Genomic DNA, 138986 nt, shown 5'->3' with positions numbered 1-138986 from the left:
TAAAGATACTTTTTTTTGGTTTGCAAGCATGCAAAAACGGAAATAAATTAAGTATTTTCCAATAACAAATTAAAGGTATAGTATATTTATACTGTATAGTTAATCGAATAAATGATTTAATAATATAAAATTAATAATTAAAAAACTAAGTAAAAAAAGTAACTAGTTATAAAGGAGACGCTAGTAAATCTATATAGGGCTATCTTTTCCTTATAATTTATAAATAGTTAAATGGGAAAGCTATTTAAAGATATTTAAATAAGCTTTTAATTTTAAGGTTATATAACTTGTAATAGTAGGTGCTGTTTTTGGTTTTAGTCCTTTACCTTGTATCCTTTTTTTATATTAAGTCCCTTTAATAGGTTATAAATATAGTAGTTTTTTAATAATATGCTTTTAACTTTTAATAAATTATTTCTAATTTAATTGTATATTAAAAAAATCTGTAATATAACTTTTATTAGAAGATTATAAAAGATAAAAAAAAGCGTATAGGATGAGTTTATGTAGCTGAAGTATTTAAATTTGCTGTTTAACTTTAGTTTAAAGATGTAGTATTTATTAATTGTTCTATATTCTTTAAATAATTAATAATTACTTGCGGTATAAAAAATAATACCAATATATTAGAATTAAGGAAAGGAGTGATTGGATTTAATTGGTGAGCTGCTTGATTTGTTTGTCTGCGGTAGCTAGGTTAAAATAGGCTTAAAGCAGCTTATTATATATAAAAGTCTATATATTTTGCTAAGAAATATAGTATGTATTTAATTATATAAGTAATAACTTAGTAATATTATAGAGCTTAACCTTATATTTAAAAAGAATTTCCTATAGGGAAGCATTTTAATTTATAGTGGAACTTATAATAAAGATAGTATAAAGTAATAGGGTATGTATTTTATATTTTAAAGGGGACTAATGTATAAATATTACCATTATATAAAGGCTTTATAAAGATTAATAAGCTTGGATAATAATAGTAACTACCGTTTAAGTTATTATAATTGTTTTAATTATAGCGCTTACTACTGTGGTTATTAAAGGCGTTACTGTTATTATTGATGATATTAATAATTAAAGCTTAGTATTGGCTGTTGGCCTGCTTTATATTGCCCTTGTCCTATTGTTATATTTAGTCTGTATATTAGTGGTTATTCGAAATTGTTCCCCAAGGGACCTTATGGTCAGAATGTGATTGGTTAATAGCGTTGGACGTACCTCCGTAAAGTTACTAGCGTTTATTATTACTATCGATGTAATTATAATAAAAGTTGGTATAAAGTAACTAATTAAACCTGCTTAATTAAATTAAATAAAGTTTAGTTTATTAGTACTATTGGATATATTTATAATATTATAGGTTATTGTTAGTAATTCTATATATTTCCTAATATGCTATTAGTAGTAGGAAAAGGTATTGATTAGAAGGCAGCATTATTAGAGGATATAAGCTTTATTGTTAGGCGTTTTAACGGGAATGGGGAAACTAGCTATTTGTATGCTAGGGTAAAGTAAGCGGTTAAATAAGAATAAGATAGGTAGAAAATCTATATTAATAAATCTTAGTGTTGCTTTATATACGTTTCCTTGTGGATTATTGATTTTAAGAATATTATAGTTAGGTAAAGTATTATGTTATGTAAGGGGTTATATTTACTTTGCTTTTACCCCAAAGCTTACAACTACTTTAAAAGGGGGTAGGTTAATATAAATTAAGAATGGTAAGACTTTAGTAAAAGTTAAACTTTTAAAAATGGATAAAGTATGCATTTTTAAGACTTGACTTATTTAACTTACGGTTTAAGCGCTTTAGCGTAAAGGGATAGCTATTCTTTATAGTATATTAATAGTAATACGCCTGGTCCTATTATTAATTTCCTAGTTCTTATTAATTTATATTCTATTTTTAAAACTTTAAACTTTATTTCTTAACTTTTAAAATAACCTTTATTTTAAAATAAATATAAGGTATATAAGTTTAAAAGAAATATATAACCGTTTTTAATTATTTTACATTTATCTATATTAAAAAAATATAATACTTGAATTAAAGTTTATTATAAATTTCGAAGACGATATTTTTATTAATTAGCAATATATTATATTAAAATGTATAGTTCCCGGGCTAGCAAAATTATCGGCTTTTAAAAAAGGTTATAAAAATTGTAAAAAATAAGCTACCTACGTTATTATTTTATAGCCCTATAAACTAATATAAGTAGATTACTTTTTTAAATTTTCTTTAAGCTTAAGTATATTAAGAAAGAGCTAGTGTGGAATAAAACCCTTAAAAATCGATTTGATAAGCTTAACTTGGAATTAGCCAAGAATAATAAGCTAAAAATAATTAAAAAAGACTTAAAAAGGGTAAGAGACTTAACGGTATCTTTCGTAATTAATTTCAGAACATTTTCCATTAATATAACTTCCCAGCTTAAAGAAATTAACATATATTAAGGAAATTAAATAAAGATTATAAAATTAATATATAGTTTTAATAAATCTTAAATTAATATAAGCGTTCTATTATATTTTCTTTTAATTTATTAATGCTATAATATTATTTAAACTTTAAATCTACGTTTAATAAACTATAAATCTAATATTATTAAAAGCTTGTTTAACGTACTTTATATTTTTCTAAAACGAGTATTATATAATTTATATTCTTAAGACTTTATTCACTTAAGTACTACTTATTAAAGGAAAAATAAAAACTATAAAAAAAAAAACTAATTATAAGAAAACTTTTCTTTATATTTTCCATACTAATAATTCTATAAGGAGTTACTTACATTAACTTATATTATTACGCTTTTATAATGTTTTCATTCCTAAGGATTTAATAATATAAAGACTATTAAACCCCTATATAGTTTAATGTTAAGTATAATAGCAGCTACTAATTAAAAAAATCTTTTATTATTATTAATCTAGGATAGTAGAAGTTTTATAAAAGTAAAAAACGCATTTTTTGCCAAGATATACATTTAACTTTTAAAAAATAAGAATAAATAATTTAAATTAAAGAATAAAGAACTATTTTAAAAAGTAAAAGTGCTTATAATATAAATCCAAGCAAAAAAAGGAAATAGAAAGTTATTTATAAAGGATATTTAGAAGTATAATTAAGAGCTAAAATAGCGTAATAATATTATATCTAATATAGCTAATGTTATTATATAGGAATTTTAACATTATAAAAAGATCTTTAAATCTATAAAAAAGAAGAAGGAGAAAATAATTATTAGCTATAGCTATTTTAAAAGCACTTTACTAATTTAGTAAAGTAATTAAAAATAGTCCTTTAATTAAAGGTATTAAATGCTTATTTAACTATTTAACCTAAAATCCGTTTAGTTATAAAAAGGAAAAAGCTTATAAGAATAGTAATTAAACTTTAATATATTTATTACCTATTAAGTTTTTAGCGCTTCTAATACGTTTATTGGAGGTATGCCTATTTTCCTTTATTGCATTAATTACCCTATATTAGTATTTAAAGCTACTATAAACGAAAAAGGAAACGTTTTAAAATGGCACTTATTTAGTTAAGGGTTAGCTAATAATGTAAAGTTAGTTATAAGCTTTAGTAATATTAGCTAAAGCATGATATTTAACGTCCTATAATACGTTAGGTCCAGTTCGAACTTTTTATAAATTAAATCATAGTTTTATATTTATATATAAGTATACCATCGAATTACTCTTTTTATTAATGAGGAAAGCTATAGGGTTATAATTAATGTTATAGCTATATTAATAGATACTTCCCTTTAAAGCGGTAGTTATTACGTAGTTTAACCCATATTACTACCTTCTTCCCTGCTACTATATATTAAATTACTGCTGCATATTGAAAAGGATTTCCAGCTACCTACCCTATTTAATTAATCTATACAAAACAAAAGCTATAATTATAAAATTTTTCTAGCATAGATTATAAAAAATACCTTAACCGTTAATAAGGAGGTTTAAAAAATATTATAACTTATTAGGTTTAATATTGGACTATAATAATTAAAAAGGCTAAAGAAGATATATTAAAAATAATAACTTTATTAATACTCTTATTAATTAAATCTTTTATTAATTAATACTATTTTTAATTAACTCTTATTAAAATCTAATTATTTGGTTAAATAAAACTTTTTGAACTTCTTTCTAATCTATTATTTATAGTTAAAAAATAATATATATTCATATTCTGTATTGCTTTACGAAAAATTAACGATGTAGAGAAAAGGGATAAAAGCGTTATAGAAGGTACCCCATTATCACTTTTAAGTAACTAATGCATAAATCTTAACTATATAGTATTTATAATACGTAAAATCTTTAAAGTTTACTTATAGATGGGAAATTAGTAATTCTACCTTTAGTTCTGATTTTATAACGCCTAAGCTATTATAAATATAATTTAAAACAAGTTTTATAGCTAAGTATTCATTAAAGCCAGTTATACAAAATTACTAACCTTTAATATAAAAAATAAATGTGTTTTAAAAGTTAAATCGGTAATAAGTTATATAGTTAGCATTAAGCTTTACTCTTATAATAATTCCGTAAAAAGGGTTTATAAAAAACGATAACTCCTTTAAGTTAAATGCAAAATAGGCTAGTAGGCATTACTATTATTACTGGTATCTAATTTAAATTATATAAATATAGCTTTAGGTAATTAAAGAGCTTTTAAAGTATTAAAGCCTAATAAAGCTAATTAGCTATTTTTATATAGCAAGTTTTAAAGCGGTCTAAAATATAAGCAGATAATATTTCATTAGATAAATAACATAATAGGGTAATCTTATATAGAAATATCCTTTATAAAATTAGATAGGAATAGGTAAAAGTAAATATAATAAAAAGACCTTACAAATAGTAATCCTTAACGCCTATTAAAATATTTTTCCTAATGGTTAACCACTATAAGTGGAATGTTTATTGTTCCATCCTTTATAGGAAGCTCTCCTAATGTTCGGAAGCCAAAGATCTATACGCGCCGTAAAAATATACAAACAACAGTATCTTTATAGCTTACTACTATAGGGGCCATACCTAGCTTATAATATAGGCCGGATATAAATAAGTTTAAGTAGTTTTTAATAGCTACTATAAAAAGCTTTTAATATATAGATTAAGGATCAAGCTAGGTTATAATCTTTAAAAATCGATTATTTTAATATTCTATATAACGTTTATTAGGGCATCTCCAAATCTTTTTTAACATATAAAATATAGATTTATCTTTTAACAATTTATTTAAAATGTTTGATTTAATTATTTTTAAACCAATATTTATATATTTTATATTTTTATAAAATGTTTTAAAATTGGAAATCACCTCCTTTAAATTTAATATATGGTCTTTAATCTATTATTATATTTTTTATTACTAGATATAATTAAATAGAACTTATTATTATATATATTTCTATAGCTCTTTATAATCTTTTTAGCTTATTAATAATATATATAGTTATAAAGTTTAAACCGTTTTAATATTTATAGCAGCTTTAATTTTATAGTTGCTTAATATAATTTAAACAAAAATATTATAAATATATTATAAGTAATAAGTTATTATATTAAAGCTATAGCTTAATAGGTAATCCTTAATATTATTAAGTTTAAACCTGTTTTAAAGCCTAGGAAATTTGCTAAGTTAATTTAGCTTATTGATAATATTTAACTTTTTTAATAACTTACCTAAGGCCTTTTACTTATATTTAAATAACCTTAACCTTTATTCTTTTTTACGTTTAATATTATTTAATCTTTAGTATTAATAAACTTTTAGGTATATATTTCCATTTAAAAAGGGTATTTTATAATAATATTATTTTATTTGTTTTTAGAGTAATACGGTAGCGTTGCTGCCCTTGGGTATATAAAATATCTATACAGTCTACCAAAACTTTGGCCCATATGCCTTAAGTATTACCTTATATTGTTATCTCCTATAAAGATATTATACCTTTTATAACGCCCATAGTCTAGTATAAGGTGGTAAGCTTTAAAATAAAGCTTTAAATAATATATTAAAACTTATTAATATATTATTTAGCTTATTCAGCAAAACTTTAACTTAAATCTAATTTACGTTTAACGTTAAACTATAGTTAATATAAAATACTAGTAATAATTGCTTTATTGTTATATTAAGCCTATCTTTATAAAGGTTAGTTGTAAGATTTTTTAATTATAGTTAGCTTCTATTAATAAAAAACTCTTCTATTATATATTATATAATTGTTATAGTCTTTAAAAATTATATTAATGCCTTAATAAATAAATAAATATATATAAGTATAGCATTTTCTTCCTTTTTTATATATTAATATAACCTTAATAGTATAAAATATTTTCTTAAAACAAGTTTTCTTTTTTTAAATATAAGTTTTAAACTATATTTTTTATAATTATAAGTATACGAATTATTATTTTAATAAAAAACAAAAACTAAAATAAAATAAAATAATAATAATATATAATATATAAGCATTAATATATTTAAAATAAATTACTTTATAATTTTGGAATATTTATATAAAGTATTATAAATAAGTAAATATTGTTTTAGCTATAATATAAATGAATATATATAAAAGTATACCTTTATATAATTAATAAATAGGTAAACTATATTAAGCTAAAAAAGTATAAAAAGCTAAAGGAATCTTAAGGCTATTCAAAGGCTATATTTCGTTTCTAATATATAAAGACATTTCTATTTAATTATTAGTATATTATTGTTTTATTTTTTAAAGCTTTATAAAAGTTTCTTTATATAGCTGGTATTAATAATAAAAGCCGGAATGACAGCTCTTTGCTTATTATATAGTACCTTGCTATATAAGCTAGTTAGGTTTAATACAGCTAAAATGGATATTTAACAACGGGAAAGGGATGCAAAAGGTTAATGAGTTATTTGGGGCAGGGAATTAATGAAGAAGCATTAACATATCTAGGTATACAAAATATAAACGTAAAGCATTTATTAATTTTATTAATATAATGTTAAAAAAGGGCTTTGCTATATTTAATAGGTTTATACCCTTTAAAGTTTAAATTTAAGCTATACTATAAAAATAAGTCCTGCTGCTTTTATTAAAGGGAGAATAAGGCCTTAAATAGATTTTGGCTACCTATAAGGATAGGGCTAAATAGGACGATCAGCTTTTTTTTTGGGGGGGGGGGGGGGGGGTTAAACGGCTAACTTCTTATACGGTTAAAGTTCTTTATCCCCTTTTTCCAGTATTACCTAACTAATAAATTATATATTTATTACTACATTAAAGGAATTAATAGGTATAAGCCACTTATCCTTATATTACTACCTTACTATTGTTTAAACCTTATTAATTTATTATTGATATATTGGGTAAATTGTTTAACCCTATTTTATAAGGTCTTAATGCTTAAACTATTTGCCTAAGCATTTTATATAGAAGTAATAGGTATAAGGTATAGCTATAAAGCATATATTTATATTTTCCATTTTTAACCTTTCTATATATATTAAGTAAAAAAGTTCTTTATCCTTTAATATAATATAAAATGGATTGGTTTATAGTCCGTATACCTATAGAATTCCGTTATTTAAAAAGTTAATTATATTAATTATAATAAAATAATATACATTACTATAAGAAAAGTAGAAAAACGACCAATATTGTATAAAGTAAATGTAGTATTTTATTATATGCTTTTTAGGGGTTTTATAAAATTTAAGGCATCTAAGGTAATAGCAATAGCTATATTAAAATATAGCGGTAAAATATGGGGCAATATAATTGCAGTAGGTGGTGCTTAGCTAATGGATAGTAGGGTTGTTATACTTAATTAGCTATTATTTATAATGTTAGTTAGCTTTAATATATTAGGGGGGTGGTTAATAAACGAATATGCTTTAATGGATTTAGTTTAAAAATATTACTCCTGTTTATTGTTGTGCCCTAAGGAGGTTAATTTAGGGTTAATGGATTTTATTATTTTATAGGGCTACTTCTATTTCCTATTTTATACTAATTTTAAGTTATGTTCCTAAATAATGGCTGTTAGGTTTGGTTTGGAAGTGCCTGGTTTTATACTTTACGCGAATTATAGGTCCGAAGGGGGTGTATAGGTGCTTCTTACTTTTTGCTACGGTTTTTTTAACCGGTTGCTATAGGCCTCTATAGCGTAGGGCTTTAGCTTACTTTCCATTTATTGCTATCCTTTTAAAGCTTAGCCCTTTTTATAAAAGGATGCAGTATTATTAATAGGTCCTATTTTACCTTTATAAAGTGCTTATTAATGGTAAAAGATACCGGCCCCATATTATTAATCTAAACGGTTTATATAACCTATATAGTTAAATCGTTATAAAATTTTAATTTAAGGTAAGTAATAGGCTACCTTTAAGGATTACTTATAAAAGTTAATTAGTCCTTAATTAGGTTTAATATAATAGTTAGGGTAATAAATATAATTGTAGGAATTTTATATATTTTATATTTAGTTTTTAGGATGTTAAGCTGAACTATATTTATATTTAGGTAATTAAAGTAACCTATACCTAATTAGAACTTATTTATAATATAAGTAAAATGTTCGAATTTAATTAAAGATAGCGTTAAGCTTATAATAACCCTGTTACTATATTATCCTTTAATCCTTATTATTATCCGTATATTAAATTATAGGTATTTAAAGTTTGGGATATAATATCTACTGTTCCGGTAAATTACCCCAGGCGCTAAAATAAGAATAATAGGTCCGTTATCCGTAGTAAAGTTATTTAATGCTTAAATCATTCTTAAGCTATTAAAGCGTATTTAAATAATATAATTATCATTGGTATCCTAATTATAATTAACATTACTTTTAAGGCTATTATAATAGTTATTATAAAATAAAGAAGTTTTAATATATTTATTATTAATTAAAGTTCCTTTAATATTTATAATTATATAGTTATATATATATATATTATTGTTATTTATAATAATTAGTATTTTATTTAATTCTTATTTATTGTTTAGAATTAATTAATCCCTATAAATCGAATTAATTAAAGTGGCTTGAATTTGCTTAAGTAATATAGAAGGTAGCGGGGAAATATTATTATTATTTTTATCCCCATACTAAGTTCTTAAATTAGTAGGAGCTAAATTATTTTTATTATTTATATTAATTTAATTTTAAGTTTTATAAATTTTTAAGGTTTATTACCTGGCAGGATGCTTATTATTAATTTCCCGATCTTTTTTAATAACTTTTTAGCTATTTAGGGTTGTTATATTTTTATAGCTGGGGCTAGATTAAGTTCTTCACTGTTGGGTTACTATTGGGCTTGTAGGGGTTGGAGCATTTTTACCGCTAGGGTTGGATAGAGACTTTTCCGCAACTTTTTAGTCTTATTAAGTTTATTACTGTTAGGTTACTGTTAGGCTTATAGAGGTTGGAGCATTTTTACCGCTAGGGTTAAACTAAGATTCTTTTGCAACTTTTTAGTTTTGCCAGGTTTTTTTTAGAATTTCATAGTTGAGGCTAGAGCGAGTTCTCCTAAAGGAGCATTTGTTAATTAAGTTCTAAGCCTGCTTGGCAGCTTTTTGGTTAATATGATTTATTTTAAAATGAATTTAATGTTTAATAAAACTTTAATTCCTAAAATTAAATAGCTTTAAATATAATGCTTAATCTTTAATTTTTTAATCTTTAGCATTAAGATTTTATTTTAAGGAATTTAAATATTTAAAAGTAGATTTTAGCTTATAAAGCTATTTATAATTTAGTAATATTTATAATAATTAAACTTTATTAAAGGGCTATAAAACATTATATTATAATTATATTTAATTTATAATATTTTTATTTTAATAATTGCTTTACTTTTATTTAGATGGTAGAAATTATTAAACTATATTTATAATAGGGCTTTAAAGTTTGCTGTATATTTATAGATCCTATTTTTATGGATAAATCCTTTTAAAGCTCTTTTTATTTTTAGGTATATAAATATTAATATTATTTTAATGGTTTTAGAAATAATTAGCCTATTTTTATTTAAATCAATTAGTAGATTGGCCCTTATTAATATTGTTGTTACTTTTTGGGAAGGAAGTATAAGCATTGTAATACGCTACTTTTTACTATTTTGCTAATATTTTAGCTTGGTATACTAATAGGCTACAATTATAATAATAGCTTAATTTATTACCTATAGGATTTTACTTTTTAAAAACTATATTAATAGTTATATATTATTAAGGAGCTTAATAATTATATACTTTTTAATAAGCTTTATAATAATTATTAGCTTAGTTTTAAGGATTAACGTTATATTAATATAGCTTTATTAATTATTACTAATCCTTATAATTATATTTATATTTTAATATTTGGTTGATATTTTTAAGCTTTTTTTTATTTTAGTATAGATTTTCCTAATATTCTTATTTATATTATGGCTTATAATTTAATTTAAACGATTGGTTAATATAGTATTAAATTAGGCTAAGGTTAATAAAGTGGAATCCTGGGGCAGTCTTTTTTAAGTTATAGTGTGTACCCGATAACCTATTAAGGGGCGTTTAGGTTATTTTTATATTTACTTTACTAAAATTTTGCTGCAATATTATTTTAGTAGAACGGCTATTCCAATTATTTAATAAACTTTAAGCTAAAGGGATTTATATAAGGTTGTATTTTTTATATTAGAATTAGCTGTATTGAAAAAATTAAGTAATATATAGTAAAGGGATATAGAAAATAAATCTTTCCGTAGCTTTTTATAAGGTCTATTTTTTAAAGGGCTAGACCTTGGTTAGTTCGAGATAATTTTATTAATGGCCTAGGGCTATGGTATTATAGGCTTGCTTCCTTTAGCCCTTTTCCTTTTAAAGAGGAAAGATTATAATGTCTAGGTTAAAGGGATCCTAAATAGGGATGCTATTATCGAAACTAGCTTTTATAAAAATTTATTCCAGCTTTATAATAATAAAATGTATAAGGTTAATTTATATTAAAAGTTTAAAAATAAGACTTTCGATAATATAGTTATAGATTATTTAAAATTGCTAAGAAGTTTAAAAAAAGGAAATATGTACTTATAAGTCTAGTTCTGCTACTCCTTAGGAATTAAAGAATTGAAGCTTTTTAAGCGGGATAAATAGTCTACGTTTAATAGGGACTTCATAATCGAAATATTTAAAGCATTGGATAAATAGTCCAAGCGTACATTAGGTAATACAATTATAATTAATAAGTTATAATATTATTTGCTAGTAAGCCCTTTGCTAATAATGGGGTAGTATGTAACAATAGAATTTTTATAGATAATATTAGGGGTATTATAAAGTAATGCATTGATTTAAAGAACTATATTAAATTTAAGGAGTTAAGTTATATTATTACTATATATTGTAAGGAATAATTTTCCTTTATAGTAGGCCTTTATTATTATACTTTTTATTATTAAGGATAAATATTCTTTTTTTTTTGTTAATATATTTGTATAATATATAAATAAATAAAATAAATATAAATATACTTTACTTTTATTATATTTTTAAATATAAAGAACAGTATTAATAATATAATAAATAGCTATATTTATGGCTTAGTAGAAAAAGAAAGTAAGGAAAGCTGCAATTATAAAAGTAATAATATATAATTTATAACTATGGTATAGCGTTTATTTAGGAAGATTAGGAAGAGGTTATTTTAAAGTTAGGAGGAGAAGAGCGATAAAAAGGTTTATTATTTATAGTATTAGGATTAATTTAATTGCTTGGTCCAACAAATTTATAAGGAAATCCTATAATATTTTAAGCTAAATAAAGGTTTAAATAGATGCTACAGCGTGGTTTATTTCCGTTAGGAGATATGCCGTACCTGGGCATCCTGCATTTATAAGATGCTATTATTAGCCCGATTATTTGTATAAAGTGATTTTTAATTAGCTTTTTTATTATATGGATTTAGTATTTTTTAAAGGATAAAAAAAGGAAAAAGGAGAACGGAAGGTTCGCCCGGGTGTTTTTTTAATTATATAAACTTTATTTTTATAATTAATAGATTTTAAATAGCATTTAGCTGCGATGCTCTTTTTTAATATATATAATAAATGCCTTAGTATTATAAGTATATAGCATTTATAAATTTGCTTTAATTTAATTAGATAAATTAAAGGAATTGTTAGTAAGCTTAGCCCTATAATAATATACTATTTATAACTATGTTAGAATGCTCCACTTATTATATATTACTTAATAAGATTAAAGTTACTTCTTTAGTTTAATAGTATATTATTGGGTAATAAGGAAATTAATATTATATATTTATAACTATATAATAATTAGAACTATTCTACGGATATTTTATAGTATGTTTACTCTTTTAATACATTTTAAGGCTATTATTATATTAATCCCTATATAGAGTTAGGATATTTAAACATTATATTTGTTATTACATTATAAAATATCTTTATAAATAAACCCTTAATTGTTTTAATAGTAATTAATATAATTTTTATTATTATTAATTCTATTATTAAATATAAGCTAGCTTTTAGGGCAATATTAGTTTTTATAGTTATAGGTAGGGTTATAGGTGCTTTACTTATTAGCGTTTTACTTAGATTAGGTATTATATAGCTATATAATTAGGGGATATATTATTCGAATAGGGGGGTAAATAAGGGTAGTAATAAGATGGATAACGCTAAAATATTAATAAATATAAAATTAATAAAATAGCAGTCCATATTGGAATTAAAAGCAAATAATATTTATAAACTATAATACAGGTAATATAAAAAGCAATTAAGTAGTTTATAGCTTCCCTATATACTACTACTATTATTATAAGCAACGCTTTATAACGAGGCTTACATAATTAATTGGGTATAATTTATACTTGTACCTAACATTTAATAATCTATTCGTAATTAATTTAACTGTTATAAATAAAAGTAAATAAATGTATTACCTATAGCTTATAGCTTAATATATATTATTATTTTTTAGGCCATTTAATATTTAAGCAATTATAATATTAAACTGGGTAACCTTCTATTTTTGTTTTTATAGCTTTTTAATTAATGCTACTAAATCCGAACGTAAAAGTTACTTTACTTTAACTAATAATATTAGCTATATTGTAAAGGGTTAATATAAGGAGTTGCATATTAACCTTATGGTATTAAAATTAACCCCAAACCTTACCGGGATTAACGTAAATATTTTAAAGTTAAATATTCTATCGAAAGTATGCCAAGTTCTACCTATATAAAGGCAGGACTTAAACTACTAATATTTATTCTTATATTTTTAAGATAAGTCTTTTAATGTAGGTCCTTTTATTATATATGGATAACCTAGGTATATTAATTTATTGAATACTAGGCTATTATAATGGTTATACCGGTTTGCTTTAAATTTTAGTTTTTTATTAACTATGCTTTTTATAATTTCCTTATAATATATAACTAAGTCCTATAATGCTTACCTTTAATTTAAATCCTAATTAATAATAACTCCTTTACTTTTGTTAATAATATATAATGCTTTAGTAACATTGCAATAGTTTTAACGATAGGAATTAGGGGTATTTTTAACCTAGATCTTTTTAAACGCTTTTATATACTTCTAGTTTATAATTAAATTAATTAAAGTAAGAATAAAGTTTATAAGATATTAGTTAATTAATTCCTCCTTTTCTAATAAATTACTATTATTTTTATTATTTTCCTTATAGTTACCCTTATGCTTATTGCCCTTATATTTACTACCTTCCTGTTTATTTTTATATTTATTATTCCTATTTTCGTTTTTATCTTTATTTACTTTATTATTATTATTATCCTTTTTACCTTAATTATTATTTTTAATATTAATTTTTATATTTTTATTAATATTGCTAATTATTAAAAATAATATTAAGTTAATTAGCTATAAAGATATAACCGGTTTTTAAAACGTTATACTTAACTCCTCTATATTTTGCTTAAGGTTTAAATTAGAAAGTTTGGGGTTAATAAATATCTTATTTAACTTAGGTATAAATAAAGACTTTAATAATAAGGCTGAACTATAAGATAATACGAATTAAGGGCTAATAAATAGATCTTTTTGTAAGGCCTTAATCAAATTCGAAATGTTTACCTATAGGGCCCTAGTAGGGTTATTATTTAAGACAGCCGTTAAATTAATTATAATAGAAAACCTAACATAGTTTAATAATTTATTTACTTTTATGGTAATAGTACTTGTTTAGTTAGGCGAAGCATAGAATATAGCTTTTAATACTAGTTTAAATACAGCTTTTATATGTAAAAATACCTATTATTTGGTTATTATTAAGCTATATTGTAAAAAGTGCTTACTTATATACCTCCTTAATTTCTAATGCTATTTTATAAAAGGATAAAAGGAAATAATAATAAAAGGCTTTATTCTTTTCTTTCCTATTTATTATAAATATATTTATTTATTATGCATAAAGCATTAAGTAATCTTCTTTTAATAAAAAAAGTTAATAAAGAATTAATAATTTATAAAAGCGTACTAGCCTATTATATAGGATCCCTATTAAAAGTGGTAATAAGCTGCGATTAATTAGCTTAACGTATTAAAGCTGCTAATAATTAATAAAAGCTGCTACTTATAGCTAATACTGGGTTTAATACAAGCTATTAGGCAGCCTTTAATTATATTAGCAGCTTTTTAAATAATAGCTAGCAGCTTTATAGGTTATTTGTAGCTTTTTAAATAGTAGTTAGCAGCTTTATAAGTTATTGGCAGCTTTTAAATGGTAGCTAGTAACTTTTTAGGTAGCAGTTAGCAGCTTTTTAAGTTGTTGGTAGCTTTTTAGGTTGTTGGCAGCTTTTTAGGTGGCAGCTAGTAGCTTTTTAGGTTGTCGGCAGCTTTTTAGGTTATTAGCAGCTTTTTAAGTAATAGCTGGCAGCTTTCTAGGTTATTAGCAGCTTTTTAAGTAGTAGCTAGTAGCTTTATAGGTTATTGGCAACTTTTTAAATGGCTGCTAGCAGCTTTCTAGGTTGTTAGTAGCTTTTTAAGTAGTAGCTGGTAGCTTTTTAGGTTGTTGGCAGCTTTTTAGGTGGTAGTTAGTAGCTTTCTAGGTTATTAGCAGCTTTTTAGGTTATTAGCAGCTTTTTAAGTAGTAACTAGTAGCTTTTTAAGGGTTACTAGTAGCTTTATAAGTAGTAACTGGCAGCTTTATACTGTAGGTTATTAGTAGCTTTTTAAGTAACAACTAGTAACTATTAAAAACCAGATATTAGTTCGTAAGAAAAAGATGTAGTGGAAATGAATGCATTTAAAGGGAAACCTATTCTTATTTATTAAAAGATTATTAAAAATTCTGCTTTTAAATATTAAAAGGGCCCTTATTACTATTTAGTATAGGGTTTATCATATTAAGTATATTATTTACCAATATTTAGTTAAATATTTATAAAGGGGTAGCTAGTCTTAAAAGCCCCTTTTTAAAGGAATCTTTAAATGTATATTATATATTCAACAAATTCCTTTAAAAATATATAAAGATTATTTTATTTATAAAAGGAAGGGATTAAGCTTAAAAGCCCCGTTACTTAAACTATACAATCTATATAGCACGAATACAATTATCCATTTTAATTAACTACTATTTATATTTTAAAAAATATCTAGCTAAGGTTAAAGCAGGGCCTATTTTCGGTAATATATATTATTATTTTATTAAAGGCGCTAGGAAAGTACCTTTAACAAAGGTCGTTAGCAACTTCTATTTATAAATCTTGCCCCTATTAAGTGCCTTAATTTGTTTTTTAATAAAAGAATATAGCGGCGTATATAATATTCTTTTTAAATTAATAAGCTAAATCCGCTTTAAAAGCTAGTTATTTAACTACTAGCTATTAATTATTATTTTTACTAAGTTAAAAAGTGATGGTACCTCTTTAAAAGAGCTTAAAAAAAACTTTACCCTTATAATTCTAGCTAATTATAATATTTATTAGGAATATAGCTTTAACTTTATAAAACGGGCGTAATAGAACTATTTTGCCGGAATTAAAATATTGCCCGCTTTATAAAATAAATTAACTTTAAAAGACCTTATCTAATAGAAAACTTTTTTAACGTAACAAATGCCTTAGCAGGAATTCCAATTATTTAATAGAGGTTTATAATTAAAGGTTCTATATTAAGCAGCCTACGCCTAATTTTTATAAAGATTTAAGGAGCCATTTAATATTTTACAGGTATTGTAGTTCGTTAAGCTAATACCTATATAGCTAGGCTTTTAAGTTAACTAAGTCCTTATATAAATAGTAAAACGTGCAGACTTATATTAACCTGTTTATTAATTAATTATTACTGTATTAATATTAAATTCCTTAGAATTACTTTATATATAATCCTAAACATTATATAGTTTTTTAAATTAATAAGTTAAGGTTTTCCCTATAAGCTATATTTCGGGAATTTTATTAACTATTTTTTAAAGATATCCTATTAAAATATAAAATTGTAGGCATTTTAAAGAATGTAGAATAATAATTTATTACCCTTTCTTCTTAGGTTGATCCTTTTTAAACTTTAATATTTTAATATAGCTAGTATAAAGCTATCCTTAAAAACTTTTATATATTAGTTAATTGTTTCTAAAATGATAACCTATATTTATTATATTTAATAGGGGTATTATTAAATAGATTTCTATATAGCTACCGCTTATATAATACCTATCTCCTTTTCTTTTATTTAACTTTAAAATAGTAGGTTTTTAAAGAGCTATATTTTTATATCTTTTATAGGTCGAGATTAAATAGCCCTTTATATTTTAAGCCTCCTATTGCTAGATTTTGCATATTATATTTTAAAGGACCTGTAGAAAGTGCTAAGTTTATATTTATATTTTTTAAATCTTTTCGAAAAACTCTTAGCTTACTATTATATTACTACTTTAATATTACTAGTGGAACTGGCATAGGTTTATTTTTCATTATTATAATCTTTTATAAAGGTATAACTGTAGAAGACTGCATTTACCATTTGCTAAAGTTGTAATATATATATAGGGGTAATAGAAAGGTCAGCTTTAATAAAGATCTAGTTTTCCGGTTTAATAAATTACGGATGTATAGAACAAAACTTTTTTTACCTAAATATTATTAATATTAAAATTTTAAGAGTAATAGTATAAAGTTGCGTATAATAAAAAAATTAATTTTAATAGGCATATAACGTAAGGCTAGTTAGCAGACTCCCTTAATTAATGTTAATAAAAAGTTAGATCTTCTTTAGTTAGGGTTTTCTATTAATATTAAAGTTTAATTTCCCCTTATTTATATACCCCTATTTATTCCTTTAGCTAATTAACTTTTAGCATTGTTATTTTATATAAAGGCTATATTTATAAATATATTTTATAAAACTTTAGTTATTATAATAACGATAAATATTAAATGCTGTCTTTTAGCTAGCCCTTACTTAATAGATTTTTTTATATAAACTTAACTAAAAAAAGTATAATTATATTATAATAGTAATAAGATATTTAAAAGTATCCAATTATATAGTAATAAGTTATAGGGGGCTATAAGGTTAGGTAAGGATTTTTAATAGTATATAAATGTTTATATTTATTTGCTATTATTATTAGTTATTTTATAAATCGATGGCGTTTTTGAAATAGACTAACTATTTCTAAGTAATTCCCCTTGTTAGGCCTAGGGCCTGTTTGTTTCTATACTATCTAGGATAAAACAGCTTTACAGCTAAATAAAGGAAACGATAAACTAAATTAAATTGCTCTAATAATATCTTTATCTATTAATTATATAAATAAAATAAATATATTATATCCTTAGTTCTTTAAAATGTTAAAGTAAATATATGCCTATGGTTATTATAAAGGTAGATTAATAGAAGTTAAGCTAAGCTTTAAGTAAAAAGCTAAGGTTATATTGGATTTGCTTGACGTTAAGCTATGTTATAATAAAGATTACGATATATCTTGCCGTAATAAAAATGGTAAATCTTGTTGGAGTTTTTCTGCAATTGTGGTAAAGTTATTAAGAGTTATTTTATTTATTACTTTAACCAAACTATAAATAATTATTAAAAGGTTAAGATAGGATTAATATAAAAATAGCTTTTTATCCTTTTTGATTATTATAGAGATTTTAGTATTAAAAATTTGGAATAGCTTATGAACTTTCTTTATAGCCCCTTTTTTCTTATTATTTTAGGACTTTTAAACGGAGTAAAACGATCTTATAATGTTAGGCCTTATTTTAATAGATAGGTTTATTTTTATATAAATTGTTTTAGTTAAACAAAATATAAAACTTGCTTTTTTCTTTTATAACTTTAAGGCAATTTATAAGTGTTTAAAAAGGGTAAAGAAAAGGCTATGATATTTAACTATACGCTTAGTTTTAAAACTAACTTACGTTTAAATAAGGTATAATCTAATTTTAGTTGGTATATAAGCATTATATCTATGTACCTTTATTTATTCGAAAGCTGGAATTTAAATTATAAGATATGTATATTTAAATTTTGTTTTAAAAAGGTATAGGTAAGAGGACCAATAGTATAAAGTACAGGTAACTGGCGTTTTTATAGTGTAAAGATGAATATAAGTATATCCTGTCAATTAAATTAACGCAGATTAAAGATAATTGGTAAGTAATATAGCTACCTTTTATGAAAGAATAGTTATTGTATTAAATAATGTTTTTATAGGATATAACTTTATGGCGGCTATTTTTTTATAGCTTTTTCTTATTGGACTTTATTTATTTCTTGCTATATTTACTTTGATTAATTGGTACGGTTTGCTGGATTAGACCTATTATAGCTAATATATATAGTAGATTATCTTAACCAAAGCGCTTTTCCCGATTTCCGGTTTCTTATTAGCAATTAATATAGTTAGCTTTAGATTGTTTTAACGAAAGTTCAGCATTAATTATATTTAGCTATTTAATTATTTATTTTTATAAGTAGATATTAATAGCGCCTTTTTTAAGCTATTTATTAATTTATAATAAGCTAAGAATAATATATTTTATAAACTGTTTTATAACCATTATAATTAATATTTATACTGTACAAGGTGGTAGGTGGTTGTTTATGGCATATATTGCATTAGTATTGGTTATTATTATTATGGTTTTTATAATGGCTACTTTTTCTGTCTATAAGTGTTTACAGAAACGACTAGGTAACTAAATACCTGTTGTATTATATCTATGTATTATATTGCGCTAGTAGTAAAGGAAATCTATTACTATAGTTTGGTCTATATTATTAATAACCATCTTTTATAGCCCTAGCTTAAATTGCTTTTAATCTTTTTAAATTTAGCTCTTTTTTAATATATATATTTTTAAGCCTTTATAAAGAGGTATTATCTTTAAGTATAAAATAAGTAAAAAAAAAAAAAAACTAAAGCTATTTATACAGTATATTATTTAAAACTAAAATAAAAAAGGATATTATTTAAAATAATTTATTTCTGCTTTATATTTTAAATAGTTATAGAATTTTAAGGTTTAACCTTATAGCTCTTTTATATGCTTTTTATTAAAGTAGTTATATATTATAATAGGTTAGCTATATATAAATGTTCTTTTTTTTAAGAATAGTCTTTTATCCTTTATGTAGCGTAGGCATTATGTCCTTTATATTAATAAGGGGAAGGCGTCTAGCTTTAGTATTTTATCTTTTATTTAGCTTTGGTTTATGCTTGCTGCTAGGTGTGTTTATATTTTACCCTTTTTTGCTTATAGCTTAGGATAGTTATAAGCTTAATAGCTTGGATATATTTTATAATTAGGCTTAATATAAATAATAATATTATATATAGCTTTAATTTTTATAAAACTAGCCTTATTATAATATAAGCTTTTTTTTAATATTTAAAATAAGTATAGGTATATTTTATAGCTTAGCAAGCTATTATATATACCTAATTTAAAGGTATCGAGCTTAATTATATGGATTACTTTAAAGGCAAGCTTGTTAAGCTTTTATAATTATTTCCTAACCTTATATTGCTAATGATTAAAAAGTAATAAAGTAGTCCTGCTTTAATATAATATAATGTTAATTTAATAGCAGATAAAGCTAAGCAGTTTAATAAAAAATAAAGGATATTAAAGTTAAGCGGACTTAATATAAAGCTGGGTATAAATAAATATTATATAAAAGACCTATAAGTTATAGTATGGTTGGTTTATTAATATAATTTACCTGTATTATTAGGTTTAATAGCTATTTAGCCGGTGGACTTTACGCTATTCTAGGTTATAATAATATATTAAGCTAAATTGGGGTATGAGTTTGGCCCGTATATTATAAAATATCCTAGCTTCCTAATTAGTATTCCGAATAATTTATTAAGATTTGCCTATAATTATTTATTATTGTTTTGCTTTCCATAGTTACTTTTATTTTATTTATTCCGATAATTGTAGAGTAATATTATGGACCTTATAAATATAGCCTTAAAAGTTATTTATATATTTAAATTTAAGACTTTAATACTTTAGGTATTTATATTGAATTTTATTCCTATTTTATTTAGCTTACTTATACTTTACGAAATGCTAGCTATTGAAATGATTATTTATAATATTAGGCTAATAGTATATAAAGGCATACTTTTTTAAAAAAAGTTGCTTGTTGTTAATGTAATTTAGGCATTATACTGTATATATAAAAAAAGGGAAATTATTAGGACTAAGCTTAATTTTTATTAGTTTAATTTTAATTGGTAGGTAGGCTTTAGCTTTATATTGGATCTGATTGCGTTTAACGGTTTTTCTTTTATTGTAAAGAGCAATTATAAGGTTAATAACTTTAATCCTTTATTGTAGGATCATGTCTTTAATTAGGTTATTAGGTTGGTAGTAAAGAATTTTTATTAATTTTATTTGCTTTAGGATAAGAATATTAATAATGGGCTTAATATACTTTTCCTCTTCTTCCCCTTATACCTACCTTTTAATATCCTAAATAAAATAGTGGTAAAAATAATATTTATAATATTCCTTAATTACCTATTTATTACATTATATATGTTTAATATAGATTTTATTAATAAACTTTTAGATCTTTTCCTTTTTTTTATAGCTTTTAATTTAATAATAACCTTGCTTTAGCTGGGCTTATTCCTTTTTAAGCTTAATAATTTTAGGGTCCAGCGTAAAATTAGCCTACATTTCCTTAGGTACTATATTTATAGTTGCCTAGGGATCGTGCGTAAGATTAATGTATATGAAAAGTTGGAATAGCTAACTTTTTTTCTTTTCTTTTAAGAAAGCATTTTATAGGTTAAAATTAACGATCTTATTTAGGTAAGTACAATGAAATATTATAAATTAAGGATTATGGCGTATTATTTAGTTATATATAGAGTTTGGTGCATTTCTTACGGGGTAATTAGGTTAATATAATTTTAAACCCTACGTAAGTGACTCCGTGTTTTAACCTAAGTATATAAAGCGTAGAATATATTATTAGTAGCATTTATAATACCTCTTTTAACAAATTTAAGCATTTATCTTTTTTTATATTTTAAATTAAAACTTTATTAACTAATATTATTTTTAAGCTTAGAATATAATATAGCCTTGGTTTTAAAGAGCGATGTCCCTTTATATTTACAAAATAGTAAGGTTTTAAGTATAAATTCCTTTTATTAAAGCAGGATACATTATTAGGATTATAGTAGTTTTTTGTTAAATATTATAAATATATTCGTTAAGCTTAAGGCATTAAATGCTTTATTATATAAGGTAAATGAAAGGATTATTAAAACGGTATAAAAGATAAGCTTTTTAATAGGGGAAAAGTAAAAGATAGTTTTAAATATAATTTTTAGTTAAAAAAGTTTAAAGTTTATATAATAAGAACTTATAGCTTAGGTTTATTATTAGCTCCCTTATAATAAATAAATTTAATAGTTATAGCTGGAATATAATGTTTAATAATAGGATACCGTATAACTATTATTTAAATATCCTTATAATAAAGGGCCTTTAGCTGTTTATGCTTTAGAGTCTTTTAAAAAAGAAGGCTTTTAAATAGTTAGGAGTTTTTATCAGGAGCTAGCCCCTAATTTTTACCGTTATTCTTACTATTATCTAAAGAAGGTAAGGGAAATTTGACCACTTTTTAACCAAAGAGTTGCTTAACTAATTTATCTTTCGGTTTTTTTCGTTTACCATTTATAAACTTGGCTAATTATACTTCGGTATAATAAAAAAGTTAATAACAATTAATTAGCTAAATATAGTATTGTTTATTAGAGAAGATGTTTATATTATATATAATATTAAAGGTTAAAATTATTAATAAGTTATTTATATTAAGCATTAGCTTATTATTAAAGTTTAATAGCCAATGATTAAAGTAAGGACTTAAAATATAATAATAATACTTATTAAATGTTAATAGAGCCTATAGCCCTTAGGGTAAAATAGCTAGTTTTTATATTAATAAAGTAGAATATAAAGCCTTTATATACTTTATATACCTCTTTAGTATTATTCTGATTTATATATTAACTGGTTATTATTATATAAAGTTATTGGAATTAACAGATGTACTTTTTGCTGCTACCTTATAATAAAATCTTAAAGTTTTTATAAATGTAAAGGAAGAAATCCTACGTTGTTTCGTGCTTAAGGCTTTTAATTGTTGCTTCCTAATCGTTAACCTTTAAATCCTTATAATAATTATAAAGTAAGCGGAAAACATTAGCACTTATATAACGGGGAAATAGTAAATATTTATATACCTTTTTTATTTTTTAAAGATCCTGTTAATATTAATTTTGGTTTCCTAGGAATATTTTAGCTTAATAAAGTAAACCTTACTTAACTATACTTAATAAAAAGTATACTATTTAACTAAAAGCGTTAACTTTTACTTTGTAGCTTAGCTCTATACCTTTCACACAGTAAAGCGTTTAAGGAAAGCAATATAGTTTTTTTAGACGTAGCGTACAGTTGTAATCTATATAAGCGAAGGCGCAATCGCCTAGAACATCGTCTAGCCGGAAGATTTGGGCTTAAAAGATATTTAAAAACGGTAATAAATAAAATATATAATTATCCTAAACGATATATAATTAAAAAGCTAATCTTATAAAGGGGGAGAAAAGTAGGGTAAAAGGTATAAAGGTTATCCTAACTATTTATAAGCTATTTTAACTAGTAACGGCCAATTCTAAATAAACTTACAGCGGATAACAGGAAACAAGAAGATAAAAGATAAAAGATGCTAAATCTTAACCTTTAGAAATATAGGTTACCGTTAATACGCTGCCCCTCGCCTAGCGAAGTATATAATACCTAATCTCGACCTTCGTCGGAAGATTTCCCGCATTGCTAGAACCCGCTAAAACGGTAGCACTTTCCGCTCAATTTAGCGGCCTCAGCAGTGGTTTCTCTCTTTATTCAATAAAAAATATTTATCCTATAAAACTAATTTAATTAATTAATCTTTATTCCCCCTTTTTTTAAAATAATATTAAGCTAGTTTTAATATAATATTAACCTTTTTATTTAGCTTACCTAATTAATAATTTATTATAAACTAATATATTAATAATTATTATATTTAATATATTTATTATTTATTTAAAACCTTAACTATTATAAAGTATAATAAATTTTAATAATTAAAGTAAATTTTAATTTAATATTAAGCACCTTTTAAATATTAATATTATTAATTAAATTTATTTATTATTATAAATAATTCTTTATTATATATTTTATAATTTATTTTTATTAATATTAACTTTTAAAAATAAAAAATAATAAGGTAAAGCTTATTATTATTATCTTTTTAAAATAATATTACTTTAAAGGTAAAGTTAAAAGCATTAATTTTAATATAAACTATTTTAAAGGGGTTAAAATAAATAAATATAAAGGCTATAGTAAATTAATATTTAAATTTAAAAAAGGCTTTATTTATAGCTTTTATTTATTTTTATTATTATTAATTTATTTTATTTATATTTATTAATAATTTTATAATTAATAAGAACTTTTTAATAAATCTTTAATAAAAGTTTATAAAACTAATAAATTGTTATAATTTATATAAGGTAATTAATATTTCTTATTTAATAATATAATTAATTTTATCTTAAGCTATTAAAATACTATTAATATTAATAATATATTTAAGGAATTTAACTTTATATATATATTATTTATATTTTTAAAGTATTATTATTAAATTATACTTATTAAAGCATTATAATACTTCTTTAATTATTTTATTATATTTTTCCTTTATTTTTATATAAATTAAAAGGTTATTAAAATATATAAATAACTTTATATTAATAAAATCTTTAAAAATATAATTTATTATTAATTAAAATATTATAAAAGTATTAATAAGTTTTATAAATATTATTATATATTTAAAAAGTTTATATTTATAATAAAATATTATTTTTTATTTATAACCTTTTTTAATTTTAATTAGGTAAAACTTAAACTTTAGATTAATTTTAATAAACTATTTAACTTTTCGAAATTTAGCTTAAAGTTTAATAATAAGGGAAATAGAATATTTTATTAATATTATAATAATATTAAAGCTTTAATAATTTATAATAAGATATAATAGGTTATTTAAATCCTTTTTTTTTATAAATATAAAGGATACTTTATATAATATAATAAACTTATAAATATAATTAATTTTAAGTATTTTATTTAATTAAGGTTTAAATATATTTAATTTATAATTATTTATAATATAAAGGGGTTCTTATAATAAAGTTTTCCTATTTATAAAATTAATTATATAGTTTTATAATTAATAGTTAAGCAATTATTAAGCTATTACTTTAATTATAATAGGGAAGAACTTTTTAAATTTTTTAAATATTTATTTTATTATTATTTTAGCTATAGCTTAAAGTATAATTATTATAATCTTAGCGGTTTTTAAATTAAGGATAGCTTAATTGGTATAATTTTTATAGCAATATTTAAAGGTAAAAGTAATTTTCTTAACGTTTTTAAAAAAGTAAATAGATAAATATTCCTTTATTTATTATTAAAGTAAAATAATATTATAATTTTTATTAAAAATATTTAATTTAAAGTTAAGTTTTATATAATAGTTTTTTTAATATTAAAGGATAATTTATTTAATATAATATTAACCTACCTTTTATATATATATTATATTAAAAGTTAATATAAGTTTAAAATATATCCTTTTAATAAAGGGTAGCTTTTATTATTATACCTTTAAAAATAATATTATAAGTATAATATTCCCTATATTTAAAAATACTTTAATAGGGTATTTTTAATTATTATATAATAAGGTTATAAGGATAATAGGCTTATAACCTATTTTAAATTTTAAATTTATCCTTTTTTAAGCTAATTTAAATAGTTTATTTCCTATTTGTTTTATTATATTAATGTAGAAAACGTTACCTTTTTAAAGGCTTAGGTTTTTATACGGCGCTTTATAGGGCTTAATTAAAAATTTAAATTTAATTCCTTTATTTTTATATATTATAAAGGGTTAAATGTTTTAATTATAATAATATTAATTTTAGCTCTTTTTATAATTAATAATAGGTTAATAGGTTTATTATTAAGCTTCCTTTTAATAAAAAAGGTTTTTTTAAGGGTTAAAGGTAATTCCTTTTTATTAATATCCTTTTTAATATAGTAGGTAAAGGTATAATAATTGTTTTTTTTATATTATTAATAATTAATTTTATTTTATTTTTATTTATTAATAATAGCTTAATTAATTTTTTTTAATGCTATTATAATATTTAATTAATAATTATTCTTAAAATTAACCTTTAATTTATTAGGTTTTTTATTAATAGCTTTCCTTTTTTTATCCTTTTTTAAAGATTAGTTTTAACTTAAATTAAAGTAATTCTTTTTACTTTAATTTTAATAGTTTAATTTTAATTATTCCTTTATTAAATTAAGCATACCTTTTAAAAATAGCTTGGGGTATATTAATATATTTTTATAAGTAATATTAACTTTTTAAATAATATTTAAAAACTTATTATTATTCTTTAAAATATAGCTTTAATTATAATAAACTATTTTTATAAGTTTAAATAATAAACATTTAATAATAAAGGTTTAAAATATTAAACTAAACTATTTTATTAAGTTATTTTAATTAAGGATTTTAATAAAGAATTGGGCAATATTATTAAAATACTTTATTTTTATTAAGGCATTTATATTTTAATATATTATTAATAGGTTTTTAAATTAAGCTTTAAAAGTTATTTAATAAATTATTTAAATATTAATAATATTAATATAATATATTTACTTTTAATATAATTAATATTATTATAAAGCTTTATTTATTATAAATAAGTTAATTTAATTAATATAATATTTATTAAAGGGAAAACTTTTTATATATATTAATATATAATCCTTAACTTTAATTTATTATAAAAAAAACTTTAAAGTATTCTTTTTATTATAAATATAAAGTTTATTAAATTAAATAGGATTAAACATTATTATTATAAGGCTAATACTTTTAAATATTATAAAAAAGGTATATATTAATTAATTAATAAAAGGATTAAAGGGATTATTATTATTTAAATCTTTTTTAGGTCCTCCGTTAGGACCTTTTAATAGCTCTTAAAGTAATCCTTTAAATAAATTATAAAGGGGTTATCCCTTAAAGGGGTTATTATTATTATTAAAACTATTTAGGTTATCTTTTAAGTTTTCTTTAAGTAAAGGTATAACTTTAATTAAAATATTAAATAATATTTTAATTATTATATATTATATATAGGATATTTAAATAATAAATTAAGCCTTTATTATTTATAACGCTTTATTAATAATTTAGCATTTTAAAGCTATTTTTAAAGTAAAATACTTTATAATAAAATAATTAATAAAGCTAATTATTCTATACTTTTATAACTTATTAATAATAGAATTTATATTAAATTATTATTAATTTTATAATTATATATAAAATTTATTTAATATTATTTAAATATAAGTTTAAAGTTTTTTTAATTATTTTAGGTTTATATAAGGTTATTTTATTAAATATTTAACCTTATTATTTTTAATATAGGTTTAACTTTTTATATTTTTATAAATTATCTTTTACTTTATTAACTTTTTTTAAAAAGTTTATAAGAATTAATAATAATAATTTATTACTTTTTTAAACTTATTAATAATATTAATTTAAAAGTTTACATTTTATATACTATATATAATAATTCTTTATATATTTTAAAAGAAGGTAATATTTTTTTAAATAATATTATATTAAAAGCGCTTTATTTATTTTTTAATTATTTAAGCATTTATTTTATATAAACTAATTAAAATATTATATATATTATAAATAATTATATAAATATTTTAAAATATATTTTTTTATTTAAAAAATATTCCTATTTTATATTTATATAAAAATTAAATAGCTTAATAAGTTTTACCTATTTAATTATAAATATTTATAACCTATTAAGAAAAGTTTTAAATTATTATATTTATATATTTTATTTTTATATTTTTAATATTTTTATAAATAATAAAGTTATAAAAGGTAATTTTTATAATATTAAAAAAAGGTTTAAGTATTATAATTAAAGGTATTTATTATAAAATTAACCTATTAATAAATTTAAGGAAATCTTTTAAAAAAAGTAATCCTTTAAAAAAAGGGGATATAACCTAATTAAAATAAATAGGTTTAAATATAATAAATAATAATAATAAAAATTTAATTTATTTAAAAGTAAAAATTAATTTTTATTTAAAGTTAATAAATAATTTATTTAATACTTTTATATATTTTAATTCTATTTATAAATTATTAAAGGGTAAAATATCCCTTATTATAAGCTAATTAATTATAATAATATAAGGTAATAAAGATAAATAGTTTATTTATTATTTATCCTTAGGGTAGTTTTTATATAATTAAGTAGATTTTAATAATTTAGAATTAGATTTTTTAAAGTAATAGGAATTAAAATTAAAGCTTTAAAGTTAAAATATATTTATAATTTTAAAAAAGTTTAAAGCTTTTAATTAATATATTTATTAATTATTTCCTATCCTTTAAATAAGGGTATTAAAGGTATAACAAATAATATTATTAAATATAAAGGTATAAATTTTTAAATTTTTTTAATATATTAAAGGAAAAGTAAATATTTTATTAAAGTAATCCTATATTTATAAAAATTTAAGTTAAAAATAATATTATATAAAAAGTTATTAAAGCTTATTTATTATATAAAAGTTTAAATTATTATTAAAATATTTTAAAAAGGGATAATAAATTATTTATAATAAAAGCTTTTATAAAAAGCTTAAAACTTAATTATATTTATTAATAATCTATTAAAGGTTTTTAAAGCTTTAATCTTTCCCTTTTTCCTATCCTAGAATGGAAGATTCTTTAACTATTTATACTTATTTAAACCTTATACAATTTATAACCCCCTTCCTTCTATTAGGCATTTATGTATTAACTGTTGGTCCTCTTACAGCTAACAGATTATTCTCATCCAATCGCTTATAGCTTTACTTCCTGCTAGGGGTAGTATCGGTTATCTTCGGTTCTGAAGTCTTGGCCGTGTGACATGTGGGCAGGTGAACTTGTTGAACAGGCAAGGTAATTGGGGACAGCAGGACTCATGAAACATCCGCATAGAGAGGCGCAAGTGAGTAGTGGTGTGGTATGTTGAAGATGAGTGAGTGAGAACAGAAGGGATAAGACGTGCTAATGTTGCTTGATTGCGTGGGTAGGTGTATTCCACTACAACATCATCAGTCAGTGACTTGGGAGTAGCTACCTCGGTAGGTAATAACAAGGCGTGTCCCTTGGGACTTCCCTCACACGTTAGTTTGGAAAGCCTTGAGTTAGTGTTCTGTACCTACCTGGTTCCAATGATAATGATTATCAGTGGCTGATGCTGTGTGGCTTCCTCGAACTGCCCCTTGTATCTGTTATCATATGTGTTATGTGATTATAACATGCTGCAGTCATTCAAATACCTCCTCCCCGCGAAAGAGGGGTCAGCTTAGCAGTTTGGGAGATGCAGCAGCTGCTTAGTTTGAGTGAAGTACGCACATGATATGATGGTAACTTTGGTAGGTAGTTAAGTTGGTTTAGACCAGGAAGATGCACAGGAAGGTAGGATATGGGAAGTGTCAATAATACCTGCAGACCTTTCTGCAGAGTACCAGAATATGCACGCACCTCATCCGTACCTGCCTTGAACAGAGCCCCGAAGCAGCTATATCTATGATGTAGAGGCACTTGTACCCTATGGCAATGTCCTACAGACCTCGTTACGAAGCTATTGAGAAGAAGAGCCCTCAATATCTTTCCCGTTTCTCTACTTGGTATTAACCTAAGCTAGCGCACGTGGCTCCCAGTCATCTCTGCAATCGTTACCTCTCAAATGCTTCCTTAACATAGGACAACAACTCAAAATCCTTCTCAACCAGTAAGTATCTAATAAGGACAATTCTTAAGTGTTCCTAACATTTGCGTTTAAGTAGACGATATGGGTGAGAACTCCAAACGTCCAATTGCTTGTGGGCCTCTGCGCCGAATAACCTTACGAAACCAAACCATGTCGATTATATACGACCTCGACGAAAAACCGGAAAAGAATACGAGACTGTCTCCAAGAATAGCCTACCGACACCATCTTCAGCCTGATCTATTACGTGAGACCCCTCTCAACTGCTGCACACGGGACCGCGTTCATCGTAACACCTCCCAATATCCTTTCTTTCGTGCCGGGCCAGGTTACAGCTGGCCTTTCCAGCGATGTCATTAAGGCGCTACGTGAAGGCGCAAGATACGTTATTTTGCCTGCGCAAACTCGTTGCCAATGGTGTGTTGTGCTGTCACTGGCGCTCGCATCATTTTTTGTTGCAGCGTTGAACAAAACCACTTTGACATTTCCTCTATACGCGTGGGCAAGGAGCATATAAGTAATGGATGCTGACAAGGGTGACTGCGTGAGCACTATCATGTGGCGGATGTTCGTTCCGTCTCGCGGACCCGGGTCATCTACAATTGGTACCTATAACCTATAGAACAGCATCTCGTCAACATATCAGCAAAGCCAATCAAATCTTAGTAATTACTAGCTAAGCTCTTTACGGTATAACCAGAGAAGACTTCTCAAAAGCGCTAACCATCCCATCCCAGCCCTCAATAAAATATCTCTTACATGCCATCACACCGAATTAATTAACTACTTTATAGTTAAGATCCCTATCTTTAATTATACCATTATTTAAGAAATAGGTAAAAAAAGGGTAAACCCTAATATAAATAAAGTATATTTATACTTTTTTTAATTTATAATTTATTTTAATAGTAATATTATTATCCTTATTATTATTAAATAAATTAGTTTTAACGCTTTATTAACTTAATTTAAAACTTATTTAACTGCTTTATTTTTAATCCTACTTCTTTTTAAATAATAAATATTATATATAGCTTTATACCTTAACTATTATATATTAAAAGGCATTTTATATAAAACTATTCCTTATAAGGCAATTAATATATTTAATAATAATTTCCTAACTTTCCTCTTTAATTAACTGCTCTTTAAAAATATTAATAAAGTAATAAGCTATTAAAATATAAAGTATTAACTTTTTTTTTAATTTATTTAATATTTTTTAATAGGTTAATATTATTTTTTTAATCTTTTTATTTATAAATTAGTTTAAATTATTAATAAAATATTTATAATTTATTTATATAACCTTTAAAGATTATATATTATTAATACTTTTAATATATTTTTCTTATCCTTATAAATATTTATTATATAAAATATAATTTATAATATTAACTATTTAAATTAAGCTGTTTAAAGGAATAAATGTTAAAATAGTAAAAGCTATTAACTTCTTTACATTTATTTTTTAAAAGCTATATAAAAATTAAAAGGGGTTAATAGAATTATTTAATATATTATTATATTAATAAGCTTTATTAAAAAATATAAACGTTATTTCTATTAAATTTATTATTATATTTTTATTTTTATTAAAATTTTAATTATTTATATTATTATATATAATATAAAGCTTAATAATATTATATTAATTAATTAATATAAGTTAATTATTTAATATTAATCGATTATTAATAATTAATTATACCTTTTTATTAAGATTAAATTATTAAATAGCTTTTCCTACCGTTAGTTATATATAATCCAGGCTATAATATAGCTATTAATTTTTAATATAATTGTTATATTATATAAAAAGTTTAAAGAGTACTATTATTATATATATTATATTAAGGATTTTATAAAATTTAACTATTTAAAAATATATAATTATAAATAATATAATATAAATAATTAATAATAAAGGTATATATATTATAATTTTATAAGTATTTTTAAATTTAATATATATATATTTCATTAAGTATAATAATTTTAATTAATTAAAGTAATATTTATAATATTCCATTTATTTTTAAAATAAATATTATTAGCCTTCTATTATAACTTTATCTTTTTAAAAGTTAAACATTTCCTTATAATTAGCTTTAATTATAATAAATGTAATAAAGGTTAATAAAACTTTAATAGTTTTATTAAAACCTATTATATTTTTAAATAACCTTTTTAAATATTATATATAAGTTATTAAATTAACATTTATTATATTATATATAATTAATATATAGTAATCTTTATATTAAACTTAAGAAGCTTTAAACTTATAGTAAATATTAGGTATTAAAATATCTTATATACCCTTTTCCAATTATTCTTAATAATATAACGATTTATATATTAACCGTTAAATTTGGTATCTAAATTGTAACTATTATTATTATTGGAAATATTATCTATAGGCTTTTGCTTTTAGGTTAATATTTGGTTATAGTTATTATCGTTATCAGAGAGCTCGATTACCTCGATATCTTGCTTTGGGCGTTTCGAGTAATGCTGATTATAGTTCTCTTCGCCCTTCCGCTTTATAATATGTACGTCAGAAGTCCCCTGGCGACCGATGGTAGCTAGGCTATTTTGCGAATCTGTATCATTGTAAGCCGCCTTAAAGTCTATTAAATTAGCAGATGTGAGAGCGTTCTTCTTCTTCTTCTTTCTAACAGCGATGTCGGTAGAAGGCTCTGGCGGATGGCTCTCTTGTATGTCTAGGGCTAGGGTCGGGATAATGCCTAGCTCTTTACAAGTGGCTAACTCACTGGGTGCGGAAGATGCTATGGCAGGTGCGAGCGCTAGCCCGGATACAAAAGCCACGAAACCACCAACAGGTGTGGCAGGATATTGAGATTGAGGGACTGGTGTGTTGTTCTTTAGAGCAAAGGGATTGGATGAGTAGTGCTGGTACAACTGGCTTCGGCGCTGAAGCTCGTAGCAGGCATGCTTAAAGGTATTCTTATACTTCGGAATCTATATACCGAAACTCTTACATAGCTCTAACTCGTTGGTATAGGTAAGGATGGTATGCCCGTCGGCGCCTTACTTACGCAGACAAACCTCAAATCGTTCGGTAGGTAGGAGCTTTAACAATGGAATCCCAATTTAAGTTCAATTTAGGGAGCAGAGTTCTTGCACCACTTTATCGATATCCCAATTAAAAGGGTCATCATCCATCCTTAGGATGTTTACGGTAAGGCGCGTTCATTCGGTTTATAGTTAATAACGGATTAAGTGGATAACTATAAAGGGAGGCTAACTTTATATAATATTATTTAAAGATATAAAACTATAAGTAGTAAAAACTATAGTAAAAAGGAATATATATAATATAGGGCATTTAGGAATAATAAAAGCAAGAAATGCAGGAGTAATTAACCAGATAGAATAATAGATGGTAGTGAAATATCCTAGTTAGTACAGAGAGGGGAGGGTATGGAGAGAGTTGCCGATGTTTTGAGGCTGTGATCGAGAGCTATTATTTGTTGCGAGGAAAGTACGCCTCAAGGTGCGGGAGCAGCAGCTCGGGGCAAGCCTACAACCCGCCTTACTAGTTATCTGGCAACCGCCCTGTAAAGGATGAGCAGCTCGATGCGCCATAATGACTATGGTTTCTGTATACGTATATGATTTGTAAAAATACTCTGTTATAGTGATTGGAGGAGAAAACAGCTACGGATGAAATGTACTTCGTTAGATACATGCTTATTGCTATATTAGATGGAATAAATGATAACTATTTTCGTAATAATGGTTGATTTAAGTTTAATATATAATAGTAGTAAAGAAGATAATGTTAAAAGTATTAACTATTATAGTTTAATAGGGAGAAGTTAAGAGATAAAGGTTTTAGGAAGAGTAGTTTTTAATATACCCAAGGTAAGCTCAAGGTATTTAATAGAGGCTCGATATATGTAGGGTCTGCCCTGGATTAGTGTTATTATTAATGCTATTACTAGCGCAACTTAGGGGAGGGTGGAGTAAGTATAATGCCCCCTTTTCTTTTCTGCCGGTATAAAAGACATATACCCTTCACCTATATTATGAGAATACTACCGAGAGTAGAGGTACGTACCTTTTCTACCGGTAGAAACCATTGGGCTTATAAGCTTTAAGTGATTTTTAACTTTTTTTATTTCGTACTTAAGTATAAAAAAAACCCTTCTATATAAGCAAACATAAGAAACTTGGACTATTTAATCCTTAATCTTAGAGAGGGAGTAAGTCGTGTGAAAATCCTTGAGGGGTATACTTTATTATCTTGTTAAGTCATTTGCTTTCGGTTGGTTGCTAGAGGCAATTGCGCTAAAGGACCGTGCCCACGCCCACTAAGAAGCGGGACAGATGCACTAGTGTAATACATCTATATTGTGCACAAGCTACCTACTACCCTAGCACTCTTGCTTAAAATGAAACATTTATTCTATGATTGTCAGACGCCTAGAATCTATGCTCTTCGGTGACTTAAGCTCGCTGCTTTTACCATACCTAGAGCAGCTGTCGCAAACAGATTTCTTTGTGCCCAAGCCTAAGCTTGCTAATCGAACTATCTAAAACACGACCGCTTAGGTCGCATTGACACTCAGCCACGTCGCTACCCACTAGTTTGAACAGACTTGTAAGCCTCCTGGGATTACCTCAACCCCGCGCTTACGCCAACCTTAGGAGCTCGCTTTTCATACCAGCCCTCAGTATGAATTATTGATTAAACGAATAATGGTAAGAGTATTGATATATGCGTTTAGCTTGACGGACACCCTCGTCTTGATACGGCCGGCATTGAAGCTGGAAAGCCTATATTTACTACTAACCCAAGTGGATTAAACCGTGAGACTCCTACCTGACGTGAAACAGGCCTGGTCTGCTGCCTGTATTCTCTTTGTGAGATCAAGTCTTGCGCACGAAATGCCCGCATCCGAAGCCGTATAATTTCTTTTCTTTCCACCCAGAGTGGATTGGAATTGGGTCAACCTCCGGATCCCATCTCCCCGTAGGATCCCCGCCCTCTATTGGCTCATGGCGGAAGTCCTCGAGCAGCTGGCAGCTTTCAATCCTATCAGGTAGGGCTTCCAAAAGTTCAGGCCATCTTAAACCGTTAGGGCCTAGAACCACATGGGTGAACTCCAACCGCTTAAGACAAGGCTGGGCGCTGAGGAAACGAAGCAATGTTGATCCGTCGAATATCATACCTCGGAATTGTAAGAACTCTAGCCTAGGAAAGACCAGCGGCGAATCTTCACCTTGCATACCCAGGGTTTTTCTGAACAGGGCGTCTTCGCCGTCGCCTTGTATCTCCGGCCATTTCCCCCCTGCGCAGACCGATAGCCGTTCTAATGTTGGCAGCGCACATTGTAACAGCTTAGACATCACTCCCGATGACTGTGACTCTAAGGGGGGCATGGAAAACTGGTCTAACGATAGCTGTCGTAACCCTGTGAAAAGATGTCGCGTAGCGGGAGTGTTGTGGAATTGTGCCGGGCAGAACTCGATAACTTGTAGGTGTTGGATGTGTCGCCCGGCAGATTCTAAAGCTTGAGCTACGAACTCAGTCATGAGCGATGAGCAAAACCCGAGATGCCCTCGTTGGGAATCAATTTCGTAGGAGCTACAGACAATCTTAGTCATTACGTACACTCAAACATATAAGAGCAGTGGGGTTCTTACTTACTTGCAAGACCTCAATCCCGGCCATTTTGAGAACTCCCACGGTCTCACCTGAATCTTTTCCAAGCAGCTCATGCCTCTAAATAGCTTTACAAGTGCGGTGAGTATCTCGGCTTCATTCGCCGTTTGTTCTTCCATCTTGTTATTCCAATAAGCAATGGCTTCATTGATGGCTGCGGCTTCAAGGTCCGGCCGAAGCACCCGGCGGACCCTTTCACGCTCGAGTGCCAATTCATATACGTCCACAGACGATTTCGACGAGTCTGATTCATATCCCGGTTCTGCCCAGGCTCCTACTCTGTACTCATATTCGATCTGATCAATGTCGTAATCATCCAAGTCATCTTCGTCGAGCGGTTCATCCATCGCCGCTTCCAGCATCAAGCGATAGTCATCCCAGAAGCCTGTGACATGTGGTTGATAAGACAAGGAGCCATAAGCTAAGACTTGTTATAACCGGCGGGCTTACCATTGCGGTAGTAGGCAGGGTCAAAGACGAATGTCCTGGTGTATCTATGGAGTGCGAGGGACATGACTTCTTTGACGGCATCGGACAGGCGACCGAATTCGACCGTCTTCATCCGGCAAGCACGAGATCGGCCAAAGTTGGCAGGATATGGAAGGTATTCAGCGTGTGGCCCGAAGTTCCAAAAAGGCGGCTCATCTTGCGGGCGTCCCGAAAAGCGCAACACCTCGAAGAGGGCCCAGGACCCAGCAGCTGCCCAGTCACGGTTGGCAAAACGAAGGCATGCCAGATCGCTTGGGCGTAGGAGACTTGCAATTTGGACCTTCAGCTCTGGTGGCAGCGAGCCCAGTGATGCCATCTTCCTACTGTGAGCAGATTTTGTAATGAGAGTTGCAAGGCTTTGCAGTACGGCAGCAGTGTGGGATTGCTTCCGCTAATGCCTACTAGCTGCAGCTGCAATAAGCATCATCCAAGTGCCAGCATGACCCACTAGATGCAATTGATTTTAAGAACTAACTATATGCTTAAATTCAATAGTAAAGGAAAAACTAAAACTATTTATATGAGAAACATTTGGATTTATATAGTCTTTCCTTTCTTCGCTTTGTTTGTCTCGTCTAAACAACTGCAATAATATAGGTGCATACTGCTTACTCACCTTCGAGGACATCACGTGATTCTCTGGCTGCTTAAATAAATATCCTTTTATGCGTAGGGGCCCTTGGATCCCTTCCCGCTGCCTGCCCGACTAGTCCGCCATGTAGTTGGTCCGTAACACCTGTTTAATATCTCTTTCGCCTCCTTACTGCAGCCTTCGTTGGTTTATGTTTCTTCACCAGCTCCGGACTCATCTGCTTTTCTGAAGCCCACGTATCCTGCTCCACTGGACGGCCCACCCAGCGGATACGGTACTCGACTTTTCCATGCCGCTTCCGGGTGGCCAATACCTTGTCCACTCCGAGACTAATTCCCGTATAGTTCTCTTCAAAGCTCTGAACCAAGTCAGCATTGATGTCCTTCCGTTGAACCCACCAATAGCTTCCGTCTTCTAGCCATTTCAAGAGGAAAAGGTTCTTATTCCAGCGTTCGAGTATATAATCAACTGCATGATGTTTATTGATATTTATAGAGTTGGGTTGTTGGAAGTTAAAGCTTGGATCGGTTGTAAACGCGTAAACGTCTTCCAATAGGTGCGTTGGATCTTGGTTATTACGAAGAGCTGGGTTAATTAATTCCATCGGAATTAATACCACCGCCGCCTTTAACTTGGTATAAAAGATAGGAAGTAAGTTTGCTGGTGATTCCACTATTTTAGATTTATTATAGCTAAGTTAAAGGTTCTATTGGAAAATATTGCCGTTTAATTTATAAAAGGTTTTAGTTAGGGAAAAGTTTAACGATCTATTAATAATTATAGTTAATTTAAAATAGAAAAATAGGCTTTTAAGTACGTTTAATATAGTTAAAGAGTATTCTTACTATTTGTTTTTATTAATGTAATAAATATTATTAATTAATTTTAAGTTAAAGTATAGCAATATTCTTATAAAGTTATTTTTATTAAGGTTTAACTAATAGCTATAAGGAGATAAAAGGTTATAATCCTTTTATTTTAATATTAAATTATTGCCTTAGTTTAATTTATAGCTTATTTTATTAAAAGTTATATATTAATTAATCCCTATATAACTTTATTTATTATAAATTGTTATAAGATATATATATTAAGAAGTAAAGCTATTAATTTTATAGGGTTAAAAAACCCTTTACTGTTTATAAGCTAAATAAGCAAAAGGGATATTAAAATTAATTTAATAGTATCGATTTATATATTGCGTTAAGTTATTTAATATAGAATAAATATTATTATATAGGATATAAAAGAACGCTTTAGCTTTATAAATAGCTTTTAAATGCTATAATTATTCCTATATACCTTTTAAAGTTATTTATATAAATATTAATTAGCTATAATTAAAATAGTTTATAGGTTATTAAACATTGTTAAAATAGATATAACTATTTATATAGTTAAAGAGTTTAGCAATTATGCTTAATTTTATTAAGTATAAGGAGTATTAATATTTTAAAAATAAAGTTTTTAATATTTAATTAGGAATATTAACTTTATTATAAACCCTTTTTATATATATATTTTATATTTATTTTTTATTAATAATAGCTTTATTTAATTTAAAATGTTTATATTTTAAATATAAAAAGGGTTAAACAAAGTTTATATTTATAAAATGTTTTATATTATAATATTTAATTAATAAACTTTTATATAATAATAATATTTTATAAAGGAAGTATTATAACCTTTTTTTACCTTTTAAAAAAATTAATTTAACTATTATAAAAGGGTTAATATTAACCCCTTAAGTTAATATTATAAAGGTATTAAATAAATAATTAAAAAAAGCAATAATATATAATTATAAGTTAATTTTATAAAAAGTATTACCTTATTTAATATATATATTTAAAAATATTAAAATAGCTTTAATAAAGCTTATTTAATAAGTTATAATAAAATTAAAGCTTTAATAAAGTACTTTAATATTTAAGCTATAAATATAAAAATAATTAACTTTATTAAAATATTTAACTTTATTATCTTTTCACTTTAATTATATAAATATTTTAATTAAATTATTAATTTTTAAATAAAGTTAACTTTTTTCTTTTTTATTATTTATTTTTTATAAAAAATTATTTAAAGTAATTATATCCTATTAAAATTTAAAAGTATTTTCCTTTTTTAATAAAATATTAATAAAAGTATTTAAGTTTTTAATTATAAATATATTATAAAGTATTATAAAAAGTAATTAATTATTCCCTTTATCTTTAAAATTAAATATTAAATTTATAAAATTAATATATATATAATAGGATTAATAGTTTAATTTAAATATATTTATTATATAAAAAAGTATATAGTTTTAAAAAGTATTAAAAAGTATATTTAAAGGTTTAAGGTTAATTAATATTAATTATTAAACTTAAATTTAAATAATTATAAATATATTATTAAGTTAAATATTATACCTTATATAAAAATTGTAAAATTTAAAGTTCTACTATATACTTATAATAAAAAAGTTTATTAAAAAAGATTAATAAATTAATTATTATTAATTTTAAAGATCTTTTTATCTTTTATATTAAACTTTTATTTAAAAGGAATAAAATTAACCATTTTTAAATTTAACTTATTAAAAACTTCTTTAATTATATTATATTTTATTATAAAAGTTTAATTATTAATTATTTATATAATAATAAAATTAATAAAATAAAAGGTATAATTTAATATTAATATTATTAAAAAAGAAATTTTAATAAAAGTATTAATTAATTTAATTAATATATAATTAAATATAATAAATATTTATAAAAGGAATAAGGGTTATTATATTAATTATTATTTTATTTTTAAATTATTTAAATAGTTTTTTTAATTTTATTTCTTTTAATTTTAATAATAATAATAATAATTTTTATTTATAATTAATTATTTAAATTATATAAAGCTATAACCTATAATTATAAATATTTAATACCTTTTAATATATTATATTAAAAGCTTTTAATAATAATTAAAAGAAATTTATTATAAAATAAAATCCTTATTTATAATTTAATATAAATAACTTTACCTTTTATTTATAAAATAATTATAAAATTATATATATTTATATTAATTATTTTTACCTTTTTATATTTTAAATTTATTTAAAGATTAAATAAAGAGCTTAATTTATTATATATTTATTATAAAAAAAATTAAAAGGTTAAAAATTTATTTTATTAAAAAAGTAATATATATATAAATAAATATAAATTAACCTTTATAATATAAAATATTAAACTTTCTTTTTTACCTTTATTTTTATTAATTTACTTTAATTTTAATATAATTATTTTAAAGTTTTTATTCCTTTTATTTAATTTAAAAATATAATACTTTATTAAAATAATTAATTATTATTAAATTTTAATAATATTATATATTTAATTTAATATTTATTTATTTTTATACTTTTTTAAATTTAAAGTTATATATATTTATATAAAGTTATTTATATATTAATAAAAAAACCTTTAAAATAAAGTTTAAGCTTTAACTTTTTTAAAATATTATATAAAAGTAATTTAAATATTTTTATTTTTTAAATTAAATTTATTATAAAATTTAAAACTTAACTTATTAATTTATTTTAATAGTTAATACTTTTTAAAATAATAATAAAAAGAAAAGTTTTTTATTTAATTTAATTATTTTATATATAATTTTACTTTTTTAAAGTATTAAAAGTAATAAATAAAATATTATTATTAATTTAATTTATATATATATTAAAGTAATAATAAATAAATAGCTTTTTTAATATTTTAAATAATAATTTAAAGTAATTATCCTTAATATATATTATAAATATTATAAATAAATTTATATTAATAATATTTAAAAAGGGAAAAAAATAAATAAAAAAAGTTATATTTAAAAAATTAAAAAAAATTTATTAAAAAGTATAAAATAAAAAAAAGTATTTATAAATTAAATATATTTATAATAATAAATATATAATCCTTTATATAATAAAAGTATAAAGCGCCTTTCTTTATTAGCTAATTCCTTCTTTAATTAGGCGTTTTAAGCTACGGCGGGGCCGACACTAAGAGATAGGGGAAGGGGTAAGAGGCGGTTAAGAGGGGTGTACACCAAGTAGGGCAACATCACTCGGGGTCGAATTTCGCCGGTCGACTGCTCCGTCTTCTTTCAAAACGGTTCTTTGGGGTGGGACTGGGGCGCCGAGGCCAAAACGGAGCGCCGGGCGGCTAACGGCCAGGACCCACCCGTGTGGCGCCGGACCCGGGTTTTAGTCAGCAGACACGCTCGCACCGATGTTGGCCATATTGCTTCCAGGAAGAAATGTGGTATGGTCTAGGCTGGAAGCGCCCCTCGGCGGGTCTCAGCTGTAGCTGATGATGACATTATCACCTGCCAAGATCTACCAGAGACATGGCATGGATCACAGTCACAGGTGAGGGATGCTTGCATTGTTAGAACCGAAAAAAATCATTATACTCACTTAAATATAGTTTGTGTGATAACTTAGCCTGCGAAAAGTGGTGTATAATTATGTATATCGCAACTTACAAGCATGCTTATGCTGGTTACAAGAGGTATGCCATACAGTGCGATTGACTGTGTTTAGACGTTGTCATGACTATGGATTAAAGGGGAGGCCAAGGCTATGCAGACTGACAAGTTACGCAAAGCTCGAAGGTCGGACCCTTGTAACTTGAGAGCCAAACCAATTTTGTAACGCAATCAGGTTCGGTATTATTTAACCATGTAGTACGTCACAACTATTTAACTCAAGAAGCTGATCATGATTGATCATCAAATCGCCCGGCCGTCCCTAATGCGGCGTTTCATGGTAGGCTTCCTGGCTGATTGGACTCTTGCATTAGGAAGAGACTCACCGCTATGGCTTATCTACAACCATTTCCTTTCCCGTCCACAGCATACCACCAGGATAGACGTAGTCATCATCTAACTTGTCGAATCGGTACATACTAAGAGACGTATTCATCCCTGGCGTAGCAAATAATAATTAGCAACAACCCAACGAATAAGAGCTAGAGAGCTAAGCTTGAATAATAATCTGCTAACGACGACATACCAGGAGAGTCGTGCATCATATCCTCAGGGATTCGAATTCCCTTAGGGAGTGATCCTTCATAATCGCTCTCTACGCGGATCTGTAGACAGCTCGGATATAACTGCGACGGGAAAGAAGTGAAGTTGAACTCGTAAACACCAGTGTAAACCAAGTCAGCTCGCAGCAGATAATCTCCGTCCGGTGTTTCCTTCGGAACGCTGAAGGCGAACTGTGACACAAATGAGTCCGGGATGATAAATGTAGATATCCTTTCTGTAGCGTATGGTACTTACAGGCGCTGGGATGCCTTCATCATTCCAGGGTATCCAGTGAATTGGGTGCTGCTGATCATCTCGAAGCTCCAACCCCAACGTATAGATCTTCACCCACTCTCCTGAGCCGTCGTATGAATGAATGTCCTGTCCTTCGGGGACCTTGGAAAGATGAGCGATGAAGGGCCCTGGATGATTAAAGTGGATATATCCCTATTTTGCCACTGTAATTAATATCTGACACAACTGTTTTATGGACCTTCCCTGAGAGCCACATAGACAGTCTGAGTTATAAGAATAGACGAGAGTTGCGCTGTCCCATTATGAGGGTTGGTTTTCAGATAGCTTCCAGCGCTGTGCTCGTTCTCGTTCATCCTAACTTCGCTAACCTAGGGTAACATGTAATCGCTCACCTCTGGGTTCCACGAGGCATAATCACATGATCCACGTTCATCAGGGCAGTTATTCCACATCTCTGGCGGCCATTCCGGGTCTTTTCTTTGATGAGCAAACTCAAGCTGGTCTCCAGCTCGGATCGTTAGAACTTCGGTATCAGCTGCGTGTGCCATGTTATCCCGGCCGCAGCGGACCGAGTCAGGGTAGTCGGTAACCGCATATGTAGGGTCGATCCAGCGACGAACGTGATAGTTTGTGTCCGGGGAATCGCGTTCAGTAAATGGCGAAGTTTTATTTCTATTCACGTCAGGCCTAGGCAATAGGGTGATGACTATAGATAGAAGAAACGAACGCACCGGATATATCGAGTAGGCTCTAGCCATTCGCCATTCTGACGAACGCGTGCAAATGCAACTATGGTAATTTTGTTAGTAAGCGCACGTCACAGCTTATTGATGAGTAGGGAAAAGCATACAGTGAGCTTGAACTGAAGAAATAGCAGCTGCGAGAGTGACTAAGAGGTGAGAGATAGTCATGGTTCTTGCAGGCATAAAACGATTCCAGTAGACACAAGTTGCACGTTCACAGTAAGCTATTATTTCGCATGAATAGAAGCATTTTATTAAGACTATGTTGCCACTAGTAGAATGTGTCAACTGTGAGAGTGCCATGGCGGCAGCCGTGGCTCCTTCTGGAGTTACCAGATGGTGCGGTAAGGTACAGCCAAGTTATGCACATATCGTGTACGGCTATATTATATCTTTCCAATGGGAATTAAAGTCGTGGTGGTGTAGTAGCATGAGATGATACAGCGGCACAGATATCACTATATCTAGCATAGGAATACGGGCATTCTGAAAGTTTGATTGGCTAGTCGATTTTCGAAAATAACCGCTATGCCTGCAGACACACATCTTGGCTGGCTCTCGTTTTATCCGATACCAGTACACCCAGGCACTCGGCTGGTCTATTTACCGCTGAACTGAAGAAAATGGTTCATAATGAGTTAACACATACCTCCACACTCTTTCTCCGACAGCAATCTTGATAGACATATGCTAATACAGTTGCTTGTTAACAAATAGTTAATGTCCATCTATCAGTATAATGAATATACTTTCGTAGAAAAATATATCTAAGTGAACAGAATACTGGTATTCCAATAACGATGCGCATATGGGTGAATTCACTGAATCGATCTTAGGTTCATTTTAGAGTGTCTAGAAGTATGTTTTTGAGTTTGCTGGAACACTACTAGGAACCCATCACTGGAATTGTATTGGCTCAGTTACGAATCAACCGTCCACTCCGCCTTGGCGCGCGTTGGAGCAATTATTCTCGGAAATTTGGAGAATACGTGGAGTAGTTGACGTCCATCACACAGAGCTTCACAGCTCCGCAACTCTGAAGTGGGGGAGCAAGATCTCATGATATTAGATGTCATAGGGCTGAGAGTTATCTTAGGAATCTTACCTTGTAGGCCGAAATTAGTGATTCAAACTAATTGGCCAAAGAAACCTTTCGAGGTTATTATTAGATGAGAGTTTCCCGATGGGAGTGTGCGGACCATTTGGGTGCGCGAAGGTAGTAATGATTTGAATGGGACTGTATGGCCATCGCGATTCCCTTGCAATTGGCCGTCCCTGTGCTCCAATAACCAGCTAACGCCTACAAGAGATTATGCTGTAGACAGTAGCGGAAACACGAATGAACAGATGTGAAAGGTTTGTTCTTCTTCCCTACCCTCTCTTATTGAAACATGGAAGTGACCTGATTCCTGACGCTTTCGTAGTTCCACCCCAAGATATCCTCTGTTATAACTCTCCATTGACAGTTTCTGTAAGCTTCACTCCCAGAATTAAATATGCTGATGGTAGTATTATCATTATTTACCGTTCAAGGACATTGTCGCGGAGAAGTGGGTATGCCATATAAAGACCGTTAACGTCTCATGGGTTAACGGCGTCGTTTTTCTCCGTGACAGACATGCATTCCATGAACAAACGGGCGTGATTAGGATGAGCGCATGAAAAATCTAGCTGGATGCCTTAGTTTTTGAACTATATTAACATGGTTAGAGGTTAGGATTCACAGCTAAGATGATCTAATATCTCTATTACTTTATTTGCATGTATAATAACCAACCTATGGCAAGAGTCGTAACCCGATTTGTGTTGGTTGGTGTGTATAATCATACATAGTAGTAAATCAAGAAAGTTTCCTGATTCTTTTGTTTCTCCGACAATGATAATTCGCCTACTAATTAGTGCATCTAAATCTTAAGTCTTTGGATATTCTATTTATTTTGGATTTCATGTTAAGGGAAAGTGGAAATGCTGGAAACTTATATAATGGTGATATTAGAATCTAAAACTTCCTGGAACACGGGTTACAATTCTAAGTCCTTTCGTGCATCATGATTATCAGAGTTTAGGGTAACAACACCGTGTCTGATACGTATAATTAGAATGATAGATGTTAGAGCTGTGATTTCTTGTGTGCTACTTGCTCCTCAACAATGCACACATGGGAGGATATTTAGGCTATTCTAAGGGGTGTTATTTACTTTGTATGAGAACCTTGCATGATATCTAAACTAAATCATAGAAAATGAATGTACGTTATTACTTGGAATGTTGCTCCCCTCGAGTCTTGAGATGCAGGATAGTACCCATATAAAGCACATTTCCACTGGATTTATATTGCATTTACTTCCTAACTAATTACCTATCCCTATAAAACCCTCACAGGAACAGACTCAAGTTGAGAGCCGAGGGACGGCGTTTTTGAATACATTGTCCAGATCATATTTCTTCTTTAACTGTAACAGCTTTGCCTAATACGATCCATATATCTTCTCGTTGTCTGTGCCGGCTTCTCTGAGTTCTTGAAAGAGACCCCGTGCCCATTCTTCTCCCTTGAGCTCAAGATCTTTCACCCCAGTCATAGCAACGAGCTCAAGAATGAGATGGTCAACTCGGGCGCCAAACACGGATTTCTCGCTAGGCTTAGGTGCGCGGCGACTGTGAACTGATACGGCTATGCCACCACCAGGAATAAGACCAGTGTACTTAGCGAGAGCCTCAGCGGTCTTCGTTGTGTACTTGTTCAAGTTGAGCAAATAGCTTCATCCATAGGAGCCGTACACAATCAATGTCTCGTTGAACACGGCGAAAGACGCTACTGACTTGGGCTCAGGGTTGTTCATGATGCAGGTTCCGAGGGTCGCGATCTTATTAAACCATTTCTTGCCCTTCTCCTGGTCAGCATCAGCCCATGTAGCCCCAATAGCCAGGACCTTGCCTAGGCCTGGGAGCTCTATTCCGAAAGGCTGGAGCTAGAGGCCACAGGGGAGAGGTTCCTCCGCTACTAACCTTTCGTAACTCTCGGCGTAATTTGTCTAAGCCGTTTTCAAGTCACTAGACTCGAAGATTAAAAGAATGGTAAACAGCTACATGACAGTGAGTATGATATTCTCAGAGGATGCTTGATTCAAACTCATCAGGAATCGACCTATCTCCTCGAGTGGGTAGACCTTAACAGTCAACTCGACAAGCTATCGGTGCTATCCTTTTTTTGCCGCATCTTCCGCGTGCGCGTCTTCATCATTGTCAACAACATTGCCATCGGGCTGACGGCCGGCTAGGGCATCGCATACCTCTTCGCCCTCGCCTTTCAATGCCCTGACCCAGCGTTACTCTGGAACAAACTCGAGTCCGAATACGCTGCAGTGGGTTGTGTCAGTGTTCTCCCGCTATACCTATCCTTCGCGGTCAGCGACTTGATTCTAGATGTGATTATCTTTATCCTGCCTGTGCCGCACTTGTATAATCTTGTCATTCCAACGCGGTAGACAATTGGTGTCGCTTCTATCTTCTTCCTCGGTTCGCTGCTGGTCTTCCACGAATTCTTTATGCATTTCAAGGAATTGGGTGCTATTTAAAAGTTCTGAGATAATTCTATAACAGAGTCGTCGCAATTGGAATTGTGCGAACCATTATCTATGTCTGGGGTATGTATTCACCAGGACTGTCCTCTGCATCTCTCGTCCCCAGCATAATTGTTGGTTGCTGATGCGTACGCACCTGGCAAGCTCCATGGCATCGTGTTCTCGTCTCTCCTGCACCGACCAAATAGCGACCCGGATGACAGTCACAGCTACGAGGCACATGCCGTTCAACCGATACGGCGTGGCGGCAGCGAGCCAAGAGATGATTACGGGTATAATGGCGGTATACACACTTCGTTAAAAGAAGAATAAAATGTTGCTATTTAAAAATAGTTCTTTATTGTGATACCCCGAAGATATTCGTTTCATATTCTTTTTGAACAAATACTTGTCATTTCTCACTTCTACCGCGTTTTCTTTTTTTCCCTTTTTTTTCTTCGTGTTCAGCGCTGGAGTTCAATGTTGAGCGGAAAAGGTTCTGCCAAAGCTCTGGAGACGATGCGAGTGTGTTAACGAGGATCGACAACGACCTACAACGGAGGATGTACGAAGTGAGTTTGAGCGAATGATTGGGATTGGGAAATCCACATTGTATCTTACTATCTTCCGTCTGAAGAATGGTGTGTATCATCTAGGTATCCAGCAGATAGAGAATCTCAAAACGAGTTCACTCTCTACACCGATCGGATTGGTCTTACCTGGGATCTGAGACCGCGCCGCAAGATTCTTATACATGTCTGACATTTCGCATGTTCTAGCTTCATCCAGTCGATCCAAGCTGGCTCCACCGGTGCGTACTGATGGCCGCCTATCTAGCCTGGGATGCTCAGCACCTGAATACAACGTTAACCCGAACAACAGAAAGAGCAGCGGTGAGTCTCGGCGTCACTCTCGGCCGCGCTGCCGATGCTTGAACGATTCGAGCACCACTTTGTAAAGACCTTCCTGCCTTGTCTGAATTCATGCAAGCGCTAATACAATGACGTAAACGGCAGGTGGGTTGAGTTGGCGAAAGCTGTCTCAGAGCCACGATCAAGCATGTGCTGTTGTGCTTCTAGACCCCCCGGATCGCTAGGTTGAGTAGTATGCGGGGGAAGTGGTACGGCTCCACGTCAACCCCCCGGCATTCCTACCCGTGGCGAGCAACATCGCCAAACTTCTACCTTGCCTTCTCCACAGTCCAGCCAGCATTGATGTTGCACGAGGCATGAAAGGTATGGGACGAAGCACTCGGGTCACTTTCGAGAGATCAGATGAGATCCCGTGCTCACAGTATACAGCAAACGTCCCCATATACCACTTACCCCGCCGGACAAGAACATGCGAGGGCGCTCTGATGGTTCCCCTCGCTCGGGTGACCAATGAACCGAACTTCTGAGGAGGCTATATCATATAAATATGAAGCATAAATCGAGAGGTTGGTTGAGTCTCTTTCCATTATTGCCTTCGCTAGTTGGTCGGAGGATGAGTGAGTAAGCCTTAGCAAGACTAATCCGCCTCGAAAATGGCAGTATCCATTTCTCAGGTCTCGTTCGAGCATCATCGGGTTGCTCTAGGTATCGGTGAGGCTAGCCCGCGGATATCATGGCGGTTTGAAGGGGACGCGGGCAACTGGACTCAGAGCGGCTATAGTATAGAGGTATCTCGACAAGGAACCTCTGATGTCTTCAACTTCACCTCCTCAGACTCAGTCCTTGTTGACTGGCCCACGGTTGCGTTGACCTCTGCTGAGTCGGCCATTGTTCGGGTTAGATCATATGGTGGCGACAGCGGTATTGACACGGACTGGTCGGACCCAGTATCCGTCGAGACGGGTCTGCTGTCAGACGAGGACTGGGCTGGTGCCCAGATGATTGCCGCAGACAAACCCACAGAGCAAGGTTCTCCACACCAGCCTATTCTCTTCCGAAAAGACTTCTCCTTAGATGGCAACATCACGTCTGCGCGTTTATATATAACCGCCGAAGGAGTGTACGAAGCCTTCATAAATGGACAAAGGGTTGGCGATGCTGTCCTCGCTCCAGGCTGGCAATCCTACCAACACCGACTTGTTTATGATACATACGACGTCACGAATTTGCTGGAAGACAGTTCTAACACGATCGGTATCCATGTCGGCGAAGGTTGGTACTCAGGCCGCATTGGATTCGAGACGACACGGAACATCTGGGGCGACACCCTGGGCGCCTTTGCTCTGCTCGTAGTCACGGACGCAGACGGAAGCAGCGAGACGATCGCGACAGATCTGACCTGGTCATCTAGTACCGGGGCTATCACGACTTCAGAAATCTACGATGGAGAATATTACGATACGGCGAAAGAGCAGTCTGGCTGGGCGACCTCGAACTTCATGCCACCGGCGAATTCCTCTAACTGGATTGGCGTAAAAGCAATTGCATCCCCATTGAGCCGATTAGTTGCGCCAGATGGACCGCCAATCCGGCGCCTAGAAGAAGTCGAGCTACAAGAAATCATCACTACCCCCTCAGGGGCCACAGTCCTCGATTTTGGGCAGAATCTCGTCGGCTTGCTCCGGCTCAACGTGTCCGGGCCCGCCGGCACTAAGATCAAGATGGTTCACGTAGAAGGTAAGGAAAAGTCCCTTGTGTCCTCCATATAGCTTGATTAACTTACGCCTGCTCTAGTGCTTGAACATGGAGAGATAGCCACCGCTCCGCTACGAACCGCTAAGCAAACCGACACCCTCGTCTTGTCCGGCAACGGCACACAGACATGGGAACCGACGTTCACGTACCACGGCTTCAGATACGTGCAAGTGAACAATTGGCCGACAGAGCAGACACCCCTCAGCAGAGACTCGGTCAAGGCCATCGTCGTACACTCGGACATGCAGCGGACTGGGGAGTTTGAGACGTCGGATTCGCTGCTGAACAAGCTGGTAGCAAACATTCTGTGGAGTCGTAAGTTTGCCTTGTTTGTCCGTTCCGTGTGATTTGTCGGATGGCTCCCGCGCGTGATTATCTGACGTTACCTAACACCCGTGTACAGTGAAGGGGAACTTTATGAGTGTCCCAACAGACTGCCCGCAGCGTGACGAAAGGCTAGGCTGGACAGGCGATGCGCATGCCTTTTCTCCCACGGCCAACTTTCTGTACGACGCGGCGGGATTCTGGAAAGGCTGGCTGAAGGTTAGTCCATTCCCTACCTCTAAGAGCGAACGAAACATGACACGCCTTGCACGACGATTCGACATGGTTGTATTAACGCAGAACAGGACGTGGTATCAGAAACCCTCGAAAATAACGGTCAGTCCCTGATGATTCCCAAAAGCACCGAGAGCAGCGCACTAACTCTCTCTAGGCATTGTTCCCGTCGTGGTACCCAATGTCCCGGCCGTATCACCCGCCTTCCCAGCAGCCGTCTGGGGCGACGTAGTAGTAGCAAACGCGTGGAACATGTACCAATCCACGGGCGATCTCGCCGCGCTGCGAGAGCAATTCGTCGGCGTCCAGGCCTGGATCGACCACGGGATCCCGCGGGGCGCAAACGGGCTGTGGGACCACAGTTTCTTCCAGTACGGCGACTGGCTGGATCCCAAGGCGCCGAACGACAACCCGGGCGGCGCGACGACGGACTCGGGCCTAGTAGCCGATGCGTACCTCGTGTACGTCACGGATCTCGCGTCGAGAATAGCTGCTGTTCTCGGTCTGCAAGCCGAGACGGCACAGTACGCAGAGCAAACAGCTACGCTCAAGAAGGCGTACCAAGCAGCGTGGATCTCCTCCTCCGGCACCGTAGCCTACGAGACGCAAACAGGAATTGCGCTATCACTGTACTTCGACCTGTTCCCCCCGGGAACAGGCCAGGACGTCGCCGCCGCAGCGCGTCTGCAGAAGCTCATCGCGGACAACGACTACCTCGTCGGCACAGGCTTCGCAGGGACGCATCTCCTCGGTCTCGCACTGACACAATACGGCCTGACGGCCGAGTTCTACAAGATGCTGCTGCAGACGACGGTGCCGTCGTGGCTGTACCAGGTCGTCGAGGGCGGGACGACGACGTGGGAGCGGTGGGACAGTCTTCTACCCGACGGCACCGTGAATCCGAACATGATGACCTCCTTCAACCACTACGCTTTCGGATCCGTTGCGAACTGGATGTTTCGCACGATTGGCGGTCTGGCGCCTGCTGAGCCCGGGTGGAAGACGGTGCGCGTGGAGCCTGTGCCGGGGGGGAACTTGACGTATGCGAAGACGTCGTATCTGAGTCCTTATGGGAGGGTGTCGACGGAGTGGACGGTGGATGACGGGGGCTTTCACCTAACGCTCGTTGTCCCGCCGAATGCGAAGGCGGAGGTCGTGCTCCCTGGTGATACGCAGAATGTTGTCGTTGTGGGAAGTGGGACGCACTCTTTCAAGGTCTTGGGGTCGTAGGAGAGCTAAGATGGGCTTTCGAGACCGTTGTATTCTTGTATCTATTTTCTCTTCTTCATTTAGTCTATCGCGTTCGCGCTGTAACTATTTTTTCGGTATTGGCTTTCATGCTTTGTCTGACCTTCGGGCCCAGAACGGATCTCTGTGCCTGCTCTGTGACTAACTAGGGACTTTACACTGATGCGCCATATAGTTCGCCCAGAATTGCGACTGAAGTATAGTATCCGAAACGAGGGGTAGGATAGCGCTTTATATCGTTACACCACTATAAGATGGCCCTTCAATACGACCACGAACAGGTAAGCGGCCTTCTTTTCACGTCATTGAGCCACGATCTCAGTCCAGCGAACAACACGAGGAGTGGCAGTTGAGATTGGGCATGAAGGCGGTAAATCCGAGTAAAATCAAAGATGATTCTCCCAACAGCATGATCCATCATATTTCCTTCATTACTTCAGCCACAGCCTTCGCCGCGGCTCGCTTCCGCTGGTCCTCAGGCAAGCCCGCATTCGAATCCCTCACAGCCTGCAATTTCGCCATCAAGCGTTCCATCTTCTGAACATCCTCATCATCGATCGGGTCCTCCGCGTCGTCCGGCGCTTTCTTCTCGCCATCTATGCTCGACTCGCCATCCTCCTTCCCCGAGCTCCATATCGCGCGCCTCAGACCTTCAAAATCCTCACGATCGAAGCCGAAATCCAAACTCTCGGGATCTAAATCAGGAGCATTAGGATCCTCGCTAGCCTCTTGGCGATTCTTGTGCGCTTCGATTTCGGCGTCTATGTCGTCGAAATCGGAGCCGAGATCATCGGCTGATGCGTTTGCCCAGTCGTTTGCTTCCAATGCCTCCAAGGCTCGTGGTATCCCGGTTTTTTCTAAACAGCACCTTATGAATCACTATCCCTCGATAATATCAAAAAGAAAGGGAGGGGGAGTTACGTACCTCCATATTCATTCCTGGTGGGCGTCGTCTGGCTCCTGACCTGCACGAACTCTAGTCCTGACTCGGCGCAGCAGTCGTCCCAGACATCGACGTCGTCGATCTCGCCGACGCCGAGACAGAGGCCCACGCCATCCCATTCCCAGCCACCCAGGCCCTCCTTCACGACTTTCCCAACTTGTTTGATCAAATCTTGGGAGGCCTTTCCTTCGTCGGAGGTAGCGTGAACCGGCAGCGCGAAGACTACCATGACACCGCCGAGTACTTCCAGGACTTCCTTCGCTTCAGCAGAGAGGAATGAAGCGGACCATTCTGATGGCGATGCTATTAAATCCAGCCATATAGGCACTTCTGCTGTGTAGTATGTGGTTTTGAGTGAGAGGTTATGTGATGCCCCGGCCAGGGACGTTGATGTCTGTTCCGGTGTTGTGCCAGTGAGGTCTACAGACTACGTTAGCTATGGTCGTCTACTTGCTAGTCTTATTCACAGAGATGGGGATGGTACCTTTTAAAACACGGGAAAGGTGTTGTGCTGAATCAGCTGATGACACGGCTAATATGCGACGAGGATTCGTGACCTCCATCTTGGCAATATCTGAGTCCATAGCACTTCACACTCACTTCGGGATTGACGATGGAGGGCCCTCGTTTGACTGTGACAGGAGGTTCAAGTTGATGCCCCTCTATTATACCTTATACTATCATAATACTCTTATTATCATATTATATGCAATTTAACGAAAGCATTCATTGCCGCATTTCGCATAACTTTCCCTAACCGGGGCACACCCTTTCTTGCTGGTGTTGGGCGCATCTGATCAAGATGAAGATGATTTTGGCTTTGGAGACTTCAAAACTACTGCTGCCATGTCTGTAACGACACCTGCAATAATGTAGACAGCAATCCCTGTGATGAGTACCAAGGTGCCTAAAGGCATCTAGCCATGTGTATCATCGAAGAAGAATAGACCGTACGAAAAGTGCTCCGTGATAACCCAAGTGGATGGATGTTATGCGATGAAACTCTACCGTCACTACGACCTTGACTCACCAATCATCAATGCAAGATATATATAACTCCAAGATATCCTCTCATGAAGTAACAATATCACCCGTCCACTCCCTCCCTCACACCCCCATCACCATCCCATCACCATCAACCCCTATCCAAATGTCGCACCCACAACCCTCCCAACCCGTGCACCTAACCCCCAGCACATCCCTCATTCCCTCCGGCCCTCAAACCCCAGGAATATCCCGCTCGTCCGCAATCGTAGACAAAACCGCCAACATCTGCGCAACCCACATGCTCGCATCACCACACACGTCCTCAGCAGTCCACCACCACGGGGCCCAAGACACGATCGTGTACGCGGTGCGCGGCAAGGGCGCGATCGTCTCCGAGGGCGGGAAGACGCGGGTCGATCTCGCGCCCGGCGATTACGCGCTTATACCCGCGTGGACGGAACACCAGGAGGTCAACGATGGCGAGGAGGAGGTAGCTTGGTGTATTGTGCGGAGCGGGCGGGTTCCTGAGGTGGTGAATTTGAGGGGATGGGGGGGCGAGGTTGTGAAGGAGGAGACGAATAGGTAAATAAAAAAAATAAATACCTAGATAGGTATTGTATACTTGCTTGATCGGTCGGAGGTTGGGAATGATGAAGATGGCTATGAAAATGGCGTAGATAGATAGATTCATGGTTGATCTCGTTCCTAGTACCATAACATCTGCTCTTCCAATCGCCGCTGTCTATTCATCGCTATATTGTACCGTATGTATATGTATATATATATGTGTATATACGCCATCGCCGCCACTGTATGCAAACAGATCATATCGCCAAGTGCTCCATATGCGCCCATGATGCCAAATAATATCCATCCATCCCCTCTTCCCCCTAACCTCTCCCCCCATTATAATCCGCACCCCCGGCCCTCCTCAACCTCGGCACAACATCCTTCTCGTCCAGATCTCCTCTATCCGTAGCATCGACCTGTATGCTATGATGGCTCAGGACCTTCTTGACCTCCGCCGTCTCGAACCCCACCCTCGCCTTCCGCATCACTTTCGTGCTCGCCCCGATCCACACCACGAGGATGAACTTCACCCGCTTGCTCTCGGTGTCGTTCGCGTATTCCACGCGCGCGTACCCCCATTGCGCCTGGCCGTCGTCCAGATGCGCCGCGAGCTCCGAGAGTCCCCCTTTGCCCGTCCCCGAGAGCTTCAGGTCGCGGCCCGTGGGCGCCGCGTACGAGATCAGCAGCCAGTTCGTCTCGTCCTTGTCGGAGCGCACGGCGTCGTAGGCGTCTTTGATTTCTTGGGAGTCGAGGCCGGACATTTTTTGTTTTCCTTGTATCTGCGATTTTTCCTTTTTCTATTGCTTTATATAGTTGTTTTCCTTCTTTCGTTCTCCTCGTGCAACTTGATCGAGTCGAGCGTTGATCTTCTGGCTTTGGTGGGGGGAGGGAACTAGAGGGGTAGACTCGGTCAGGAGGGGTCGCGTGCTCGGTGGATTGTCTGGTTCAATTGAACGAGGAAATGTCAATGGAGCGCCAATTAACAAGATAAGTTTGTTAAGAGTCGATATTTCACGTTTAAGCTATTAGTATCATAGCAATAGACTTCCAATTTGGTTTGGAACGGAGAGCGTTCCTTGTAATATGTGTCTTGTTTCGTCTTGCATGAATAGCTCAAGTGCCGGCGGCCGTCAGTCAACCGTCAGACACTCGCCGCTTTCGACTTGGGCCCCTGTGGCTCAGATGTTTCAAAACTACGGCCTCATTTGCTTCGCCCAACAGGCTTGTTGATCAAATGTGAGGTGAATCTTGATTAATAGAATCAAAGATTGAAATGAATACTTATGTTTCGACTCGTTCTTTTAGTTTTCTAGATGCTAGTACGCTGGCGCGGAAACGCATCTATGAATACAAATAGATACCAGACTATCTAAGCACACTATCATTTGAACTGATGCTTTTTCCTGGCCGCCAGATGCTATTCAACAAAACCGCAATTCCAATCACACCAGTCCGGACTCCAACCTGTATCAATCATACCGAAATGGCCCCTCCTTCCGAACCGATGGCATGATGCAATCTCCGTCATCAAAAAAGTCTAGCTATAGCCTGCTAGATGATAAGTCATCCGTTCACACGTGAAATTCGTCAAGGAGACAACAACAAGAACAAGCCAGTGAGATATCTCAAGATGAGTGGCAAGGTTACCAAGAAACAGGTCAGACGTATTACTGGCAAACCTCACGGTCGTCGTAGTGGATTAACGTGCTGGTTTATTTTTGTCATGTCTCATTTACATGCTAGTAGGCTCCAGGATGTCACCTGCCGTAATAGTAGCCCAACCAATAAGACGCCAATGCTTTTCAATACGCCGACTGAGAGCGATTTTCTCTGTTCGTGATGGATCGGGTTAGCATTCGCATTATAATTTAATATTGTGGTTTGCATAAGATAGAAAGAGGTGATGCCTAAAATAATTGCAGCGCTTACCTCCGATATTTGTACAAGCGGGACTTGTGAGAACCAGCTTAGCAGCATCTCTCTTGATGGCTGCGACCTTGGCACCAGTTGATGTCGATCCAATGTTAACCATGAGAATCTCATTCTTGGCAAGTTTCTCGACCTTGCGCTGTTTGCCATCGGCGACACCGAGAAGACGTCGGAGCAGGTAGAAGTTGACCTCGATCTGGCCGTAAATATCCGGGGATCTTCCACGGAGACCAAGGACGAAACCAACAAGACGATCCGCTCGGCAGAGTGTCGGGTCAATTCGTGTACCAACACCAATCAAACCACCAGGAACAGCGTATTTGAGGTCATTGGCCTCGGAGTTGAGGGAAACGATGCGGCTGAAGATCGGGGTACACCTCAGGTTGCCCTTGTCGTCACGCGTAACGATACCCGGTCGAATTTCAATCTCGTCACCCATCTTAAGCATACCATGAAGGATACTACCACCGGCAACACCTCCCTTAAGCTCATCAATGTCGGCACCTGGCTTGTTGACATCGAAGGATCGAATGACCATCATGTAAGGGTCCATGGAGAAATCTCGCACGGGTACGGGGATATTAACAATCGCGTCATTGACAGAGTCAATGTTCATCTTCAGTTGAGCAGAGATGGGTATAATAGGTGACTTGCTGGCGACCGTGCCACGGATGAATTGCTGGATAGACTCTGATTACGGTTAATACATCTAATCTCTTGAATAGTAATAAGGCAAATAAATTCCTCTTATTGAGACAAACGTTCGACATACCATAATGTTTCATAGCGGTTTCGTTCTTTATTAGATCAACTTTGTTTTGAAGAATAATGATGTTCTCTGTCGAGCAGTCAGTTACATCTGGCCACCTGAAGATCATGCCACAGAGAAAATCTCGAGCGCCGACCCGGATTCAAGACGGTAGGGATGTTCGGAGGCGGACATACCCAATTTCATGATCTCTACAGCTGCCAAATGTTCGGACTAATTCTATCAGCTACATTATCCCCAAACTTAGAATGTGAGAACATACAGTTTGGGGTTGAGGGCAGCTTTCGTTACCAGCAACCAGCTATCATCTATTAGCTTCTTGTATAAAAGGAGAGTGCAATGTGGAGGAGACTAACAAGCAAGGCGGCATCCATGACGGCGGCACCTGACAACTACAGAGTATTAGCTTGGGAGGCGGAGCGAGGTGATCAGTCAAATATACCATAGTGCTCATGAGAATATCGTGACCTAGAATTTCAGTCAGTCTCTATCTCACCACGGCTATATCAGGTGATTGCATACCAGGGCAGTCAACGAAACTGACGTGCCGTAAGAGCTGGTAGGTTCCGCCACATCCTTCACGTTCACAAGGGGGGTCGACTCTTTGGTCGCTCTTATAAGATCGGAAGCAGGTCGGCCGTGGGCATGCCTCGTTGGAACACCTATATATCTTGGCATTTGCATAACCCAGCTTGATGGTAATGTTACGGATCAGCTCTGTCGCAAGAAGGTTAGCATCAGTGTCGGCACGCAAATAAAAGTACTGCGACGCATAGAAGGAGAATAGAAGGAGAATAGATGGGCATAGCATCTAGAGACAAGGGATGCGGTAGGAATACGGACCGTTCTTGAAACGGACAGTCTGGACGCCTGAAATGGCCTTGACGACGGTGGATTTTCCGTGAGCGACATGGCCGATGGTGCCTATGTTGATGGTGGCCTGGCGGGCAATGATTTCGGGGGTGGTGGGCGACAGAGTCGAGATGTCGAGATCCTTAGGATCTGTCTGAGGCGGTAGAGGCGGTCGCTCGACGGCTTGAGGGGCGGCAGCTATGGGATTCTTGAGGATGGACTGGGGTTGCTGCTCAGTCTCGGACTCTGAGCCGCTTTCCGAGCCGGAGTCGAGCTCAGGGTGCTCGGGGTTTTCGGGCTTGTCGACCGTCATGGTCGCGGGTTTCTCTTCTCTGGCTGTTCTGTGTCTCTGTTGTTGCGTGGGCCAGCGGTGTTCGCGATTCTTCCAAGCTGTTGTTATCGTTGTGTTGTGTTGTGTTGTTGAGCAGTGTGGCGTAACTAGAGAAAGTGACTAGGTAGAGAGAGAGAAATTGCCAGTCAGAAGTTGTGATGTATTTCTGGCGGGAAACTTAACCCCACCACCCCTCCGCTGTTCAGTTACCTATCGAGCGACCTATCTTCTGCCGCTCAGGCTCTGCGCACGGGCCATAGCCCCCTAACAACTGCACCACAAAATTTCCTGGGTGACTCATTTTTAAGGTTGGTACATCGCTGTACTACCCCACTCAATAACTTTATCGATAAGCAAGCGAGCTGTCGACTTGGAGGTACTTGCGCAGGCGTCCACCTAGATCAGTCCCTTTCTCTTGTTACCAAATGCTTCAACAGATGCAATGCTTCAGTTCTACACCAGAAATAGAATTGAGAAGCCATTGCACACTGATCGAATCTATTCGGTTTAATGCGGGTATACTTATAGTTAAACAAGTGATCTACTATGTAGCTCATAGTAGTGCGCGATAATATTGCTCACCTCTTATCCAATAGTATGCTTCGCCGCTACAAGGAAAACCCCCTATCTAAATTGACAAGTCAGGGGAACGTCCAGTCGAAAGGCAACACCCATGCCGCATTTGAGTGACACGGGAATGCCGCTGCTCGTTCCATTCCGCTACATGTGCATTTCAACCTTTTCTGCCTATGTTTAAGCTGTTTAAGTTTGTGGCCAGGTAATCTTACATTTTCTGGGAGTACCTAAACATGTAGCTGCGACAGGGGGGAGTATGCGAGACCATCCCCCAGGTTCTCACCAATTGAAGACCATGTTAAAGGCCGTCTGCTAAATAGAACTTGATATGGATTTTCTTGGAGTAGTTGCTGTGTGCGTCCTACGGACAGCGCAGCTTTTTACGTTAGGCTTATACTTACTGCAGAGTGGTCATATAGTAAGTAGGAGGATAGATTTGGAATGAAGTTAACCAGACATAGTGTAGAATACCGTAATCGTCCCAGCTGACTAACACGAGCATCTTGATAGTCTTCGTTTTCAAGATGGTCTCGATCTCGAGACGAAACTGTTCGAATATTGGAGACCATGTTGGCTTTGGAGATGGTCTCAGAAGTCCGTGTCAATCACGGTGGCCATCTCCCCTAACCCCCCTGTTCCCTAGTGTGTAGGTCTGCGCCCAGGGGCCTGGGCGAGCTGGGTACCTATGGCTGATGGGGGACGAGAGGTCGCGACGAATTCTGTCCGGTCACGACCTGTCGTCCGCCGTAATGGCCTTCAAAGTTTAGAATCCATCCGAGGCATCGCCGTTGGTGTAGATGCTCGTGCATTCGAGGTCTAGTTCCCGCCAAATCGTCATTAAGAATGCCTAATTCAGAGTGGAATGCCTGTTGATAAATGCGTCTGGAGGTTCCTTGACTGGCTACATTTTCGTATGAGACATCGCCGAGTAGGTTAGTATATGGGTTATTCAAGTCGTCGCCACCTCGTGTGCCGACTTGCTCTAGGCGAATGCTGAAGTTTTTTTTAATTACGTCTCAGCTACAGTATTGCATATTTCTCGATGCAATACTTGGTGATTGTACACCTGTTTGCGAGTTTGAGTTGAAGACCTTCGAAAATTAATACCAAGTACAGCAAGGACAAAAAAAACACCGTGGTTTTGGCTAGTAGGTGGATAACTGTGAACTCGAACTCTGAAATCATCCCAACACTTTCGGCGACCTACGCTCATGTTTGCGTATTTCTATCGGGCTCGGTTGTTGAGCTTAATACAGGTCGAATCCGGCCACCCCCCGGTTTCATCTCCCTTGCCCCGAAGAAGCTGAGAGCATGAATATAGCTATATGGGAAAGGGAGACAAGTGACGCAATCATGTCCGTCCCCGAGGACGCATTTAGTGGCGCCGGGTAAAGGCCTCGAGGAAGACCTTGAGTGTCTCAATTTCTACGCAAGGGATCTAGCATATAACATACCTTTCAGCTCACAGAAGCTGAGAATTCGACCTGTGTTACACTGGAATGATACTTCACACAAACATCGTTCCCCTCTGTTTCTCTCTGAACACATATCGTGTACGCAATGCGGTCTACAGAGCCGCCCTCACATCTGTAAGTTTAAAACAAACGAGCTCAATACATGACGACTGGTTCTCATTGCTCGATGAGAACCATTGACAGCCGTTGTTGTTTGTTGGCCGCGGCCTGATGACTGCATTGTTTTAACTCTCGAGTGAAAGTAGCCGCTGGCAATTTTAGCCGCAGAACAAATGACAATAGGATGGGTAAAGGGAAGACTTATTCTAGAGGAGAAGCAGACGAATAACATCTGTGTCTAGAACAGCTCGTGGCGTGCGGTTGGCTTTTTTAGACTAAAATAAACGCCATCTAAGTATATCTCTTAAACAAGGATAGACGCTGTCAACACTCCACACTCGTCCCAATCGTTAGGTCACTATACCGTGGTGCCATGCTAGTTTAACCATGCTGTGCATATAGCTAAATTCACTGAAGAAAATCGAACAGAGCTTGATATCGTCGACTTCACACTAAGGACGTTTGCGTTGGTGGTGGAAGACGAGCAAACCAACTGAGACTTTTGAAGGCATCATCTGACAGATTTATGACTGTCCTCCACCGCTACTTTGATAATTCAATCATGTGATAACCAGAATAGAAACAAAATCAGAAGCTAACAATCAACAAGTCATCTCATGAGAGGTGCAACGTAGCCTCCCTTATTACCCACCAATCAAAAGACCACTCGATTCTCGAGGCTGAATCGGGCAGGGAGTCATAGATCGGACACATCGTCCATAGCCTCAACATACAATCAAAGATGCGAGACAACGTCTGCAGCTTTGGCTCTGTGACCCCTCCTTTTCTAAGGGAGGTTATTGCAATGTTTTCCTCGCAAACCTTACAGCAAGGCAACAGGATGGGACTTATGGCATACGAACCGTGTTGCCATCGTGTATAAAGAGAGCCTATTCCTCTCCCATTTGCACAGACAGCACTCGAGCACAACATCCACCTCTTTCTTCCACATCAGAACCTCGCGGACCATCCACAAGCCAACGAACCTTACAACCCATCGCTTTTATATCGTATCAACAATCATGGAGGGACAGTGCACCTTTCCGGCGGAGTGGTCAATGCCGCCGCCTCCCCTTCCGAAGCAGCCTGCCGTTACGGGGCAGGAGCCAGTGCAGCAACAAGAGGAAGAGGGCGGCTCGTACATTTCGGCCCAAAAGACCTTCCTTATGGACGGCCCTGAGGTTATGGATGTGAGCATCCTCAAGGTCACCCTCGAACGTATGTGGGGTCCCGAAGGCCACGGCTACTTCATCGGATTCTCGAAGAAGGAGCAGTCTTATTTCATCCTCGCCCTCCCATCGTTCGATGTCAACATTGTAAGAGCACTAAACACATCTCTTCAACTTAGAATTTTAGCCACTAACAATATGTAATAGAAAAAGATCAGGGAGAAGGTTGAAGATATGCAGAAATGCATAGCCGAAATGTCGGAGTCGAAAGATTGGAGCTCGATGGCCGTTCCAGCGGCTAAGCAGTAGTGTGGAATGCACGACTCTCTTGAATTTGGTTCTCGTCTCTATCATTACAACACCATAAAACATATAAAAAAAAAGAGAGAGAGAGAATGATTTTGGCAATTTGACTTCAGGCGTTATGAGATGGTGGGACGAGTTGACATCGGGGCACACGCAATAGAACACAGTATCAGTCCATGGCATTTGTCTTCTAGCTACTGGCAATATTGAACAGATTTGTTTGAGGAAATTGGTTTAGTCTAGAAAATCCGAGTTTCATACCCCAAGTTTTGCTAGATTATGCTCTTACATCTCTCCCCACCAGCAAGGTAAACATTTCCAACAAGCAATGAACACTAAGACCTATATCCTACTACACGTGTGATGGAATGAAAACTCTGCAAGATTTATATACTGGGAAATGAGCAAAGACCGAATGTCAGAAATAGGCACCGGTGATTACAGGGAGAGGTGAGCAAACCCGGGAACCCTGTGATGTAGTGCCAGGGGGCTCTTCGATTGGCTAGGCTTTGACAAAACCCTAGCACTACGCGAAACATACCTTGGACACGGGTGTGTTAGAGCCTCCTCGATGGAGCAAAACAATTATACATTTATGAGGCCTGGTCGAATGTGCATCGAAACCGCTGAGTGTTGGTGGAGCCTTGAAATTACAGGATTTAACTATTACTGAAGCGACATTGCCTACTATTTCCAGCAGAAGATGGCACTGCGCATCGTTGTCTTTGTATGATTACTCCTAGGCTGCAAGGTAATGATGTCGATATGCCATTACAAACAGTTCATATCGACATTCATCCATCTATCCCGTTCAGCGCTAACCTTGAATCCTTGACTTTAAGGGTCTGTAAATCCATCCTCGATCGTGGAACGTTGTTGCTCCGGCCGCAACTAATTGATCAGTTTCAAAATCAGGTCTGTTGGGTAACAATACACCATCTGTCACTATGAGGTATCTTAATACATATCTAGGTAGTCATAGTATATTATCGTATCTTAGCTGCCAGTGGTTTATATCCCACTTTAAAGAGTCGCTAACTATTCAAATAGTATCTCTGATAATCACTTTACTCCTGCAACCACTTGGCCTCCCCATCGCCCCAGACTTTCTGTCACCCTCAGTCCACGTCTATATCGGCAGTTTTCGCCATAAGCCATCTATATCGGCCACACTGCTGTAAACCTTAAACCAGACCGTGTAATCACAGTGAAGATTGCGTTGTGGTCGTGAACTCAAGAATCACGGACATCTTATCGCGTCTTAGGGGAGTCGGTGTCAACAACTACAGATTCTTCGGCGTCGACACATACTCAATCATGACCCTATCCATCGCTATATATACATGGCTCACAGCAGCTGCTGATGCGATGCTTCCTGGCTCACTTTAGTTTATCGGGATCAGCTCCGCAAGTTCGCAAATCACTAATTCTTAAGACAGTACACTGCTCCTTCGAAGCATTTACCAGGTGATAAATGGCGCTGTGAACTAAAAATCATATTGACGATGAATAGCTTCAGGCTTCGGTTGCACTTGGGTAAGAAATTGTGGGGGGTGACTAGCTAGACTGACCCGGATGATTGCTACCAGTTTTGTATTCTATATCGCTATTTATCTAGTCACTGGCAACTCTAACTAGGTATACTTGCTTGGACCTGCCTGAAGCTTCCATCAGAATTACCCATAGTGTCAAAGGGCTTCTGTGATGGGCGAAACACCCTCAGCCTAATAACTCTTTGATCTGGATTGATGGGTTCTTCTGTAGAGAAACTTCGGTCAAGTTCTACCAAGGCATTGAAAAACAATTATAAGCTTATAATGGATTAAAACTTTTTATGATGTCTAGAGCTTGATGTGGCTAAATGGAGCTCTTCAAGGAGAACTTGGTCTGCTATAAGTCGCAAATTTAGTCCATTCCAGGATCAATACTAGGGGCACTTTCTATCAGACAGCCCTTTCCCTAGGAACAGGCTAATGCCGTAAATGCCTTGGATCTAAGGGTTTAGAATTAATAACGCGCGGAAGGCAGATTGGATAACTGGTGTGGTACTCGCGTGCGTGACTACAGGGTACTATGCATTGATACTTGGTAGTCTACGAAAGTTTCGTGCTAGTTTAGGGCAATATACAGAGTCTCTTTGTCTGTATCTCTACTGTAGTAACACAGTGATTCACAAGTTCCTGCTTCACGTGAGTCTGGACTTTCTGGCTCACTTCCATCCGTTTCGTTCATAAACTAGGTTCCTACCCAGGTAGCTAAACACGTGAAGGAATCCATGCCATCAAATGTATAACAATATCCTTAAAAGATGCTTTCACAGGGGTATATTTTGCATGTACTTTGGGGTTTCATATGAAAGAAGCTATCTCTGTAGTCAGCCTCACACTATATCTACAGTTTTATGACCGTTCCCATCTGTCTGTCATCTGTCAGCATAGTCTATACACTGTATACACACCAAACTTATACGATATATCCTTTATAATGCAATACAACAGTTTCCAACCTTCATATTTGTAAAGTTTTTACGATCAAAAAAGTGATGAGTTAGCCAATTCGTAGTCTTTGGAAGTTTCCGAAACGACTATTTTCCGTTCGAGGTAGCGGGGTTGAAGGTGTAGGTAGTAATAAGTAGAGATATCTTAAGTAGAAAGACGTTATTTTAGTAGTATACCGTTCACTAAATATATCTTTAGATCACGCCTAATGGTGGCAGCCGTACAACTGCAGACATAGTGTGGGGTTAACTGCAGAGATAGCTTCGCTCTTCAGAATAGTACCTAAGGTATACTATCGGCGCGGGGAACCTTGTAGCCTGTCATGTATCACATATGCTTTCCCGCAGCAAACGCGGCACCAGGTTCAAACGCTCACTGAACACGCGTCTGCCTAATAGAACGCAGTTTTCTTTTGCCTTAGGAGTCCATTTAGCTTCTCCTTTAACCTTTTTCTCACCAACATAAGACTGTGCACAGCTTCTTCTTCTTCCTGCCAGGAAAGCAACCTCGATACCTTCATCACAGACATCTCGGAATAAACAGTCTAAACATAGTTCCCTTCGTCGCTAAGAACCCCAGCCGTCATTTAATTTCCTTGGTAAGTTTGTGTCATACTTTCTTCTCAAGTAGATGGCTATTATTATATTCTACAAGGCTATCTTCGGGAACTCCCGGAAGTTTTCCCACCTTCTCGCCGTCTGAGTCAATTACTAAAGTTGTAATTGTGCACAGAACCAGCAGACAATATGCCGCCACCTCCTGTGTACACATGCAAGCTCAAGAAGGACAATATCGTAGTGCAGCAAACATCGCCACACTACCGTTCGCAACGCTTGAGGATTCAATTTAAGCGCACAATCCGTGTTCCGGACAATGCAGAAGTCGCACAACTCCCACCTGGCCTTGGCGACTTCCGCCTATTCAAGACTTGTGATTTCGCTTCCAAGTTACCCGCAGACATGACTACACAAGCCGGCGTATTTTTCACCATGTATCAGCGCGAGGCTATGTGGGTTAACTTTACAGCTAACCATCCTTTCTCCATCAAGATTTATGCCGGTGGTGTCAACGCCGTCTCAGGCGAACATAATCTGGAGAGTATGGAAACAAAAATTAGACGACTTGATCTCATTGCCGAGGGCAAGAGCATCCAGGACTATGTTGTTGTCCCTGAACAGATGTGGATTGATGGCTTCGCAGTCGCCCCTGGCGTGGTCAGACAGTTTGTTGCTATGCCTCTGGGTACTGGGTATAGCGTGGAAGCGCAGCTGACTGGACAAGAGGCTGTCGGTGGCCTGCAGTTTGAGATTACCCCGTCTTTGCCATCAGAGCGAACGATTCCGCCACCTCGCTTACAAAAATCACTGGGAACCCCTTATCATGGCCCTTGCAGAATTACAGTTAAGACTCTCACCGGCAAGACCATACCTGTTAGTTGTTCCTCATCGGATACAGTCGATACAATCAAACAGTACATAGAGGACGAAGAAGGAATTCCTACCGACCAGCAGCGGCTGATATTTGCGGACACGCAGCTCGAAGATCGTAAGTCTAACTCTTCGTCATATAGGACATCCTGTTGACTATCTAGAACGAATCTTATCCGATTACAATGTGCAAAAGGTGAATATGATGCTAACTCGAATTTTCACAACGGTTAAGAAACATGGACACTAATTCATTAACCCAGGACTCCGTGATACATTTGGTGCTGCGACTCCGAGGCGGCGGTTGGTACGGACCCATGGGCGTAGCTGCAGGTGGAAAGATCAAACAAGTAATTCAGAAAGACGAAATGGACCCTCAAATCTGGGTTCCAGCCTCAACCATTGCGATTTCAGTACATATCCTGACAACCACGATGTTCCGCGACATCACGGGACAGAAGCCTCCCGAGTGCCCCATCTCGGAGTCAGCCTACGCAGATGCTGGTCTTCCATTCTTCCACCTGCCGGAGGAGCCCAGCGGTATCTCCGGTGCTTTCGACGAGGTCAAGAGCGTCAATGAGATCAACGTGGATCGCGGTTTAGCGAGTGGTGAAGAGCCTGACGTGAAGCCACAAGTCGTCACGATCCGACCGGGTGAGGATACCACTGCAAAGAACAAAGTCGATATGGAGACAATTCGGGATCCTGATGGCCTCGTCAATCCTAATGGACCGCTCCGGGCTTTTCGTACTTTGAAAATCCTTGAGGATGAACTGAAAGCGACCGACGGAAAAGCCGAATGACGGTATTATGACAGAAATGCTTGTTGACCAGAACACTACAACGTCCATAGGGGGCGTGGTGCGAACTTCACCATGACGGTCTAGCAAGCTATGCTTTTTTGAATCCTTTTTTTATGATGTTCTATTTTGGATTCACCATGCCATGTCTCCAATCATAGTCGGCCGCGTGCCACTTTATCCGCCCGCTAACCTTTTCATTCCATTCATCTGCTCTCTTTGAAAGAGCTATTAGACGAGTAATATGGACATCATATTCAGGTCCTTCGGTCTTTTCAGCAACAACCTGTTGAGATCGTAGTCGGTTGCAATACAGAAAATTGGGAAGAAATCTGTGCCATATCTGTACTCGATTTCGATCATTCCACTCAGCAATCATATGATCAAAATCTTGTGCATCGGATATTTCGTAGGCATAGATGAACTCTTTCGAGACGTGGCCTAATTCTATGTCGAGGAGGTAATGGGGTACAGTCATGGCGCATGAAAAATCGACCAGAAGTCCATCTTTGTAGTTTGCTGAACGTATATCTTGATGAACAATTCCATGCTTATGAAGATTCTTTATATTGCGAAGCATCCTAGGGATCATTCTTGGCGTGAAGGCATGCTCTGACTCGATATACTCCTTGACAATTGCTCGAATCGGAACCCTTTTGGTAGACTCATCGCGTTTCAATGTTTCTGTTCTCGTCCATGCCAGCTGACGTGGATCATCCTCATCTTCGTCTGAAGATCTATCCACCTGGTAGCTAAGGAAAAGATAACCATAGCACTTCGCTGCTATATGTGTTAAATTTGCCTCACAAATGCGGCCATAGGCTCTACATTCGTTGTTGAATGGATCCATAGAGTCCAGGATTTGGCTATCTGTAATACCACGTTTGTAGAGCAAGGCCAACTCCATTTGATATGTAAAGTCCGAGACTTTGTAGTTGTTAAACTACTTTCAGGTCAGTCATGGTGGGTAAATGGAACTCAGGACGTAACGTACCATCTTGATTGCGTAGACAAGACCATTGATCTCAACCTTCCACACAACTGCATGACTTCCTTCTCCAAGCTTATCTAAAAATTTGATACTGAATCCCGATCCAAGCACATCGAATGGACCAATCCTAGGGCCTTCAAGCGCAGGGAGATTCATTGTACTGGATACGTTCTGCTTGTACAACGCCGTGATAGGAGCAATCGTGCTCACATACGGGTGAGGTCATAGAATGGAGCATATTGTATAGCTTTATATAACCAGATGCACTGTTTGTTCTTTGTCACTTATCTAAGTGAGGGGGTGGGGATGTGTCAGACACCTAACAAAGAGGTCACAATCTCTCCTATACCTAGTGCAACTTGGCCGAATGGGGTCTAGGATGCATAATTATTACACATAATTACAATCTCAATAGAAATTCGAAAGAAGGACTCCAGAGCTTTAATATCACGTATAGGATATTAGATGATATGTGGTGACTACCAATGAATATAGGGTTTTACCATGGCAGTCTATTGAGAAATCCCAAGTGAGACAATCTTGTTTGAAAGGACAAGTCTGGATGTGCAGTAGGGCCCACTCTAAACGTGCAGTACGCAGTTGTTGGCAGGGGTTTTCAGCTGGCTACGACATCTGCACACTGTATACATTAACGCACCAAAATCATGGGTTGTAAGGTATGAGGTTATCGTGAGTTGTTAACCAACGCCATTTTCAACTATATATTTCAAAAGTACAACGTTAATACGTAGGTTTAGGTTGTAAATATATATTAGGCTTAGTACGGTAGGCTAATAGTTAAAGCCTTAAAGGTATAGATAGTGCGGGGAAAACGGTACTAACGAATCGCTGCAGCCCGCTACAGTCTTTGGCGGCTAACTACAGCTGCGTACTGCACGTTTAGAGTGGGCCCTACTGCACATCCAGACCTGTCCGTTTGAAACTACCGTTTTTAATCTAGTCCTGTGTACCCCTTCTTTACTAGCCCACATCTTACAATTGTAATTATCATCATTTAATAGTACTGTCGGGATCAACACGAGCTACTTTCTTAGCTCTTGACTCTGTGTCACTAATCGCCTTTCTTTTATTTGAGCCACCACTCTTGACGCTGAGCAGGCACCTTCTTCGGAGCTCCTGCTGTGCCATGGCTCGCCTCTGCCCTCTTAAGATATTTTCCGCAGAGGAGCCGATTGTAACAACTACACGTTCCGGAACCTCTTCCAGGGAGTTTTCTTTGGTATCAATAATTGCTCCAGGGGGTAATTTCGAGTCGTATCGCCCCGAATATAGGTGCCGGTAGTACCCTTTCGAAGGGGCTTCCTGCCACGTGTTGATCTCAGGGAATAAGTGCGGTTTAGGGACAATATGGTGGTATTTATCATTCAGACTGAGTGCTGCACAAGCCCAGATTGCCAAGTTAACAGTCAATTGATCGCCGGAGTTGCTCCAGGGCACGGGCATGAAGTGGCATCCAACCTCCCATTCACTGATATCATAATAACGTACCGCGACTGCCTCTTCTGGTGTAATTATCACGCCAATTCGCGTATCGCAAACTTTGCAATAGGTGCCGAGCTGCCTGAGAGGCTGAAGACCAGCTTGTGACTTCTCATCGGTCATTAACATTGATGACCTCCATAATGAACTTGGTTTGATTTCGAGTGGCATATACATAGGGCCGCTTTGAATATCTGCACGCCCCATTACATATGCATCAGGCCTGACATATTTCCCTGGCCTATCCTGGTCCTCCTCTGGTATGTTCTCAGTTAGAGACGGGTCCTTTTCTATGTTGATTTGCTCAACTCTGAAGGATGGTTCAATCTGCGGCTGTCCTAAGTCCTTTTGTATCACAGCTGCCGCGAGCTTCAAGCCTTCGTCAATCCTCTTCTTACACCAATCGAGAACAATATTTTTCATTGATTCTTCCAGGCCTATGAGACACATACTTCTTGAGGGCCTGGAGCTTGGAGGGCGATTGACGACTGTATCAAGAACATGGCGATATGCCGAGGTAATATTGGCAGAATTGAATTCTTTCCAGAGTTCCGCGTTCCTGCCCTTAATTTTAACGTAAGACTTGACTGTCTTGCTACTACCCCCCTGTCTCCCTTCATAATAGGTCTCGAGATCAGGGTTAGCTTCTTGCACCCTGCTTAAAAACGTGTCCTCTATTCTCCTTCGAAGACCTTGTTTCCTGGACATTTTATTGTAATCAGTGTGCTTGGAGATCAACCGGCTAGTAAAGTAACAGTTATTTTTGTATCTTGAGTATTGGATGTATTCATACGTGAAGGTAGCGCAACCTGGCGCTTGGGACGTGCGATAGATATATAGTGTAGTACCAGCATCATGCAATCCCCTTTGTAGTCAGATATTAAGCTATTTTACACTGGTTTCTTTGTCGTATTGTAATATAGTGTTTACACGTTGGAAGATTTGGCATAGGAACATCCAAAACCGGAATTTTATGATCTACCTGGCTTCACCTTTGAAGCTGTAGCGTGGAGACAAAAAGGCGTAAGTGAAAACGGTCAAGCTTCGCTTTTACAGAAACTATTTGCAACGGATGCCAACCCAAGTCGTCACTCACCAGGTTCTGTTTCCTTTATTTTCAAAATAAAAGAATCTAAATTAATGAGCAAGGAAAAATTGTCGCTAACGAAAGGCAAAGAAGATATGACTTTCTACACAACTGTTTTCAGCCGCTACCTTGAACAGTCATCGAGAGCTTTCTCAAACAGTATGGTTGACAAAGGCAAGGCGCTTACAACATACGGGGCGTACTACCTTTTAATCTAATTAGTGTGGATGTGAAATATGAAATCCAAAAGGCCCATGAATATTTCCTAATGATTTTCAGTGCTATTATTGATTCACTGGCATGCGGCTAAACCTGTATTTTGCCTTCAGGTAAAATAGGCTGCCTTCATCAACTCAGGAAACTGTTGTTGTTGACTTTCTTAATTTATAGGTATTACAAGATATCCTTCTCAACGCAGGCAGGAAACAGTCGCAGACTTGCTCCAGTGCACTTCTAGAAAGCAGATCTTATAAAGTACAACTTACCAAATCGGTACAAAGTATATTTAGATCTTCTGCATTCTCACCAGCTAACAGAATTTTAAGATTGCTTTGCAAGGAAACAATTATACAGCGTCTCCAACCCAAGCAACCAGACTGATTATTGCCATTAGCCACTAAACCCCCTGAGCTCCATGCTAACATCTCAAAGCTTCTTCTGTGTGCGAAGATCAAAGGCTTGAGGAGCGTAGCCACCATGATAGTAGAGGGCATCGTCGGGTGTAAGCCACCCGTCAGCACATTCATCAAGATACAAACCTCCCCTAACTTCCCACTCTTTGCCTACAGCAGCCCATACAGTGGATGCGGTACCTTAAGGGGTATTTTTCATCATTCCTATCAACAATGGGTCCGCCTTAATGTCGTTGACAGTGGGAAGATGCCTGGCAAGGGGTGTCAAGATACCACTAGGGTCAAGACTTGATGCCCGTAAATTTTGGCATTGGTATCGGGGGTCCAGCTCGTTTGCGAAGAGAATATCAGCAAGCTTCGATTGTATTAAGAGTAGTACATGTAATCCCGTTAGATTAATTAGAAGGTTAAGTTACAGTACGTCATACGGCAGGATAACGGGTCCTTTATACATTTCAGCATGTGGTTCGTTAAATATCACCGCCTTCCACCTCTGACAGATTGATCATGGGCCCCCAGCGGCGTGTACTCGGTTTTGTCGAAATCAAGACTATCAAAGCTGATCTCGGCCCGATGGTGGGCGGCGGCGACAACTACAAAGATGCGGGAATTGAATGAAGGGCTGGCCGAGGCCAGGAGAGCGTCTTTTAAGAGATTAAATAGTAGAGAATGACCTGGGCATCAGTGGTTACTATAACCATAATCCGCCATACTGAGATCAATGCCTACTGGGATGATTGGTACCAAACTATGATTTGAAGCCGTCTTCGATTTTGCCCTTGGGGCAAGCCATGACTCCTGGTGTGAGTTTAGATTCATGAGTCAAGGGGTAAAATATAGTCTGCGAAGAAGAAGGTGGGGAAGAGTGTTGCGAACATACCAGCATTGAGAATCAAACTGTTAAGCTAATTCCCGCTTTTATGCAAGAATTCTTTAGCCCCAGCTCGGATACTTTTGAATGATCCTAAATCTATTGAAATCACCTCAACTTTACCAGGCTTTCCGTCTGCTAAAAGCTCATTGGTTATCTTTTGACCTTTAGAGCGTTCACGAGACGTAATGTAAACATCAGCTCCTATGAGGCGCATCGCTTTCGCCGTTTCGGGCCCAAGTTCACCAGCAGAGCAACCAGTGGTGAGGACAACTCTATCAGCCCATGATGGATGGGCGACAAGTCCCTGGTGCTCGATAATCTGTGTAGCTGTACGCCGGGCATCGCCAGGACCTTTGACGTTCATATGCTCACGCTGTTCTGCGTAGGGGGCGATACGGGTCATCGCAAAGGCTCTCAACAAGACGATTATGAATTCAAACTGCGGCTAGAAGTGGGTGAGCCTTGCGAATTATTAAGATTGAGGCGTGCCTAGAATATTTTGAGTCTAGTTGCGAAAACCATCAAGATAGACCAAGAGGTTATCAGCCCTACCCCTAACTGCCGCAGATTCGGAGGTTGAGACCGTGGTATAATTGTATTAACGAAATCTGTGTGCAATGAAGAAGAACGTTTCTGGCCGCTACACACATAGTATCGGAAAGTGGACTCGCCACAAAGCAGCACAGGTAAGTTGACTACAGAAATACGCTATGACTATACAAATTGCAATTGTGTTCAGGCCCGACTCATGCCAATAAACACTCCTGATACCGTTAAAAAAAAGAGAAGAAAAGCTAGTGTTAACTATTGTGAACCTTAAGTTTAATGAAAGAAGAATACTCGATGCTTACCTAAGTTCGGGTTATGTATGTCATCTGATACCTTGCAATAATATCAGCAGCAACAACGACAGCATAGTCTACGTTGTCAATTGAAAACCCATATATATGCCAGATCACCTGACTTGAGCTGGACTTCAAAGATGCCATTACTCATACTCCACTTGCATCGATACTACACACACAGGCCACGGGAGTAATAGCCATGTCAGTTCGTATGGTATTGTGGTGAGGTTCAGGTGAAATAGCAAGGAATGCTACTTATCAGGATAACCTGCGCTACGATAAGACTGAGAGTGCCAAGCCAGATCTTGAGACAAGCTTGATTGGAGACCCTAAGTAAGAAAGCTAGGCATCCAACGCCCCGGCACGATATAGCGCCGACTCAGCCCCTGCGCTTACCGCATACCATCTAGTTTAAGAGCTGCTTGGAATGCCTAACCTGGGGTGTTCAGGGGTTAGAGATGAGTCAAGTCCTCTGCTTCTGCCTTGCGTCTGCCTTGGACCCCGCATCAGAAAAGCGCCATCGTTGATAGGCAGACCAGACCGGTGCAAACTAGGGACTCAAGTTGACGATGAATTCGCTGACCGCTGATTGCAGCCTAGCAGTCTGCCCTTATGGGAAGACACGTAGCGCCTCATTCGGTGGCCGAGACTAAGCTAACGGATTCAATGAGATGGAAGAAGATATACAAATAGCATCGTCATCTTGTCTGTTAACGATAGCTTTGGCTTTCAGTTTTCCCATTCTCATCTATTATACCCCCCCATTCACCCAATAGTCCGCTCAGAGACCCTTTAGGTATTGTAGGTTTAGCCTTTACGACGTCATCAATTCTTCCGCCGGCTGCCACATTATCTTCACCCATCTTTGATCATGTCTAAGCCAACACTGGAACGCGCCGACTCCATCGACAGTTTCGAGGAAGTCAACACCAAGATCATTAAGGCCTCTGACCCAGAGACCAATGGCATCCTCAGGGTCGACGGCAAAGTTCCGCCTGTCCTTCATGTCCTGAAGTATCTGAGCTTCAGTGACACTGTTGTCGAGTGCCGTCAGAGTCTCACACCCTTCAAGCACTTCCCTCAGTTCAAAGATAAGGACTCAATTGATGATGTTCAAATTGGCGAATACGGCGAGAGCGATGACGATAAACCGGTCCTCGATATTACTTACAAGATTAGCAAGCCCAGCACTGACTATAGACGGCGAGACCACGGCAACCCCAATGAGAGGCCAATCACAGCTGCTTTCGACCTGAATGATTACCGGTATGACGACGGCGACGATGAAGATGAATTCCAGGCTGCCGCTACATCGGCCCCCAAGCCTGTCATTACTATGAACATACACTCCAAGTACCTCATTTCTGCTCTTCAGGCCGTCATCAGCTACTATCCGCGCGTGAATCTCCAGGACGCCCCTGTCAGCATCCCGGCCCCATATCGTTTGCTTTACCTCCATCGGGCTGAGCTAGCCCACTTTCGCGACAACCAGCCCAAGTCGCATAGCCCAGAGTATTCTGAAATTACTGCACGTCACATCGATGTCTTGCTCAACTTTCTTGCGGAGAACATGGGCGATGCCCTGGTTAAGGAAGAAACCTTACACAAGCTGGACCACCCTTCCGCGACCTTCGATCTTTTCTGGCTCCTGTTGAAGCCAGGACAGATCATCTACGCCAAGCGTTATGGCCTTTGGACACCGTATGTTATCAGCGCTGTCAGAGCCGGCTCAAGCAACAACTTCAAATCATACAAGGTCGACTGTTGGTACCTAGAGAGCAACGGTGTCGTCGTTAAACGATATGCGGAAACCTTCCGGGTACAGCCCTGGACTGGAGAGCAACCAATCAGCAGCCTGCCTGTGATCCCAGAGGCGTTCTGGGTTGAAAACATGGCTGCTCAAGGGGGTAAGACCATGAAGGAAAAGTGCATCGAAGAGGGCCGACTCTACTGGGAGTTGCTCAAGAAACCAACCTACATGGAATACGAAGGGCAGCTTGTGAACCCCTCGTCTGGAAATGGCCAATGCGTTGGGGTCACAGGACATTTCAGTGGACGCGTCATCTGCGATCCCGTCGGCTTCGACCGTTTCTACACCGCGTCGCCAGATATGAACGGTAGCAATCGACCTAGTCTCAATACATCGCGAACGGGCTCACCTGCCCCGCCGCCTTTGGATCATCTCCCGCGCAGTCTACCTCGATGTGGCTGCGATGCATGCGAAAAGAGCCGCGACCCTACACAAGGTAATGATGGTCCCTACGCTGAGTTCAGAGAGCTAGATGCCACCAGCGACACCCCTCCAAGCAGTGAAGTGTTTTACCATGTCCTAAGCAAGGTTATGCCTGCTTTCGTCCCAAACAACCGCCGTTGGGCATGTGTAAATCTCGCCTACCTAAAGCCAATCAAGCCCAACAGAGATGCGTTCAAGGAGCTGGTGCTTGACGACGAGATCAAGATGACAGTCAAGGCCTTGATTGGCAGGTTTGCCACCGACGTCGAGGGTCGCCTTCTCCCCTGGAATACGGGCGTCGTGCAGAATAAGGGCGAGGGCCGTATCTTCCTGCTGCACGGTACTCCCGGTGTTGGTAAGACATCCACAGCCGAGTGCATTGCCGAAGCCACGAACCGACCTCTTATTGCCATCACGAGCGGCGACCTCGGCGTCGATACGTACCGCGTCGAGGGGTCATTGCAGTACTTCTTAGAACTTGGACAGCGCTACGGCGCACTACTACTCCTCGACGAGGCCGACGTGTACCTCGAGCGTCGCCGATCCAAAGACATCACTCGCAACGGACTTGTGAGCACCTTCTTGCGCGCGCTCGAATACTACCGCGGTGTATTATTCCTCACAACCAATCGTGTACAAGCCTTTGACAGCGCCTTCTTGAGTCGCATCCATGTGGCGCTGCACTACAAGAACCTACGCGACGAGGATCGCGAGCGCATTTGGTTGAACACATTCGAACGTCTGCATCGCGAGTCGAACGGTACCGTCCGCATATCGACGGCAGCTCGGAACGAGCTGCTGGGAAGCACGGACGGTAATGATATGAGCAATCGGATCCGCGCGCTCAAGTGGAATGGTCGTGAGATACGCAATGCCATGCAGATGATGCTGGCGATGGCGGAGTCGGAGGCGCGCGAGGAGGGCATCAAGGTGGTGACTGTGAGCCAGAAGCATGTTTCGGCTGTGGTCAACTTGAGCGGCGATTTCCGAGCCTATCTCAAGAAGACGACGCCGGTTGAAGGAATCCTGGATGTAGAGGTCGAAGGTGATGACTCCGACTAAGAGGGTAATAACCAGTTCGTATGAGGCGGTTATCCTCATTTATGTAATTTGGTTATCCTCGTTTATGTAAATTCAGCAAGCGAATAATATCCAAAGACTTGGCAAGTACACGCCACAATGATCTTCTCGACGTGAAGGTAACATTGATGTTGCATGTTTGGTGATGTTACCTGTCACTGCATTAGAACAGGACCCCCTTGGCCTTATAGATACCAGTAATATCCCAATCTTGGGGCCTCGTTCGATCCATCCAAAGCATGTAATCCTCTTCCCCCCATTGTACTTGTATCTTAGCATATCCCCAATAATCCGGATACCAACCAGCAGATTCCCAGTCTATCAACCCGATTATCTTGGCGGATCTGTCTACCAGATCAGCATGCGTAAACGTAGACTTATCCGAGCGTAGAAGATAACTCCTTAAATCTTCACCGTGCGAAGTGCAAATAGCGTTCGTGTATGCGCCCCCTGGCCGAATCATCGCTTACAAGGGGCCTCGGCGGTGATTTCAGGTCGTCGAGCAAAACATCGTGACAACCCGAATGTAGCATCACCTGAAGGAAATATGAGGTACACCGAGTATAGGCACGATTTTGCCGAGTTGGAGAGTATGAAGTCGCCTGCGACTATCTCATGGATACGATGTATATGGTGTAGGCATGAAATATAATAGGACTAGAAGGTTGTTTCTTGTATTGTTTCTTGTTTTGTTTCTTGCAACTTGATCAAGCGGTCAGAGAGGGCAGAACTCAGTGTGCCTGCTACGTTAATTACTCCCTACCTGTAACCTCACAGTACAACTCCGCGAGGCGGTGAAAGAAAAAAGGGAGGAACTCTGCACTGAACACAGAGGTGTTGAGTCTCTCACTTTTTTCTTGCACCGCCTCACCCCATCAGCCCGATCAACTTCTGGGATACCTTGGATAGACCCTTTACCCTTCAATCTCATGCTCTACATAATTACATCATCTACACTCCTCCAAGCATTTGCCTACCCTAGCGTTTTTAAAATCCTAACTCCTTTACAACAGTGATGAAACCGTCAGAGCAATACCTCCGGGTGTTAGATGTCCTGCGCCTCCTTAAGAAAGAGCCCAGACACTTCCACACAGCCTATCATGTCCCAATGAAGAGTCGAGCGCCCATGTTCGGCCTCACTACCATCGGCAACAACTTTTGGCTTATCGGAGACCATATCACACTCGCCCGCCGCTACGGCGAACCCTGGCCTAGTGATACGCTTGGTCTTATCAACACTTGGACTGCGTCTGATGGACATCACTATGCCATTTTAGACGTGCCTGTAATGCCGCCACGTTCTCGTCCATGGACACCAGATGATGCACCTACTCTTGTTCATCTCGCCGCAGGTGGTGGCACTACTATCGATGCCGAGGATAATGATAACGAGATAGCCGAGATTACAACTAAGTGCGTTTATTCTATCGGAGATGTGTATATTAAGATGCATCATACCATTCACTGCGATTCTGTCGATGAGCACGTAACTATCAAGGAGCTGTCAAAACTTCTTCCAACCCGAAAATTCACGCTTCCCACAGTCCTCTACCACGCCCGCTACGACAATCGCTATTTCCTTATTACATCTAAGGTACCTGGTGAAACGGCTGCGCAGCTCTGGTGGGATTTCGACGACGCCATGAAAGACCGCTACGCAGATCTCATAGCAGAGGCCTGTGTTGAGGTTGCTATATTGACCTCCAGCAAGCTGGGCACCGGCATCGACGGGACTGGGCTGAGAAACGGGCGCTTGGCGGAGGCCCTAACTAGGAAGAATATGCCTAACATACTTGCAAATTGCAAGACGGTCAACATCGACCCGCAGCGCCCTTTCTGCTTTTTCCATGGAGACATGGGGCCCACAAACGTTCTCATAGACCGCCAGAAAGGAACGATTAGCATTATTGATTGGCAGGCTGCTGAATATGTTCCCAGAGAGTGGATCGGTATTAACTTTTCCAGTGCACTGGCTATGGTGCAGGATCTGCCTATTCCGGAGAATTACTCGTCAACCGATTACGCTACGCGTGTATGGAGGGCGCTGCAAGATCGTGGGTTTGGAAATGATGGGAGTATTTGGCTGCGCTGGAAAAGGATTGACTGGCAAGTGATGTCCGACCTTTGATCCATTAAGATGATCAAACATGCAAGGGCTAGCCTACCACACTACAACGCTGCAATCCAATATTTAATTTAATCTCTTAATAATTAATAGTTATACAACATTTAATAACATATTAATCATGTTTTATATTTTATCTATATGATTAGCCTGCTATATAGAGATTTTACAAGAGCCTTTATCTTTTTGATATAGGTTTACTCTAAGATCCCTGTTTGTCCGATATCCTGGCTGAAGATATAACCCCTTATATTTGACAATAGTTCTAGTATACGATGTTACATCGCGGAAATCCTTCGACGGAATTGAACATTTGTGCCAACGGATTTTTAAGATAAAGGGATGGAAAACTTCGAAACATGGGGTCCCAATCCAAGCACTTCTTCCTACTGTAATTGTGGGCAATAAGAGCGACAAGGTTCCCGACAGGATTGTGTCTCCGAAAGAGGGAGTTGAGCTGGCTAACTCCCTTAACTGCATGTTTGTTGATGCGTCGGCAACTGACTACGAAGATGTCTTGGGCCTTTTCGAGAAAGCAATTGAGGCATGGACCAAGTCGGAATGCCCCAGGGACTATACCGGGACATCATTGCCAGGTGGAGGTAGTACAGAGGGCTGCTGCGTAATCATGTAATTATAGGGCTTGGAGAGCCTGGCTTCTAGGTCGCTGTTCAACCTTCATATCTTGCGCAATTATTATTGTATTTACTTTTTCAGCATTCCTGATTCCCACCTTTCTTTCCCTCTTTATGGATCGGGGGGCTGGCCTTCCTGGGTTGGCTCCCTAAGTGTTTGAACGCTTTGACCGAAAGCATGAAGACAGTTAAGTGTTTCTTTGCATAAAATGACCCCGGCCGCGCAGCTGGGTTTGCTTTTCGAAGTGCCACCGATAAAAGCGGTATCATTCGATGTTTCAGCAACCTAACTAGGTCATATCTCATCGAGGTGGAAGAAGACTTCAAGGATACTACACCTCTCATAGATTCCTGTTCTTCTCATTTCCCTCTCTTGCCCTACAACCTACTCCATCTTTAAGATCTTGAACTGTGAGCACCACGTCTACGTCGTTAGATCTGTCAGCGCTACTTATATACCTGCTAATCTGACAGTGCTTTTGTCCTCATTATAGATCGCATTATTGCTTGCTGCGACTGCTGATCCCATGGTTTAGCATGGTGTCTCCATGAAGATTTCGTTGTAGATGCACATCACTTGAAAACTGGACTCAGCTGTCGCATTTTTGACGAGCCCTGTGAAGATTACAACAATTTCGTCGCAATCCTTCAGCAGCCAGGCTTCACCCGACTTCAGCTCGATCTCTTGATAACCGGTCAGGAGGACGAAGAATGGCATTCGTTCCGTAGCGGCCTCCTACACCAAGCCTTACGCGAAGCAGTAAATCTAGAAGATTTTAGGTTTGGGACCGCGTCTGGAGGAGACACCTATTCTCAAATAGAGATGGAGAATCACATTCCTTTACGCAGTATCTTTCCAACGGACAAGTGGCCTCGGCCCAGGCATTTCGGGCTTACGAGGTTCATGGTTACGCAGACTGACGTAATTTCACTGCTCGCCGCACTACCGCTAAGCATTCGGTCGGTTGAACTGAGCTTCCTCGTTTTCATGTGGGATGGGAGCACTTACAAGACCTTGCTCGAAGAGATGCGCGATGTGCTGGGATGGCGGGACAGACCAGATGATGCGCGCCCGATACTCTCCATTGGTGTAGACCCAAATGGTCATGAACCTCCTGCACGGGGTATTTGGATTGACAAAGAAGTCAACAGCTTCCTTTACAATGACGGCGAAAACCCGTTTGGGTGGAATGGTAGGAATCCGAACAGGGTGCCTGACGGCAAGGGCATTGTCCGAGATGCCTTTGATCCAGATTTTGAGCGGCCACATCTATGTTTCCAGCAGTATAAAGAGCTAGGATATTACCTCGTTCCCCCCCAGTGCCTCTGAGTCTCGGGAAAACTAAGGTATGGGAGGAGATGGATTGGTATGCGCCACCTTTACTAGCCTTACCTCTGCTGCACAGGTCGATAATTCTGCATCAGGGCTGGATAGCGTAACACGACAGTCCTAGCACAAGGTGCTGTTTCGGGTGAATGGGTCATTGAGTGGATGTACTCCGCAGGAAGTCGAAAGAATGACACTCGTAGCGCCGTGTAGGTACTAACTAGTCCAGATATCTCGGTTTAAAACGTACTTCGGGGTGTGTTTACCCCATTCTAAGCATTAGGTCATGCCTGCTAACGTAGAATCATCCCTTGTACGTAGCACGTATACCACATTCACTTATAACCAAAAATTAATAAATAGAGCAGTGTTAGTCCATAGCCAAGGCGTGCCTGTTGCCACGTAGAGCTTTGGCGGTGCTCTTGCCGATCCATGACACCAACTGCCCAGGTGGGCAGTGCTTATGAACATGCTGTTGGTTTTAAAACGTCTGGTATTTACATTTCGACCTCAGGTAAGGCATTCTCGCATCTTTGTCTCAGCTCAAAGTTTCCAAATTCAGGTAGATAATACAATATAGGAGGAAGATATTACCCATATAGGTACCTATGAAAGCCCAATCCTAAAGCCGCGTAGTGGCTGTGGTGGCTCAATTAAGAACCGCTCAGGTGTTGGGGTTGCAAATGGATACAAGGGTATAAAAGAATAATTGGGCTCTAGAGAGGCCTTGGGACTGGTCGATCTCTTCAATAAAGCAATGTTGGCTACGGCATACATAACATAACTACATAGCTGGAAGTTAGCCTGGACTGGCTTAGCTAACAGGTCATGCTACCCCTCTTTGTTCTTTCACTTGACATTCTACCCGTTCATTTTTTAATTTGTTGACTGTAAAAGATGGGCTACCTCTGTTGAGGGAGGTGTGTTCGCTCTATATTAGGATTGGCTGTATCCATACCCATTACATGCACTCTTCTTCAAGGTATTTACACCTCTAGCACTAGTATGTTCAAGGTCTCTTCGATCAAACATTCTCTTTCAGATGAGATAAAATCTCTATTTGTCCAACAATATTTATTTCTGCTAACAGAGATGGATGACCTAGATGTCCATGATTGTTCCAGCATGGCTACCTCAAGATTCGAGACGGAGGTTTATACAGCCGAGGGGTATGTGGAAAGTGCAGGGACTATACTATTCCGGCTCTCGACCTGTGAAATCTGCGTCCTCCATTTGCTGAGTCGTGATGAGTACATCCTTGCAAAAGGTCGTCGTAATGTCGGCGAATCACGTGCGGCTACTGCACTTCGTGAAACTACTGAGGAGACGGGTGTGCCCTGTTATCTCCTGCCCATAAACCTTCATTCCCGTGCATGCCCCCCGGGCGGTGAGGTGGACCTACCAGATAAAGTGAGGCTTTTCGACAATGCTTGCGAACCAATCGGAATGCATCTTCGGCGTCTTGGGGAGAATAACATCAAAATAATTTGGTGGTATGTGGCTGCGGTTAGTGAAGGAGAGCCTGTGGGTCAACACGAAGACAGGTATCAACTAGAGTTCTATAAGTATGAGGAAGCACTGGAAAAGCTCACTTATGGGAATGATCGAGCACTTGTACGAAAAGCGGTTGAGTTGGTTGAATCTACAATCCGTACCACATGAACTATCTAATTACATCACATTGCCCGTTCAACTCACGCTTTATTCTTGTCCCCGCAACCTAGTCCCCTTGGATGCTATGTCATTTGCGAGCAATAATGACTTCTCCGCACTCTCGAAACTGCCGTTATTATCCAGCACGAAATCTGCTTCAGCTGCAATTATTCCCACCCCCCTTTCTTTTTTAGTTTGATCTTGCCGTTCCAACTCCTCTAAGGATATGAGCGACCTGCTCCTTCGCTTTGTCAGAAAGGGAAGGCGGTGATACTTGCGTTCCACATACTGGAATGCTGGGAATATGTATATAAGACCTTCATCCAGCCAGATAACTGTATTGTAACTTAGACTTCTAGATAATCTAATGGGATCATATGTACTACTCTTGACACGCTTCGCATTGTCTACGGCGATGTGTATTACCTGGAATCCATCTCCGAGCCACAACTTCAGGAACCTTGTAACTTCATGGCCATGGAGGCTTTCAATGGTGATGTACCGAAGCCAATAGTGGGCTGTCGCGAATCGCTCGAGTTCATGGAGGAAATGCGGAGCTTGCTCTTCGCTACTAAGCGAATATATATTCTTTCCAAGCCTTCGACTGATTGCTCCATTAAATAAACAATCTTTGATCTGAAGGCGTGTTGCGCGCCCATTCCGTTGCAAAATGCCTGAGCATGACTGCTTTTGCCTGACTCTGAAAACCCCGAGAATCCATTGATGGTTTGCACGGGATGCATCAAAGGACGAAAGAGTGTATTTCCCGTCTTTCCTAACAAGGCTTGGCGGAGCTTGTTTTGCAGTTCTCGAAAGCTATCTTGCTCTGAAACAAGAATCGTGCGCTGGTAGTCGCCGCCTGCTTGCTGGTTGTGTAGCTCAGTCTGCAAAAGTCGCTGGTAATGTCTGTATACTCTGACCTTTTGCCGGCCACATCTGAAACGGGGCTGAGCTATGAAGTCACCAACGGTACAATTATTGTTCAATTCAGTCCGGTGATCGATATAATGGCACAGGCTGTCATAAATATCAAGACACGGTATCTTATCGGTCCGCTATGCGACGAGGTAGAGAACATAGGTATCTCTTTGGAAACATTTGTTCCCCTATTGTCTAATGCTCTGCTTCTTTGCGCAACTCTAACGAGAAACTTTGTCAAAGATGAAAAGGCACTTATTCGTAATTTCACCGCTGGAATACTCTTAGCAGGTGCTATGGATTGGGTTCAACTAGGTGAGAGCTTCCAAAGACTGGGATTCGACGGTCGGTGTTGGCAGATGCTCAATAAAGGCGAGCGAAGTAAGGTTGTATCATCGTAGCTGGTGGTGATCATATCGTCTTCGGCAGTGTGGATGTTTGATTGGTTGCCTGGTGTGGTGGAACGCCCTAATTAGTTTTACTCGAATAATAACGTCAATATCCCGGTGATGTTGTCACCTACCAGAATTCACTTCAGTATAAGAACTAAATTCAAGTCATATTATCTTACTCTTTCTATTTGTGCTTATCAGACATGACCTACTTACGAGAAATCACTTCAGTACCCGAAAAAGAGAGAATCATTGATGTTGACCTAGTTGAAGCATTGCAAGGTTGAGTATTGAGTACATGTCAAGTTTCGATGCAACTCAACCACTTCAGTATACAAGCTCTATATATCTGCTTGATCAAAGTTCCGGATAAAATCATAATAAAAGCTGGCCATATTCGACAGTTCACTTAACTGGATGCGCTCATTGATAGTGTGAACCTTGCCAAAAGAAGCCAGACTCCCAGGACTCCATCTGTAGATATGGTCGGATAGACCTATATTGTAAGGCATATGTTAGCCTAGTCCGGTAAGCCTTAAATGATTGAGACTTACTGAGGTAGTGACGAGAGTTGGTGTTCGCTGCTATAGCACCTGGAGCGGCAATAATACGTAAGGCCTCTCGAGCAAAGGTATAGCGCACTATATAGGGGTTAGGCTAAGTTAGCTCTAACTCCGGGGATCTACCCTATAAATTATTAATATACGCCTTAAAGGTAAAGCAACGTTTATTTAATAATAATATATATAGTTAACTATATATTTTATATATATGTTTAGCCTGCTATGCAGAGATTTTACGAAGCCCTTTGTCTTTTTAATATAGGTCTACCCTAAGATCCCCGTTTGTCCGATATCCTGGCTTAAGATATAACCCCTTATATTCGACAATTACACTGATTTGGGAATTAGAGCAGCGTGCAGGGTGTTCAGCACATTCAGCGCATACAAAAGCCACCCACCCACGTCAAGAAGGGGCCTTCTGAATTCCTCACTCCCACCTCATCCTCCTTCTCCACAGAAGCCTACTATGATGAAGCTTGGGTAATATTGCCTGTTTTTATTAAGTACAAAATTTGAAGAAATGCCTCCTGCTCCGTCGCCTATGTATTTGTAAGGGATTCTGAGTCCATATATGTATCAGTACTTCTCTCTACCCCTGCATACATGTTTCAGCGCTACTCCAACTAGAGCAGGGGCTGTATCTCACCGGGGATGTGTAATAAAGTAATGTAGAGTACTGCCGGTCCCTTTTGTTCCCGTCGCTGTCAAACATACTCATCCATGATTATTAACTTATTGCCAAATTGGCGTCGACGTCATGGCAAGCGGTGCCAAAAGCCAAGACTTTGATTTCCAGTCTGAAGTCATTGATAGCCGAGTCAAAGATCTAGAAAGGGCGAACTCTCGAGTATTATAACAAGGGCAGGAATACTGGGCTTAGAATCTAGGCAATTCAGATTATAATGAACAACTAGGGCTGCATAAGTCCTTGACCAACCAACTCCTTCTCGGCTCTTGGTGGCTTGACTTGACTCTATATACAACTGGTCTGCCAGCCCAGACCGCCTAGGTTTCTGGGGTCTGTTTCAAGAAGCGAAGTCTGTATAACCTCACTTTCCAATATTGCCCAATATTGCCTGCATGTCTTGAAAGATCATGAACAGCCTGCAAAGGTCCTTCGTACGGTCGAAGTGCTTGGCGAACTGCATATTCAGCTAGTACAGAGGTTGCACGTGTAACAAGTATCATTCAAACCTTGTGCCTCGGACGAATTCGAAACGTTCATGGGCAACAAAGGACAAGCTTATTCAAAGGGAAGTGTGTCCCGTGCAATCTTGAGGATATCAGGCAGATTAGACCATGTTAAATCATTTACTGGTGTTCTATCGACCTTGTCGCAACTTGATAGAACTGTTCTAATGGTTTAAGGCTCTATTCAATTAATATTTAAGGTAATTATGGAACTACCATTCCTTTCTGTACAACAACTCTATTAGTCTGAAGAGAAGATATTGAATCGCTAGTATTTAAATTTCTCACCTGTGGTGTGCTCTGGTAGTTCCAGTCGAAGTCTGGTGTGCCAAGTACGGAGAGTCATGAAGCAGGTGTCCAAATACGAGGGTCTGTCGTGTGGTCGTTGCCTGTTTCAAGGACAGTAACTGTCACGCTAAGGTCTTCAGGAAGACGAGCAGCAAGTACCAAACCAGACAGGCCACCGCCAACAATGACAAAATTGCTTGTAGATTCTATGATGCTGGGTTTGTTGATAGGTAATTCTACTCTGCGTTGATGTGGAAGATATTTGTGAGCTATCCCGGGAGGAAGAGACAATAAATTAGGCGTTATAAGTCAGAGTGCGCTCTTCATAGGGGACGAACGAGAGAGAATATGTTCCTTAGACACATAGTGTCAGGTAACTTAAAACAGAGTGACGCAAAAGGCGGCAACGAAAACGAGAAAAAGGGTAGCTGGTTTTACGTTGGTACGTGAATGGGTGTTCTTAGAATTTACTGCACACAGATGACACCAACAAGTGTGAGGTTCGTTTCTGATAGGTAATAATTAATACAAGCGACCCAGTCAAGCTGATCAAGTGCATGCAAGACCAATACCATCAATAGCTTTCAATGTCTGAGTGGTTCAAGTTGTTATCTCTGCTTCATCCTAATACCCCCATGTTGGTAAAACGGGATGTTTACAATGAGTACCTAGCCCAACTAGCAAAATCCCATATTCTCCATGTGACCTTGGACTGATCGTGTTGCTACTTTTCAAGTCAGGCCAGAACATTTAACGTTAACTACTCAAAGGATGTTAATAATATCACACAGTACTTACTGAAACTTGGTACATGTATTCACTTCGTGATAATCTTATACGAAGATATCCATGTTCATAAGCTTACGAGAGAGAGAGACAATGCAGGCTTTTACATCCAGAGGATCTCACTCAAGCTGATAAAACAAGACAACGAGTTTAAAAACTGAGCGAAAAAGAGATCTATAATACTGGGAAGCAAAAACAGGGTCTGGCCGGGGATTGAACCCGGGACCTCTCGCAAACAATGCTGTAGGGTTAACCCTAAGCGAGAATCATACCACTAGACCACCAGACCCTACCGTTAATCCCCATGGGGGAAGATTGTGAAATGATGCTCCGATATTTTACAATAAGTACTTAGTCAAATAACTAATAGGTAGGATACAAGCCATTCAAAATAGAATGATCTTTTAAGGGTGAATACACATAGAACAAGAAGTTCCCTCTATTAACTCTTCGCTTGCTACCTCATACATAATCAGAGTGCCTTTATTCCATGGAGGTTAGGGGATCTGTGTCTTAATGCCTTTCCCAGTTAAATCAAACCAAGAGAAGGACTTTCCTCCTGTCATTCAACCACCATACTGGACAACATTAAGCAACGTTCAGGGCAAGCCTATTGAGTTGAGCACGATGGCCTAAATGAAGGTGACACATACCCTTGTATATCAAATGGACTGCTTCATAGAAAATAAGTCCTATGAACCTACATTTGTCGCTCTTCTTGCTGTGAGATTGTCTATCTCAACGCTACTTCACGATGTTGAGACTGAAGCGTCACTACAGAAGTTGATGATGCGGAAGCACTCGCGAACAATTAAAAAGAAGACCGGAGGATTATTCGATCGCTATTATGTATTCTTTAGTATTGTTAACTAAGCACAGTACAACAGATACATACTTAGTTGTGTAGATAGTAACTTATCTACTCCTGCTCCCCAAGGGTAACAACCAACTTCTCACACGACACGCCCCTCGCAAGGATATCAAACCCCTTCTGCACACTCTCCAGCCCATGTCCGACGACTCGCGCCTTCGGCGCACACTTATACTGCCCGCTCTCGAGCGCCGCAGGCAAGAACGCCCCAAAGACGACCTCCGCAAGCGGCGTATCCTTGACATTGTACGCATGGAACATATCCGCTTTCACACCCGCCGGCACCCCGTCCTTACTAAACAAGAGCGAGCACGCAACGACCTTGTTCCCCTTACTCTTGCTGACGACCTCAAAAACAACAGGATTGCTCTCTGCAACGCATGAAAGCGCACCTGCGCACTCGCGCTCGCTGAAGGCGGATACGAGCTTATTCGCGAGATCCGGGGCGCGGTAGTCGAAGACGAGAGCAGCGCCCAGAGAAAGGCAGTGCTCGAAATTAGCAGGAGACGAAGTCGTGATGACCTCGTAGCCCGATGCTACGGCGAATTGGATTGCGCTGCTGCCGATAACGCTTGCGCCGCCGCCCACGAGGACGGTCTTCCCGTTGCGCGGACGCGGTGGTACAGACGGATGATCGAGGCCAAGGCATGCGTACAGCGCCTCGGCGGCAGTAGCTACGCCGGATGGAAGCGTTGCGGCTTCGATGAGGGACGTCTCCTTGGGCAGCTTTGTAACTACAGAGGTGCTGGCGGCGACGTATGACTGGAAACCCCCTGAGCGCGAGGTGAATTCGCACAGGAACCCGAGCACGCGGTCACCCACATGGAATTTGGACGTTGCGGATGAACCCACTTCTACCACGGTGCCTGAGACATCGATACCAGCTGCCATAGGATACGTGAGGAACGGGAAGAGAGCAGTCCCCGCGGATTGGATTTTCGAGTCTACGGGGTTGATCGCTGCTGCAGCGACTTTGATGATTATTTCGTCTGGCCCCGGCGTTGGGTAAGGGGAATTGGCGATTTCTAGACTGGGCGCCTTGTCTGAGGAGTAGTAGGCCGCTGTGTTTGTTGGTGCCATAGTGAATGAATGGTTGCGAGATGGGCGAGTATGTTGTGGTGATATATGTAACCTATTGCAAGACTTGTGACGTAAAGTGCCTGAATTTCTATGCGATGGTCTACCTAAGCAGGTGTGTTGATTGGCGAAGATGGAAGATATCATCTATCTTTTATATATATCTATTCCCCGTTCACTCACGCATGATGGCCCCTTGAAGCTAGCCGTGACCTGATAACCTCTTCGCCTCAGCTGATGTTGAACGGGGCTGATTTGTAAGTCGCCATGAGGAGATGAAGGCCGCAAGCGCACATCGGTCATCTTGTCAACGAAGTACCTGCTCAGCATCCCGCATCCACTTGCGGTCTGCTTAGTAGGGTGGGAATCATGATGGATATCGGCAAGACGCTAAGCATCTCGTCGATGATATGAATGCCTAATACTCGTTCTTGGCAATTCAATCGATCAAGAATAGGATGCTAGATTCACGGAATAAACATATAAAACAGACTTCTTACTCCGATTCCGAAGGGTATCGGAGAATATGAGACGCATCGTAGCCTGGATGTAATAGCTGTAGTTTATATCGTGAGATCCTAGTCTGTTTTTAGAGCTGTCTAACTCCGGCATGCTTTATCTCCTTTCACGACTTAGACTAAATCCCAAAGGAACTTCCACGATCTACTCAAATGGGGCTACATAAGATTAATAATCACGGTGCGGCCGCAAACCCGCGCGATTCCGGATGGGGTTTGTCTAACTACGCGCCGTGTTGCTCTCTCGGTCTTCGGACTTTTGAAAGGTGAAAGTGGAGTTTGTGACGCCCGGGTCCGTGTGAATAAGCGCTGAGTTGATATGGTCTAGTCGATGACATGATCAGATCTAGTTAAGGATATTTTGGCACCTATGAGTATATTGAGGCTCAATTCTTACGTAGTATCATTGTTGGGGCGAGCCCGTATAACAAGAGAAACCAGCGCTTATACATCAGAGGGGAGAAAATAACGGTACGATCAGAACTCGAGCATCACCAGTACCTTATATTCCACCCTCGCGTCATGATAGCAATTAGTGGAAGCGTTTCGAAGCCTTCCGTATTATAGGTGGTGCATAATCCCCTTCTCCCTTCCGCTCCATTCACGATTCGTCTCGGTCCCTTCGACATACGCTCATGAATGCCGCAGAATTCTCCTCAGTGTTCTCAGTCTAGGTGAATTACTACGGAGCCCAGGTCGACCATGAAGATAACCACGTCGCCGAAACTATCAAACGATTGTGTAATATCTCACTAAGCTCTCGGAATTCGGACGGGACCAGACGTATCAGAATAAATGAAAAATGGTGAATCACTCGTTAAGAAAAGCGTAAAAAGACCACCTACTATAGCATAAGCGCAATAACAAGATCAACCAACTACAACAATCGTTCACTACTTTCAATAAGAACAAGGTCACGCATTATTTTACCGGATAACTGCTCCGCGAAAATAACATACTCTTCATTAGATATATATACTCTTCTATCCCACCATCTCGGTATATCTTAACCATCACACTCGCCCAGAGAAAGACAACGCAAACCCATCCCAACAGCTCCTCTACATCTAAAATCTATATCACGAAAACGATGTTAAACCGCATGGCTCTTGGGATCATATACCAAGTATACATCCCTCCCCCTCCCACTTAATAAGATCCCAATCCCATCCCAAAGATACCGAGCAAGCGCCCATAAACCAACATTCACACCAATCTGAATCCCAAACCCGAACCAACATCCTTCAAAACTATCGTCCTTATTACCTTATAAACAACATCCAAGTATAAATATCCAATAACGACCAAACGAAATATAAAAAAAAAATACAACTTAAAAAAAAAAACTCATGACTATCCTTAAAAGATAAAGCAAATAATAATCAGTCCACTCGCCCCGCGAAGTAAACACAACCGATCAACAAGATGCCGGTATCAAGCACCATTCGTCATTCAGGCATTACTACTTAGTCGCTTCAAATCTGACATGTGATTAACAAGTAGACAGACAGAGCTGCAAATCCAGCTTCCAAGCTTAAACGCATACACCTACCTCCTCAAGGGATTGAATTCATATACGACAAGCACTAAGCATTACGGGGCAGGACAACAGCACTGGTAATTCCTTCCAAGTCTTCATAGATACGAGTGAGAAATTTGTCATATTTGCGTGGTTGACCATATCCATCTATTTTAAAGGTATCAATCATTACAGATATCCACAAAACCGAACGACATCCCAGCCAGTAAAACCCCCCGAACCAGCTCCGATTACTGAGGTGCTCAGCAGCCAAGTTAAAGATTAGTATCCGGAATCACAGCCACCTGGGCCAACATCCATTTTCGTCGGTTTTTTTATTCCACCCCAGGCCTGAATGACATCGCTTATATCGTAAATGCGACAGAGAAAAATGACAAGTGCGAAAGAACATGTATCCAGATTGAGAAGTGATAAATGGGGTTGCAGATATTGCAAGTATTAGATGGGGGACGCAGAATGCCGATGGCGGTTATGGCATATGCGCGTCCGTGGAGTTAAAAATTGTTAAACCGAACAAAGTTAATCGCTGTACCAGACACAAGGACAATCAATTGTCAAATTAAAGGTATGGCGATTTTGAGGATCTGATGGAGGATGTCGATGAAATGGAACGAATAGGAATCAAGTCTTCAAAGTTTCAAGACTGACGCGGAGAGGGGAATACTGAAATCGTAGATCAAACGAACCATCAAATCAAGAGGTATATATGCCCGTAACGCCAGATAGATGAAGACCTAGGAGAGCAAGAAGAGAGGATCTAGCCAGGTATATACACCACTGGCGAGTTGAGCACCAGCCCATGACCACGAGATCATGCTGAAGATGCGACAGCTAATCAAGGATGCGGCATGTGTTCTGGTGACAGACTCGGCTGGTCAATGGGGTCGAAGTGCACCAACTGATTCATATCCAGATCAGCTTGACCAGGCTCAATGAATGCTGGAGAGTGAGGGTGCATAGGCAAGTTGATGGTATGTTTCGAGTACATCTCATTCAGGCTGTGCCCGTCGTCTGAAATAGCAGACTCTCCCATGGGATAGAGGTCGGCCGATGCGGGTCGCTGCATCATGGCGAGAGGAGGTGACTGTTCAACGATGGCTGGGTCTCCGTGTTGGCTGCCATATGAGAGTGGGGAGGCAGGAGGTGCAACTTGGGGCATCGGTGAAAGGAAGTTGGTGCTATATGGAGTATGCACGGGAAGTGGAGTGCCTTCAGGGGCCTGCGGGAAAAAGTTGGGACTCGAGTATTCCGAAGGGGCCGTAGTCGAAGCTGACAGAGGGTATTGTCGCATATCCAAACCATAGGCCGCCTGTGTATCTATCCGCAGATGCGACCCGGGATTAAGTGCCTGAGGCTGCTGGGGTATGGGAGCATAGATGTTAGGGTTATGTGGCTGAGGCTGGTTCTCGCCAGGGTGTTGGATGTAAAATGATGGCATGGGAGTCTGGAACATGGCGAAATCGACGGCCGAAGGAACTGAGCGACTGCGCTGTCGCTTATGACCGGGTCCACGCATACCGTGGGACATTGGGTTAATTCCCCATTGCGATTCCTGGAACATGCCGACGTGAGGCTGAGCGAAGTTTGGCTGCGAAGAAGGACGATTCGTTGGCGACACGGGAGCTGATACAGACAAGGCGTGGCTCATATCGAAGGGGTTTGTGTTGTGACGGTTAGCAAAAGATTCTAAAGAGACCAACTTGGCTAGTTGACCGCTTAGAACTTTGGGATTACCGCCTAGATGGTGAACATAGCAGTGAGTGGCCTGCTGGTCCTCGGTGAAATCGCCACATTGGAAAAATCCATTGGAGTTGGGAGACGAGTCCATCCAGAAGTTGGGTGGTCGGTTTAGTTCGATGACAATTCCACCGAGCTTCCCATCCCCCTCCGCATTCTCCAAAAATATGTTCTTGATAGCACTGAAGTGATATTCGATCTTATAGCCAGCCTGATCGTTGTTGATGTAGTAAGTCATTGTGCATTTCTCGGGTGAGTAGAAGATGATGAGATCCATCGTATTCTGCCCGACACGCATCCACTTTCCAATGCTCAAAGATCGGCAGGTCAGATGGTGAATCACTGATTTGCTGTTAGCAAACACAAGGCATGGAACAGTGAACTACGGGCGGTGACAACTTACAGACTTTGCCTTGTCCACCCTGATCGCCGCCCAGCATCATAGAACCGTACGGCATCAAGCCAGTACGTCCCATGTAGGGTCCACCAAGACCCTTGCCAGACTCCATTGCCTGCATGGCGAGGTAAGCACGCATAGACTCCGGAATCGAGTCGATGTCTTCGCCGCTTTCCAAACTCTTCTTCGCAAGAAGCTTAATCTTGGCACGCCTAGAAAGAGAAGGGTCAGTGTGACAGCCATGGATTGTGGGGAAGCTGTTTACGCACCGGTTCTGGAACCAAATCTGGACAGACCTTTCGGTCATGTTGATTTCTTCGGCTATCCGTTCGCGCACAGTCGCAGTGGGTGTCGGGTTCTTGTTAAACTCGAGCTCCAGAGTGGTGAGTTGATCCTGGGTAGCCCGCTGTCGCTTCTGGTTCTTCTGCTGCTGAGTCAAAGTGCTCTTTCGAGGAGGGCGCTTTGAGAGATTGTTGGGGGTAGGGACAGACGCAGTCGATTTGGGCGAGGGCGACTGGCTCATCTTGGTGCCGGTGGATCCAGCAGGCGTGAGGCTGGATGGCTCAGGAGTCGAATGCGTCGCCATTGGGGTTTCGGACACGGCATGTTCCATGGGATGTTCCATCTTCATTGGCATTTCCATCGCCAACTCCATTTCGTAAGCAACTCTATATGCTTCGAGGCGGTGTTTGGCGGACAAGTGCTCGGTGATTGTGGTATGGTTCAACTGCGGCTGAGTTATGCAAGACGTGAGTGAGAACCCAGGGCGACGAAGATAGCGTCCAAATGTAATGTTGAAAGAAATATAAAAGATTGAAAGTGGTAAGTCTGAAGGAGTGTCGTTCTGTATCCTGAATCTAAACAGTCGAGATAGGCATATAATGCGTGGCTAAAGACGCGTCGGTCTCGGTTGATCAGATACAGAATTGATTCTTGCTGGTATTGTTGTTGCTGTTCTGGGTGCTAGTGGTGGTATTGTTTAGCTCGAGTGTCGTTCCAAGTCGAAGTCGCAGACGAAATCGAGGGTTGGTCAACAAGCGGTGGGCGCGTCTTCGCGACGGTGTATAATGAAGCCTAAGGAATGAAATGGACCCGAAAGGAGTGACGGTGTCCGTAATGGCTACAAAGGGTTGAAAAGGAACGTGGAGGGGGAAAATGAAAGGAAAGAAAAAAAAAAAATCGAATTGCCGAAAAAGGTCGACGATACTGGCGGTAGAAGAAAGATTGGCAAGATACGAAGAAACGGAGGAGAAGGGAGCAGAGGGAGGGGGGATGGCCGAAGAAAAAAACCCTGGGCCGGTGAGTTGGCGGGAAAGGGAGCCTGTGACTGGTCTGGACGGGCCAGTTCGGGCTGTCCCACACCAGCAGACACACAGAAGGGCACACCACTGCACCCAGGTACCAGCAAGCCCTGAGGGAGATACTTCCAGTAGGGAGGGCGGATGTGTGGACGACCAGGTACCCGATAAGTACATACCCACAGCGCTTGCTCCGGGGGGCCACAGTGGAGACCTGTACTATGGATGTACCTGCCTACCTACAATACTTAAGTAAGTAGGTGTCTAGGTAGGGTGCACTAAGCGCTAGCCTACAGTTGTACCTGCAGTAGCCTCTGCGGGCTGCGTTGTATGGTTGTACCTGGTGCAGCCTGATGGGGTGACGAAGGAGGTACCTAGGTACTACTATAGTGGTATGGGCTCTGTGGGTGGTTAGATGGTCTTGCTTTACACAGTACCTTACCTATGTACTTACCTAAAGTACTTATTACACACGCAAACAATCGTGACCTACTCAAGAGTACCCGCCCAGAGGATTTTTGGAAATGTTTACACCATGGATTTGTGTAAGTAGGTCGTCAGATAGCACAGCTGGTCGCATGTTTTGGACTTGGGGAGTCTGGGAAGACATCTGGATAGGGACAGGTTGTGGGCGGTCAAGTGTGCCCATGGTGGTGTTCTGGTCAGATTCTGGTGGTGTGAACAGGGCAGGACAGGGGCTAGGCACAGTGCATCAAGCCAGCTGTGTGAGAGCCCTGTACAGTCTACTAGCCAGTGGATGGATGGATGGATGGATGGATGGTGGGGGCTAAGTACATACAAGGTACCTAGGTAGTATGTGATGCACAGTTTGGGCACCTATCAGGTAGGTACATATAGGTAGTGTAGGCAGTGTAGACCCGACGAGGAACACAAGAGCGGCACAAAACGTAGCACAGAGAGCCCGCAGGACAAAGCCCCAAGCGGCCAGACAGCGGCCAGATCAAAGGCCAAAGGGTACATGGATGGCATAAAAGGGATTCCGTTGTTTCCGTCACCATCGTGTTTACCCTTCTTACAGTAGGGCGGGTGGTCTAGATTGGCGATGCAGTGGCCTGCCCTCGCCTGCTGCTTACCTACCTACACCCTACCTACACTAAGTACCTGCATGTAGATACAGTACATATACTTGTTGCTGTACACTGTATGTGTAGGTCTCGTACCTGCATTCTGCCTTTCTGCCTGCATAAGACACAAGAAGAGACTAACCAAGGGAGGTTAAGCGTGTTTGAGCATTTGCCAAGTGGAAACTTCAAGTTCAAAAGCAGTCGCTGCCTGTACTTACCTATGTACCTACCTATGTACCTGCTGCTGTACTCCGAGAGGACGCGACCAAGACACTACCCGCGTCAAACACCAAGACTCCAAGACTCCAAGAAACATTACACTACCTAGATGGACTCCTATTCGTCTACCTACACTTGCAAGCCTCTCTCTACGCGTACATACTGTGGCATTTGGCCGATTGTTCACATTGTCAGGTCTGTTTCAAACCTTAGAATGAAAAAAAGAGGTCATATGAGATGTTACTGTCGTTCTTTTCTTCGTTCCTTTCTTCGACCCATGCCGCTGCTGTGTTCCAACAAGCAAACTGGAAACATCCGGCGTGATTTGGTTTGGTTTGGTTTGGTTTGATTCTCGATCTACGCTCCACCAAGTACATGGTTGATGCTGATGCTCAAGAAATCCTTACGTACCTTACACTGTTATCTGTCCTACTCCCTCTCAGGATACTACTGTGCTGCAAGGCTCGGCCGATATATTCAACGGAATAACGAATGCCTGCAGAGTAGAGTACGGAGCGGGCTAGCTATCCGGCCAGATCCCGCATCATCAGCCACAGCTTACGCTACATACATTATTTATGTGCTAGGTACATATGTAGGTTACCTGTAGTGTACATCTCCCTCTTCCTACAACACTTGACCTTGATATTCCGTGCTGTTGGAATCCCGCGACATACCAAAACCAAACGTTCTGGCGCCTTTCCGACATCCGCTCCGGCCGATGCCAGATGAAGCAAGGTGATGTCTTGCATGGTGCTGGCTTGGGAAAAGGGTAGTGGCGAGCTAGTCCACTAAATGGCTTACCCAGGATTTTGGTCTCGTCTTGGCAGAGTTGAGAATCACGCCGTTCTCACGTCACTGCCAGTCTCCCTCGCTTCCTGTCTCGCCTGTCTCACAGTTTCACACATTCGCTCGCTAATGTTGTGAACGGGAGACATGCCAATACTTTGATGCCGACCGTACCTCTCAAAGTGGATGGCCGCGGCCGCCGGCACTTCGGCGATTGTCTAAACTGCATGCCGTCAAATTCCGCTACTGGGGACTAGGGATCCATTATCAATGTCAAATGTATCCTTCAACGCTGCGAAAACAAATGCAAGATCATGGGGAGCCGGTTCATTTATTGAGCAAACCAACAACTCGTGCCTGAACGAGGCATCTACACAATGTAGGTATCAATGACAATCCACCTTGTACTCAGAATCATCACCCAAACTCCCCGGAGCAAGTCCTACATATGCATAGGTAGTAGTACTTCAAGGCTAGGTATTTCACTGCCAATCAGATTCTACAGTAGGTAAGACAACGCAACGGAACGGGATCTTCCTTGGTGGTTACTGACACCAATTCTAGCCACACTTTGTCCTATCGGTGCGCGATAACCGACCAATCAGCATTGTCTCCGAGTCCTCGCAGAGGAAGGGGGTTTGGACGCCACAATACAAATACCTGCAATGAGTTTAGCGGCATATGCTGTCACTCCACACTCACAATGCTGCTTCTTTAGTAGGTGTCCAAAGCGCTCTTTTGGGGGATGGAGGCTTACTCAAGACATTCCAAGCCATATGAGATATGACTAACTGGCCAGCAGTGTTGCCGTACGAATTATATCTTTACCTAAGCGGTCGATTCACCTCAAGAGCGTGCCGGCGTCTTACATGGACAGACTCAACGTACTAGGCACCGGCAAATATTGTTCAGCAAGCTAGAGGCCCGTTGAGCATACGTCGCAAAATTTGCCCAATCGTTTGTATTCCTGTTTTCTGCCCTGCACACGCAGAAGAAAAAAGAAAAAGAAAAAAGTATAGCCCGTGGGTTGCCAAGCCGCTGCTGGGAGGCACATAACCCTCTGCACCTCTGCACCTCTGCTTCGTATAAACACGAGCGCGGAGAATCGGTGGCATCCGGGCCAAGCACCCCCCTGTCGAGCAGCCCAGACTTGATTTAGAGTCGTACCAGACGACTGATCTGCTCTCTCGACTATGGCTCCCCCACACATCATTCCATGAATACCCCGTGACTGGTGGCGCGCTACCACTTACTGACGATGCTATGCTACAGTACATACCGGCTGTAGAGTGGTAGTAGTCGAGTACATGTTGGCGATCTGTTAGCTTCCGTCTGCCCACGATGTCGTCACCTAGAGCACTAGGCGGGCAGGACGGCAATGTGTTCATATGTGATGATTTCCCCCACTACTACCTAGTGTCGCCGACGTCCTGGCTCCGTTCTTTCTACTACCGTCGTGTAAGTAGAGGCATGTACAAGCAGTCGGTCTTATGCCCCATGATGCAAGTCTGAGTCGGCGACAAAACTAAGTACTCCTCATGCGCTATTGTGTACACTGTAAATACTATGTACTAACTAGCACACCAGCGGACCACATTTGGGTGTCTACACTTCCAGAAACTCAGGTAGGTCTTGGCACTTGCGGAATGCCTCCGGTTTCTTCTTCGCGGCTGCTGGCTCAAAGACCACCTACATTACATGTAAGGACAAGCATCTATCTGACAAAAAACAGCCACCTTTCCAGACAAACGCGGCAAAGAGGAAGCTTGCCGCATCAAGCGCGGATCACATACACATCAATCGGGCGCAGTGTAAAATGGATACCAACCCATGCCAGTCGATGCGAGCAATGTACAGTGCATATCAAAATGATAATCAACACTGTATGTATATACAGTATCCTTCTTTCAGGCTTCGGCGTTTCTGAACTTCAACTTTCAGTCAAGTCGGTGACGATACTCTTGGTCTTAGTGCCTTACTGCTAGGTAGTAACCTATTGCCCCTGAGCCCTAGGCCTCCTATGTCAGCCCAAGCTTCTCTCCCCTACCCTAAAATCCAACAAGTGGAAAAAAAAAAAAAGGGTGTCACGAGTGCTGTCAGTCCACGGCCGTACCTTGCAGCTTGCAGACTGCCCCTGAGCCCTCCCCCTGGAATCCCACCCTCCACAAACGTTTGTCTAGCCGATTTGAGCGACTTCAAACAGCCGGACTGCTCAACGGGCTAGCTTGCACCGTACCGCAACACTGTACGCCAGGATGGAGCGCCATGGGGTCTTTACTAACCCAGGAAGGCAGCGCACTTAGAGATACCTTCCTCACTAGGTTGGTCTATGCCTTGCTCTCCAAGCTATTTGTGCAGTAGCGATTTTGTCTAGCGAAATCTAACAATACATAGTAGGTAGTAGACCTTTGCTGATCGTGACCTTTTCGTGAATGCGAAAGGGAAACCCTCCGACTTCGACAGTCAAGCCATAACACTGCCACAGCACTCGCGGCGGCGCAGCCGGACGATGGAGAACAGACCGTCATACATAGAGGTGTGCGTGCTACTGTGCCAGTGCGGCTTCAGCTTCCATTTCGCCTACGTCGGCTCTGGTCGGCCCATATCCAGATAATGGGCCAAAAAAGTTTGTTGGCACGTCGAACAATCAGCAATCAATCGATTATTTTCTCCGTGAACTTTCCGATGCCGGTGCCGAGCGGCTTGCGACAGCTATCTACTATGTACTATGTAAGCGGTAGGGTGGTATTCTGGTGGTATTCTGGTGGTATCTACCCCAAATCAAATCCTTCCCTCCCCGTCCAGGCATACCCATCCTCGGAATACACCGCCTGCAGCCTTCTTTGATTACCCCTACCCTCCTCCGTGCCTCTGCCTGCATTTACAGCTGAGGCTTCGTTGCATGACCGACCAGCGGCATTTGTGACCTTGGGGCTACCGGCACTACCTAGTCAGGCTGTACTTACTTACAGTAGTACTTAGTGCGTGCCAGTGTGGCACTGGTATTTGTAAACGCGACACGGTTGTATTTGACCCACTACACGACTCACCAAGGCGTGTGTATACAACCGGAGTCATTGAAGTTGAGGTCAGAATCCATTATCCAGATGTTGCCCCACGGCACAGCTTAATGTAATGTTGCCTATTCAATTAAGATCGTGCATCGTATACCATCAGAAGCTGTACAGCAACGGTAACATTGACCCGGTCAGAGACAACTTCTGTTCAATTGATATAACCACTAACATACACCACAGTCCAGTAGGTAGTAGGTATACGGATCTATACACCACTGCCGTGGCATACGGTACGACAGGGATAACACTTGAAGGCATTGAATATGTGCTAGGATGTGGGCTGGCAACAGTCCCGAGACTTTGGTTTTATTGACATAGCATACGGAAAGATCAGACTACCTACCTACTTCACCAAGGGACAGTATCCTCAAGAAACACGGGTCAAGTTTGTTTCAAATTCCTCGTCCGCGGTCTTTCCATTTTCACATCCCTTGCCTCAATTCACGCGCAGTGTTATTATTCTTTCGTCGAGACAAACGCGACAGCCGTGTGTGAGAGCATACTACAACCCCATCCAATTTGTTTCCAGGACTACAGTATGGTGCATGAATACAGTTGGAGGGGTCCAATACTACGTAAACGTTGTCGACTTAAGACAAGGCCCCAGGTTTCTGCAGATGGATCGACCTCGAGGCCGAATGCTGAGGTAGCATACATGTCCATACTGCTACCTTACGTAGTATGAGTGCCCAGGTTGTGTCCAGACTCGCTGGCGGCCAGTAACAAGCCATCCCATTGACATACCTACCTAAGTGGCATTTTCCATCTAAGCCCAACATGCCAGACCCGGTGCCGAAGGCTGAGTGGCCGACATCCAACCGAAACCACGTTGATGAGGCGCCGGTAGTCTTCCAGGCCCTGGCAAAACCCTGCCGGCTCTGCATGCTCTGCATGATGCGACCAACTATTGATTGACAGCATTAGTCTTTGTGCACTATTTCTCGAGTTTCCCTTGCCCCCGCCAAGTTATTTTGCCCTATTCAACACCCCAACTAGGAGAGATCCGCGACGATCAGTCCACGGCCCTGCATCTCGATTCCAATACTGATTCTGACTGATGTACCGTTCAGGATAAGCCAATTGTTATCGTGATCCTTCGGCGCCGTGTAAAAACATAATCGATAATACTTATACTACCTAGTAGCTCCCCGCTTCCCAGGTCCTCGATGCAGAAAAGGGGCTTGCATTATCTCCGTAGAACTACCTAGACACATGCATTAGCCATTTTGGCGGGGATATAACCTGCACCGACCTGCTGGTTTATTCCAATATCTCATTTCAGATACCCAGGACCATTGGGAGAACAGTCGCGTACAACTACCTATTTCACAACGATATAGCCAGCACCAGCTGCTGAATTTTCCTCCGGATTGGGAACCGGCATTAGGCCGATTTTATCGGATGAATATCTACCTAAGTACTGTAGCTAACTGGGTTTCATCAGATGACACTAGCCACCTCCATCTACCAAACGGTCACAGGGTAAGCCTGACCGGCATCCCCAGACCTCGCTTAAACATAATAAGAACGATATTCCCCATACCGCTTCCTACTGTATCTACACCGCGCGAGATGTGTCAATCCATTTACGGCCCCATGATCCGCATAAACCCTATTGCTCTTTCTTTATCGATCCACATAAGTATCGAAAAGAAGCATCTGAAACGGTTTCGAGAAGCCGCCAAGACTGGCGATTTTCAGGGGAAAAGGGCGACCGCGCGCGGTGGCTTTACCTAATTACCCCGTCTGAGGCTCTTTTGCCAAGGGGATGTTTGGACATGCCTGGGATTGATTGATACTCATAATGCAGTAGCCAAGTTGCAGCATGTTTATCTGTCTATTGCGCCAAGTGCAACGCTGCATAGTGTCTACCTAGGTATGAGTAATGCTTGTTTCTGCGGGTTACGGTGAGTTTCATGGCCCTGAAGAGCTAAGTTTGGCTGGAGCTCAGCTCGTCAGAGCGAACCTTGACCTTGAATTACCTACCTACCCTCGCTACCTACACCGCGATCTCGCTCACAATATCAACGGTGTAAGTAAGTCACAATGCACCAAGTGGTCCCTGGTCCGCTTGTGTCGGGAATACACGACACTTGCTACCTACTAGTGCACGTACTTGGGAGAAAGGTATTATGCGCATTGTTTTGCACACGAGGTGTATAATGCTGAACTGTTTATGCATATAAAGTCAATGTGCAAAGCAGCTCCGTAGAGAATTGCTAGGTTATTCAATGCTGGATGGAGCTGAACCCGTTGCAAATTTATTTTTAGACACGGCTACACTACTTACTTACACCACAGCCCACCTATCCCTCTTCACTGCACCGTACTGCGCGCATAAAGATGAGCGGCGCATTGTGTCATGCTGTGAAACCTACATTACTCTGCTGTACACTGTCAGCATCATGGATGTATAAGATGTCTTGATAAGATCGCTTCCTTCAGCTGAATAGGGGAAGCTGATGCATACAGTACACGCATATATGATGGGGAAAAGGTGAAGAACAATGGTATGAGATTTATAGTATTTAACCTTACCTTACTTGACCTGAATATATGTATACACCGTAGTATGTAGTAGCTGACTTGATAAATAGCCCTGGTGTCAATGTTGCTCGCAGTATGAGAGTAGGTAGGGAGATACTTAGGTAGGTGCGAGTACATGAATACACTGCTTTTCGTGCGTGCGCGTTATAACCTGGGTTGCGATGCTATAGTTTGCGCTGTTTTTGCATCCTGGGGCTGATCGGGGTAATCTGTGTATGGGGTTGAGAAGGACGGGCCTATGTACTTAGATAAGACGAGGTTTTGCGCTTTGAGGCATTTGTTGAATTTGAACTTGGACTTGATGGAATGGCATGGCATGGGATGAGATGATGTGAGATGAGGTTGAGTTGAGACTATTGCTTGATTATCTGTCTTTTGCTAGCTTTGTGCTTATATGCCTACCTAGGTTGATAAATAGTACTATGTATGTTGATGTTCGTGTTTTATGTATGCTACGAATTCTTCCTTCAGCACACTTTCATATTGTGGTTTAAATTTCTCTAAGGGCTAGGGCCTGTCCATCCTCACCCTCTGGCTGTTCATCAGGTAAACCAGACTGCCAGGGCATGTATAGCGGACGAAGCCTTAGATACCAATCATCGGAGTGGGTTTCAGCCTGTCCTCCCATGGCCTCGACCATAGCGGTGTAGCCGTTTACAGATGCCCAATCCAAAGGTGTGAACCCCTCCTCGTCTTTTGGAGATGGGCGGATATCGGGCAATTGTAGAAGAGCTTTTGCAGCGACAACATTCCCTGTCCTAGCTGCGGCGTGAAGCGGGGTGTAGCCACGAATATCACAGCCGTTCACATCGGCCCCAAGGGTTGCAAAGGTCTTTATCAGCCATTCAACGGGAGATGGCACGTGGATTCTGCTCGACTCATCTACCCATTCCTCGTCGAGCTCCTCTAAGACTATATCACCTGTGTCATCGTCTACAAGTTTCGGACGGTCTACCCAATGGCAGAGGTAGTGAAGAGCCGAGCGTCCGAACTTGTCAACGTGACTGGCGTAGCGTCTTACCTCGCTGCTGGTCAGCTTGGGCTTGAGAAGCCTCAGAGCATATTCGACGGTATGATTATCCTCGCTTAAGACGGCTAACAGAACCACGTTTCTGTTGAATTTGTCAACAAGGTCGTGTCGAGCACCACGCTCGATCAGAGTCTGTACGCATGCGGCCGATCCTGCCATGAGCGCACAGTGCAACGGTGTGAGAGACGAGCCGTCTCTCAAGTTGGGATTCGCACCGATGTCCAGGAGAACTGAAAGCGCATGGTTATTGCCAAAAATGCAAGCGAAATGCATCGGGGATCTTCCCTTATTGTCCCGGATATCGACGCGAGGTTGGAGGCTCGGGAGACACTGGCGAATAAAGGAATCAGAGTGCCACATCACAAGGTAGTGTAGAATGCTTCGTCCTTCGTTATCGATTTCAAATGCGCCAAAGTGGCCCATTGAGCTTTTTAGAAATAGACTGACTATCGCGCGGTGTCCTTGCTCCGCAGCAAGATGAATGGGAAATTTGCCGTTCTTGTCTCGAATATGACTGTTCGCACCGGCCTGGAGCAAAGCTGTGCATGCTGCCTCGTTTCTATACTCCGCTGCAACATGGAGTGCTGTTCTACCATCATGGCTGGCCGTGTTCAACCAGTCTTCAGACTTGGCACCCAAAAAGGATGGAAGTGACATCCAGTGAAACTCGCAAGCCAAGTGAATAATGGTCTTGCCATCAGCATCTTTCCTGGAGTCTTCGGCTGAAAATCTGTGAACCAGGAGATTGGTTACGTCCTCCCAGTCTTGCTGCGCACAAAATGTTACAAGCCTTGCACCCCCATCTCCGGCCATGCTTAACGTATAGCTCGGGAGTTTCCCTAGAACCCGCAGAAGCCTCTGCTTCATGCCGTGGTATGCATAGCGCTCCAGGAGATTCATACCATTCTGGTCAGCCGCAACTGCCTTCGACGGAGCACGCTCAAGGATCACGTCTTCCACCAAATCCCATCGAAGTGACGCAGCTCTGTAAAGAAACGTTCCCATTGAATCTTCGCCAAACAGGGGATCAGTCAATGAAGACCACTCCGAGAGCTTCAGTGGCTTCTCGAACCAATTTTGTGGCACATCGGATCGAGCAATGATACCAAGGGCAATTTCCTGTGACAAGCCTTCGTTAAAGATCTGTTCGATTGCATTAAGGCCTTGTTCATTTGTGTCGTAGATGTCAACATCTTTCCGAGAAAGGAGTTCGTTGGTTACAGGCTGTAGGTGTTCCCTGGACAAGCACCATTGCAAAGCTGTCCAAGAGCAACTGCTGCGCGCGTTGACCTCTACTCGAGGATCGGCGAGCAGGCGTAGAACGAGAGCTGGCGGAACATCTGCCTCCAGGGCGATATGCAGGGTATGGTCGTTGTCTAAGTCGCGTGCTCCGAGGGTTGTCTCTTCGTGAGCCAGGAGTAGTTCGAGTGACTCTGTCCGGTTCTCAAGAAGCGCCCAGACCAATGGTGTCCAGCCATGACAATCTACCCCGTTGATATTTTGGCCACTCTTAATCAAGTTCTCCAAGACGTTTGGGTGATCTCCCGTCCTCAACACGAAGTGTAGAGGAGGTAACCGAGAGAATTGGTCAACGTTTCCCCAAAATGGCCCGTGATGATATTTAGCCATGCCCAAGAGCATAGCGACCATAAGGAAGTAATGCGACTGGCGAAGGAGCGCGAAATTCGTGAGAGATTTGGCCACCTCCGGGTCCGAAGATCCATGGTTGCAATGGTAGTTCCAATAGGAGACGCAGTAAGCAAACAAGCTTCGTGTACGCTCATCTAACTCGTTTTGGCCCAATTTTAGGATAGCTTGTTCAATGCGCTCAGAAGTCTGTTGATCCTCACTATGTGCGGATTCGGGATCATCGTACTTGACAAAGTTCAGGGACTGCAGCGCTTCCTCGGTTTGAAGCGCAGTGACAAACATGTCCTTCATTCTGTCCGCCATGGCCTCCCTGGCGATGTCCCGAAGCTTAACGAAGTCGCGGAAACTAAGGACGATAATGCACCTCTTGGCTAACTCGGCGTCTATGTCCGCTTCCCGAACAAGGAATTTGGACAGGATACCGGAATCGTTGGCCACTGCCATGTTATCTTGAGAAGTCAAGAGTTCTTTGACCGTGGTGTGCGCAAACCTGACACATAAGTCAGGATCTACGCGAAGGAGATAGCCAAAGGCTTGGTCGAAGCGCGTATCGAAATTGAACCCCAGGGAGTTCTTGAGGTCCGACCACGACGTTTGGCCAGTGCTGATAGCAACAGCATGCTGAAGCTCAGTTAGCGTAAGTGGTTTCCGAGATCCAAGGACCCAGGTAAACCCAGCCTTGGCAACCTCGTGTGAGTCCTCAGGGATTCGTTCGAGAAGAGAACAGTAAAATTCCTTCGCCTCACCAGACAGCCGTCGAAGGCCTTCAAGTCGGGTTGCGATGACTTGCGGGGACCAATAAGTGACACCTCCCTTGAAGTGGTTCCAAGCGAGGGAAGCCTGGAGGAAGTTGCCCTCAGAGATCTCTACCAGAGCTTCTTCGATAAGATTATGATATTGCCAGGGAATAACACCGCGGGAGCAAACATCCTCTAACTGGGTGTTGATGAAATGCCGCACGTCGTCAGCGAGCTTGTCCTGTCGGTGAATTTCAAGCCAGGAAACACTCCCCGAGATCCCCCGTCCGAAAGGGCCGCTTCTATCGCAGATGATGAATTTTAGTTTTTGTCCAAGGTCGTGTGAAGCCAATGACTGGATCTTGCGAAGAAGATTACTCCTTGATCGATCTGGGAGCTCGTCGATGGCATCGATCAAGATCCAGAAGGTGAATGCAGGGCTACGCTGCAGAATAGTGACTAGGAATTTCCAGGCTGTTTCTAGTTCACCTGATACGTCCCCATTCCCTGAGGAGTCCCGAACGCTTGAGATATAGGACTTCAGATCTGCATCACTTAAGTAACGGAAGAAGGATGTACTATGAGAGAGGAGTTGGTATAGTAGTGATTTGGCGAGTTGTGCTTCGGAGTTTCGCGGCCACTGTTTCGATGCGCAAAAGAAAAAAGCAACTATAGACTCCTTGTCTGGAATCGGAGGGTTCCTCTGCAGCCAGCGTCGGAGATGTTCGATAAGAAACCTCGAGGCTGTCGTCTTCCCAACCCCCGGAATGCCAGATATCCAAAGAAACCGAGCGTCAGGGTGGTCCCTCCATTGCTTGAAGGTGCTACTTTCAATAATCCACGAGCAGGTCCCCGGACTGGGCTTGGTGATGTTCCTTAGAATCTCGTCCGGATCTAAAGTTTTGATGCATCGCATAAAATCATCACGAAGAGGGGTCTCCGTCCGGGTATGATCCAATGCATCGTCGACCATTTCCCTTACGCAATCAGCAATCATCTGGTAGTTCTCGCTTTTCATGCTTGAGAATCTACACATCGACCTATGATCGGCCTCTATAGGGATGGGAATCTCGTTAGGAAGTCCCATAATCGCCGAATCTTCTTCGACGACGAGGCTGTTAAGGCCTTTGATACGAACGCGTTCGTAAATCGAGAATATTCGGTGAACCGACTGAGAGCGTTCTACAAACTGGGAGCATGTTGCCCCGAGAATGTCGGACTTGCGCTTCAGATCATCTAATAGCTGGGTGCGAATTGACCCAAGTGTCAGAACATTGGCAAGACTCCCAAAGAGCTTCCCCCAGAAAGCCGTGTCTGAGCCACGATGTGGTGTGCCAAGGAACATGATTCCGAAAGTGTCCTGGGTAATGGAGCTGTACCGGCGACTTCTTTCGTGCGCGATGACAAGCGCTCTCTTCACAACCACTCCTCCCAAGCTATGACATATGAACAAGAGGGGCCTCTTGTTCACATGTGAGAACTGGCGCCTCTTGGCCATCAACCTCTCAAGCAGGGTTCTAGCATAATCATCCACACTAGAAGATGAACTGGTGAAGGCGACAGCTGAGTTGTAACCATAGGTAAATATCCGGGCTCTCGGGATATCCAAAGGGAGGAAATCCGCAAGCCAAAGCTTGCCATTGTCGGTCCAAGTCTTGTAGGCCTTGCCATTCAACCCATGGACGGCGACGATGCTATAATACAGGTTAAAACAGAGCAGCGCGATCCATGATATAATACAAGCGCTCTATGGGGGGCTTCTTACTCGACTTGTGTATCATCCACGTCGAAGCCTTCGCTCTTTAATGGCCAGAGCTGGAATAAACCAAACAGCTCATCGTGGTCAGCACCGGATGCGGGGTCATCGGACTGTCCAATGGAGATGGAAGAAGCTGAACGAGCCGTCACGCTATCGTCCAGCTCCTTGGACCCCAAGAAGTCCGGTTTGTTGCGCCGCTCAGAAGGCCGCGACAACTTTTCAATGAGCGTTTCCATTGTTTTAGGTGTACCGGGATAGTCTCACAGCGTAGAGAGGGTAGCGTGTCATATGTCTAAATGGTATGCGGAGTTGCAGGGTTACCTGCAGGATAAGCATGGATGTTAAAGGGTGTTTAATCCCTGTTTGATAGCTTGGCCCTACTCTCTATTCTGATGCCAATCTTGCCACTCTCAGCTATCGTTAATAAACCATATATCTAGATAGTATCTCTTTTGCAGGCTTTCAAAGTGTGGCGCCCTTATAATCTGCTTAAGAGCGCTGCTAAACGAGATTCTGTCCCTTCTGTCCTCCTCACATCACGACTATATTGGGTTAGATTCTAACTAGTGCCATGCGACAACTCCAGTCAACCCGAATTAACAGGCACGTCGAGATGGCCGAAACATGCTTGTAATTATACCATAATTAGTCTCAACATGGCCTACGACCTTTAAACTAAACTTTGAATAGAGTGGAAAACCCTCCGGTGCTGCGAGCACATATGCACATCGGCCATTCCGGTCAGTTTCTTCACCAATACGCTGCATCATCATCGAACCTATCCCTTATCGTTGATACTTCGGATTTACCGCCATAAACGTCAGTCCTAGGTATAAAAACCATTAGCAAGCAATTATACGGAGGTTGGGGTCCAAAATAGCCTGATTGAAATCTGCGACCACAACTTACCTACGTAATAGGATAGCATAATTGGGCTTACGGCATATACCATCGAGATCCTTTAGAAACCGAAAGCGTTCAACTCTCAGATCCTTCGATAAAGCAATCTAGGCATTTACATTAAGTGTGTCCGGTAGCCAGGAGCTTTTTGGTGCTTTTTCTCTCTTTCTCGACTCACTTGCTTATTGCGGGCCATAGTTCTGCTCTATCACCTCCCAACCGTAAAAACCGACTGGAGTCCCATCAACGGTATATGCCTTTAAGAATCTTTCTTATCGAGCTTGGAAGGCATCCTCTATCATCTCGATATACTAGCGAGTTATTTCCTCCATTTGGGCTTCTGTGGCTGTGTTGAACTGAGGGAACATCGTCCGGTATAAAGGTCCATTTTGCATGGCGGGCACCTCAACATACCGCCCAATGTCCTGTGCGTCGGAGACTTCGACATCGGAAAGCTTGAAGTCTGGTTGCGGGATTGAACCCATTTTTAACAACGTATAAGATTAGATGTTGAATGGGATGAAAGAAAAAAGTGAGGGACTCTACCCTGAACACAGAGGTGTTGAGTCTCTCACTTTTTTCTTGCACCGCCTCGGTAGGTATTACTTACATGGCCTGTTGATACAGTCAGAAGCGGCTGTATTACGGGCACGTCACGGGCTCCTACGCTCTTCATTTGCTACTAACCGGTAAGGGCGCACAATGGCAGGGCAGTGCTCTGTCCAGAATCCGCTTTGGAGGTTCCAAGCTCCGTTTAGGCAATCGAGCTTGAAAGATGATTCACCCGTACGGAGGAATGGCTTTAGAATAAAGCTGAGAAGTTCGATCTTAAGTTATCATCCTGGCCGTTTGGTTGCGTACTTACCATACCCCAGACAAGATTGAGTTGGCAACGCGACGGAAGCGCCCGCTTACCCCGCGCTGGCTGCAGAATATTTGGCTGTGAGAGTGGAAGGCCTAAGTGTAATTGAATTTCTCATAGTTAGTTCAATGTCTTACCCAGTTAATTACACGTAATAAAGTCGATGATGGGCAAATACCTACATACTCATGAATCTACAGTACCTACCCACCTACCTATGTACTCATTGGTGTGCCTGTCGCGGTCGAGGAATGACGCAATTCGTTGCCAATGCTTGGTACCCCAAAAGGCAAAAGGTTGGATGGGGCGCTGTGGATATTGATGTCATCGCTCGGGCTCGGTCTCGTCTATTTTAGCAGGGGTTACCGTAACATCTTGTTGAATCCCGACATGACCGGCCGGAACATTCGGTTGAGAAGTCTGAGCACAGACATCTTGTTTATCTTTGTTGGAGTTCGTCTGCCTGATATTTGATTTATTTGATATATCTGATTAGGCGAGTAGAGAGGTATTCAAAGTAGGTAGGTACCATGATCCAGATCTAGCGTGTCGCGTCGTAAAAGTCATAAATGCCGCCGATATGCCATCACAGAAGGCACTGGTCATACGTGGCGATCCTTGAGTAGGTAATTACCTAACCTAACCTACGATGTATTTGGGTATGTGTACGCGTGTTTCTCTCGAAGCTCAGTATCGACTACCTACTCTAGATAGGCGCCTGGCCAAGACTCGTCATTCCAGCCATTGCTCTTTGGCACTATCCGCTCTTTGTCTCGGCAGCGTCTGGGCATCGCTGAGAAATGTCGGGTATTAGGGCAGGTCACGCCTTGGCGTTCTGGGCTGTGCTAAGCCATCCTGGCCCCCGCCAATGCCCCCAAATCCTCAATGACGAAGTTGATGCTACACCCTGTGCCGCATCATGAATTACTACTACATTTCGAGTGTATCGCCGCCTACTCTTGTTCATAGGCCTCGTTTAGTAACTTAGTTATAATTACTCCCCTTTGATACCTAAACTAGATACTCCTTAATCAATTTGTCTTGTCCTCGCGCGTTGTTGCGCGTCGGATGAACAAATGACCAAACATCCTGGCCTTCGACGGTCGTGGGAGATATATCATTAAAACTCATCACGCAGGTTCCTGGGAAAGCGACCGATTGCATCTCCTAATAACAAGCATTATCACTTCGACAGTGACTTCAATCCCTGAGAGGGGAACTTAGGCCCTAATTAATGAGTGCTCGCGAGGATACTTTAGCCGATGCCGCGATGGTGCACATACCTGCTCGACATGGAGACGAGACCTCTGAAAGTCGCCGTGATGCGCCAAGCAAGGAGCACCGGTCTTCTTGGGATTCTCGACACAGCACCGGCAGCCGTCGAGCTGGACAAGCTCTCAAGGGCTCCTTCAGTCACCTCTTAGACACATCCCGCGTTCAAGTCGACCGCAACCTGAGACGAGCAAGAATATGGCGGGGGAAACTTGACGAGGCCAGCGGCCATTTCTATCGGAAATGGATCCTCGAAGGTCTTCTCCGTCAGAAACCTCTTCCCCCAAGTAAAGATGGGAGACATATAGCATTGTATCCGGGCGCGGTCCGAAACGAGGCGCTGATAGACGAGCGAAGCGGAAAGCACTACATCTCTAACTCGATTCGCTCTAATCGATATACACTCATTTCCTTCCTACCGAAGCAATTGGTCTTCCAGTTCGGACGGCTTGCGAACTTTTATTTCCTAGTGATCGGTATCCTTCAACAAGTTCCTGGTTGGAGTCCAACTGGGAGTTTTACAACCCTTGGCCCTTTGATTGCGTTTGTCGCATTAATCATGGCCAAAGAAGGTTGGGACGATTATCGAAGGTATCTGTTAGACCGGGAAGACAACCTAGCGCTTGCATCGGTGCTTGACTCCGGTCGGACATTGGGCGAAGGATCTACCGCGAAGACTACTGGACGCTTTGGCGGGAGACTGAGGGAGAAACGGCCGGTACAGGACGGAGAGGCAGCGGAGGAAGTACCAATGTCGGAAACTGGCAGTGATAAATACTGGGCGCAGATTAAGTGGCGAGATATCAGAGTAGGCGACATCATCCGGCTAGGCAGGAATGAAAGGGTACCCGCCGACATCGCCCTTCTTCATGCGAATGGCGTCAATTCGACCGCATATATCGATACTATGGCACTCGATGGTGAGACGAACTTGAAAAGCAAGCAGCCTTCTCCACTAGTTGCAAGTCGATGCGACACGATGTCGAAACTGGGGGATCTCACAGGCGAGGTTGTATGTGAAGATCCTAACGCTGACCTCTACAACTTTGAGGGCAGTATCACGATTGGGGGTGAAACTATGCCTTTAACTATCAATGAGGTAGTCTTTCGGGGCTCTACAATACGAAACACTACCGAGACGATCGGCGTCGTCATCAATACGGGTGAAGAATGCAAGATTCGTATGAATGCAAATCAGGATGTTCGCGCAAAATCGCCGAAAATAAACAGGTTCACCAATCGTATTGTGATTGGGCTTGTGTTTATTTTGCTCTCCATAACAGCGGGAATTAGCGGTGGTTATCGCCTCTGGCAACGTCGATATGAGTCGAAGACTGATTACTTACTCGAATCCGTAGATTCTGCTGCTCTCGTCGTCGGAACAATTATTCTTATAAACGGACTTATTCCACTGTCCTTATATATCGTTATCGAATTTGTTAAGGTTTTTCAAGCCTATTTCCTCAACGATATCGAAATGTATGATCCAGAAACAGACACGCCCATCTCCATCAACACCAATACCATCCTTGAAGACTTAGGCCAGGTTAATTACATCTTCTCTGATAAGACTGGGACATTGACCGAAAATAAGATGCAACTTCGGAGGCTTGCGGTGGGAGGAACGAGCTGGCTGCATGCTATGGACATGAGTGCAAAAGATCAGGCTTCTCAGAATGAGATTTCAAAGGATCCGAAGATTACGGATATTTCCAGCGTTGAAACCGCCATTTCTGAGGCGGAGAACTCGAAATCCGAGTCTGTAGGAGTCCTAGCTTCAGGTGCAAGTGCAAGAACCGAAGCAATGCTAGACTATATCTACCGTTTTCCAGACACAGCGTTCTCAAAGCAAGCCCGACAATTTCTACTGTGTATTGCTTTGTGTCACACCTGCCTTCCCGAAACCTCTGAAGACGGCAAGATCACATTTCAAGCTGCTTCTCCCGACGAGGTTGCCCTTTTACTGGCTGCTCAGCAAATGGGCTATTTGCTAGTTGACCGCCCTTCGCAGTCAATCAAGCTCACAGTTACCACGCAGTCAGGAGAATCTAATACTGAAACCTACAGTGTTCTGAAAGTCATTGAGTTTAGCAGTAACCGAAAACGCATGACCATCGTCGTACGTATGCCGGATGGTCGTATCTGTGTGATTTGCAAGGGCGCCGACAATGTTATCATGAATCGTCTCAGACTGTCTGAGCTCGCTACAAGAACAGCGGGTGAAGTCAGTCGTAAGGCCCGCGAGCGCCACAGTATAGAGGCCGAAAAGGCTATGAGGCGAAAAAGCATTGCTTCGCCCCGAGACAGCGTCGGACGACGCCCAAGCTACTTCCGGTCGCGCACTTCGCGAACCTCGAAGGACCTCAGAAGACTAAGCAGGACTAGCAGGCAAGAAGAACCTGAAGCGCACTCACTATATAGTGAAGCAATGGACCACTTCGATGACGAAGGTGACGATAGCAATGACGGTGTTATCGATGAGTCCATTGCCAGCGACGAAGCGAAGGTCTTCGAAAGGTGTTTCAAGCACATCGACGAATTTGCTACAGAAGGTCTACGAGTCTTGCTCTACGGCTACAGGTACATTAGCGACGAAGAGTTCGAGGAGTGGAACACCGCCTTCAAGGCAGCGACAACGAGTCTTGTTAATAGACAGGAGAACATTGAAGAAGCTGCAGAAGCCATCGAGAAAGATTTTGAACTTGCTGGCGCTAGCGCTATCGAGGACAAGCTCCAGGTTGGGGTCCCCGAGACCATTGACAAGCTGCGACGAGCCAACATCAAGATATGGATGTTGACCGGCGACAAACGCGAGACGGCGATCAACATCGCTCGCTCGGCGAATCTGGCTAAATCGTACTCTGAGATGTTTATGCTGGACGCGATTGCCGCCGACCCGAAGCAGACTATGCAGAGGTATCTGCTCGATGTGGAGCGAGGCGGTATCTCGCATTCAGTCCTTGTTATTGATGGCCACACTCTTAGTATCGTGGAAAAGGACAAAACCTTGGAGGCCATGTTCTTCGACCTCGCTGTCCTCATCGATTCTGTCATATGCTGCCGCGCTTCCCCCAGCCAGAAAGCGACGCTCGTTAGAGGAATCCGGGTGACGAATAGATCCTGCGTCACCTTGGCGATTGGAGACGGCGCGAATGATATCGCTATGATTCAGGCGGCCCATGTAGGTATTGGTATATCAGGTCGTGAGGGCCTTCAGGCTGCCAGAGCTGCAGATTATGCTATTGCACAGTTCCGATTTCTTCAGCGACTTTTGCTTGTCCATGGTCATTGGTTATAGTGAGTGCACCCCTTGCCTACCCCTTTTCGCCCACGTCATAGTCTATATCAACCCCTAGCCCCTATCTAACACATACATACATCTGCTAACACCATTGACTTAGTCTGAGGACGAGCAAATACATCCTCTGCACATTTTGGAAAGAATGGGTCTTCTACATCATCCAGGCCCAGTACCAAGGATTCACAGGCTACAGCGGCACATCACTCTATCAATCCTGGAGTCTCACAGCCTACAACGCCGCGTTTACGTCTCTACCCATATTCTTCCTCGGGCTCTGCGAGCAGGACCTGTCCCCGGAAACCCTCCTCGCCGTCCCTGAGCTGTACTCTTTCGGCCAACGGGACGAAGGCATCAATCTGAAGAAATGCATCGCGTGGCTGGTCACGGGCACGGTCGATACTGTCGTCATATTCCTGATCGTGCTGTTCGAGTTCAAGTTCAACCTCACCGGATCACCCTCTAACCACCAGTCTCACGACAACTCGCTCTTCCCGATAAGTTCCCTCGCCCTAACCATTGTCATCGTCCTCATTAATGTTAGGATCTTGTAAGTGCCCAACCACCCCATTAGATGTAATTAGTATAATAGTAAATCCTCTTTCTAATATTCGCTGTGTCACAGGATCTTCGAGATGCATAACAAAACGTGGATCCCCCTATTAGCCTGCGCGTTATCAATCTCGCTCTGGTTCTTCTTCAGTCTCATCATCGACGCCGTCCCGCAGCGCTACTCACGCGGCTCCGAGTACCACATCTTCCATGCCTTCACGCGCCAGTTCGGCAACACGCTGTCGTGGTGGAGCGTTGCCATTATTGGTATCCTGATCGTGCTCGGGACGAATCTGGGTACCACGGCGCTCCAGCGTGTATTTTTCCCTACGGATAGGAATCTGTGGCAGGAGATTGAAAAGCGGGGTGATGTTGATGAGGTTTTGGTGGAGTATGGGCTTGAAGAGGGTCGGTTGGAGGGTCAGAGTGTCGCTGGGGATGGGGAGGGGATGCATAGGAGAAGCGGGGATGGGACTTCTGTTGCGGCGAGGAAATCGCGCGATAGGTGAGGATGGCTTGTTCAAGTGTACTATGGTATATGTGATAAAGGTAGAAATAATTAAGATTATCATGTATAACTCGGTGGCATTTTCTCATTGTATGTTGTCGTACTTATGGCGTAGAGTGACATTGCATTTGCATCTGATTCAAAAATAGAAGAGAACGGCACGCAGGTGAGGGAAGCGTTCATCTAATTAAATGACCATGATGTGAAGTGGATTCCATTTTTAATTATTAAACAATCTCATGCAAAACTCACTCTCACTCCATTTCTCCTGCATCAAGTGAATCATCACAAGTTGATCTAATGTTACAGTATCTTCCTGAAAGTCGAATCTACAGACGGTTCACCCTTATGCGAGCTGTCTCCCTGATACATGCCTCCCTACATCAATAACGATCCCTATCCAAGGACAGCGGAATGCTCACACGATTAGGCTACCTTTACATCGCCCATCAACGTACCGTCTATACTGCTGCCAAATATTACCGTTCAGCTCACGGTGCCTCGACTCGAAGTGTAGGCTCGCCAGCTTCGACAGGTACCCTAGGAGCATCCATCTCGGCAGGCGTGAGATGAGCCTCCATTTCAACAGGGATAGAATTGACTTGCCGGACTTCTGGACGATCCGACTGCGCATCCTTTGGTGGCAAAGCGTTAGAGTTGACCCTCGCATTGTTATTCTCCTCCAGACTCCGAATTTTTGATCGGAAGTGCAACATCGCCCACACTACAAGGCCGACAAGCCCCAGAACAACAGCCGCGACCCCAACCCCAATGCCAGCCCACGCCCCCCTAGATAAGGTACCGCTTGGGATTCCACCAGGTGAAGGTGTGTTGCCGCTATCAGTACCATTACAGTGTAGATGCCCGATGGCGCCCTGTCTTTGCTGATCTACAAGTCTTGAACAGTTGAAATCCGCGTTCCATGCTTCGATTGTAACGGAGTCCCTTACAAACTTCAGTGAAGGAAATATATTGCCCCACGAGGAACTAACTAGTCTGTCAATTCAGTTTACACTAAGGCGCTCGGAAATTTAGAAGAGAAGTCTTACGTATCGATGTGGCCTTTCAAATGGATTGAATTCGCATATTCCAAAGCTCGAAAATCACCGGGTAATGAGCTGTTTACGTTATTCTCCATTACGATGGATCCAAGCTTCGTTAGTTGGGTGAATGCGAAAGTGCAATTGGCGTTATTATAGATCCATAATTGGTTGGAGACGGATGTCAGACTTGGCATTGTAAATCCAGCGTTGGAATTGGCGGATATAATGAGATTATCCCCAACCGCGGCGGCATGCCATTCCTTCTCATGATAATAGTAGTCGGCCTCTTCGCCGTCGTGTTGGATGACGAGGTTACCTCCGACATGAAAGCCACTCTTCAAATCCGCGACGATTCTCCCAGTGAAAGTTGCATTTCCAATGATAAATTCCAAGTCATGGGCTGTTATCTGTGTATTAGAATCTGGAAAGCTACGACCTCCAGGGAAGTGGTGATATTCTTCAATTTGGGAAGAGACACCCAGGCGTTTTCCATGTATAGGGTCTCCATAACCTCAAAGTCAGATAGAACGCTCGAAGCATTTATCTGCTTCCAGTAAAGTGTTGCGTTACCCGATACGCTCAGTATCCAGCCATGATCAGTGTCTTCGTGGGAATTTAGCCACGCAACACTACTCACAAATGGGAGTATGGCTCCAGGGGCTCCAGTATCTATAGAAAGAGCTAAGGAGCCCTCATAGTACTCAGTTAGAAAGAGTGTCTGAACTGTCGCACCGCTCAAGTTGATTGCCCTCCCGGGTTCTAAATCTGAAATGGTAATGTTATTCACCCAAATGTCTTCGGGAAAGACCAAATCGGTACTTGGAGAATGAGAGTTAATGAATGTCCAGTCAGCTACATCCCCGTTGTCTCGACACGATAGTATGTCATTACTGCTTGTATCGATGTCCTGTTGGTTGGAGATGTTGAAGCCTAGGGCGCATCGATCGACAGGACCCGAGGAAATAGACCCAGCTCGCCATTAGTTAGTCTATTGATCGTATACATGAGGTAGAGAAAACTAAACAGACGTACTCATGGCATTAACTTCTGAAGGCCTTACTAGTTCTTAAAAAGATGAGAAAAACAGGAAAGAAGGTAACGAACTAGGGAGTGCAATCCCCAAGCTTAGGTAGCACTTCGAAGGGACTCTGTGTAGCAACAGATGATATGGTGTGTCGCATGCATACATATTCATTACAGCCTGCTTTAGCTCTATGTTATCAATTGTCCCTTCAGAAGGTGTTCTATAGTAAAGAAAGTATGTGGCAAATCGACATAACAAATGCTATACTCGAGAGCATAAAATTGAGTAATTATATAGTAGCCCTATTCCTGCCCCTTAAGATACGAAGAAGATGGTTATAGTGTAGCTAGCTGGCCAAGAATTCACTACTCGCCTCAGCAGCCCCCATGTCCTTCAGACTTTTCACGGCTGAATAGCATCCTACATTGCCAGCTAATGAACCGGCCCCTGAATGCAGCCAGCCGGAGATGTCTCAGAGCTTCATTAGTTTTTACCCCCCCTAGTGGGCAGTACACTGTAACGCAGCCCCAATATACACTTCAGCAACCCAAATGTGTACACATCATTATCGTGGCACACCGAAGATAATATCCAGTTACATTACAAGTCGCAGCCCATTCTGCGTCCTGCTTCCCGCTCCCCCTGTCCTCCCCTCTGCCTCGCAGGAAAATAACGGTTTATAACAGATATGATTCAACTTTTCTGACTATAAGTGAGTCACTAGGTTGGCTAAAGATTGGATGTATGTCAATTGAATATAGTCAAAACTCAAGAATGTCCGAACATATACTGATCCTGATAATCTACGATTAGTGAGTATAGAAGTGATAAGCTGTGGAGATTTCTTCCGTCGTCGTGTTCTTTCCTCGCCTCGTATTCTAGAGGCGTCCGTGTCTGTGTAGGTCGCGACGTTGAAGCAATGTTATATCTCGTTTGGTAAATTATGGTCACTGATGAGTCACACTAATTATTCACACTGATACGAGCGGAGAAGGAGCCAGACTACGGCGTCACGATCGTCTGATATGGGGTGGGAGGGTACCACTCTTGGTTTAGGTCAGGTACGAATAGATGCTGTGACGAGAATGGCGGGATGCGTGTGCCAGCGTCACTTGAGTCCCTACTGCTCTGCTCGAGTTTGGTGGAGTGGCGGGCGCTTGCATTGTGGGCGATGGTTTGATTATTGGACACTGGCGTTTCGTAAATGCATCTTGCCTTCACTGAGCTCACTGTTTTGGCTTCCGAATAATGCACTATGATGCCGTGGTACGTAGGAAAGGAGCCCTAAGGACTAGTGGATGCCTAATAGCCTGCTTCTGGTGAGGTTCACCCGAGGCCAATTAACCCTTGTTGTACACAGGGTCAGACTTCATACAGCTGCCTGCAAATTTGGCTAGCTCACCTCTTTTTGTATTCATGGGAGAGTGGCGGAGCCATTCTTGCGCCGACCTAAGGTTCCCCTCGTGGCGTTCTCAACATTCGCTCGATGTTGGACAATTCAAACGTGGAGTAAGTCTCAAGCCCTCGCTAGCAACGATGATACTAAATTGCCAGTGCGGCTTATCGCCGATCGGATGCTCATGATAAACAATGTTACTTTAAGTGGAATTACCTTCACGATACACCATCTCCTTCTATAGCTCTTTACTTCAGATGGGTCGCTGAGATACATCGAGATCCTGGGAGATGAATGCAAAATCCCCTTGGACGAGGCGAACGGGTAGTGGAATATCTCTGCAATTCGAAAGTTAAAGCTATTGGACTCTGCTATCCGGGAGTCGATGAGAGTTGCACCGTTCAGCTCTGTCGCGATGGCGAGAACGGTCAGTACCCCCACGACTATGCTGAGAAGAGGAACCATATTCAATCTACGAAAAGAGGTAATTAATCCCGAGGGCGTCTCAATAGAGCATGGGAAGACCAGTATTATCGTTCCCCATCACACCGTTCTAGTTTTGCCTGTAGATTGCATTCATCATGATAGAGCATTCTATACCGATGCTCAAGAGTTTAAGCCCTTCAGGTGTGTCCGATTTGAGCCTCACGGCAGCGGCGTAGAGGGTCAGCGATTTACGACAACAACTGCCGCAACTACCACAGACGACCAGTTCTTCGGATTTGGGACGAGCAGAAACCCCTGTCCATTTCGCTTTATAGCTGTGCACGAAATAAAACTAATCATGGCGTACATTTTGTTGAACTGCGATTTACAACATACAAGCGGGAATATATAGTTCAAGCATCTCATGACAATGAAAGCGCCAGAGACAGACGCAGTCATGAGGGTTAGAAGACGCGCGGGCGAAGACAAGCTAGTCTATAGCTTACTAGACTACTACGCGTATGATGATATAAGGCTTTATCAAGTCACAAACCCTCTCTGTTACCGACCATTGACGTGAACAAGACTTCTTATTTTCACCCTCCAGGGCCATCGATGCTATTCCTCTATCCAGTACCAATTGGAGGGGGTGCTAGACGACCAAACGTGACCACTAGCTATCGGACTTCGTACTCATTTTCACAATTTCCTTACCCTGATGAATTCAGTCACGTCTTCCCCAGACTCAGTATGTGCGGCAGTAGGTCCAACAGGCAAAAGAAGGCCCTAGATTATATGAGACCCAAGGGGCATGAATGGGGGGGAGAACAAGGCCCTAGAGGCCCCTATTGAATTATCAGCCAAATAATTATGACCAAGTTCCAAGCCCTCCAAAGAGTTCTTGTCACAGGAAGGGTTATTTACATCGATTCTCAATGCCTTCAAGGAGCCAGTGGTATCTCAACGGAGCTTGTAGGAGTTGAACTATGCATCAAATAGGTGCTTCACAGATCCATACGCAACGATAGTGTGATCGCATTACAGTTGGCAATGTGCATACTGCATGCATGGCTCGATGTAAGAAGCTGTAGTTGCCTCATCAGACTACGCAAAGGAATCATACCCTACATACCTGATCTGGAAGTAAGTGGCGAAGTCATGTTATACTATGGCGCAGAAATGAATCAACATTACATCGGACCCAGCAGATGTGATATCACGAACAGGCAACAGCACATCCATTAGTATGTAAGCGATAGTGCTACTTAGCGGACATCGGAAATACCTGTATCAATACCTGGCATAGAAGCTTAGGCTCTGATTTTGCTTAGTGACTATAACTCTCTCAACCTCCTTACCGGATAGGATGTGGTATCCGACCAGCCTCAGCACATAAATCATCTGATCACAACCAGCAGTACGCCCGCCCACCTATCAATTCAATCCGTGCACTCTTGTTCCCCCTTACTTACTATCTGAATCAGGCAGCAGCGGGACACATGCGAGCTAATTCAATCAAGTGGCCCAATCAAACTAAAGATGTCGAGGTCAATCTTTTCTAATCATAACACACTTTGCTTGCAATTTTGAGTTTACAATCTGTGGTATCTACAGCGGCGACAGGCCATAATGTGGCACTGTCGGCATTCATAGATGAAAATGGGCATTAGATCATGGCATTCTTCGCATTCTTGTGGCCCTGCTCGACCGAACCAGCGCTGGTGATTGCACTCGTGGTTGTAGCGCAAGTCTCGTGCGATTCTCTGTATCCGTTGCGCCACGTTTCGCTCATGAGCGATGCCGGTCATCTCCTGCTGTCCGCCAACCCGATTGCCGACTCGATCGCGAGCCTCAATCACAGCGGCACGCTCGACGAGGCGGTGCTCATTCCAGTCGTCGCACTGGCATGACTTCCAAGGGGCACCGCAGACATAGCAGAATTCGAATTTACAGCGGCACCTATACTTGATGGTAAGCTTCGTTCAACCCGTGCTGTCCTCAGACTCACGTCATATGATAGCAACCCTGATTCAACTCAACAATGCCCCAACAGTTCCGACACCGTTGCCAGCCTTGCTCCCTGGCCAGCTGGAGAACTTGTTGAAGGTGCTCGTCATTGGGGCAATCCCCAGAGTGCCAGGCTCCTTTGCACATAGTGCATGTTTCCCTATGACAATCGGGACATGTAGCTATTGTGCCAGGATCATTAACCCGCGGAATGAAAGCGCCGCAGCTCGTATTGTGGCAATATGTTCGGTTCGGCGTGGCAAGCTCGAGAGCTTTTTGACGGAATTGGAGGACCACGTTGGCGTCGAGAAAGAGCTGACTCTTGTCTAAGGGGATGGGTTGCTTGCAACATCGTGGAGGGAAGAGTGACTCGTCGACCATCGCGTCTCGGAAAAGCCGGGTCAGGCATTGTCGGCAATATTCGTGCTGGCATGGAGTTTTAGACAGCTCAGCAAAGTGCTTATGTTCTCCGCAGGCGTCACAGTCTCGCTTCTGCCGTGTTCGTACGGTTTGGCGTGACGCAGCCCAGGCCGAGCTTTCTGGCTGACTAATTGATATCGTATCGTTATCACTCTCGATGTCGTCGATTCCGGTGATATAGATACATGCCATCTTCTCGAGCAGTTCAATATCATCTTGAGTCGAAAGCTGCAAAGCGTTTTCTGGGGCTGGCGGCTCTCTCTCCCCTTTGCTGAGAGAGATTGATAAGTTGCGGTCATGCTCGGCGGCTCTCTCTTCATTCTGTGATCGAAGAAGGGCATCACCATCGAGTTGAATGGCGCTTTGAATGCTTTTGGTCATTCGTCTGTCAGCAAAGAATGTTTCCGCACTCTGAAGTTCGTCCATAAAGAGGCTGAACGCCATCTGCATGTCTGTCATAGTGCCCTCTGGCTGCTTCCCTTTGCCAATGGAGGCCGAGGCTGCCTCTTCACTGTCTTGTTGTAGAAGCTGGATAATAAGGGCAATGTCCTCATCGTCGGCTAGCGCAAGAGTCAGTGAACCCATCATCACGTTGGCCTCCGTTGCGTATCATGAAAAGGGTTTGATGGAGAAAGTGGTGTTGTGTCAACCTAAAAATTTTGTTTACGGGCCACGGTGAACTTCCCATTTTTCTAAGCTGTTTACTCGGTTTTGCTTTCTCATATTCTGTTTTCCTCTTTTCGTTTGCGGTCGTGTGGGGTATCCCCTCCCGGGGTGCCGTTTGCACATTGTTTATACCTCAGCCCCGGCCCTAATCAAGACTTTTGGACCGGTATTGAAATTCTTGTGGTACACCAGAAAATGACTGATCGATTTTGTACCGTGGGAGGATATCGCAAGACCCCCAAGCGAGGAGACACGGCTGCCTGCATCAGAAAATACAAGAAGGTACCGGCAAGACAGCGATGCCCAGTACATCTAGTACCATGAACACTCCTAGACATGCAACGGGCGACAATAGTGCACCGCTTCCACTCCAAACGAGTGCGGCATCGGGAGTGTTACCGTGCTCGGAAACACATGCATGATCAGGGACTTTGACACAGATAAAGGAATTACAATGAAAGAAGGGCACCTGACTGAAAAGCTAGTGAGTGGAACAACTGGTGGATGGCATTGGCACTGTGTCGAGCGTAATGATGGATAGCTTGGATTCCGCGAAGCAGTCACGGGTAACTATCCAGGACGGGACGGCGGAGGGCTTCCAAGCCAAATTCAAGCACTTCATTGACTGGGAATCATTCTGCCTCTGCCCGTTTGAGGGGGGGGGGGGGGGATGCCACTTACACGCACTTGACAATTCGTCTTTCTAGAGAATGGGAATCGCGGATGGCGGTGACAAGTTGATTGGGGTGAAAGCTGCAGCGAAGCGATTCGGTGGGCGTTTGTCAAGTTATGAGGAGTTGCCAAGCCATCACCACCCCCACGTCCCCCACCAAAGTCATGAAGAGAGATGCACCATCTGGAATCATCAACAAGCAAGGAAATGCTAGTATGGTGCGGAGGTGATTCTACCAAGTCTTGGGAACAACAATACATTCGAGATGGAGTCAGGGGCATTAACCCCAAGCGACCTATACTGCTAACTAGTTGACATCCTAGTTAAAGATTCCTTGACTTGAGTTTCCTTGAAATCAAATTGAAGCTTGGTTCATATTTCTTTCTAGACGCGCTCCAGATTCAACCATGCACGATGCACGGGATGCTCAATGACAGCAGAGGGCTTAAACTGGGTCATACACTCGGTAGGACAACCCAGGTGGCCCTAAAACATCATGTATCTTGCAGCCACACCCGCGATGCCAGCCAGGAACTCTTTGCCTATCTTGCGTCACCACACTAACCCTACCTTCGAATCTCGGAAAAAAAGGATTGAATCGATATCTGTCAATGAGCTTCGTTTTCGCGTCTGGAACTAGAGTATCGAGATACTTTTCCAATCGCTTAGGATCAACGTCTTGTCTTGCCTTGGCCATCTCCCCAGGATCAAAGTCTGGGAGCGCAAACACATATTTATAGAAATTTAGCAACTGCCATCTTTCCCAAGAGCTTCTCATATGGAATCCGAAATTCCCATCCGCTTCTCTATCGAGATGTGTCTCGAAGTAGCTACGACAGCGCCAGCTGGGATCATATTGGAAACAGTTGCAAAAATTCCCTGAGAGTGCGTGCTCGACGCCAATCATGAGTCTGAAGATACCATCTTCGGAATCCATATCCTCAATGGGTCGAGTTTCTTGCACTCTTGGTGGGGTACCGATTCCATGACGTTGCATGAGATCAAACAACGTTGCTGTCTGATACGCAGCGACAATTTCATCGAATGTAGAAACTGCTAATAAGTTCCAGTAGCTGGTAGCTAGGCTTTGACGCTGCTCAAATGTTCTGCAATAGCAGAATCCAAATTTCGTCCATAGTGAAGAACGTACATCAGGAAATCGCTGGACGTATGGTGGGATTGCGACATACAAACGGAAAACGTCAGACTGCGACTTGTTGAACATTGGTCCGTTCTCAACCCTCTCGGTCAACTGGAGAGATTGTATGGCACAGGATACTGCTGTGTCCCAGATTCCATATGGCTCTGTTTCTATGCCAGGTATCGGGAATGCTTCTTCTGATGTGCGACGTTCTAAAAACCATGTCACACAAGTACATTCGTCTTTTCCGGTTATCTCAGCGACCCGTCGCTCTAATTGACAGAAATTTTTCAGAAATTCTCCTAGGACGCCCTCATTCAATTTTTGTTGCAGGCCCTGATTCGATGGTCGAGCTCTAGCTAGGACATTGCTATAGAGGCAGACAAGATCTGCCAACTCCAGGTCTGTAGCGCAATTATTGAATCCAAAGGTAGTGCAGAGGCGGTCATCAGCAAGTAGATAACGTATTGCATTATAGGTACGTTCAATACTCCCAGATATCATATCCCGCTTGGTTTTCCGGATCGTTAGGCTGAGAATGTCGACGTCGTGGGGTCTGTTGGCAACCCTGCAGACGAAGACATGAGTTTTCCAGTCTCGTTTTTGACAATCCTTAGAGCAATAACTCGTTCGACATGCTGAACATCTATACGTTGCCAATTTTCCGCAACGACGGCAGCTTCTCTGCCCAATATGTTTGATTTCATGTGGCATCTCATTGATTTGTTCCAGTTTGAATGCTTTCCTGTCGTGGTTGATTTTCGTGAGCTCGGCATCCTCAATAGGCATCGCGATCGCCGTTCCACTACCACCTATAACTTGAGCACGTCCAGGTGACTCCGGCAGAGGGTAGAATTCGACGCTATGTTCTGTTGCTGTGACAGCCCAAGGCACCATCATTTTCCTGAATCATTGAATCAGAATGGCTACTTTGAAATATTAAAGCAGAATGCAAATTCAAAGGGAAACGTACGTTGACTCCTGCGATCGAGTAGAATATGTTGCTGGGTCTCTTTGTATCGCTTGTGCCGTAGATAAAGCCGCTGATGATTGACGCAACAACTCTTGCTTGGGAGGTGAGCGTGGCGACAAAAGTAGTGAAGATAGGAACTGTTTCAGGTGGTCTGAAAACTGACGTATGATGTGAAGTGACGGCTGCGGTATAGTTGATGGTAAAGCCCATAATGGAAATACGGTGTGGTGAGTCCCACGGGCCTGGAAGATTCCATGTACTGCCCTGAAACCTTCGCAGAAAAAACAACACTTTTTGCTGCATCCAAGGTAGGGGAAGATTGTGAGAGCATCTCTTCCATTGGTATATATAAGACTTTCAACGTAATGAATCAATTGCACTTCTCCATGGACGTTCCTTTTCAGTCTTTGTTGTCGACTAAACGCTTCCACCTTCTCTTTTTCTTGAAAGAAGGTTTGCCATGGCCGTTTCAAAGAGTTGTGGCCTATGAACTTCAGAGATTGGATTGGGCTCATTTTCATGTTTTGGGGTGTAAAGGCTGTGGGCACCGGGATTGCCTCTAGCTTCAGGTTCCGAATGTCCTGTAGGTTTGCGAAACTTGCAAAAGCCACCGTGGCATCGTATATGCGAGTTAAGTACAGCAAAGCATCCCAGGCTCTATCGAACGACCGGCCATCACCTTGTACAGCTTGTTTCAGGAACAATTTTAGCACAGGTCGATGACGAGGATTGAGTATGATGCGATGTACTTTTTCCAATAGATGTTTCATGCTGTCCCATGGTAGCTGAACGGGCATGCTGTTTAAAGTTTGGATAATCTGATGAGATATTCCTTGCACGGGCATGTTTTCCTCGTTTCCTTCTGATGGACAGGCGACACCTTCATCAGAATTAGGCCTCTCTTGGTCGTAGTCACGATTGAAGCGGAATATGAGCCCATTATTGTCCCTCCAGTCGTTCATCTCGGCTCGAGGGCACCTTTGTATATTGTGGACCGTCAATTTCTGTATAGATCCTGTATCATGCTGATTACCTTTTGATCGGAGTTCCTTGCGAATTATTTCAGCATAATACAACACGCGCGGTTGCTGATGCTCATATATCAGTTCGAATATCCGGTCAAACTGCTGCGTTGGATCGATCTCTTCGTCTGTTCACTAATTTCAGTCACCCTAGATTCTCTATTTGGAAATTATGGAATGAGACTCTCACCACTCGTTGCAACCTGACGGAGAAGTGTCTCCAACCTTTCTAGAAAACAGTTGTCTGCGTTATCAAGTCCTTCATTTTTTGCACAAAAAATCGTCAGAGCTTTTCCCGTCGAGTTTTCTACCATTACTGTACTGGTAACATGTTTGGCTGCAGAATTCTTTCGAGGACCAGAGCCTCTGGCTGTCTTGAATCTGGCCAACATCTCAGCCAAACGATCTAAAGTCTTTCTTTTTATATATTCCCCTTTTGGGTCCATTGAAGTAGGTAGGGTTTCGAATTCGGCCTCGTCGATACCAAGGACAAGATCCTCCGGTGAACGTGAGCCTCCAGCCTGTAGCTCATTATCGGGGGTTTCCTGGCCTGGGCCTCTATTTAGAACGAGGGACAGCAGGTTTACCACATCTGATACTTCCGTCTGGAGCTTGGAGTGTTCGTCCATCTTTACCGTAGGCTATGGTTGAAGAATCTTGTTAGATCGTCGTTGGTCGCTCTTGGGCTTCAATTGTTGGCCTATGATTCAGTACCAGCAATGCAATTAAGCAAGCGGGGTAAACAGGTGGGATGATTCGAGCACTACAGGAATTTGTAATACCTGGAGTAGTATCCTGCTACATGGGACACAGGTAATCCCACGCCACACTGAGAGCGAACACTGCGAACCGGTAACGGAGCGATAAAGAGTGACGTTCATACAATAACAGTCACCCAACTATCCCGCACAGATTACAAGTAGGCGCATTAGGATACTAACTAGGTTAGGTATTTGATAAAGAAAGCAGTCTTTATATGATGTAGCAGAACTTTGGGGAAAATGGGGGACTGAGCAATCTAATAGAGGGTCCTACCGCTGAGTGGTTGGTCTGCTAGAAATGAAATATGTGTGGAAGCCTTGTTAGTAGTTGTTGGTTCTAACTCGCGAACAGGAGTTGGGATCGTTAGAAAACCGGCGGTGGATGAGGACTGTGTTGTTGAAATTATTAATTATGACTCTCCGCATAACCTCGAAGGATATGGGAAACTAGGAGTACACAAACGGATTCCCTTCAAACGTAGCTATGATCATCCGTTTAACGCTATGCATTTATTCTAGTGCCTCTAAACGTCGCGACCAAGATACCCCGGCAAGCCCCTTGTCCAACAGAGTAGCATTGTTCTATGTCGTGAAGAAGCAGTAACATGCAACGAAGATTATTGGAAGTGACTTCTGGCATGGGCTAACTTGAGTGGGAATTCAAGTACCGGCGTTTTCATAAACAGCCCTCTTTAGCAGCATGCTTCGTAAATTGTTACAGGCTTCCTGGACCGCCTAAACTCGCTATAATTACGCGCTTGTTTCACGTCACAGTACACAGCATAGAGCAGAAAGGAAAACTCAGCAATCGACGTGACGAGATGAAAGAAGAGGAATATCCAGGCTATTTTATGTAGGAACGATTGTCAAATATACTCGCAAGATAGAGCTCCCATCATTGGCCGCTAGCTAGTCGCTCAACACCCGCGTGCCCCTAGTCTGAGCTATCTACACTGGGCATAGCGCTGGGGGTGCGACCATAGGGCTAGCAATGATTACCCGGTGGGATTGTAAGAGGGGACTCATGTTGTATTCCTTTTATTTCTTTTAGAGTTACATCGGGTTTCGATTGTTATTTCACTGCATTCATCCTCAAACTTAATTAAGATTTGAGGGATATGCGGTCAAATGTAAAGATGATTTAGAACGAAGGGTGTAATGGAGTGCAGTTTGGATGTTGGCTAACTTCGGGAGGGCTGCCGATAATCGGGAGGACATGCTGGTTGCTTCCTTGGGGGAAGGCATTCTATGGTAGAACATAGTCGTTATATTGTACATTTATCAATTGCGTGTCCATGAGGATGCTGTACGCGTATATGCTGTATCTAAGTAAACTAGGCCTTAACGTTAAGGGTCGAATGTTGATCTAGATTCAATTAACAACATATCACAAACGACTTTTATCAAGTGCATGGACTCAAGAGACCGCATTCTAAGTACTCAATTTCGTTAGAAATGTGAAACGGTAGTGCCTAGTTGGCGCTCCTTCGCAATGGCCATAATGGCATTACTAGCAGCGAGGTCAGTCAGGCCAACGCCAACAGATTTGTATACTAGTAGCCCATCTTTCATCCAATTCTCAAGAGGCTTCTTATTAGTCTCACTATTCTGTAGATTTCCAACCTCTCCGATTTCAACAACGTGCTCAGCCCCTATCTTGCTCCGCGCAAACTCTCCCGAGTGCTCTACGACGTATTTGCGGTCGTCAGCGAGGACTGAACCAGCCCTGGATCCTGATGTGATTCCTTTTACCGTTTGGTGGATGAGCTCCGGGTCTAGTTCAATCATATCCGGCTGCCACGAACCAACAGCAGAGACATAGGGCTGGCGTTTTCTTCCGTCATTTAATACGTAGCTCGCGGGGAATAACGGCTCGGTCGAACCGACGGTACAGAAGATCGCATCGGCAACTGAGAGATGACCCTTTAAGCATTCTTGATAGTCGGAGCGCGAAGGATCAATAGCTTGCATCGTTGCTGCAGATTTCCACCGGGTACTATTTTCCTCTCTAACTTTCGCGAGTAATGCTTCCGCCCGCGACACAGTCCGATTGACGATAATGATGGACCTGATCTCGTCGCCCCGCAGCGCTAGGGCGAGACGCAAGTGCCAGAGAGCCTGCTTGCCAGCGCCAAAAATTACGATGTTTTCAGTATAGTTGCGCCAGAGATAGGGTATCAATGCGATAAGCGCGGTACGATATCCAGTGACCTCCTCGGCGTTGAGAATACCGGATGGTATGCCGTCAGCATCGCACATAGTGACTATGCCGCGCAGAGCGCCGGCGGCTTTCGATGTTGGAGCGGGTGTAATAACGATCTTGGTCCCGACGCTGTCAGGTGATGTAAACGGTCGGAAGAGGCATTTCTGCCCTTCGGGGCGATTGATCACACCCGGGGCGGGTTGATACTGTCGCTCAGCTCCAACAGAGTAGGATCTTAAACATTGGAGGAGCGCATCACTAAAGTTGAGAATCTGGGCCCTTGAGAGATTTATGAGGATATCATGTATATCAGAATCTCCGAGAACTAGCAAGTTTCCCATCTTTGATGTTCAAGGAAGCATTAAGTTATAGCAGATGAAAATTATGGTGAAGAGGATGAGTTTGGGTTGAGATGAGGGGCAACTTAGTAACCGGGATGTCATGCATAGGGTCCACGACAGCGCTATTGGTTTTCACGAACGATTTCGTTTAAGCTCCCGCATGGCAAAGTCTGGTATTGCAATTCGAAGCGACTCGAATTATTTTTCAAAATCGAGATCATACAAGCTCGCATATGATAGTACGAGGTATAACCAAGCTCTATAGGTTAACTCATAAGCGTCCTCAGTTTCGCCGACATCGCCCAATGGAACATGCCTCCGCTAAGGTACTATACTATGTAAGTAGTTTACCGATGTGTCTCCACAACTCCTCGTCTCGGTTCTCGAGGGGTGCTGCAATGAGGTACTGAAACGTGTTATAGTAGTTGCGCTTATCTTCGGAGCGATTCTTTTTGTTTTTTTCTCCCCTTCCCTTCTTCTGTGTGAGTCTCATGATGAGCAAAAAAACGAAGGGTGGACATGCTCAGTTGGACATTTAGCGCTGACAGCCCCTGTATCTTTGAGCCGAATACCGAGCTTCAGTGAGATGGTCTTCAGCGGACAGAAACTTTCATGCGATTGATGATTATTTAAACCAGTTCATACTTAATGACATTGTTGCTTTCCGTACGGTGATATTAGAGAAAGCCCCAACTCGAATGATATTATCCCATACCGATTATTACTTCTTAGCAGCAGTTGCACCCTATAAACACACCTACGTCCAAATGTGCCAGTCTTCTCGCACACCTACCTTAGGGGACGTTTGCTTAAACTGCGGTCCCTCGGCATCAACTAAGTATCCCATCTCGCATCTATCAAACTTGATATTCTCGGTCTCGGTCGCATAGAATTCGTCGAACCGCGACGAAAGCGCATCCTTTAGGGTCTCCACGTTACCAGCGGGATGAAGCTCTCGCCAAGGATGAATGCAACTCTCTGCGCGACAAGACTTCAGTACGAAAAGAAGGGCATCAAGCCTCTGGCGGACCTTCTCCAATGGCAGGCCAAGTAATGTGATTCCAGATCCCGCATCCGGATGTAACAGGTTGTTCATCTGCCCCGGATCGGTAGTGAGATCGTGGAGTTCATGCTCGTTGGTGCACCACACGTGGTAATGCAGGTTATACGAGTCGCCGATTACACGCAGCGCCTTGTAGGTATTGTTCAAGCGAATACGGGGATACCAGTCGAATAACTGGGCCTCGTTTGCCGCGAAACCCCAATGTTCGACAGTGACGTGCTCGTGGCGTTCCGCTTTGGCTTGATCAATACCGGGTTTGCTCAGTGGTATTGCTAGGCCATCAAAATCATCACGCAGGGGAATACCCGCGAGCTGCAGTAGAGTGGGAGCTAGGTCTGTATGGGTTGTTACAATGTCCGTCTCAAAGTTCTGCGGCACTCCTGGTCCCCTGATAATGAGCGGGATGTTGATGTCTTCCTCGAAACTGCACTGTTTAGACGGGTTCAAACGATGTTGCCCGATGTGGTAGCCGTTATCAGTCGAGTAGACTATATAGGTGTTCTCTAGAATGCCGAAGTCTTCCAAACGACTGAAGACGTTGTCCACGATCTCGTCTATGCTTTGAAGCGCTCTTAGACGTTGTCTGTAGAAGTGATCGTTGTATTCGACGTTCTCAGGACTCTGTTTGGGTAACGCTCGAACCCAATTCCCTCCTGATGGTTTATCCGGGTTGAAGTTTGCTGTCCTAGGCACCTTCACGTCTGGGAAAAGGTGAGCGAACCGCTCTGCTGGAACCGGGGGCCCGAAGTAAACCTCGGAAATATCGTCGTCGTCGCCTTCTGGGAAGTGAGGAGACTGGATATCTGAGTGTGGTGCCACGGGCGCGATACCAAGGAAAAACGGCTTCCCGGCGCTATGTGCTTCGTCGAGGAAATCAAGTGCCTTTTTGGCTAGAACGTCAACTGTGTGCTGACCCTCATAGCTAACTGGTGGGTCTTGATTCCTTTGATACGTGCTGTTCATGTACCAGTACGTAAAGGGGTCAAGCAAGAAGTCCTAACGATGGTTAGTTAGAGCTATAACTGTCTTGCAATGAGTACTCTTACAGAGGCTGTCCATCCTGCAACGAATGGCGAATTATATGTTTGAACTGAGTGGGCATTGAACAGTTTACCGGTATAGTAAGTGTTGTATCCCGCAGCTTGTAGCCAGACAGGAAGATATTTGTCGTTCAAGCCCTGACTGATGAATTTCGGGTAGCCTCCTATAGCAATTATGAGCTAATGGTAGGATATTTCATTTGTAATACATACCATGCGGTGTTTGTACATCAGTAACATTGTGATTATGTGCTGCTCTACCAGTCCACAATGAAACTCTCGAAGGGCAGCAAAGAGCAGTAGTACAGAAGTGTTTCTTGAAGAAAGTGCCACGATCAAGTAGATGCTTCTTGACAAATGGCATGTAGTCAAGTGATTGCATGTGAATATCTTGGTCATCCGTCAAAATGAAGACTATATTCGGACGGTCTCGTCCCGACTTGGCCAATAGGTCTTGATTGATCGGCCCATATGGGTAAGGCCATTGTGCCCCTGTGAAGGAGACAAGTGAGGCCAAAAGTGTGGATATCAGGAGATACTTCATCGTGACATTCAATTTGTTCGAATGGCCTATAGATATTCCTGGCGCTAATGCTAGCAATATTTAGTGTTGGTACTTTGATGAATGAATATCCAGGAAGTGCTTACATGTGTAAGTGTGATCAAGACAGCCAAGATTAGAATGGATGCCGAGATTTGTCTGAAGCTTCAATACCACACCAGCTCCAACATATTTCTATTAAGTTTAAACAGTAGACATGCGGGGTGCATCTGGTGGTGTGCGACGCCTGTTTGATGACGTGATATGCAGCACCATCCTATATACTCCAACCTTGCAACCACCGATTCTTTGATAGGCTGTATCAAAGCAAGGTTATTTCCTCACGAAGCAGCGGAAGGGATAAAAGCGAGGGGCAAGAGGAGTGGTTATTGCACACCTACCATTCAATGAACATGATTCGTTGTCATTAGAATGCCGCAGCTATACACCATGGTGAGTATTATTGTGGTTTCGCAACTGATAAGCAGGCAATGTGACATCGAGACCAACCATGAGCCGGAGGAGAGACGGCTGGTTGGACACAACCCCGCACGAGTACCGTAAGTCATGGCACCGGTAAATTAATAGAAGCGACAGTTGGCCTATAGAGGAAAACAGATCTGTTGATATAAACTCATGAGTAGCTGGCATTAGCGTGGCTTCGACACTACCAGTCGTCAAGTCGATGCTCAGCAGTGGTTCATATCATGCCTACCATAGTCCCGGACCAAGGTGCTCAGGGGAAGTTGCGCCAGAACGAAATCGATGGTGGGATTGAGAAGGAAGAGAATGAATTCTCAATCGCCCCCCTAGGTGAACCGCAAGAGAATAGGAAATTCTGGTTCCAGCGACGAAAGGAATACAACCCTAATGCGATCGCCACACAGGTATGTCAAGGGTCAATATTTGGAGGAAAAAACACTCATATCTCATTCGACAGCCCAGTGTATATGACGATGTCGACATTAGGGACCAATACCTACCCCGACCAGATTGGTTAGCTATTCGCGAACCTCAAGTTCAAGCTGTATGAGATTAACGTCTTCTCCAGGGAGAACGCACATCGATTTGACCCATCGGCGAGATGGACTTGGGGCGAAGAACACAAAGTAATCCGCAAAATAGATTGGCGCATTATGCTTTGGGTCGCTGTCATGTTCACTGCCATGGAATTAGATAGGGCAAATCTGAGCCAAGCAGTGGCTGATGACTTTCTCGCAGACTTGGGGTTTACCACAAATGGTATTTCTTTCGCCCCGATTCCATAGATTTGCCGTGACTGACGATGGGCAGATTTGAATCTGGGTAACTCGGTTTATGCATTGTCGTTCCTTGCTGGCGAGTTTCCCTCTCAGCTCCTAGCTAAATGGGTCGGACCGGATCGGTATATTCCTGTCCAGATCATCCTATTCTCGATTGTTTCAGCTTCGCAATTCGCTCTTAATAGCAAGGCCTCCTTCTTAGCCTGCCGCTCCCTTCTAGCACTCTTGCAGGGAGGGTTTATCCCAGAAGTATGTATTAGAAACTACAAGTATTGCACTGGGTAGAGGCTTACCTACAATGTCACAGTGTGTTTTATACTTGTCATACTTTTACAAGCATCATGAACTCACGATCAGACTGAGTTTCTTTTGGACTGGCATGTTTATAGCTGATATTCTCGCGTCCATAATTGCTTTCGGCCTGCTTCACCTGAGAGGAGTTAGGGGATACGCCGGCTGGAGATGGCTATTCTTGATTGAGGTACGTAGCTTTTCAGACAGCTTCACAACTTAGCAGTTGATGCTTTCAGGGCCTGATTACTGGTACAATCGGTATCGCATCATTTGTGATGCTACCTCCGGGTCCAACCCAAACAGCAAGTTGGTCCCGAGGTGAAAAAGGGTGGTTCACACCTCGGTAAGTTTAATTTTGGCCTCTTTCTCAACATAGGCTTACCGTGTGTAGAGAGGAATCTATCATGGTGAACAGAATAATCCGAGATGATCCAAGCAAAGGATCAATGCACAACCGACAGCCTATCACGCTCAAACTACTTTGGCAGAGTCTGACAGATGTTGACCTCTGGTAACGTAGCCCATCTGATATGGTTGACGAGTACTTCTAACGAGTTGTATCAAGGCCTCTTTATGCTATCGGGCTCACTTTCAACATTCCAACATTTTCGCCGGGGCAGTACCTAACGCTCTCGCTGAAAGGCTTGGGCTTTACTACATTCGAAACGAATCTGCTATCGATTCCATATCTAGTGTTGAAGAGTATGTCAAGCATCTGTGGCAATGAGCAATATTAACCTATTCATAGTCATCAATATGATGCTGCTCTCCATTTTGGCAGAAGTTACTGGTCAACTTGCTGCATCCGCCGTGATATTCCAATTCTGGTGTCTTCCCTTCCTGGTTTACTTGCGTGTAGTCGATACGACGCATGCGTCAAAATGGCTGACATGGGCAATAATCTCGCTGCTTCTCGCGGCGCCGCTTGGTATGCCCAAATGGTGCAAGAATGAAGGTTAGGGGCTAACTACTTTATAGCTCACCCCGTACAAGTCGGCTGGGTATCGAGGAATGCTAATACGGTCCGCTCTCGGGCTATTGGTGCGGCATTATACAACATGTTCTTGCAAGCCGGCGTAGTAATCTCATCCAACATCTACCGCGCTGACGACGCGCCTCTATATCGCCGCGGCAACACCGTCCTCCTGGGAATATTGAGCCTCAATGTGGTGTTATATGTAATCGCCAAGCTTTACTACGTCTGGAGGAATCGCTTAAGGGCGCAAAAGTGGGATTCCATGACGCCAGAGGAAAGGCTAGTGTACCTGTCGGATCACCAGGACAAGGGAAATAAGAGGTTGGACTTCAGGTTGGCCTCATAATGCGGGAGAACCATATCGAGATCAAGTGCCAATCAACGCATCGCTCATAGAGAAACACATTGATTTCAATTAAAGTCTTAGTTACCATCATAGTCTTAGGGTAGTATCGAGATTCGGGTGCCATCGATGCCGACATCACGAAGGGCGGAGTTGGTCAATTGACTCTGTCTCATTGAATTACTATTGTGTCTTATATCAGTAGGCCGACAGACTATGCTAAACAATATGACGCACTTGAAAGAGTACAGGATCGTCGAGAAGAGTGAATCGACGTCTCTGTGTTTATGTGTACCAAAGCAGCCGCGCATAATTGCCGATATGGATTGACATGTATCCCTGGGAAGATCCCCGTTCCAGAACTACCTCAGCCGGAGACTACCTGAATCCGGGGTCGGGGTAACATCAAAACGGGATGCCAAGAAATACGAGGAAATTATGAGTAAGAGTCTGATCGATTATGAATGGATTTTTTCCAGACTACTAGCTGAACCATCGGGTTTTCTCGTAATACTGATGTGACTTCAACAGCATGATCCAAAAGTGGTGTGCTATCACATCTCTGTTTCCTCTCAATCTCTATTTATTACCACCGCCTCGCGAGGAGCCCTAAACATGACTGGGGACGCCACCCCAGATAGAGTAGATCATCAACTGATATGATATACCTAGGCTCAGCAGCATAGTTCACGCGCGTACTCGGTCAGAACTCGGTGAACGCTAGGCTAGAGATGTGGGAACTCCAGTGCCCCAAGATATAGCGACCAATACATAGGCCGGCCCAAAAACACCGCGGACCAGCCATCCCGGTACGTGGAGACCTCCAATGCCGCCTAAGCATTCCGTGAGAAATTCACCAATGCAACCTTTTCGCCCTCATTAAGGAAGCTCCTTAGTGATCAGGAACTGACAAATTCGTATAAATGGCTGCATCATCCTGTTTCCACGAGATGGCAGCTCAACAATCACCTATCCTCTTGGGTTGGCCCTTTCTGGCCCTTCATCGCACTTCCAAGTACCCACGCAAATCTACACGTCATGGCTCGCTCAAGCGTAACTGTTCTCGCACTTCTCACCTCCGTAGCATTAGCTAGCGCCCAATGTGCCCCGGAGACGTTCACTGCGTTCCTTGTGGACAACCCGGAGGTGACTGTCAACTTCGCACAAGCCGTCCCGCAAAACGGAAGTTTCGGGCAGGGAAGTTCTAATATCCCCTTTCCTTTCAATGCGACGCGCTTACCGGCGCTCTGTGCCGTGGGTATCAACGTCAAATCGTCTGCAAACTCGTCATACAACTTCGGCCTATTCCTTCCCGATTCGACATGGAATAATAGGTTCTTAGCAACGGGCAACGGTGGCTTAGGTGGTGGTATTAATTGGTGCGTGATTTATATAAGGCATTCGAGATTTCCAATCATTGATCCTTGCTAATGAACTGGCGAATTGGTAGGCCAGATATGGGCATATTCTCCCACGTATGAGTTCCTGTGTATATCCTGGTATAGCAAACCGATGGCTAACAATTTCTCCAGTATGGATTTGCCACAATGTCAACAGATACAGGACATTCGTCTGATCCTGGTGACGGGTCATGGGCGCTCAATGCGCCCGAGAGTATCATAGATTGGGGCTATCGTGCCATGCATGGCTCTGTTGTCTTAGCCAAAGTTAGTACTCACACAATGCAGTCGGACAAACTGTATGTAGAAACTGACCATCTCTTAAGCATATCATAACGAATTACTACGCGGCAGACGATGGCATTAGCTACTCCTACTATGCTAGCTGCTCTACTGGCGGAAGGCAAGGACTGAGAGAGATTCAGCTTCATCCAGAGTCGTTCGACGGTATCTCTGTCGGTGCACCAGCTTGGTGGACTCCTCATCTTGCAGGCGCAACTCTTGTAAGTCACCATTGAGTTCATGCTCTTCGTGACTTGAAAACCAGCGCTTTATCAAAGGATTGTCTTTTCATCAATAGTGGCTGCGAGCAATCTTGAATCTCTTGGAGACCAACTGATCATACTTGATATTGTGGCGGCGGCTGACTTCAAGTGCTACAGTGGCAAGGTCTCTATAATTATCCCGAGTCTGCCCCAACGCACATTAACCCTTCATTATTCAGAACCATCACTGCTGAAATGAAGAGGCAATGTGACCCGCAAGATGGCCTGGTTGATAACATCATTAGCGACCCTTACGGCTGCACCTTCGACTTTGAGGCACTGCTCTGCACGAGCGCGAACTCAACTGCGTGTCTCACGCCAGCACAGCTAACGACGCTATACAAGTTCTATAACGACTGGGTTGATACCAACCAGGAATTCGTATTTCCTGGTGTAAGCCTCGGAACAGATCCAGGCTTTCTTCTGAGTCAGGTATCAACATACGGCTCGGACCTTTTCACCTATTTCGTGTTCAACGACACAGAATATGACTTCACGAAGTTCACCTACAAGGATCTTCAGGTAGCAGACGCCATTAACCCCGGAAATGCGACGGCGGGAGACTTTGATCTGTCGCCGTTCATGAAGCGCGGTGGCAAGATCCTGAAGTATCATGGGGCAGCGGATAGTCTCATCCCGACTGGCAGCAGTATCTATTTCTATAAGAAAGTCTTGCAAACCCTAAGGCCCAAGGGTATCAACCTCGACGACTTCTATCGCTTCTTCCTCATTCCTGACATGGGTCATTGTTCGGGATCGATGACCGGACCGTGGTACCTTGCCGCTGGCAGCCAGTCTCTGACAGGAGCCACGCACTCTGTCCCCGGGTATGAAGATGCCGAGCATGATATCATCTTAGCCATGATGAAATGGGTTGAACATGAAGAGGCGCCGGATCATTTGATTGCGACGAAGTTCGTCAAGGATAATGCGGCGTTGGGTGTGCAGAGTCAACGGCCCCTGTGCGTTTACCCAAAGCAGGCGAAGTACATATCAGGTGACCCCAACGTCCCCGAAAGCTGGGAGTGCAAATCCCTGTATTAGCGATAGCCGATAAGTAGAGATAGGTATTGGTATCTAGCTGTGTGTGTGTATCTATACTTCTAATATAGTGCTCTATTACGACTGAAGACCGTCTCTTGACAGCACGCTGTTCAAAACTTGTTGCAGCTTGTCTTCGCAGTTCGGAACAATCGTCTTCGACCGCCATGCGACGAATCTATCAGGACGCACGAGCACGCAGCCGTCTTCTTCTACCTCTCTGCTCTTGTACCAGTCGCGGTAGACGTCGATATAGTCAAGACCGAGCCCAATAGCGTATGTCTTGATGGGTATACCGGTCGCCTTTGCGATTTTAGCCGCCGCTTCCCGCCATGCGGCTCCCCTATGTCCAATGAATAGTGTGAAGGCGCCGTGGCCGGCTAAGTCGTGTGTCGATATCAGTTTCTGTCGTTTTCCGATATCTAGCCAGGCATGCGGGAGTCGATTGCCGGGATATGTGCTTATTAGAATGTCTACCACAGGATCGCCCTTTAGAGCGGGTCTTGCTTCGGTCTCGTCGGCTAGATAGACCGCAGACGAAGTGTACCATTGGTTCATGCTTAGACCGATGTTCTCACATTCGCGCCGCTTCTCTTCTAAGGTTTCGTGAAGTATCTGTCGGCGCTTATCACCTGCGAGTGTAGGCTCATATAGTTCCGCCAGTCGTCGGGCTCCCTCTTCGGCGGTTGTGGTAAATTGACCGAGGGCTTCCCATACATCTGCGTGAGCCTTGAGTTGCTGGTTTGCCTCTCGGACAAGAGTTGCGCCTGCGGGTTGTCGTTCAACGCTGTATGAGTCTAACAGCTCTGGACCGGCCAGGCCCTTAGCGACATAGGCTACTTTCCACTATACACTGTTAGTACTACATGTTCTTGGTCCAGGATGTCTTTGAGCACTCACAGCAAGGTTATACGCATCTTGAACGCAGGTGTTGCTTCCATTCGCGTGAGCAGGTGGGTGCCGGTGAGCCGCATCACCCAGTATGAAAATGTTTTTCCCCTCGACAGAGTATTTCTCCGCCACGCTCTCGTTGACGGTCCACGGATCTAACCTGTCGATCTCGACCTTCACTGACTCATCACCGATCGCTTTCTGTATAAGATCGATAAGCTCAGGACTCTGCGGTGTGAGATCCTTGAAGCGGCCGTCTTCTTCGGGGAAGTTACAGACGAAAATCCATTGATTCCACGGCCGGATCAATCGTAGAATTGGAACCATGCGAGGGAAATTGTCGGGCTGTATAATGGAGTGAAGTCCTGCGTAGCGTTCCTTTGGGATGAGATGGCCAATATCTGCCCTGAAGATGATGTTACAAGCTACACCAGCCCGTGGCTCGACGAAGTACTTGAGCCCAAGCGTTTCAGCGACCTTGCTGCGCGATCCATCTGCGCCGAAGACGTATTTCGCGCGGACCTTGTACTCATGTTGGGAAATGCGATCACGGAGAACGCAGCGAGAATCAGTGCTCCCTGGGATCTCATCTATGCTGACTAGCTGTGTCGAGAAGCGGAATTGAAATCCGTTGTTGGAGGCATACCGAACAAGGATTGGTTCTAGATACGACTGGGGAAGATCCAGAAACTGACATGGAGTAGCCCTAGCCAAGTCCCCCTATTACAATCGGTCAGCTTCGTCGATCTTATCCGCGGATGTATCGGCAAGAATCCCACCATGCTTTTTGGATGGGCGCCCCAAGCTTGCACCTTGCCGTACTCTTCGCCGACCATGCTCCGCACCCAGCGGAAGGACTGGAACACTTCGCCATGAGTGGCATGGCCTTTGGCATCTTCCTCGAGGCCGATATCACGGAGAGTCTCTGATCAGTATTAGCATCGCCAATTTTGCTATTTGTTGAGGAGGCCAGTGTACCAAGCGCAAAGGGGTTAAAAACATGAGCTCTTGGTGTATTAGCGGTGCCTCTAGCTCGTGCAATAACCAGCCCTTTAAGACCTGTCGTGCTTATTAGCGATTGAGCATCGTAAATCCAGCTATCGAGTCTGTACCATTCTGCGCCATAAAGCAGGCGAGTGAGGCCCCAGCCGGGCCGGCGCCAACAATCAGGAAGTCAACATTGACTTCATCCTGAGCAAGAGAACTCATCTTTCTTTCGGTATCGTAGCTTGTGATGTGTATAAACAGGCTGTGTGTCTGGGCAGTTGTTGTAGACTATAAGATCATCGAAAAGTCCTACATCATTTATATCATTCTCCTCTGAATGTTTTCATTTCGCTACACTATAACACACGGCCCTTGCTTAAGTAATGATTTGGAAGCGTGTGTGTAGTGGATTATTTCTCGTGACAAATAAGGGCTCGTATCAGCATGAGTAACGAGCGGACTAAAGCCGGTCGCGACAACTTGGCGGGTCAGCACCCCGAGTCTGGCCCTTAGTAAACGAATTGCGTGATTGCGCATTGCGTGGTAATCTCATTGGGAATGTCTTCACCTTTATATGCTCGAAGAATTTCAGTATTAGAGAGATTTTTCTGTGGACTAGACTGGGCAAGTTTACTACGGCTACGCTGGCGGCGAGACCATGATCGGATGTTCGGATCGGATCCTCATAGGCTCGTCGGGTCGGACCCGGGGCTTATTGCGCGTCCGCTGTTCAACTGCGGTGTTTCGTTTCACCACTCGGGCTTGAGGTGTTGATGAAAGACCTAGACTAGTCAGATAAGCTTCACGCCACCTCAATAACCAATTATTGATAGATCTGAATTCGTCACTCATGCTCATGATTGATGGGCGAAGTAGGCTATCGCTCTTGTGATCGGATGCCAAGGCAGCTACAGGCGACACGACGTTGATGAGTCAGGATCTGGGCGGAATGATTAATCGGGATTCGTTGCCACTTGATACCAAGCCCGGTGTTTTAATTCTATATTCTCTTATGGATATGCGGAAGTTAGAGGGGGAATGAACTCACTCAGATCAAAACTTGTCGTGGTTTTTGTGCATCATCGGACATTGTGTTGGATGAGCTATAAGTTAGCTATGAAGAAGAGGGACGGATAACACATCAACCGCTATTGACATTACCGTTGAGTCTTTCTTACCTAAAGCTGTTGAATAGTATAGCATTGTTATATAGCAATCCTCAAACTAAACTGTCAGCTTTGTTAAGATCGAGTTATGTCTCTGAAAATGCGTTGGTTCACCGCGATGGGAAATGCTTCAAAGCCCTCATTCTTCTCACTCGCGCCCATCCACATCAAGTGTTTTGATTTCTTTTCTAGGCACAGGGATTTATAGCCATCAATGTCTTATTTTTGGCGAAGTATAAACGCCGAATGGGCTACCATTCCGAACCCGTTTGGTCTGAATCATTACGCGACAGCCAAGACCGCGACGCCACTAGCTCTTCATGTCGAGATGTAGATGAAGTCTTTCAAACTGAGACTCCTCAATAACATGACCGTCCACGGTCTATTGTACGGAAAGGAGTTGAGAGCAACAGATGAACGGAAATGGCGGCAGGGAAGAGAATATAAACCCTAGGTATCTCCATGGGAACTTGGAGTTTCTTTTCCCTCATGCGCTTGCGCCACAGCGGCTGTCTTCCACCACCGATGTAGGTACCTAATTAGGGGACTCCTAGGCTCAACTAAGCCCCAACTCTAGTGCAACTACGCCCTGTGATTGTACTCAAGCCTCACCGTCTACCATCTACCTACCTAGGTATTTAATTCTCCTCATGGCTTCGTGTTCGCCGACCGGGCATCGACCAACCTTCACGAATGCCGCTGGCTTATGCCTACGGGAATGAGGATCACCCAGGGAGCGGAAAACTGTAAGCCCAGATGACGATCAAAGGGGCGACCTGCAGATTTCCCCTCACAATCATGGGCGGCATTCGGGATCAACTTTCCCAGAGCAAAACTCGGCCAGAAACAGCGGCGACAGTGCCTCGACCTTGGCAGAGCAACTCCTTTGCCTGCCCCGGGCAAGCTGCCCAGGCGATCGCCAGTCTAGAATGGAAACATATGACTCGCGGAGAGCCTGCTTGATGGTGCTGACCCGCGCAGCATGCGCTTCATATCAGGCTCGATGCGCAACGCAACCAGGCCCGATAACATCTACGTCAGTTGGCCAACAACCCCCTCGCTTATGTGCACCACGGGGCTAGGCGAATCAGAAAGTCATTGAGCTATGCCGATATGTATGAGGCATGTCAGTATATGCGCGCTCCTCCGGCAAATTGGGGGTTGCACACCATCTCCTGGAAGCACTGTGCTTTGTGAGGAATTGACCAATGCGAACTCTTTCTGCGCCACATAGGCGCCGATATCACTACCATCACGTCGAGATTTGTACGCTGCTCATTGGCGAAATCTTACCATTGCTCGAAGAGTTGCCCGCCTAGGCCCGCATCAATGCCTTCTAAGGCTTGTTGCCAGTTGGAGTACGGAATGTGATGTGACCCTGACAAACTATCATAC

General features: G+C 41.0%; 27 protein-coding genes and 1 non-coding gene across 28 annotated transcripts; 9 read left to right on the top strand and 19 right to left on the bottom strand.

Annotated features, from left to right (window-relative positions):
• Positions 1-29555: 29555 nt before the first annotated feature.
• On the bottom strand, positions 29556-30172 carry F5B22DRAFT_248184 (uncharacterized protein). Its single transcript, XM_047969983.1, has one exon. It carries the CDS (start codon positions 30079-30081, stop codon positions 29767-29769), a length of 315 nt encoding a protein of 104 aa, XP_047829590.1. The 5' UTR covers positions 30082-30172; the 3' UTR covers positions 29556-29766.
• Positions 30173-33838: 3666 nt separating this feature from the next.
• Positions 33839-36246, bottom strand: F5B22DRAFT_612010 (uncharacterized protein). The gene is made up of 3 exons (XM_047975317.1): positions 35669-36246; positions 35204-35603; positions 33839-35140 (listed from the first exon to the last, which is right to left on the bottom strand). The coding sequence occupies exons 1-3, from the start codon at positions 36021-36023 to the stop codon at positions 34423-34425; spliced, it is 1473 nt and encodes a 490-aa protein (XP_047829589.1). The 5' UTR covers positions 36024-36246; the 3' UTR covers positions 33839-34422.
• A 4920-nt stretch (positions 36247-41166) lies between these two features.
• F5B22DRAFT_647845 (glycosyl hydrolase family 61-domain-containing protein) lies at positions 41167-42547 on the bottom strand (the record flags this gene model as incomplete). The annotated part of the gene is made up of 6 exons (XM_047978938.1): positions 41167-41276; positions 41365-41572; positions 41637-41828; positions 42029-42308; positions 42368-42425; positions 42487-42547. 6 exons carry the CDS (start codon positions 42545-42547, stop codon positions 41167-41169), a joined length of 909 nt encoding a protein of 302 aa, XP_047829588.1.
• Positions 42548-44847: 2300 nt separating this feature from the next.
• F5B22DRAFT_647844 (uncharacterized protein) lies at positions 44848-45219 on the bottom strand (the record flags this gene model as incomplete). Its single annotated transcript, XM_047978937.1, has 2 exons — positions 44848-45136; positions 45200-45219. The coding sequence occupies 2 exons, from the start codon at positions 45217-45219 to the stop codon at positions 44848-44850; spliced, it is 309 nt and encodes a 102-aa protein (XP_047829587.1).
• A 2064-nt stretch (positions 45220-47283) lies between these two features.
• On the top strand, positions 47284-50662 carry F5B22DRAFT_248010 (extracellular glycosyl hydrolase family 78 protein). Its single transcript, XM_047969982.1, has 5 exons — positions 47284-48548; positions 48606-48881; positions 48970-49109; positions 49196-49226; positions 49282-50662. Exons 1-5 carry the CDS (start codon positions 47465-47467, stop codon positions 50352-50354), a joined length of 2604 nt encoding a protein of 867 aa, XP_047829586.1. The 5' UTR covers positions 47284-47464; the 3' UTR covers positions 50355-50662.
• Positions 50663-50789: 127 nt separating this feature from the next.
• Positions 50790-51878, bottom strand: F5B22DRAFT_637238 (uncharacterized protein; the record flags this gene model as incomplete). Its single annotated transcript, XM_047977407.1, has 3 exons — positions 50790-51229; positions 51298-51735; positions 51800-51878. The coding sequence occupies 3 exons, from the start codon at positions 51876-51878 to the stop codon at positions 50790-50792; spliced, it is 957 nt and encodes a 318-aa protein (XP_047829585.1).
• Positions 51879-52465: 587 nt separating this feature from the next.
• On the top strand, positions 52466-52888 carry F5B22DRAFT_647841 (RmlC-like cupin domain-containing protein; the record flags this gene model as incomplete). Its single annotated transcript, XM_047978936.1, has 1 exon — positions 52466-52888. One exon carries the CDS (start codon positions 52466-52468, stop codon positions 52886-52888), a length of 423 nt encoding a protein of 140 aa, XP_047829584.1.
• Positions 52889-53088: 200 nt separating this feature from the next.
• On the bottom strand, positions 53089-54026 carry F5B22DRAFT_611988 (uncharacterized protein). The gene has a single exon (XM_047975316.1). The coding sequence runs from the start codon at positions 53631-53633 to the stop codon at positions 53193-53195; it is 441 nt and encodes a 146-aa protein (XP_047829583.1). The 5' UTR covers positions 53634-54026; the 3' UTR covers positions 53089-53192.
• A 36-nt stretch (positions 54027-54062) lies between these two features.
• F5B22DRAFT_611986 (elongation factor Tu GTP binding domain-containing protein) lies at positions 54063-56954 on the bottom strand. Its single transcript, XM_047975315.1, has 9 exons — positions 56414-56954; positions 56093-56287; positions 56013-56038; positions 55927-55962; positions 55833-55871; positions 55747-55783; positions 55574-55639; positions 54802-55491; positions 54063-54702 (listed from the first exon to the last, which is right to left on the bottom strand). Exons 1-9 carry the CDS (start codon positions 56733-56735, stop codon positions 54605-54607), a joined length of 1509 nt encoding a protein of 502 aa, XP_047829582.1. The 5' UTR covers positions 56736-56954; the 3' UTR covers positions 54063-54604.
• Positions 56955-63204: 6250 nt separating this feature from the next.
• On the top strand, positions 63205-65167 carry F5B22DRAFT_247913 (uncharacterized protein). The gene is made up of 4 exons (XM_047969981.1): positions 63205-63474; positions 63609-64421; positions 64468-64499; positions 64567-65167. The coding sequence occupies exons 2-4, from the start codon at positions 63623-63625 to the stop codon at positions 65104-65106; spliced, it is 1371 nt and encodes a 456-aa protein (XP_047829581.1). The 5' UTR covers positions 63205-63474; positions 63609-63622; the 3' UTR covers positions 65107-65167.
• Positions 64516-66616, bottom strand: F5B22DRAFT_247910 (kinetochore Sim4 complex subunit FTA2-domain-containing protein). The gene is made up of 2 exons (XM_047969980.1): positions 66098-66616; positions 64516-66046 (listed from the first exon to the last, which is right to left on the bottom strand). The coding sequence occupies exons 1-2, from the start codon at positions 66248-66250 to the stop codon at positions 65228-65230; spliced, it is 972 nt and encodes a 323-aa protein (XP_047829580.1). The 5' UTR covers positions 66251-66616; the 3' UTR covers positions 64516-65227.
• Positions 66617-67092: 476 nt separating this feature from the next.
• F5B22DRAFT_611979 (uncharacterized protein) lies at positions 67093-68471 on the bottom strand. Its single transcript, XM_047975314.1, has one exon. It carries the CDS (start codon positions 68300-68302, stop codon positions 67106-67108), a length of 1197 nt encoding a protein of 398 aa, XP_047829579.1. The 5' UTR covers positions 68303-68471; the 3' UTR covers positions 67093-67105.
• An 855-nt stretch (positions 68472-69326) lies between these two features.
• F5B22DRAFT_637234 (short chain dehydrogenase) lies at positions 69327-70590 on the bottom strand (the record flags this gene model as incomplete). Its single annotated transcript, XM_047977406.1, has 4 exons — positions 69327-69493; positions 69587-69668; positions 69812-69987; positions 70266-70590. The coding sequence occupies 4 exons, from the start codon at positions 70588-70590 to the stop codon at positions 69327-69329; spliced, it is 750 nt and encodes a 249-aa protein (XP_047829578.1).
• Positions 70591-71437: 847 nt separating this feature from the next.
• On the top strand, positions 71438-74801 carry F5B22DRAFT_611975 (uncharacterized protein). The gene has a single exon (XM_047975313.1). The coding sequence runs from the start codon at positions 71904-71906 to the stop codon at positions 74325-74327; it is 2424 nt and encodes an 807-aa protein (XP_047829577.1). The 5' UTR covers positions 71438-71903; the 3' UTR covers positions 74328-74801.
• Positions 74802-75181: 380 nt separating this feature from the next.
• F5B22DRAFT_611974 (uncharacterized protein) lies at positions 75182-76570 on the top strand. The gene has a single exon (XM_047975312.1). The coding sequence runs from the start codon at positions 75361-75363 to the stop codon at positions 76471-76473; it is 1113 nt and encodes a 370-aa protein (XP_047829576.1). The 5' UTR covers positions 75182-75360; the 3' UTR covers positions 76474-76570.
• Positions 76571-79158: 2588 nt separating this feature from the next.
• Positions 79159-80416, top strand: F5B22DRAFT_611971 (uncharacterized protein). Its single transcript, XM_047975311.1, has 2 exons — positions 79159-79435; positions 79538-80416. Exon 2 carries the CDS (start codon positions 79558-79560, stop codon positions 80092-80094), a length of 537 nt encoding a protein of 178 aa, XP_047829575.1. The 5' UTR covers positions 79159-79435; positions 79538-79557; the 3' UTR covers positions 80095-80416.
• Positions 80417-84421: 4005 nt separating this feature from the next.
• Positions 84422-84512, bottom strand: F5B22DRAFT_t124. The gene has a single exon. It is a non-coding gene; the product is annotated as a tRNA-Pro (tRNA).
• Positions 84513-84987: 475 nt separating this feature from the next.
• Positions 84988-86427, bottom strand: F5B22DRAFT_611964 (GroES-like protein). The gene is made up of 2 exons (XM_047975310.1): positions 85119-86427; positions 84988-85065 (listed from the first exon to the last, which is right to left on the bottom strand). The coding sequence occupies exon 1, from the start codon at positions 86316-86318 to the stop codon at positions 85143-85145; it is 1176 nt and encodes a 391-aa protein (XP_047829574.1). The 5' UTR covers positions 86319-86427; the 3' UTR covers positions 84988-85065; positions 85119-85142.
• Positions 86428-89064: 2637 nt separating this feature from the next.
• Positions 89065-90949, bottom strand: F5B22DRAFT_637230 (homeobox domain-containing protein; the record flags this gene model as incomplete). The annotated part of the gene is made up of 3 exons (XM_047977405.1): positions 89065-90308; positions 90370-90575; positions 90633-90949. The coding sequence occupies 3 exons, from the start codon at positions 90947-90949 to the stop codon at positions 89065-89067; spliced, it is 1767 nt and encodes a 588-aa protein (XP_047829573.1).
• A 14201-nt stretch (positions 90950-105150) lies between these two features.
• F5B22DRAFT_637228 (uncharacterized protein) lies at positions 105151-105939 on the bottom strand (the record flags this gene model as incomplete). Its single annotated transcript, XM_047977404.1, has 3 exons — positions 105151-105315; positions 105574-105631; positions 105767-105939. The coding sequence occupies 3 exons, from the start codon at positions 105937-105939 to the stop codon at positions 105151-105153; spliced, it is 396 nt and encodes a 131-aa protein (XP_047829572.1).
• Positions 105940-107586: 1647 nt separating this feature from the next.
• On the top strand, positions 107587-111947 carry F5B22DRAFT_647827 (phospholipid-translocating P-type ATPase; the record flags this gene model as incomplete). Its single annotated transcript, XM_047978935.1, has 3 exons — positions 107587-110885; positions 110990-111436; positions 111512-111947. The coding sequence occupies 3 exons, from the start codon at positions 107587-107589 to the stop codon at positions 111945-111947; spliced, it is 4182 nt and encodes a 1393-aa protein (XP_047829571.1).
• Positions 111948-117253: 5306 nt separating this feature from the next.
• Positions 117254-118963, bottom strand: F5B22DRAFT_247586 (uncharacterized protein). Its single transcript, XM_047969979.1, has 2 exons — positions 117844-118963; positions 117254-117794 (listed from the first exon to the last, which is right to left on the bottom strand). Exons 1-2 carry the CDS (start codon positions 118848-118850, stop codon positions 117428-117430), a joined length of 1374 nt encoding a protein of 457 aa, XP_047829570.1. The 5' UTR covers positions 118851-118963; the 3' UTR covers positions 117254-117427.
• Positions 118964-120046: 1083 nt separating this feature from the next.
• Positions 120047-123366, bottom strand: F5B22DRAFT_637225 (uncharacterized protein; the record flags this gene model as incomplete). Its single annotated transcript, XM_047977403.1, has 5 exons — positions 120047-121646; positions 121716-122296; positions 122327-122865; positions 122928-123234; positions 123325-123366. 5 exons carry the CDS (start codon positions 123364-123366, stop codon positions 120047-120049), a joined length of 3069 nt encoding a protein of 1022 aa, XP_047829569.1.
• A 1496-nt stretch (positions 123367-124862) lies between these two features.
• On the bottom strand, positions 124863-126379 carry F5B22DRAFT_247113 (uncharacterized protein). Its single transcript, XM_047969977.1, has one exon. The coding sequence runs from the start codon at positions 126040-126042 to the stop codon at positions 124948-124950; it is 1095 nt and encodes a 364-aa protein (XP_047829568.1). The 5' UTR covers positions 126043-126379; the 3' UTR covers positions 124863-124947.
• A 420-nt stretch (positions 126380-126799) lies between these two features.
• F5B22DRAFT_647824 (arylsulfatase-like protein) lies at positions 126800-128689 on the bottom strand (the record flags this gene model as incomplete). Its single annotated transcript, XM_047978934.1, has 3 exons — positions 126800-128101; positions 128152-128309; positions 128359-128689. The coding sequence occupies 3 exons, from the start codon at positions 128687-128689 to the stop codon at positions 126800-126802; spliced, it is 1791 nt and encodes a 596-aa protein (XP_047829567.1).
• Positions 128690-129167: 478 nt separating this feature from the next.
• On the top strand, positions 129168-131782 carry F5B22DRAFT_246713 (major facilitator superfamily domain-containing protein). The gene is made up of 10 exons (XM_047969973.1): positions 129168-129573; positions 129627-129682; positions 129738-129928; positions 129980-130197; positions 130256-130429; positions 130479-130585; positions 130634-130753; positions 130808-130944; positions 130991-131170; positions 131221-131782. The coding sequence occupies exons 1-10, from the start codon at positions 129394-129396 to the stop codon at positions 131562-131564; spliced, it is 1707 nt and encodes a 568-aa protein (XP_047829566.1). The 5' UTR covers positions 129168-129393; the 3' UTR covers positions 131565-131782.
• Positions 131783-132599: 817 nt separating this feature from the next.
• On the top strand, positions 132600-134550 carry F5B22DRAFT_647822 (feruloyl esterase B precursor; the record flags this gene model as incomplete). Its single annotated transcript, XM_047978933.1, has 5 exons — positions 132600-132940; positions 133012-133036; positions 133094-133228; positions 133288-133464; positions 133624-134550. The coding sequence occupies 5 exons, from the start codon at positions 132600-132602 to the stop codon at positions 134548-134550; spliced, it is 1605 nt and encodes a 534-aa protein (XP_047829565.1).
• A 37-nt stretch (positions 134551-134587) lies between these two features.
• On the bottom strand, positions 134588-136811 carry F5B22DRAFT_247038 (FAD binding domain-containing protein). The gene is made up of 5 exons (XM_047969976.1): positions 136551-136811; positions 136417-136497; positions 136218-136363; positions 135448-136158; positions 134588-135393 (listed from the first exon to the last, which is right to left on the bottom strand). Exons 1-5 carry the CDS (start codon positions 136645-136647, stop codon positions 134626-134628), a joined length of 1803 nt encoding a protein of 600 aa, XP_047829564.1. The 5' UTR covers positions 136648-136811; the 3' UTR covers positions 134588-134625.
• Positions 136812-138986: the final 2175 nt, after the last annotated feature.

The sequence above is a fragment of the Xylaria bambusicola genome, assembly GCF_022495145.1.
Source record: "Xylaria bambusicola strain CBS 139988 unplaced genomic scaffold F5B22scaffold_29, whole genome shotgun sequence".
Lineage (NCBI taxonomy): Eukaryota > Fungi > Ascomycota > Sordariomycetes > Xylariales > Xylariaceae > Xylaria > Xylaria bambusicola.
Note: the sequence above shows the minus strand (reverse complement) of the source record. Positions and strands in the feature narration are given on the sequence as shown.

What these genes read in the sequence shown, in the direction of transcription:
- F5B22DRAFT_611975 (XM_047975313.1), top strand. Translation starts at nt 71,904, where the DNA reads ATGTCTAAGCCAACACTGGAACGCGCCGACTCCATCGACAGTTTCGAG.
- F5B22DRAFT_248184 (XM_047969983.1), bottom strand. Translation starts at nt 30,081, where the DNA reads ATGATAGTGCTCACGCAGTCACCCTTGTCAGCATCCATTACTTATATG.
- F5B22DRAFT_247038 (XM_047969976.1), bottom strand. Translation starts at nt 136,647, where the DNA reads ATGAGTTCTCTTGCTCAGGATGAAGTCAATGTTGACTTCCTGATTGTT. An exon ending in TTTTAACCCCTTTGCGCTTG is followed by an intron (nt 136,364 to 136,416) that starts GTACACTGGCCT and finishes AATACTGATCAG; the next exon opens with AGACTCTCCGTGATATCGGC. An exon ending in AAGATGCGTATAACCTTGCT is followed by an intron (nt 135,394 to 135,447) that starts GTGAGTGCTCAA and finishes AACAGTGTATAG; the next exon opens with TGGAAAGTAGCCTATGTCGC.
- F5B22DRAFT_246713 (XM_047969973.1), top strand. Translation starts at nt 129,394, where the DNA reads ATGCCTACCATAGTCCCGGACCAAGGTGCTCAGGGGAAGTTGCGCCAG. An exon ending in AAAGGGTGGTTCACACCTCG is followed by an intron (nt 130,586 to 130,633) that starts GTAAGTTTAATT and finishes TACCGTGTGTAG; the next exon opens with AGAGGAATCTATCATGGTGA. An exon ending in GCTTCTCGCGGCGCCGCTTG is followed by an intron (nt 131,171 to 131,220) that starts GTATGCCCAAAT and finishes ACTACTTTATAG; the next exon opens with CTCACCCCGTACAAGTCGGC.
- F5B22DRAFT_611979 (XM_047975314.1), bottom strand. Translation starts at nt 68,302, where the DNA reads ATGTCCAGGAAACAAGGTCTTCGAAGGAGAATAGAGGACACGTTTTTA.
- F5B22DRAFT_611971 (XM_047975311.1), top strand. Translation starts at nt 79,558, where the DNA reads ATGGCTACCTCAAGATTCGAGACGGAGGTTTATACAGCCGAGGGGTAT.
- F5B22DRAFT_611988 (XM_047975316.1), bottom strand. Translation starts at nt 53,633, where the DNA reads ATGTCCGGCCTCGACTCCCAAGAAATCAAAGACGCCTACGACGCCGTG.
- F5B22DRAFT_611964 (XM_047975310.1), bottom strand. Translation starts at nt 86,318, where the DNA reads ATGATATCTTCCATCTTCGCCAATCAACACACCTGCTTAGGTAGACCA.
- F5B22DRAFT_247910 (XM_047969980.1), bottom strand. Translation starts at nt 66,250, where the DNA reads ATGAATCTCCCTGCGCTTGAAGGCCCTAGGATTGGTCCATTCGATGTG. An exon ending in TTGTCTACGCAATCAAGATG is followed by an intron (nt 66,047 to 66,097) that starts GTACGTTACGTC and finishes ACCTGAAAGTAG; the next exon opens with TTTAACAACTACAAAGTCTC.
- F5B22DRAFT_247113 (XM_047969977.1), bottom strand. Translation starts at nt 126,042, where the DNA reads ATGGGAAACTTGCTAGTTCTCGGAGATTCTGATATACATGATATCCTC.
- F5B22DRAFT_247913 (XM_047969981.1), top strand. Translation starts at nt 63,623, where the DNA reads ATGCCGCCACCTCCTGTGTACACATGCAAGCTCAAGAAGGACAATATC. An exon ending in GGACACGCAGCTCGAAGATC is followed by an intron (nt 64,422 to 64,467) that starts GTAAGTCTAACT and finishes TTGACTATCTAG; the next exon opens with AACGAATCTTATCCGATTAC. An exon ending in CCGATTACAATGTGCAAAAG is followed by an intron (nt 64,500 to 64,566) that starts GTGAATATGATG and finishes TCATTAACCCAG; the next exon opens with GACTCCGTGATACATTTGGT.
- F5B22DRAFT_612010 (XM_047975317.1), bottom strand. Translation starts at nt 36,023, where the DNA reads ATGGCATCACTGGGCTCGCTGCCACCAGAGCTGAAGGTCCAAATTGCA. An exon ending in CCCTGCCTACTACCGCAATG is followed by an intron (nt 35,604 to 35,668) that starts GTAAGCCCGCCG and finishes CACATGTCACAG; the next exon opens with GCTTCTGGGATGACTATCGC. An exon ending in CCGGGATTGAGGTCTTGCAA is followed by an intron (nt 35,141 to 35,203) that starts GTAAGTAAGAAC and finishes GATTGTCTGTAG; the next exon opens with CTCCTACGAAATTGATTCCC.
- F5B22DRAFT_611986 (XM_047975315.1), bottom strand. Translation starts at nt 56,735, where the DNA reads ATGACGGTCGACAAGCCCGAAAACCCCGAGCACCCTGAGCTCGACTCC. An exon ending in CAGTTTCGTTGACTGCCCTG is followed by an intron (nt 56,039 to 56,092) that starts GTATGCAATCAC and finishes CTGAAATTCTAG; the next exon opens with GTCACGATATTCTCATGAGC. An exon ending in AACCGCTATGAAACATTATG is followed by an intron (nt 55,492 to 55,573) that starts GTATGTCGAACG and finishes AACCGTAATCAG; the next exon opens with AGTCTATCCAGCAATTCATC.
- F5B22DRAFT_611974 (XM_047975312.1), top strand. Translation starts at nt 75,361, where the DNA reads ATGAAACCGTCAGAGCAATACCTCCGGGTGTTAGATGTCCTGCGCCTC.
- F5B22DRAFT_248010 (XM_047969982.1), top strand. Translation starts at nt 47,465, where the DNA reads ATGGCAGTATCCATTTCTCAGGTCTCGTTCGAGCATCATCGGGTTGCT. An exon ending in AGCAAACATTCTGTGGAGTC is followed by an intron (nt 48,882 to 48,969) that starts GTAAGTTTGCCT and finishes ACCCGTGTACAG; the next exon opens with TGAAGGGGAACTTTATGAGT. An exon ending in AGAAACCCTCGAAAATAACG is followed by an intron (nt 49,227 to 49,281) that starts GTCAGTCCCTGA and finishes AACTCTCTCTAG; the next exon opens with GCATTGTTCCCGTCGTGGTA.
- F5B22DRAFT_247586 (XM_047969979.1), bottom strand. Translation starts at nt 118,850, where the DNA reads ATGATGGGTTCACTGACTCTTGCGCTAGCCGACGATGAGGACATTGCC. An exon ending in CAGGGTTGCTATCATATGAC is followed by an intron (nt 117,795 to 117,843) that starts GTGAGTCTGAGG and finishes CATCAAGTATAG; the next exon opens with GTGCCGCTGTAAATTCGAAT.